At 39.1% G+C, this 144,179-nt stretch overlaps 2 protein-coding genes across 2 annotated transcripts; one reads left to right on the forward strand and one right to left on the reverse strand.

Annotated features, from left to right (window-relative positions):
• Positions 1–8,598: 8,598 nt before the first annotated feature.
• On the reverse strand, positions 8,599–116,505 carry VTC4 (Inositol monophosphatase family protein). The gene is made up of 12 exons (XM_089373090.1): positions 116,323–116,505; positions 116,164–116,219; positions 115,991–116,041; positions 62,382–62,462; positions 62,195–62,298; positions 61,875–61,959; positions 42,195–42,249; positions 42,004–42,047; positions 9,352–9,420; positions 9,172–9,272; positions 9,014–9,070; positions 8,599–8,829 (listed from the first exon to the last, which is right to left on the reverse strand). The coding sequence occupies exons 1-12, from the start codon at positions 116,333–116,335 to the stop codon at positions 8,730–8,732; spliced, it is 816 nt and encodes a 271-aa protein (XP_089229216.1). The 5' UTR covers positions 116,336–116,505; the 3' UTR covers positions 8,599–8,729.
• A 16,924-nt stretch (positions 116,506–133,429) lies between these two features.
• LOC149238575 (uncharacterized) lies at positions 133,430–135,841 on the forward strand. The gene is made up of 2 exons (XM_089369612.1): positions 133,430–134,323; positions 134,594–135,841. Exons 1-2 carry the CDS (start codon positions 133,430–133,432, stop codon positions 135,839–135,841), a joined length of 2,142 nt encoding a protein of 713 aa, XP_089225738.1.
• The last annotated feature ends 8,338 nt before the right edge of the window (positions 135,842–144,179 follow it).

Consider the following 144,179-nt stretch of genomic DNA (forward strand, 5'->3'; position numbering starts at 1 on the left):
TGATAAAAGAGATAATCGTCAGAGATATCCTACAAGTAAGAGCATATCAACCAAGTGCATTTGCAATACAATAGTTGTATGCATATTGTTATTTCTTTTAGAAAGTAACTTGTCTATGTCTAATGCAAAATCGGCATGTGAAACTGGTTCCTTCATAGATTTCACTCTTCTTCTAGGAAAATTATAGCGCATTTTGTTGCAAGGGATAAATATTCATACACTTACAGATATTTTGATTCTGAGTTGATGAAAATTAAGGTCAATTGCAAGGTGCTTACTAGGTTCCTACATCCCATTGTCACTAGAGATCTAAGTATCCATATTCTCACCATGGTTGTGAGGTTTGCACCAAGCACTTTTGATAAATGAATTGTTGATAAAGCTCAAGTGTAACTCCATGATTATCATTAAATATAATCTTCACAAACCTTATATGGGGAAGAGATTAACTAACCTGCATTGGGTGCAAATCCAACTATGAGCAAAGCCCCTACCTTGTTGGAAAGAGCTCACTAGGCTTCTATAATCTCTTTATGACTTGTGAGGTAAGTATATGAATTCTCACCATGGTTGGGTGATTTTCATTTGGGAATTACAAATATTTGATAGACAAATAGTTAATAAAGCTCATAATTCAAATGAAACGTCATGCTTATTAATGAATAGATTATTCACAAACTTTGCATGGTGAGGAGATTACCCAAGTCGCATCGGGTGCAAGTCCCATTGTTCACACCTTCCTTGTTAGAAAGAGTCCACCATTGGATGCAACTGCAAGGGACCATTCTACACTCAATGGGAGCGAATTATCTTTCATGTCTGCTAGTGACATTTGATGATAGTGTTTAAAGGTCTCCCCTACATATTCAATTGCTATCATAAACTAGAATACAAGTATGTATTCAAATTTTTGTTAAAAGAGTTCCATTAGATTTCCACTACAGCACAATAACATCTAATTGAAATATTAATTTATATAGAATTGGCCCTTTTACTCTATTGCAGGTCTACAAATTGGGTACAAAGTAATAAAATAGTAGTTGTGTGATTGAGTTGGATGTTGCATCTACGTGCATTTGATGAAAGTGTGCCAAGGGCCTTATTGAAGGCATAGGTCATAATTATTTCACTTTCCAATCCTTTCATGCATTGATTTTAGTGTACGTGTCAATTTCTAGATGTATTCATTTCATTGTATATGTCAATATTTATTACATTGATTTCAATGTACATATCAATTTAGGTTTCCATTTTAATGTGAATTTCTATATAATGTCTACTATTTCTATTCAATTTATGACACATCAAGCCCGGGGAGCTTTGGATTGACGATGAATGAGTGTTCTTTTAAGGCACTCCATGCAAAAGGGTCATTAGTTCAAATCCCCCATGGATGTTTACCCAACAAAAAAATTAAAAAACTATAACACATCCATTTTAGTGTACATGCTAATTTCTAGATGTATTGATCTAAAAAATATTAAAATCGTAGATGGAAACCAATCCCTGTACATTGAAATTAATGCGTTGATTTCATTGTACATGTCAATTTCTACTTATATTTCAATTTCCATTCAATGTCATTTCTATTTCAATCTCTATTCAATTTTAACATGCTAATTTAAAATATATGGCATTTTTTAAATATATTTACATAGAAATGATGAATTATGTACACTAAAATCAATTCCGACCTCAAGGCCGATTAACTCACCCTTTTGAAAAAACTAAAAATTATTAGATATATTTAGCATGACACAATCTTATATTCAACTTAATATATATGTGTGTGTGTGTGTGTTAATAAGAAAAATAATATATTAATGAGTAAGTTATTTTTAATTTTTTTTTAAAATATATATATATTTTTTATCAATTTTAAATATATTTATAATTTTATATATCTGTGCATGTAAAATAAGAAATTATATTTATATATTTATATATATATATATATATATATATATATATCCATCTTAATTTGGAATTTATAAAATGTCTTGAGGTATCAAATTTGTTGAGGGTCAAACCAAACCTAGATCTATCAAGAACAGAGAGAGATCAAACTTCTCGAGGTGCAAACCTCTTTTTGAATGCAAAACAAGATAAAATGTTTACACTTCGAGAGATTTGATCCCTCTTGGTGTTTGATAGTTACACAATTAAGATGAATCTAGATTGGTTTTAGTCATGGGAGATCATACAAAATTTATATATATATCAAACCTCTCAAGGTGCAAACCTCTCTCTGAAAGCAAAACTTGATAAAAGGTTTGCAATTCGAGAGATTTGATCACTCTTGTTGTTTGATAGTTACACAATTAAGATGAATCTCAGTTGGTTTTAGTCATGGGAGAACATACAAAATTTGTAGATGATCAACATTAGATATGTATATATATATATATATATATATATATATCGAACCATTTAAAATTTACTCACTTTTCTAAACTTTTTGAAAACATAGGCATCATTATCGATAAGGATGAATGTCAATATATCTTAATTTTTTTCTATATTGACACACAATTTGTAAATGATCAAAATTATGTATATGCATATGTCTATGTAGACACTTTAATTAACTCTATTTGGTTGTTTAACCCCTTACTTTCATATACATTCTTGAATTTCTACCATAACTTTATATGAAACCCCCAAAAAACTTAAAAAAAAAAAAATTAAGTTTTGGGGAGTTTTTCTTTTTAACTTATGATGTTTAGCAAGTTATTTTTTGAGTGTTTTATCATTTTTTATTTAACTTTTGGAGATAATTAAAATCACTAAGTTAAGTCTTCACTCTTTTATCAATAATTTGTAAACTTGTGCCTTAATCAGAAGAACAAATTTGTATCTAGCCTAGTTTTAGTTTAGAATTTTTTTTCCAAGCGTTTTCAGGTTATATTGGGAAATGAGAGTTTCAATAGATTTTTCTAGCCAGATGGATAGATTGTGTGGTCTCAACCTTTTCTCCCACCCCATGCTCTAGATATCAATGCTTTTAACTCAATGGCCAAAAATGGGTTGTGGTACCATAAGGAAAACCCTTCTTGTTTTGTCAAGACTCTAGAAAAAATTCCAAAGGTCAAGGTGTTGAAGAATCTAGGGAAATCGGATTAATCAGCTTCTTCTCACAATGATAACTATTTGTGAGGTTCTTTTTACTCTTTCTTATTAGCACAATTAGACTGTGTTTTCTTACTTCATCAAATAGTTACCAAAACAAAAGAGACAAGAACAAGATGTTGGCTTTCTGCCAGGGCCAAATCCTCTCACTCTTTGAGGAAAACCCACACAAATTCTTCTTATAGAGATTCCAATTGACGAATTCCAAGACCAAGACACCAATCCTCTTCTTCATCATTGTTGAGATCATTATCACTGCTACTGAAGTCATCACCGCTGCAACACCGAGGCCATCACTACTGCTCCACCGAGATCATTATTGTTGCACCTTCACTGAGATCTTCATCAAGACAATGAGATCTCTATACTGAGATATGTATATGCATTTATGAGAGTTGCACCGAGATCTTTATCAAGATCATGACCTTGTCACTACGTCTTCATCAAGATCATGACTGAGACCATGATTACAACTATGATTGCGTCTAGAATGCATGTCGAGACAAAGGGTATCACTATGGGATCACCGAGATCCTCCTTATCACAACTATGTCGAGACTGTGACTGTGTCTAGAGTGTATGCCGAGAGTGTGTCACTGTGAGATCACCTAGATCCTCCTCATCACAAATATGTCGAGACTGTGACTGCATCTAGTATGCCGAGACAGTGATCACCAAGACTGTGAGGAGGCCGAGACTTCATCTTTGTGGTACCCATCTGAAAAACACAGAGATATTTACATACTGCACCATGGACAGACTTCCGAAATTACCTCATTGTGGCATCTAAAACCCTTTTCTGTGACAGCCATCTGAAACTTCAGAAGGATCTAAGTTCTCCACTGCCCTTTTGCGAAGACCCTAGCTGGGTATTTATAGTAGTTCGACCCACATATTAGGCCAACATGGCAGTGTCAAGAGATGTTTTTATTGATGCAAGCCGACATTATCTTTCTTTAATTCAATTTGCAGGCCGACTTCTTCAAGAGGGATTGTGCTTGTCTTTGGAGGGCTTCTAGACATTTATATAGACTTGTATACATTAAACATAGGCTCAAGAAGAGCTCTTCATACATGACATTCATTCTAGACTCTAAATGACAAATCTTATTATTCTAAAAATCACTTGCTCATGAAACCCATGAAGCAAGTTTACAATAATAATTTTTTCTCTTTAATACATCATTTACATCAGTCGTAATTACATGTCATTATGAAGACTGAACCTAGTTCACTTTCTTCAACACGAGGTTTTTGTGCCACAGTAAGAGCATGACCCTTGAAACCGGTTAAACATGTCTTAATAGGCCAATTTGTGGGGATCTAGCCCTCCTCACATTCTGTGAGATTGGGTTGAAAAAAATTAGAGACCCGTGATCAAGAGTTCTATCACTTCGACTTTCTATAAAAAAAAAACATTATTTTTCCTTCTTTTCGAGAACAAGGATGATCAAGAACTGATATTTCGAAGTAGTCCTTACTTAATGTGGGCCTAACCATTATATCTAGATTGATGGAGCCTATATTTTAATCCTAAAAGTGATGTCCCATCTATCGTCCTAGTTTGGGTAAAGCTCCATTTTTTCCCCTACATTGTTGGAATGATACTACTTTCAAACATATCGAAAATACACTTGGGAAATACATTGATCAAGTTGAGCCACAAGAGTGGCTCTTTTCTTGTGCAAGGATATGCATGGAGGTAGATTTGGATAAGGGGCTCCCAACAAAATTAACTCTAAATCTAGATATTTGGACAAATATTCAAGGGATTGACTATAATTAGATTCCTTTTAAATGCAATGTTTTCCATGAATATGGCCACTTTGCAGGAAGCTACAACATGAAGAAAGAGGAACAATAAAAGAAAGGGAATGAAGGGGAACAATTGCAACATGAAAAGAGGAAAAGAGACATATCTCAACAATAGAAAATTTCACCAAAGCAGCTAGATCGAAATGGGAACAAAGGGAATCAACCAGAGTCCCCTAAGTGATCCACTCCTAGGGGAGGGGAAGTGTCACGCCCCCAAGCCTACGGTAACTTTTTTTCCGTGCCCGGCAGGGTGCGGCACCACCGTGTACGTTCTTTTCGTTAATACTTGTACATATGGACTACGCCTTAACCGATATAAACATGCTTTAACTGTTATCTTATAACCATGTGAAAGCATTAATCTTCATAATTCATCATAAACCATTCTTAACAATCTTCATATGCAATTAAACCAAATAACAATTGCAAACAACCATGTAGAATGGGAGGGGCAACTCCCGAACGAGTCCGCCCAATAATAATATATTATGAACCTTCAATAATACATCAACATACAAGTGTGCCGGGCAAGTCCACGGCCAACACTTAGAATCTTTTACAATTTACAACAAGGTATAAGAAACCTTTTACATACACAACCGTGCACCTTTGCCTATGAGCGGGCACCCGCACGGGTCACCAAGACATTCACACAATTCTGCACCCAACCGTGTATCCAAACTCCCTCAACCGTGACCATAAAATCTCCCTTAACCGAGATCATACTCCACATGAACCAATCTGAAATATGCGAAGCCTTCTTCACCTTTATGCGCATGAGGAATGCGCATCTCCTTGTGAACCTTCGCACTTTTCCTTGCCTCTTATGCGAGGATCACTTGAGCGAAGTTCGATGTCTCAAATGAAGTCTCTCCATGTCTTATTTATATGCCTTCAACGTATGTTTTTAAGAGGGGGTGTACAGCCCCTGGCCGACCCCCATATTTACCACATACGCCCACAAACATCCATTAAACATGTCGGCTTCATTTTATCCATCGCATATACGCCCTTCTTATGTTTTAAGGGGGTGTATTACTTACGGCCAACCCCCATTATTTGCATATAAGCCCACGTATACATTAATTTACATTATTTTAATTTAATTCCACATATTTACATATGCGTGTAAGCCACCATATAAATGTGATTGTGTGCTTTAATATGCCCGCTCCACACTTAGCCGCATTTCGGCCTAAGCATATTTCGCCATATTCCTGCCGCACAGCTCGTCGCAAGCGACTCGCTGTTTCGTCGCACCGTATCTGCAGCTCATCGCATTATCGGGTGGTCGCACCCGCCCGTCGGGTGATCGTGCCCGTGTCCGCCTGTAGAACCGCAGAACTGCGCCCACCAGCTCGTCGCGTCGCGCCCGCCTTTGTCGAACCTTGCCCGCGTCCAACCCTGCTGTCCACCGCATTGTTTGTCGCTCGGGCCGCCCGCCCATCGAGCGCAGGTCGCCCACGGGTCGCTCGCCCATCGTGTGTGGGTCGCCCATGGGTCGCCCATCCAAGTGTCGGAGGTAGCTCGCCCTCTTGTCGCACTGTCCGTCGTCGTGCCAAAACGCGCCCGTCGTCGTGCACGGGGCGCCCGCCCATCGTGCACGCCTGCCCGAGACTCAAGGGCCTTACAGGAAGGGTCTAGTAAAGGCCAAAATGAGAGAAATAACAACTTTGAGGCTCTCAATTTAGTGACTTAATAAGGGGAAATTCTTGAAACCAATGTACAAGAACAGGTACAAAATTTGAGATCATGGCGTTAACTAGAGAGAAATGATGAATCCATGGCACCATTAGAAAATGTTTCAATACTAGAGAAAATAATGATGGAATATTCCTTGGAAGAGGAACAATTCCACTCCCCTAAAATATCCAAATTGGGGCATCCTTTCTTATCTAAGCTAACGAGAAGTTAGAGGCAAAGAAGGAAAAAAGAATTAGAAAGGCTTCAACGGAAGCTTGGTTGGCAAAAGATAAAGAGGCAAGGTAAGAAAAAAAAGAAGAATAAGAAAATGGGAATACATGAAATCTTATATCCAAAACTCAAGAGATATACAAACAACAGAAAAAAAGGCAACTTAGGGGCTACTCATACAACAAACAAGTAATGAGAGTCCTCTCCTAGAATTACATGAGATTGGGGTAACAAAAAAATATGGAAAGTGAAATATTTGATCAAGAAACCCTCAGTTCTCTTGCTCCAAGTGAAAGAAGGGGGAAATAAAAAGGTCCTCTGTAATCAACACAAGATTTGGAGAGGTAGCCCTTTAATGTCAATTATAAATTTTATAAAACCCGTATGTTGGCATTTTATCGAGTTATAACTTATACTCTAAGGCACTTTCCGCATACGTGAGGGTTCCATTCCGGATGGGCGTGCAACAAAGTGAGTCGTGAAGATCTGAGCCCAAGTGAGAGTTCAAGAGTCCATACAAGAGAATTGCGACGGGAATATCATATTTTTCCTAATATTCCAAAAGGCATCAGAATTTCGACGTTATATCCGTCGGATGCACAGCAACGCCGTCAAATTCGCCCCTTGTCTTTTTGTCGACTTTCCGACGCATAAAGGTTGGAAGCCGTCGGATGTGGTTTTACCCGTCGAATTTCCAACACCCGATGGTCGGACATCCCCAGTCGGATTTTCTACATGGTCGTCGTATATCCGACGAGACATCGTCGGATTGTTTGTGTCAAATTTGTGCGCTCTCTAACGGGTTATCGATCGGATCCCAACTAATATCCGACGTCGAATCGTCGAGCAACACATCGGCTATTCAACACATCCTCCATGGCATTGTCGCATTGTGTTGTGGATGTCGTCGGATATCGTTCGTAACTATTCGTCCCGTCTATCAGATATGGCGTCGGTAATTTGATCAAAGTTTCGTCTATTGTCCGTCGTTTAGCCAACTAGGGACCGGTGTCAAATATTCGACGGCCTTTTTTTCCAGTTGAATTATTCGACTGAGTTTCACCGATGGGCCTGGAAAACGAGGTCCGTCAAATTAACGACACAAGTTTGTCTGAACTCGGAAACAAGGACATCGAATTTTAGTGCACTATGCATTAGTGCAAGGATAATTGATAAAGTTGCCTTTCTCTCTCACAGTGAATTGAGCCCATGTGAAGTTAAAAGTTTGGAGTGATAATGAACAGAAGTAATAAATAACCATGTCGGAACCTTGGAGGAACCATGAGCGAAGCATGTGACAAACCTCAAAATGTTTTAAAACTCCGACTCCGATTCCGACTCGACTCGACTCGAGTAACCATGTCGGCACCTTGGAGGAACTATGAGCAAAGCATGTGCCAAACCTTTTATGAAACCAATGTTTTAAAACTCCGACTCCGATTCAGATTCCTCGGCCGAGGGTCGACTAACCATGTCGGGACCTTGGAGACCTTGGAGGAACCATGAGCGAAGCATGTGCCAAACCTCTTATGAAAGTTAATATTTTAAAACTCTGACTCCATTCCGACTCGGATGAGGGTCGAACTCGGTATAGACTCGATCAGCTCGATTTCAATGACTAGGTCGTTGTAAAGATTTTCATTCATGTTTCCAAAAATAAGCAACATACTGAAGCTCCTTATGCAGAAGATTCTGGTCATACATATTGAAGCTCCATAAAAGATGAATAACAAAAAAAGAGGCAAGATAAGAGGTTTTGCTAAATAATTGGAAACGAGCTTTAGAAAATAGTTGGATAAAATCTGTTCGATGCATAACAATGATTACTTCAGCAACAAAGGTGCCGCAAAATTCTCCAACAAAATATTATGTCATACACATAATGATTTTAGCTCATCCACAAATTCCTCTTTCAGAAATCCATTAGATGCTGCAATCCGCCGTGACATAATGTCGACCTCATCTCCTGACCTGCAGATTGAGTGACAGTCATTAACACATAATTTAGAGAGATGTGATATGAAATTAGACTATCGACACCCGGTCAGACCTGCAAAATAAGTTAACCTCTATGATGCATCCAGAAGCCGCCATAAATTGTTAACAAGTTGCCAAGTAATAACAAAAAATGTTGCCTGTGAAAAATTATACGTACGGATCAAAGACGCAGCCACCAGCCTCCTGAATTATTACAACCCCAGCAGCGACATCCCTAGTAGATGAAAAAATTTAAAACAACTGCTACGAATAAAATCTTATCTTCTTCATTGCTAAGAAAATATTCACAGATGATATGCACTATTTGACACATACCAGGGACCTCCAAAACCAAGTTCGTAGGTAATATCAAGCCTCCCACATGCTACTCCACAGAGGTTAAGAGCACAAGAGCCAGACATACGTAATGACCGTACCTGTCAAAATCAAGAATTGTGCAGTGTCAATCATATAATGTAAATGTTGAACTAAAGCAACTCTTCCCTGAATATCTACCTTGAAAAGTAGCCTGTTAATCCGATTTGTAGTGATGTCAACAGTTTCTTTATCCCGCTTTGTACCAATCTGCATGTCAAGAAAAACTATTTTTTTATTAAACCACCAAATTTTCACATAAGATACTACAAAAGGAATACTAAGCATCCTCTGAAACTCCATAACATCAAATGCTTGTATTCTTTTTAAATACATTATTAAAGTTAAATTTAATAGACAAAAAGCACACAGCAATCATGAACTTGTTATCTAAGTTACTCAGATCCGGGTACAGATCGGCCGAAATTTTGAAAAGTCTGAATCCACATACAGAGAATGTCAACACACATATATATAAATGCCAAAAAAAAATTGTGCAGAGAATGATAATTTTAAGGAATTTGCATTCCAGTTCTTCTTATCTCAATGTTTCAAATTGCAATCCCTTCTCTGGGATCATCATCAGGAAACTAAAAGCTCAATAAATGATTAATCAACCCATAAATAGTGGGCAAGCATAGCATACAGAATGTTTTATTCTTAATGTTGGCCTAATAAACTTTTAAGGTGATTATTATTACTATATCAATTGCTTTGAGTTTTAAGAGCATGTAACAATGGTTTCTAGGTTTCGTTACGCTTGGTCCTTTCGTCTCTATTGATATATTTTGGATGCATATCAATCTCAACCTTTTCCCTTACCTTCTTTTCGGTATAGATATCCACCCTAGCAATGGACTTTGCGTTTTCCATTCATATGTAAAGCTTAGTCTTATGGGCATGCTCAGCTAGGGCTGATTTCTTGAATCTGTCATGCCTTCGATTTGCAATGCCCTTCTTTAATCTAACCTCCAAATATCTTCATGTTTCTCCCATGTAGACCCTCTTGCACGAACAAAGAATGGAGTAGACTCCTTTATAGAAGCCTTCTTTTATTGGATCCTTCATCGAGTCCACCATTTTTCTTATGGTGTTAAGAAGGCAAATGTGACGGTTATGTTTCATTTGCTTAGAATTTTGCCAATTTGTCAATGGTCCATTTGATGTAAGGAACAGATGCTTTTATTCTATTTATATGCTCCTCTTGCCTTATATTTTCCCTTATGACACATTTGATGAATTGTCTGGCATTGTAACCATTCCTTCCGGAGATTTTTGACAGAATTTTAAATCAACATAATCGATATAATAATAATAATAATACCCCTTAAAGGTTTATTAGGTTGACATTAAGAATAAATCAGTCAACATGTCATGCTTTTTTTTTCCTAGGTAACATTCTCAAGGAAAACCCCAAAACACTTCCTCTCATCCCAACTATGGTACTTAGGGTAAACCCTAGATTCTTCAGGGCACAAAGCCAGGTTAACAACAGGGCTCAAAGCTGTTACAACACTATAGTGCTTCACATTTCCCTTGCAAGAATTAGACCATGGTCAGGAGAATAACACTCTTCTCAAGTACATTAGCTAGACTCAATTGACTCTAACATGTTTTGCTTATTCACCATTAACAAGTTCATTAAGCATTTATTTCCTTTGCACCTTTAGTCCCCTAATACTGATCCTAGATAAGGGATTGAAACATTCAAATAAGAAGAATTGGAGTGCAAAGTCTTTGAAATTATACATATATGTAGTCAAAACCCACAAACCAAAGACATAGAAATATCATATTTCAATAATCAAAACCACTCGTAACTTTGAAAACGTAAACCAAAAGACAATTACCATTCCTATTCAAGACAATCACAATAAGGTAGTCAATTAGAAGTCAGACAGAAGTTCATCAGGCTTCTGTTTCACAAGCACTGGAGATGTCCAACACACAATGGGATTCGTACTGGACATGGCACCTGGATTACAGCTACAACATGGAGGCTCATAAATTATGTTTCAAATTTAATGTATCAAGGGGCGGTGTGATGTTATTAAATATGTTGCTTTAGTGATATATGTTATTATGTTTTAAGATCGTTAGTAACAAGAAGTTTTAAGATGTCATAGACACATCTTCCTCACCTTGTCTTACAAACATCTAGCTATTCTCTTGTCTTGAACTCTTTCTTTTATATACACTTTATTTCATGTGTTTCATGTTTTATAGTTTCTGCTTTCAAAGCATCCTATGTTAATCTTTAACCCCAGCTACCAGCAATTCATTCTCTAGTGAATACATTACTGTAAATTAATTTACTGCATATATGCTAAATAAAAACACTACCCAGATTTTAAAAGTCAAATAAAAGATAAACAACAGAAGCCAAAAAAATGACACCAATCTCATACAGATGCACCCTTAAAATTTCTGCCCTTCAAATCTGCTATTTCATTAATAAATATCTTCAACATCCAAGGGCTCTTTTATTGGGAAAATATCCCTTTGAGGAAAAATACAAACAGCAGGACCTGGAATATTTCTAGCTGATAAAAGTTTAAAACCCTCTGCAAAACATGTCCTTCGATCTTTGTTGGCTGCTTGATCCTTCTCCCTCGCTATCCCTTATAATCTTCCTTGAACTCTGGACACTTGGATGAATGTACTTCTCCACCCAATCACTATGGTCTCACTATCTCATTGTCTTCTCCTCACTTATGTGTCTTCTCCCTTAGCCTAGCTTTCCTGAGTTATTGACCAAATCCACAACCCTAATCTCCAAAGTGATTGACGGTTGAGATTAGATTCCAACTTCACTTGAAATCTAAGTTGCACTGAAACAGATACGGGAACGGAAATGGATACGGGGTTTGAAGTGGATACGACAAATTTTCAAAAAATCTGGATACGATACGACAAGGAAACGGCATATATATATATATATATACGATAAAATAAAAATTTCATATTATCATTCATCTTTTAGTCTTTAGAATCTAGATTCTATATTTAAAAATACATAATCATCATCATGAATTCAAAATAAACAAATCATCATCATCAATGATTATTACATTCAAGTTGGCACCTTTGATTAAAATGTCAATACCCACTAACAGTTTAAAGGAATATGAGATTGTTTTCAGAGTCATATCATACTTCATGAAATTATATATTTTTCTAATAAATTTGACAGCACTAACACAGAGGCAACATAGTAAATTTGACTTTGTAAATACTAAATAGTATGTTGAACAGTATCTTGGTCTAGACTCTAAAGGAGTCATAACATAGAAATATTGTTTAGTATCACTGAATATAATGTAAATTTAATCTTTGAAAATAACAGCGTCTACACATTATAAATTGGATTGTATTCTTGTATCTACAACAGGAGATGCTCTGAAATTCATAGAAAGAAGTAAGTTAGATTTATTTATTCACAACCTAAGATCATATGACCAAGAATCAAGATGCCACAATTTAAGCAATTAAGTATTGTGAAGTATGATACTAGTAAAGAAATGCTGAGAAATTTAACCTAATGCAAAGAAACTGCTTCCACCAGCCAACTTTGTGGGTAACAACTTTCCTTCTTGATTTCATAGATACCTTATGAGTTTCCATTCCAAATTCCAGGTTTCCATCCTTTAGATCTGGCATTGTTGAAAACTTGTTGGCAAATACCTCTATCATGTCATGAATCCTTTTTCAAGATAAATGTTCACTTTCAGATGAGCTGTAATCAGTGGATATAAGGTCTGCAAAGAATTCAGCTGCATTTACATGCTCTGGACAAACAAACCTGGAATATATTCTTGCAATAAAGTGCCTAGAACATTGGAAACCTGGAAACTTGGAAACGTATCCAAATTTTTTGGAAACGGATCAAATTTTCTTGAAACTCCTTTGAAACATTTCCGATCTCAGGTTGGTCGTTTCCGAAAAAGTGAAACGTGGCGGAAACGTTTCCATGTCGTTTCCAAGTTGTTTCGTACGCGTTTCCGTATCCGAAACGCTGAACGACGTTTCTGGGAGTTGGGGGCAGCATTTCCGGTAACTTAGCTTGATATCAACGTTTGAGATTCATCTAATTCACTAATGCAAATAGCCTTTGCATTTCACTAAATTGACTCACTTTTTCTTATAAAAGTCATTTACTTTAATAATTTCTTTAATTAAAGTAATTTGCTAAAATTAAAGGTCCTTTTGGATGCCTTCCACACATCTAGACACTTAGACCTATGCAGAAGTACCTATTTGATGCCACTATCATCAACACTCCCTCTTAGCGAGGAAGGTACTTCACAAAGGGCCATCTGGAACCGGTTTTCCCTCTGGTCCTGGGCCCCGGCACAATATCCCATGCATCATCCTTCACCCCAGATTTCCTCCAAACCTCTTGGTCCATTGCCTATTCAATGATACTACTCATCAATGCCATGTAGTTCAAAAACTTCTTCGGGGCCCTATTCTCCTTGAATGTGCTCCTAGGAGCCTCCACATGCTCTTAAGCATCCTTCAATGTCTGCTCAAACCACTTGGGCCTTATGACAGAACTGGAAGGATCCACCAACTCCTTTGAATCTAAAGGTTGACTCCTTGAACTGGAAGTCTCTTCACATTGTCCTCCATTTGAAGCCTCTTGCTCCTTGTCCTCGATCACTGGTGGTGGTAACTCGTGTGACTTCCTAGATGCCAAGTTCTCTTCAAAATTACCATCTCTCGCAATTGTCTTCCTCTCTGCTAGCATCAAGATCCTGTAAGCTTTTCAGGTCTCGTTGCATTCATATAGCCCCTTCTCTCCTAAAGGCTCCAGCTTTGTCTTTTTCTCCACAAGCACATGGATGTCCACTAGACAACCAAAGATCCTTAAGTGTCCTATCTCTATCTTCACCCCTGTGAATGCCTCCTCTGGAGTCTTGTCCCCCTATATCCTGTGAGGACTCTTTTTCTGCAAATATAGTATAGCACCACACACCTTTGCCCAAAGAAACATACGCAACTCTTGGTCATGTATCATAGCCTTGGCAAAAGTGATGATGGACTGATTCTTTCTCTCTGTAACCTCATTATTTTGAGGGTTGTACAAGATTGTCATCTCCCTCTTGATCCCTACCTCCTTGCAGAAATCCTTGAAGTCATTGAAGGTGTACTCACCCCCATCGTCCGACCTCAATACCTTGATCCTCCTCTTTGTCTGATTCTCCACCTAAGCCTTGAGTTGTTGGAACCAACTGAAGACCTCATCCTTGGTCTTTATGACGAAGATCCAAGTTTTCCTAGAATAGTCATCAATGAATGTGACATAGCATAACACTCCCTGCACTAATGCCGCCAACATCAATCCACCAACATCTAAATGAATGACATCCAAGATCCACTTGGACCTACTCCCACTGCTCAACAAAACGGCCTTGGCATTCTTGCCAAGTGCACACCATTTACATACACCCCGAAATCTAGGAGACCAAGAACAATCTCCCTGACGATCGGCCACACCCTAAAGTGCAAATGTCCTATCCTCCTATGCCACAACTCGCACTGGTTTCCATTGTCATGTATAAAAGCCGAAACAAGTTTTCTCTTCAATCTGTATAAGTTGCCCTCTTTAACCTTGATAGCCATTGTTGTGTCTAGGCTAGAATCCTCAAGATGAATGCACACATGTCCATTCTTGAACACGACCACATATACTTTGTCATCCATGACTAATACTTTGAGCAAGTTCTTCTTTGGCCCTAGTACATACTGCTTTGGCCTCCAACATTCCTCCTAACTCAATTTGGAACTTAATGGTTCCCTCTCCCTTCACTACATACTTGGCATCATCACCAAGCTTTACATGAATCCCTAAGTCTTTCTCTGTTAGACTGTTAAACAACTCCCATGCTTTTGTCATATGGCGTAATGCACCATAGTCCAAGTACTAAGCACTCCTAATGACGGTGTTGGTAGATAAACTGGAGACTAAAGAGAAATCCTTCTTGAACTTTGTGGCAAACTCATCAAGTTGCACCTTTGTTGATGTTGTTGTCTATTGTGACTTCGTCCTCCCCTTCTTCTTCTCCAAACACTTGATGCATAGTGCCCATTCTTGTGGCAAATGAAACGCTTGAGCTTGCTCAAGTCTTTCTTCTTCCCTGGTTGTGATCCATCACTATTACCTTTAAAACCCTTCCCTTTCCCCTTCTCGGCCTAATTGACCAAGGCCAACTTCCCCTCTCCATCTCCTTGCTTGTTGACATTAGACTCTTCCCGAGCCTATTCCTAGATGCAATAATCCCAAAACCTCTCCCAATTGGGAAGTTCCTCCTGAGTGCAAACTCCCTTGACAAAAGGTTGCCATGGGTTAGTCAACCCATTTAGTGCCACATTGACGAATTTTGTCCCATCCACTTTCTCCCCATCGGTTGCATGTTGATCACATATCTATGTGATTGTCATGAAGTAGTTGGTAACGTATCAAACCTCAACATCTTGATGGATTTGAGCTTGTTCCTCAAGATCATCTCCCTGTTCATGTTATCACTCTGGAACAGGTCCACTAGAGCTTTAAACATCTCTCTAGTTGATTGCTTCTTTGCCAAGTGCACGATCAAATGATCCTTTACAGTATCCATAATCACTCTCTAGGCTTTGATGTCGTTCTTGTGATGCCCCTTGGGTGTTGCATCTATCAGTATAAAAACAACCTTCTCTATAACCTCCCAAAGGTCATGCTTCTACAAAAGTAAGATCACCCTCGCATTCTAGAATAGGAATTTAAATGCTCCATCCAATAGGTTTTCAAATTTGAGACTGATTGTTGCAGTTCCTAGATCTGATAAAATCTTTCATGTGCTAAGTCACTTCTAACACCCACAAGAATAAAAAATCGTTGTTGGTTCACAAATCTATTAATATCTCCTTGTGGATTTGTTCTTTGGTCCTTTTAAACACCCACAAAATTAATTTTCTACCAAACCCTTTACTAGTACAATCTCCCTCTCCCTCTTAAGTATGAACTCCACAAATCTGTTGGTTGATTTGGAAAATATGCACTTTTGTTGTTCCATACAACCCTTGTACGATTTGCTAAAAATCACAGCACACTGCTACTAACACTACAACACATGACGGGCACTCTATTAATTGCTACAGTACTTCTTGTATGGTCACTTTGCCTGTTGCACATGTTGCCAACCCTTTTCCGTGTGTGGTCATTTCGTACAGTCTATGCACCATGCTCATAGCCTCATACAGCCCCGCGTGTTGTCATCACTTTGACCACACACATGTGCTATCATACATTCTCTACACACTTTTCCACTCATATGGTGTACATCCAACACTTGTTGGAGCTATACGACTTTTGTATGTTGCATGTGACTGCAGCAACTACTGCATTTTTTTTATTCCGCATGCTAATTTCCATGCCATCTTACCACTTTTCTATACGTGTATGGCTCTCATACACTGATTCCCTGCATACAGTTGTACGAAAACGATACCCTTTTCTTTTTTTTGTCATACACGTGAAATGCTATTATCATCACACCCTATGTACGACTCTCTTTGTACAGAAACTACAACTCTCTTTTTTTAATTTCCATGTACGACCATTGTATGGCCTAACTACGCATGGCCCTCTACACCATAGACTACCCCTGTGATTCTTATATTGATTTCTGAACTTGTGCAATGCTAGAGATTAGCCTCCCACAAAGACAATGCTTTGATACCACGTTAATTTCTAACCCCAACTACTAGCAATTCATTCTCTAGTAAATACCTTGCTATAAATTGATTTACTGCAGATCTACTGAACAAAAGCATTGTTGAGATTTTAACAGTTAAGTAAAAGATAAACAACAAAAACAAAAAATGACACCAATTTCATACACATGCACACTTAAGAAAATTTCTCCTCAAATCTATTGTATTTTTCCTTCGAAAATGGCCTTCTAAGGAAAAACACAAACAACAAAACATAGAATACTTCCAACTGATAAAACCTTCTACAAAACTTGTCCTTCAATCTTTGTTGGTTGTTGGATCTCCCTTGTTCCCTCTTATACACTTCCTCACATCACACAAGTACTTCCGCACAAGTCTAAGTGTCTAGATGTGTGGAAGTCATCTGAAAGGACCTTTAACCGTAGCAAATTGCTTTAATTAAAAGAATCATTAAAATAATTGACTTTGATAGGAAAAATTGAATCATCTAATGAAATGCAAAGGTTATTTGCATTAGTGAATTAGATGAATCTCAATTGTTGATCTCAAGTGAAGTTGAGATCTAATCTCAACCGTTAATCACTTTGGAGATTACAATTGTTGTTGAAAAATTGGCAGCTCAGAGATGAATTTCTAAAAATAGAAAGTCTCAAGTATCACTTTCTAAAAATAGTAAATCACCTTGCATCAATTGGTAATCAAGTATTGTTGATGGAAAATCCCTTCTGATCATCAATCCAACCTAATAGTTCAATTTCGACTTAATCGTCAATATTATCATTAGCATTATTATTATTATTATTATTATTATTATTATGATACTATTATATTATTATTGAAAAGAAAATCAACTCACTCAATCATGGTTCTTAATAATGTTCTCTTACACTCTCATTATTAGCATGGCATATTCCTCTTACACTCTCATTAATGCTCGTACAGTCTCTTACATTCAATAAAATCATGTCATAAAAGATTCCTCTTACGCACTCTTTATTGCATATGTTACACTCTCTCTTAAAAGCATAAGTTACAAAGGCACATACCTCCTTAATGGCATGAGTTACATTTCCTAAATGGGCATGACTTACACTCTTCTTGGCATGCGAGTTACTCCTCCTTTATGGCATAGATTCGTTGCTCCTCCTATATATATGTGCCTCATTCTTTCACCCCTCACTACTTGTGCATTGTGAAAGAAGAATTTGGACTTGAGAAAGAGTTGGAAAGAGTTGAAGAAGATTGTTGGAGAGTAAGAGCAGAACATGGTGAGCCAAGGTTGATTCAATGCTTCAATGTTCCTGTCTTGATTCAATTGAAGGGAAGGTTGATTCAGTGTGTGCATCTACTACTGCTACCAGCAATCTTCATGCTATAGCTTGTTCAAATTTGGGTGAACTTACTCATTATCTTGATCTCTCATTGTACTTTGTATCTTTGTTGAACAATTGATTTCTAATAGAAGAAGAAGTTGGTTGGGTTTTCCCCTTGTGGGTTTTGCCCTTGTCACTGAACATAAATTCTTTGCATCTCATTTTGTTCTTGGTTGTCTTTTATTGTGCATTTGATTTATGTTCTATCAACAATTGTTTATCTAATATTGCAGCATAAAGAAGTTGTTTAAAGAAGTGATTGTTACAACATAAAACATTAGAATTTCAACATGGTATCAAAGTTTTGGTGGAGACAAGTTCAAGAAGACAAGTGCCACTTTCAACTCTCTTTCTACTGAAATATCTCTTGTTGTTCACTCCATTTGCAGCTCACTTTCTGCTGAAATTTACAGCTGAAATTTTACTCCTGAAATTTTGTTGTTACTGTTCTTCCTAGATTTGAAGAAATCCAAGATATGATAGCAATTTTGCATATAGTAATTAATGTGTTGAATGTGTTTAATAGTTGGGGTTTTGGTTTTGGTTCTTGTTGATGCATGCAAAAGTAAAGAGTTGTTTTACTTTTGTTTATGCATGTGCAAGAAAGAGTTGTCTTGAAAAAAAGTATAATGCATAGAAGGTTATGAAAGAATAACTAATAGAAATTGAATGTTGAAGATAGGGGGATTTTGACACTCTTACATTATATGAGAAAGGTAATAATCTTAAGGGTTTTGGTGATTTTGATATTAGAATTTACTAACAATAGTGGTTGTAGGTAAGAATCATGACTTTTGCAAAAGATGGAATGATAGTTTTCTAAACTAACCTCTTTTGCAGCGATCAAAAATGGATTATAAATAATATCATTGCAGGCAATGAAGTCAATATGTATAATTATTATTACATGCCTTCACTTTGGGATCAAGATTTGAAGATCTTTATAAAATCAATGGAAGACCTATCCATGCATTGATTCATGATAAGTAATTATCAATATAAACTATGGCATTGAAAGTTGACTCATCTTCACTACAAATCATTACCTCATGTGAAAAAGATGGTTTCCAAAATGTCTGAGATTAGAGTGGATCGTGATGGAATTTGCCAAGTGTTCAAGAAGATGCATTTCTTCTGCTAGTGACATGTCACTGATGGATAGTGGTAACTTATAGAGGTCGGATCAAGAGGGAGCTAACAGCGTCCCTCAATCCCCATTAAAAAGAAAAAGTATTTTTCAAGTCTTTTGTTGTTTCTTTGTATCACTGCTCTCATTTAAGATTTATTTTTTAGACCATTGGTTATTCTTCCTGCACGAGTATTTGAATGATTCTTTCACTAACTTCCTGATGAGGATGCAATCAAGAAAAGAAGATCCTGAAGATCATAAAGATGCAAAAAGTGCAAAAGGAGTAAACTCCAAGAGGATGCTAGTGCAGTATAATGAAGAAGCCACTCTCACATCTAGAAAAGAAAGAAAAACCTGCCTCATCACTAGGTATACTTTCATTATGTTTATTTACTTTGCTAATTATTGCTCTTGTTCTTGTTCTAGGATCAACAAATACATTTGATGAATGTGAGAACCAAGTCCTTTGTATTGAGATTGAGGAAGATGTCGACCCATCCCATGACTTGAGTGGACATGAATTAGACAAGAGCTCAAGATTTCTACAAAAGTTGGAATCAGGAAAGAGACCACGGTACCTTATAACCCAGAACAAAATGGAGTAGCTGAGAGAAAGAATAGAACTATCATGGAAGCAGTCAAAGCTATGTAGCATGATCATAAACTACCAAATTTTGTATGGGGAGAAGTTGCTAACACATTTGTTTATGTTCAAAATAAATCTCTTCACTGTGCCCTAAACAACAAAACTCTGGAAGAAATCTTCTCTGGTGAAAAATCCGAGGTTGGGCACTTGAGGACCTTGGCTGCCCTGTCTACTTCCACGTGCCAAAAGAAAAGAGGAGCAAGCTGGAAGCTTCAAGTAAAAAGGGTATGATTGTTGGTTATTGTGAAAATTCTAAAACTTACAGAGTATATGTACCTGAAAAAAAAATATAGAATTTAGCAGGGATGTAACATTTGATGAAGATGCAGTTCTTGGAAAAACAAGAGACACTCCTCTTCCACCTGCTAATGTTGATAGTCAAGATGATGCATTTGAGATAAAAGAAAATCTTGAGCCTGAAAAATCCCGTTGATGAACCCATGGATCCCATGGATCCTTTGGAACCTCCTGCTAAAAGGAGACCTTTATGGCTTCGTGACACCGTTCAAGATGCTAATAAACATGTTGCTCCTTGAGGAACCTTCAAAGAAAGCAAAAAACATTTTGGTTCCAAGGATATGTTGTAGCCATGAGCAACATTATTCAAGCCGAACCATGCACTTTTGAAGAAGTTGTGAAGGCTCAAGTGTGGAAAGATGCAATGGTTGAAGAATATGAGTCCATCATTCATAATGATGTATGGGAAGTGGTTCCAAGACCCCAAGGTAAATTTGTTGTCTTATAAATGGTTGTATAAAATTAAACATGGTGTTGATGGAAGTATTGAAAAATATAAAGCTAGATTTGCAGCCAAAGGGTTATCTCAGAAAGAGGGAATAGACTATGATGAAATCTTTGCACCTGTTGCCCGTTATACAACCATTCGATCTATTGTGGCTCTAGCTACTAGCCAAGGATGGTCCCTTCACCAAATGGATGTGAAGATTATTTTTTTGCATGGCTTCCTCAAGGAAGAAGTATTTGTGGAGCAACCACAAGGCTTTGAAGTACATGATCAGAAAACTCATGTGTGTAGACTAAAGAAATCCCTCTATGGTTTGAAGCAAGCTCCAAGAGCTTAGTATGCCCGCATTGATAGCTTCTTGATGAAGCTTCGTTTTACCAGAAGCAATGTTGATCCAAATCTCTACTTCAAAACAGTCCAAGGTATGCCTTTGATTTTGGTATTATATATTGATGACTTATTCTTGACAGGTGGAGAGCCTCTTATCCTCCAGTTAAGAGGGAGTTAGCATATGAAAGATCTTCATTTGATGCACTATTTTATGGGTCTTGAAGTATGGCAGAAACTTGGTCCTAATTTGGCAAATCCTTCCGAGTGTCGACAATTGATTGGGGCATTGATGTTCTTAGTGAACACTAGACCAGACAAATGTTTTGCAGTCAATACTTTGAGCCAATATAAGATTAAACCTTAGTTACATGAGAACAGCTCCCGACATGTAGCGAACCCGTTCCGGCAATTCCTACGTTCCCGAGAGCTTCGGAACGGGAGGGAAACATTTTCCCAAGGAACGGCGAAGGGAGCAAGGGCAAGTTTCTAGCACGTGAAAGACATTGATTCGGGAACATGGGAATAGTTTTTTGAGTGTTTCCAACTGTGGGAACAGCCTGTGATAGTTCAGCCACGAGAATGGGAGTCGACACCTACTATCATCTTCCAACAGTCTTCCAGGGAACACCACTCTCCCAAGTGGAAAACCCTTAGAAGTTCATCGGCAGAGATGAGCCCATTTCCGTCGGAATCGAAGATACCGAAGGCACTCTTCATCTCCTCAAGCTCACATGGTTCGTCTCCGGATGGATCCAGGAAGACTACAAGGACGGATGAAACAACGAGTTCAGTCTTTGTCTGTAATTAAATAGAAAGGAATGGAACGAACTCCATCTGATAACGTGTCAGGAATGACAGAAGATAGGAGTGACGTATAACTAGAGGACAGAAAATTGTGTGTGGGCATTATCCGGGATCTAGGAAAACCGAGGGTAATGGACATGTGAGTGTAAGCAACTAAGTTGTCAGTCTGTCTCTCTTTTAGGCAGAAAGGCTGCAGAGTAGATGATATTTTTGATATTTTTTTCTTTTAGACATCAAAACTAAAAGCATAATTTTTTTCTAAACTAATTTTGATTATTAATGTCAAAAATATAATGTTTTTCTAAGATGATATTTTGGTATTTTTTATATTTAAAAGTTTAAAAAATATAAGAATTTTAAAATATATATTTATTTTTTTATATTTTTTATTTTTTTATTATATAATATTGTCGCTCTCAATCAACCGTTTCCTATAAATTTTGGGGAAACTTCTAGCTGTTCCCGACACCTGTACCCAAGTTCCAAACGTTCCCCTGTTCCCGAAACTCGTGCAACATAGGATTAAACCATCTCATGCACACTGTATTATTGCAAAGCATGTGCCAAGATACTTGCATGGGACCATCAATCTTGGATTGAAATATACTGCCGGAGATGTAAGACTACATGGGTACTTTGATGTTGATTAGGCTGGTAACTTTGTTGATAGAAAAAGCACATTTGGATGTTGCTTTAGTTTGGGATCTGCCATGATATCTTGGATGAGCAGAAAACAAATGTTTGTAGCCCTTAGCACAGCTGAAGTCTAGTACATTGTTGCTAGTATGGGCTATGAGGCAGTATGGCTGAGGAAGCTCTTTGGAGAGTTGTTTGGGCATGTGCTAGATACGTTAGTAATTTACTACTATAATAAGAGTGGATTCAATTTGCAGAAAACCTTGTGTTCCATGACAAGTCCAAGCTTATTGAGATCAAATATAACTATATTCGGGATATGGTGCAAAGAGGAGCACTAAGACTCCATCATATAGCAATTGATGACCAGATAACAGACATTTTTACCAAGCCTTTGACGAAAAGAAAGTTCTTGGTTTTCAGAGAGCAACTTGGACTGACAGATGTGACCCTTCCTAGAGAGCGTGGTCGTGGATGATGAGCCTTGGATGTGTGAGATCCTTGTCATGTGTTGACAAGTGGATCCCCCAAGCAGTGATGAGTCTTGGATGTGCGAAATACTTGTCATGTGTTGACAAGTGGATCCCCCCAAGCAGTAGTGAGACTTGGTTGTGTGAGATCCTTGTCAAGTGGGTTATCCCCCCAAGCAGAGATGTGACTTGGTTTTGCAAGATCCTTGACAAGTGGGTTATACCCCCAAGCAAAGATGTGACTTTGTTGTGAGAGATCCTTGACAAGTGGGTTATCCCCCCAAGCAGAGATGAGGCTTGGTTGTGCGCAATCCTTGACAACTGGGTTATCCCCCCAAGTAGAGATGAGGCTTGGTTGTGCGCAATCCTGGACAAGAGGATTATCCCCCCAAGCAAAGATGAGGCTTGACTGTGTAAGATCCTTGTCAAGTGAGTGATCCCCCCAAGCAAAGATGAGACTTGATTATGCGAGATCCTTGTCATGTGTTGACAAGTGGATCCCCCCAAGCAGAGATGAGACTTGGTTGTGCGAGATCCTTGTCATGTGTTGACAAGTGGATCCCCCCAAGCAAAGATGAGACTTGGTTGTGTGAGATCCTTGTCATGTGTTGACAAGTGGATCCCCCAAAGCAGAGATGAGACTTGGTTGTCTGAGATCCTTGTCAAGTGGGTTATCCCCTCGAGTACAGATGTGACTTGGTTGTGTGAAATCCTTGACAAGTGGGTTAGCCCCCCAAGCAGAGATGAGACTTGATTGTACGAGATCCTTGTCATATGTTGGCAAGTGGCAACCCCCCCAAGGGAATATAGGGTGGTAGTCGGAGCGCCCCTATGATGATTCTTCTTCATTAGAGTGAGACATCATTGTTATAGATGATACAAAGCAAAGATGAACAAAGATAAGTAGAGAAAGCGAAGATGGGAGTGTTGAAAATTTGGCAGCTCAAGGATGAATTTCTAAAAATAGAAAGTCTCAAGTAAGACTTTCAAAAAATAGTAAATCACCTTGCATCAATTGGTAATCAAGTATTGTTGATGGAAAATCCCTTATGATCATCAATCAATCCTAATAGTTCAATTTCGATTTAATCATCAATATTATCATTAACATTATTATTATTCTTATGATACTATTATGTTATTATTAAAAAAAATTCAAGTCACTCAATCATGGCTCTCAATAATGTTCTCTTACACTCATTAATGGCATGGTATATTCCTCTTACACTCTCATTAATGCTCCTACACTCTCTTACACTCAATAAAAGCATGTCATAGAAGATTCTTCTTATGCACTCTTTAATGCATATGTTATGCTCTCTCTTAAAAGCATAAGTTACAAAGGTATGTGTACCTCCTTAATGGCATAAGTTACATTTCCTAAATGGGCATGAGTTACACTCCTCTTGGCATGCAAGTTACTCCTACCTTATGGCATGGATTCGTTGCAAGGTATGGATTCGTTGCTCCTGCTATATATATGTGCCTCATTCTTTCTCCCCTCACTACTTGTGCATTGTGAAAAAAGAATTCAAACTTGAGAAAGAGTTGGAGAGAGTTGAAGAAGATTGTGAGAGGGAGGCTTGGAGAGTAAGAGCAGAACTTGGTGAGCCAAGGTTGATTCAGTGTTTCAACTTTCAGTGTTGATTCAGTTGAAGGGAAGGTTGATTCAGTGTGTGCATCTACTGCTGCTATCAGTGATCTTCATGCTACAGCTTTTTCAGATTTGGGTGAACTTACTCATTCTCTTGATCTCTCATTTTACTTTGTATCTCTGTTGAACAATTGATTTTTAATAGAAGAAAAATCTGGTTGGGTTTTCCCTAGACATTGGACCTAAATTCTGTGTCTCATTTTGTTCTTGGTTGCCTTCTATTGTGCATTTGATTTATGTTCTATCTAATAATCTACAATTGCTTATCTAATATTGCAGCATTAAGAAGTTTTATAATAAGTGATTGTTACAACATAGAACATAAGAATTTCAACAATTGTGGATTCAGTCAATAACTCAAACTTACAAAAGGAAGGTTGGGCTAAGGGAGAAAACACATCCAATGAGCACAAGACAATGAGATAGTGAGATCTCGGTGATTGGGTGGAGGACATTCATCCAAGTGTGCAGAGTCAAAGGAAAAGTATAAGTACCAGTGGGATAGAAGGATTCAGCAGCCAGCAAAGATTGAAGGACAGGTTTTGCAGAGGGTTTTATCAATTAGAAATATTCAAGGTTTTGTTGCTTGTATAGAGGGTCATTTCCTCGGTAAGGAAGCCCTTCTATGCTTAAGATATTTATTAATGCGACAAGCAGAATCGAAGGGCGGAAATTCTAAGTGTGCATGTGTATGAAATTGGTGTCATTTTTTGCTTCCACTGTCTATCTTGTATTTAACTGTTAAAATCTCAGCAGTGCTTTTATTCAGTAGATCTGCAGTAAATTAATTTACAGCAAGGTATTTACTAGAGAATAAATTGCCAGTAGTTGGGTTTAGAAATTAACAGCCTAAGGCACCCCCACGACTTTGTATTATTGACTCTACTTTTGATAGTTACCAAGTTCAAATTTGAATTCAATATGATATGGGAGAAATATATATATATATATATATATCCTAAAGGTGTTGGATCAGTTGGTGAGTAGTGAAAAGTTTTTCTACAATGAGTAAGATTCAATTCACATGAGGACTTTTCTTCAAGCCATGGGGTAACCTTGAGCTAGTGGTTGAAAGTGTTGTTGCACCCAAAGAGATTATATTAAATGATCTCAAAACCAATGCGCACACAGCGAATCCAAGCTCAGCCCCACATCCTTCAAAATTTGTGTTCGTCAGGTTGCAGTCTATTGGCAACTTGGAGTAGTCATTGTGACAATGACCAAGGTTCAAATCTTGGTAGAATGCTCCTCCCCTACATGGTGTTTTTCATTGTGCCTAATGATTATAGTGAATATTGTTGATGTAGCCTTTACGCAAATTATTGCAGTGGCACAAGCAAGGTACTAGAAAACCCTATTTTTCATTCAAGTGCATGAGGATGGTTCAATTTTCTTTCTAGGTTTACCAATTGTAAAAAGACAATTTCCAATATATTTTTAAAAAATATCTTTGTAAATGATTAATTTGAATTTTGTAATGGCAAATAGATGCATATGCATATATATATAACCATGAATATGAGGATGAGAGTCCTTCAACAACTTGAAGCTCCCTGGTAGGTGACCGCTTCAGCCTCCACAACCACAGACTACATGCAGTCCAAGAAATCTTAAACCGACAACTTAATTCGCAGTTTGAGATGTCAACCTTAAACTAACTCCATTTTGATTTCACCTGCAACTTGATGATTAACACCCAACAATCCATACTTAAAGCCTCGAGGCTTGAGCACTAACATGTGAGCAGCATTCAACCTGTTACGATGGGGCGGATGACCCACCCAGGTCAACACAAGTTGCCAATAACAAGCCAATCAAAGAGAGAGTAGAGCAGCACAAGGAAATTCCAAGAATTGTGTTTTTTGGGCATGATTTTTAGGGGTTTGGCCTTTGTCATATTGTGTCACTATTGAACCAAATAAAACAACCAAACTGAATTATGAGAAAATTTGTGTGCCAGAAACTCCAATACAGTTAAATTTGTTAACTATGGTCCCTAGTCTAGTACCATTGACCTACCTTTTGGTCATTCATTTGACATTAATAAGTTATCTTATCTTATGTAATGTCAATCAATAACATGGAAGTTTCTTGTAACTAATTTGGATAGTTTCTAGTAATGGATATCGAGGCATAGAGAGTCTACTAAAGGAAGGCAGCTGAATTGTAACAGATGGGACATAAGGTGAGACGGGATGTCCCTCATGGGAAGAGATTATTCTTTGTACTTGTTGCAAGGAGGAATTATGTCTCAATTATTCTCCTCATATCTGTGTTATCCCATCTAAATGCATATTTCTTGTGCTAGTTATTTGTTGCCTTTGGTCTTACCACATAATGTATTCTGGTCTGCAAATCTCCTATTGATATTTTTATATTTTACCACACTCCCATGGATAAAACGTGCTTATGGGGGGGCAAGAGCTTTTGTGTCTAATTGCAATATTTGGGTAATCTGTAATTCTTGATTAACTAATAAGGAGGATATGTTTCTGCATGATTAGAAAGAGGGGGTAGCCTCACCCTCCTGATGTTTTCTTCGTATTTTTTCCCCTTTTCTTGTCATTGTTAAAGTTAAAACAAAGCCATCAAGAACAAGAGTGGGTCTTGACACAAGACCCATTTGTATAGGGATTAGTTCTAGGTTAACTAGCCCTGACCACCACAATAATGAACAACCGCCAGGACCACCTTCTAACCACCACAAACAAGGGGATCTCATACACCAATTTGGTGTTTGGCTTGGCCGTGACCTTAAAATTGGATAATAATGACACTAATGTCTACTTAGTTGATATTACATTAAATAAACCTAGTAAAACATTACAGCAAAGGAGTGGGATATTAGAGCAAAGTAGGAGATGAAGGCAACATTGTAGTAGCCCATATCTAGCCACAGTGTCTATCAACTCCATAGTTATTTTTTTATCTGTGCTTTGCATTGTAATCCGAGTAGAAAAGAAGCAAGACATAGTCCTTTTCGGCTAGAGTTTTCCCTCAAGGGTTTCTCTAGGATAAATATTATGTCCATGGTATTCAATGTTGTGATTTATGTAAAGTCCAAGGAAAATTTAACCCAAGGGTTTCGTCAATACTAAGGTTTCAAAAAATATTTTTTTTACTTGTTACAATGATAAAGCGAATAGAGCATTCAACAATATAGCAAAGGATTGAGCAATACAATTTTCCCTTCTACAATAAGTATAACTATTACTCAGAGATCAGATAGTATGATATTGCATTCAATACAATAGTGCAATTCAACCAACAGTTCCAACAACACGATTTAGATTCAATAAACAGATATCTCCCATTGTCCTATAAGTTAACCTAATGGTGTCCTATACTTATCTGTAGCTTATCACTTCTTCACAAACTGAGATCGGAAAGTGTCTGAGTAGCCTCAGGACAACCAAACCGCTAGAGTTCTTCAAGTTCGTTTGCCAAGTTACCTCAATTTGATAGCTGAATGATTTAGGAAATGATCCGACCCTGTATGCTTTCAAATTGCCTCCAACTGATTCAAGATGTCCTTCCGAGCTCTGCTCAAGAACACCAATATTTCTAAAGACTTCGAGTCTACCAAAGAAGAAATAATCTTTCGAGAGCACTTAAGTTTAACCTTCTGCATATACCTCATGGCTGGGTTGTGCCTCAGTATGACCTTGGGTCTATTACAGACTCTAAACCAGACTTTCGTCTAACCTTAGGGAGCTCAAATTCTGCTTGTATAACCTTAGATCTGCAATAGACTCTATCCAAATCTTCATCTAGCCTTAGAGGGGACTCAGATTTTGATTGTATAATCATTGTTGGTTCTTAGAACAACTCGAACTGTCACAGAAGGGTTACCACTAGTCTGCCTTAGGGTAATCTCGCACAATTCCAATCTCAAAGCCCGTATGCCTTAGGAAATTCGATATTGTTGGCCTCAGAACAGATTCGTAGACCCTGTTGACTTGCCTTGAAATTCCCATAAAGTCTTCACTGCTTCTTCAGATAGTTAATTCCCTATTGCCATAACAAAAGAAAGGTGATTAGGTAGGGTGGGATCACCTCCACGGAAACAAGTCAAAGGAGAAATGGGGTCTTAAAACCCTCAGAGCCTCAAGCTCAAAAAAAAACAAAGACAAATTGATCCAATCCAATCATGCCTCAAATGATTCTAACTCCCATATTTACAGATTTTCTTGAGGGGATTTTTCTCCTTAATCAATTAAGAGGGATTCATGATAACCCCTAACTTTGGGCTTTTTCACCCCAGCTACCCCAAAACTTGCCCCTTTTTGCCCAAACATTGGGAATTTTGGGGTTTTCCCCTTTATCCAAGACTATAGCCTACATGGATTAATAGGCTACTCCATCTCTCGGGTAAATTAACCTCTTGGGGACATTACAGTCCCCCCTTTTTGACATTGTTTGTCCCCAAGCAATGACAAATCTGGGTGTTGCACAAATTTCCCCTCAACCTCCAAAAATGAAAAGTTGCCTTCAAATCTTACAGCTACCATTTCGGACATACCTCCACCTTGAGATATCATTTCGTCCATTAGAGGTTGCATTTTATTTCATTTTCCCATATCTTTCATTAGTTACTCGAAGATGGTGACCCTTGTATGCTTCAAATTTTGCACTTCCATGAGGCACAAATTGTTCAAATTTGACAACTCGGGGATGAATTTCTCCTAGAAGAAATCATATCTTTCACTTCTATTTGAACCACCTATAATAAAATTTCATTTCTAACAATTGAAATATGACTTTCCAAAAATAGTAAGTCACGTCTCAATTTGGAAGTGACTTTCCAAAAATAGAAAGTCATGTCTAAATGATCAAGGATGATCTCGACATATGAAATCCATTTTAAAATCAAATCAATCATGATTATACAAGTCAAGAATTAATATTTTTATCCTTACTAGTATTATTATTATTATGATATTATTATTTATAAAATAGTCTAAAGTCATTCACCTTTAATGGATTAATAAAAATGAATTTTCTCATGAAATAAGTAAATTAAATTGAGAATCTCTTACTTGGAAAATTGAACCTCTCTTTTGGAATAAAATAGTAACTCCACACTTAAGAGAATGTAACTCTCCTTCACTAATTCAACGAATGAAAAAAGTGTAACTCCTCCTCATGAAATGCACTTGTAACTCCCTCATTCAATTCGATTTGTAACTCTCACCATATCTTCTCTCAAGTCTAAGTGTAACTCTCTCTCTCCTTAATTCAAATTGTAACTCCTCAAGACATGTGTACCTCTCTCTCTATTCTTGGGATGAGTTATACTTCTTATCAAGTAACTCCTCCCTCATGGAATTCGATTCTCCTATTAATGGCTCAAGACATGAATTCATTTTGTAACTCCTCTCCTTGCTCATCTATTTAAGCAACAGCAAGTAAGAGTTGATGTAGCATGTTCATTGTGAAGAAGGAGAGCTAGTGTTGAGTGTATGCAAGAGAAGTGTGAGAGCAAGGGAAGAGTTGGAGCAAGTGTGAAGGACATGATTTGATCCAGAGAAGGAGATCTTCAAGCAAAGAGCAAGAGCTCTTCAGCTGCAAGTTGATCATACATTGGTGACTTTATTCATTCTCATTCTCTCTCTCTTTGTAATTTGTTGAACAATTGAAAAAATCTAATAAAAGAAGAATCATTTGGGTTTCCCCCTTGTGGGTTTTGCCATTGTCATTGGACCTAACTCTCAGTGTCTCGTATTTGTGTTTGGTTGTCTTCATATGATCCTTAAGTTTATTTGTGTTTGGTTGTCTTCATATGATCCTTAAGTTTATGTTCTATCTACAATTGTTAATCTAAAAAGTTGTAAAGAAGAAATTTGCGTTCGAAGTCATTGTAACAACATAGATCATTCAATTTTCTGCAAAGTACATTCAGTTTTCTGCAAAGTATATTCAACTTTCTGCAAAGTACATTCAGTTTTCTGCTAAGTTCATTCAGCTTTCTACAAAATGCATTGAGTTCCATTCAATTTTTTGCAAAGCACATTTAATTTTCTGCAAGTACATTCAGTTTTCTGCATAGAACTTTCAAGTTTCTGTAAAGAATTTTTTTAATTTCTACATAAAACTTCCAAATTTTAACACAAACTTCATCGGTTCCAATCTGTGAACTTTATGCTGCCAATATACAATCCAAACAATTTCTCTAGTAGATATTTCAATAATGTGCAAGTTGCATCTTTCATGTTGTTGTTCATACTGAAAATTTAATTCTCCCTGTTTTGTAGCATTCAGACGACCCATTATGTCTTCAGCTAAAACCGTTCGACAACCATATCGCTCCACAACTTTCCAAGAAAATCCTTCAACAGAATCTCCATGAAGTTTCTGCCTAACCACCTCCTAGGATGCAGAAAAACAAGGAAAAGTGGTCCAGAAAATAGATAGCAACCATTATCTTCAACCTCATGCATTTGGACAGTGCAAAATATGAGGAGATCATATATGTTCCTTATGACATCAAGGAGTGATATATCTGGAATCTGATGCAAAGACCTATTTGCACGTGACGTTACTTTGCATCCTTCATCGCACACAATATTGGAGTAACACCTAAGAGAGAAACTTGTCAATAGTGAACTCACCATATTCTGCATTGTACGCTCAAGTTTGCTAGCATATAAACCATGTTTCACATCAAGATAGGCCTCATAGGGAATGGGCTTCCCCATGTTCAAAATCATGCCTAGTAAAGATGCCATAGTCTTGTTTGACACCACTTGTTCAACAGTAAGCCAATCGGCATAGGAAATATTGGTGTTGGCTAGACATTGTGCCTAGGAAATATTGGTGTTGGCTAGACATTGTGCCTGCATGCCCTTTTTATGTTTTTTACAATTAGTTTAACTTGTGTTCCTTTCTTCCCTTGTTGTTGCAATTAAATTCTCATTGTCTATGCAATCCTTATCTTGAGAGGGAGACTCTATTGTGACTTCAATTGGTTTGTTATGTGTAGCTCTAATGAGCCTCTCCTTGAGTGTAGATTTGGGGACAAAGTATATCTCATCTTTATAGAAGATAATCTTGTTTTCCACCTTGTATTTGTCATCATGAATGAGTCTGTCCAATACTTCGCACACAAATTTATTCTTTGAGTATTCTACTAAGAGACGGGCTCTCCAATCTCTCAAGAATGTGTTATGTCCCACAGTTCTTCCTTCTTGGCCTCATTAGATTGTAAGTTGTTACTTGCAGCTCTACAAGTTGTCATGCAAGTGATTTTGCCTTGTTTGGGTATGACCTCCATTTGTTGGGTTGCGACAATTTAGGGACACCCATTAGTCATGCCCTTTAGAAATACCTTACAACCATTTGGATCTTGAAATTCCATTTCCATCGCTTGGTAGTTCATTATGAATCTTCCTAGTGAGTACAACCATTGTACTCCCAACACCACATTAGTATCTGCCAATTCTATTGCATAAAAAAATTCAGTAAGTGAATACTTACCTAATGTGATGTTCAAACATGGAACTATCTTTGTGCATTTCATATGATATCCATCAATTTCCCTCACTTTGAAGCCCTCAAATTCTTGGGCAAGAATGCCTCTCCTTACCATCATTGTTGCATCAATAAAATTGTATGTTCTCCACCATCTATCAATGTTATCATTCGCAGTCCCTGTATAGCCCCCTTGATTTTGAACGTGTGATATTTAGGGACTCCGAACTTATATCGCCCCCATTGTCACTATTGGGCAGTACTTCAATGAAGTGAATCTTTCCCTTCCCCAAAAATCGATGACCAGATTCCCATGGCTCTTTACAAGTGAAACAAAGCTTCTTTCTTCTAAGCTCATTTCGAGTCTCTTCATCCAACCAATTCTTCTTAGTTTCGTTGTCTAGAGATATCTTCTTTCCCTTGTCTTTTCGAGGGACTTGTGGCATGGGTGGAGTCTTCACTTTTGGTGTTGCACTTCCCTATCTCGATTTTTGATGGCCTTCTGTAATGTGGTAGGATTGAAGACTTTGACCCATCCATGTAGTAGTTCAGCTAGACCTTCTACAAAGAGCATGACCCGTCTCTGCTCCGAGAGGTTTGTTACCATGACTGTTGTCCGCTCAAATTTTGCAATGTACTCATCTGGTGTCCCTGTCTGTTTGATTTGTGCCAACTCTCTGAAATGTATGTCAAGATCCCTTCGATCAAAATGCTCTATCAATCGCTAGGTGAAGTCCATATAAGATGTTATGCTAGTGTCCCAAGGTGACTAGACCATGGTACCACCAATCGTGCGCTTCCCCTTCCAAATGCGAAGTGGCAAATTGAATAGCATTTGTTTCTTGCATGGGATTAAGTCAGAAATAGGTGTCCAAATTTTGTACCCAAGCCCCTTTTGAGCATTTTGGTGGCCAATCAAAAGAGGGGATGGGCATCTTTCCTACCTTGTGCATCAAATTTGGATTTCATTGTTCCCTAGGTCAATTATGGTATTTGGTGTTTTTGTATTCTCAAAAAGTTAGGAGTTCTCATGTATTTTCTTCTAGTGTTGCATACTCCCGAAAGTACTCGTTCAAGAGTCCACCTTCTTATGTTGGTACTTGGGTTGTGGCTAGTTGGTTGTCCAAAAACCAAGGAAGCAAGGGCCTTTGGTTACTTTTGTTGGTTGCCCTAGTGTTAGTGCATGCAATGGGACTAGGGTTATGGTTATCGTTGCCTTCAACGAATGCTCTATTACCTTCATTTAATATGTTACCATTGTACCACCGATGTTTGGATTTCCTACGAGTTGTGCCATTCGCTAGGTCAATTATTGTTGTCCTTGAGCAAGCACCTGAGCTATTTCTTGTTGCCCTTGAATTAATTGTTGTCCCTGTTGCTTCCCCTGTAATATCAAATTTGTCATTTATGTCTGTCCATGAATCAATACATGTAAGAGATCCTTAGAATATGGTCCACCTTGTTCTTCCCTATACCCATGGTTGCACTACGGTTAACTTTATTCTTTCTAACTGTAACGTTACTTGTATCCTCGAAAAGCATACAAGGCTTATACACTCACAAACTGGCAGGATTCTAGCTCTAATACCATTGTAATGTCCCGTGGAAATTTTACCCTAGGGTTTCAACAATTAGTTTCTTTGCTTGTTTCAATAATAAAGCGAACAAAACATTCAACAATACAGCATAAGATTAGGCAATACAACTTTCCTTTCTAAAGTAAGTATAACTATTACTCAAAGATCAGATGGTATGATATTGCATTCAATAAAATAGTGCAATAATGCAATTCAACCAACAGTTCTAGTAACATGTTCCAGATTCAACAAAGTTTATTCATTAAACGGATGTCTCCTATTGTCCTATAAGTTGCCCTGATGTTGTCCTATACTTATATGTAGCCTATCACTTCTTCACAAAATGAGACCAAAAAGTGTCTGAGTAGCCTCGAGACAACCAAACTTCTAGAGTTCTTCTTCAAGTTTGTTTGCCAAGTTATCTCGATTTAATAGTTAAACTGTTAAGGAAACGGTCAAACCTTGTATGCTTTGAGATTGGCTCCGACTAATTCAGGATGTCCTTCCAAGCTCTGTTGCAGGGGCACAAATGTTTCTGAAGACTCTGGGTCTTATAGAGAAGAAATAACCTTCCAAGAGGGCTCAGAAAATCCTTCCGCATCTACCTCATGGCTAGGAAGGGCCTCAGTATGATCTCGGGTCTGTTACAGACACTAACTAGACTTCCATCCAACCTTAGGAAGCTCAAATTTGCTACAGACTCTATCCAAATCGTTGTCTAGCCTCAAGGAGGACTCGGATTTTGCTTGTATAACCGTCATTGGTGCTCAAAACAACTCGGACTATTGCAAAAGGGTTACCACTAGTCTGCCTCAGGGTAATCTCGCACAGTTCCAGTCTCAGAGTCCATCTACCTCAAGAAACATGGTATTGTTGGCCTCAGAACAGATTCGTATACCTTGTTGGCTTGCCTTGAAATTCCCACAAAGTCTTCATTGCTTCTTCAAATAGTTAATTCCATATTGCCATAACAAAAGAAAGGTGATTAGGTAGGGTGGGATCACCTCCACTGAAACTAGTCAAAGGAGCAATGGGGTCTTAAAACCCTCAGAGCCTCAAGCTCAAAGAAAAACAGAGACAAATTGATCCAATCCAATCATGCCTCAAATGATTCTAACCCTTTTGCATTTATAGATTTCCTTGAGGGGATTTTTCTCCTTAATTAATGAAGAGGGATTCATGATAACCCCCAACTTTGGGCTTTTTCGCCCCAGTCGCCCCAAAACTTTCCCCTTGTTGACCAAACATTGCAAATTTTGGGGTTTTCACCTTTATCCAAGACTATAGCCTACAGGGATTGACAGGCTACTTCATCTCTCGAGGCAATTAATCTCTTGGGGACATTACAATTTACCATTGTAGTTTTGTTCTTTTTTCCTTAGTTAATTTATATAATGAAAAGTAGTAAGCTTCAAATCTTATTACTTGATCATAAATAATCACTACATGGTAGTTTATAGCCTCACAATATTTGCAGTAGAATATTATATCTCTTGCGACAAATTGTGCACTGAAATATCCAAGGCAGTTTACAATCATATAGTGTTGATGGATGATGAGCAATTAAATGGCACACATTATCCCAGCGAAGTGAAGTCATTTGCTCATGACAAAGTTCAATCTCATCCAATGGTATCCGAGTCCATACAATTTCTTTCCCAAATGTGACAACACCTCTCTATCCAACCTATGTATGAATTTTTTCCACTGCTCTTGCAAATGATCTTTTGTAGATTAAAACCAAATAATTAAGACTGAGTCTGAAGTTAACCACAGCTTGCATACAATGATATCTGCTAGACCCAAAGTGTCAGTGGGCTCTGAGAGGCCCTCAAACTTCACTCACCGTCAAACTAAATCTACACGGTGAGGTCTAAGATGGGAGAAGTCTTCTATTTGACCACTTGCACCCATAAATTATGCTCATCTATTTTTCCTAAAAAAATGTTAGTGGACATTCTCTCATTCTTAGATTTGCATGTTGTAGATTATTGCAACTCAGTTAACTTTGATGGTCAACACCTCACCATGAACTTTTTCCATTCCCTCAAAAGTGTGGGGTTTAGAAATTTTCTCTACAAGCATCTAAAGTTGGCTTTTAAAGGGGCTTCAATGACATTATCTCAACTTTGTTGGAATTTCTAAGTCTAACTGTTAGAAATCCTTCATGTACTTTCTGATTTATTTCTGCCTACTTTTTCTGTTTAATTAACAAGTTATTTACCATGTAAATACTAAAAATAAATTCAAGTACATGCTCAACACATTACAAATCATCAACTGAAGGAAAAAACAAGCACACAAGTGACACCATTGTTTTTGGACTAATGTCCCCAGAAAAACCCAATGCAAGAAAACTGGTGCAGCTATCTAAGGGTTTTATTATTAAGCAGTTTCAGAATACAATCTGGGTGCCAAACCAGCTCACCCAACAGAGAATGATCTCAGCAATAGTACCTCTCAGTCGGAGACAGATATTCTGACTAAAACCCCAGATGAACAATCCCATAGCTCTCAACTCCAATCTGCCCCACGAAATCTCTAGAGTCTGCCTCTAGGGACTACGTCAGCCTCTCTAGCCCAGCATCACACCAGCTGCGTCAGCCTCTGGAGGCACTGCATCAGCCTCTAGGGCCTCTACGTCACCCACCATGGCTCTCTCTGGCACTGCTCAGCTCCTGGTTGCCTCTGCATGGGCCCTGGCTGGCTCTGCGTGGCCTTTGGTTGGCTCTGCATCCCTCTCTCACGGCTTCTGAGCTGATGCACCCAGTACCCTCTCTACCTCTCTACTTCTGTATTCACTGCCCCTCAGTTGCAGCTCTGATCACTCCTTTGATTTCCTCAGCAAGCCCTGCCCCAGAAAATCGAATTCTTGATCAACTCGGTGCGTTGTCCAAGTGACCCTCAAGCCTCCTCTTATACTTTTCTCGTTGACAATTCAACAACCAATGTTAAATCCCTAATCAACGGCTAAGATTAGATCTGGCTTGATCCATGACTTTTGGACCATTCTAACTCAGTTTTATATTAATTCACATTACTATTTTATTTTCCCTAAGTTTAGACTTAGGGACTTCATTAAAAATATTAATTATTATCTCCCAAACTGGTTAGATTCTGCACAAACCATTTCTGGGTATTGGAGATCTCATGTGTTTTAGCCTCTCCACCAATTTTCATGGCTAGAGCACATCCGATGCTACCCCAAATCAACACTCCCTCTTAGTGACGAGTCAGGACTGTGCTCTAGTAATACTCCTCACTAAGCATCACCCTGATCATCCGGCATCGGTCCCTGTGTTGATGCTAGCCCTGTTGCCCAACATCCTCTGCACTGATGCATCATGTACTGCTACCCATGGCCCTGCCACTGCCACTGCTGCATCTGCACTGCAACCCCTCTCATCATGCTGCATCGTGTTGCCCGTAGCACTACCACTGCTAACTACTGCACTGCAACTCAGTTACTGAGAAGTAAGTAACTGATCTCCCAACTGTGACATTTCTGTCAGGCTAGAAACACCCCTGATGCTGAAGCTCCCTCTGTCACTAACAAGTGCTCCCTCTCTAACCTCTGCGCTGCTGCAACAACTTTGTGCATCTCGCATTGCTGTGTCACGTTGTCATCGAACTCCTGCACTGTAGCTCCCCCTGTCGCTCCATCTGCATCTGTCTCTACTGACATCCGCCAGTCCTGCTACTTCTCTTCGGGGCTCCCGCAGCAAGGTATAATCCAAGAGGTTGGGTACCTTGAGGATCTTGCCCATCATCGCCTATAGTCTGTCTGACTACAGCTCGATGTCTCCCCGCTTCCTCTCAAGTGGCATATGAGCACTCATGGCACAGTCATCATTTGTCTCCACTTCTTTCTCCGCCCTTGTTGGCACAGCCTTGGTCTCAGAAGCCTCTCCCTTTCTCTTCTTCCTCGGACACTGGCTCGCATAGTGACCCAGTTCCCCACAGTGGAAGCATTTGACCTTGGAGAGGTCCTTCTTCTTTTGTTTCTCCTGCTTTCCCTCAGATGCTAGGGTAGCATCTTCTTCTTCCTCCTTGATTATGACCTCCTTGTCGCTGCTTCCCGCCTTGGTTAGCCTTCTGATCTCTTCTTGACGAAGAGTCACCCACAGTTCCTCCTAATCTGGAAGGTTCGACCTGCCCAGTATGCTTTGGACAAATACCTCCCAATCCTCTGAGACTGCGTTCAACGCGGTCCTCACCAACATCTCCCCATCCGACGTGGCCCCTATGGAAGTCAGCTGATCCCAGATCTCCCTCAATCGACTGAGGAAGGTGTCTATCTGTTCTCCCTTCTTCATCTGGTATGACCACAGTTGATTTTCTAGTAGCATCTTCCTCTGCACGAAAGTATGTTGATACAATTTTGTCAGGGCCTCCCACATCGCATTTGCCATGTCCTTTTCGGCAATATGTGGTACTACATGGTCCTTGATCCCATCAAGGATGATGCTCTTGGCCTTCGCCATTGCCTCCTCATATTTTTCGTTCTCAACCGAGTCAACTGGGATCGCTATCGTGTTCAAGGCGAAGTGCTTGAGATGATTCCTGTCTAGAACGGACAAGATCCTGGCCTTCCAAACTAGGAAGTTTTAGGCTCCGATACCATGTTGGAATTTCTAAGTCTAACTGTCAGAAACCTTCCTGTACTTTCTGATTTATTTCTTCCTACTTGTTCTATTAATTAACAAGTTATTTACCATGTAATACTGAAAATAAATACAAGTACAGTCTCAACACGTACAGATCATCAACTGAAGGAAAAACAAGCACACAAGTGACACTGCTATTTTTGGATTAATGTCCCTGGAAAAACCCAATGCGGGAAAACAAGTGCAGCTATCTGAGGGTTTTATTATTAAGCAATTTCAAAATACAATCTGGGTGCCAGAAATGGCTCACCCAACAGAGAATGCCCTCGGCAGTAGTACCTCTCAGTCGAAGACAAATATCAACCCCAATCTACCCCACGAAATCTCCCAACGTCAACCTCTAGGGTCTACATCAGCCTCTCTAGCCCAACGTCTGCCCAACGTCTGCCCAGCGTCAGCCTCTCTGGCCCAGCGTCAGCCTCTCTGGGCTCTGCGTCAACCTCTGGAGCCTCTATGTCTCCCACGCTAGCCCTCCTCGGGCTCTGCGCAGTTCCTGGCTACCTCTACGTGGCCTCTCACTGCTTTTGCGTCGCCTCTAGATGGCTCTGCGTCAAGCCTCTCCCAGCTTTTACGCTAATGCTCTCGGTACTATCTATGCCTCTCTGCTACTACATTCACTGCCCCTCAGCTACAACTCTTTCGACACTTCCGAGTCTCTCTACTTCCCTCCTGGAATTTCTCGGTGTGACTCCCTCTGAACCTCAATTTCCCTCCGAGAAACCCTTCGGCCAATGTCGAGATGCCCCCACTCCGATCAGTAGTGCAACTGAACCACTGATCTGGATTTCTTGGCTAGAAATCCTCAACAGCAACTCCCTCCTCCTTGGTCTTCCCCTGTTAGGTATTATTCTGACCACAGTACCCCACCAGCTTCACTCCGCAACTTACCCACAACCTCCTATGCCCTAGCAAACTAAAGGTTAGAGCCTCTAGGCTCTACGCAATCCCGGCACCAGCAAAATCCGCACCTCCTAGCCACGAGCATCAATATTTCCTGACTGAGGAAGATGATCAAGGACTGCATAGATCAGGTCTGCTCTTCTCTGCCACTGTGCTAATCCTCTTCCTGGCTTGAACTGATGACGCAGGCACTGTGTCACCCCTTCCTTGCTGCTTTTCCGCTAGGAACAACTTCTGTCACTCGAGACAGTTGTTTCTGTTGCTGCTGCTCTACTCGACTGATGCCCTCAGTTATCTTGTGATCTACAACCACGCTTTGATACCATGTTGGAATTTCTAAGTCTAATTGTTAGAAATCCTTCATGTACTTTCTGATTTATTTCTGCCTACTTGTTCTATTTAATTAACAAGTTATTTACCATGTAAATATTGAAAATAAATACAAGTACATGCTCAACACATTACAGCTCATCAACTGAAGGAAAAAACAAGCACACAAGTGACACCATTGTTTTTGGACTAATATCCCCAAAAAACCCAATGAGGGAAAACTGCTGCAACTATCTAAGGGTTTTATTATTAAGCAGTTTCAGAATACAATCTGGGTGCCAAACCAACTCACCCAACAGAGAATGATCTCGACAGTAGTAACTCTCAGTCAGAGATAGATATTCCGGCTAAAACCCCGGATGAACAATCCCATAGCTCTCAGCTCCAATCTGCCCCACGAAATCTCCAGAGTCTGCCTCTAGGGACTACATCAGCCTCTCTGGCCCACCATCACCCCAACTTGCCCTGCGTTGGCTTCTAGAGGCACTACATCACCCTCTAGAGCCTCTACGTCACCATGCTGGCTCTCTCTGGCACTGCGCAGCTCCTGGCTGCCTTTGCGTGGGCCCTGACTGGCTCCGTGTGGCCTCTAGCTGGCTCTGCATCCCTCTCTCTCGGCTTTTGTGTTGATTCGCCCTGTACCCTCTCTGCCTCTCTACTTCTATATTCACTACCCCTCAGCTGCAACTCTGATCACTCCTTCGATTTCCTCAGCAAGCCCTGCCCCAAAAAATCAAATTCTTGATCAACTCGGTGTGTTCTCCAAGTGACCCTCAAGCCTCCTCTTATACTTTTCTCATTGACAATTCAGCGGCCGAGATTAAGTCCCTAATCAACGGCTAAGATTAGATCTGGCTTGATCCATATCTTTTGGACCATTCTAACTCAGTTTTATATTAATTCACATTAATATTTTATTTTCCCTAAGTTTAGACTTAGGGACTCTATTGAAAATATTAATTATTTTAATATCTCCCAAACTGGTTAGATTATGCCCAAACCATTTCTGGGTATTGGAGATATCATGTGCTTTAGCTTTTCCACCAATTTTCATGGTTAGAGCACATCCGATGCTACCCCAAATCAACAAGCTTGTCACCTAATTAGAAATATTCTCCTTTTGCACATCCACCTATGGGTGATTAAGGCCTACAATGATATCTTGATCTGCTAGATGGCCAAGGAAATTCTCCCATGCCTGTAGTTAGTTGATAAGACTTGCAATGATCTTATCCTATTGAGCTACCTCATGTCAGAATTCCTCCATTTGTAGAAGGATATATATGCCCTGTTTCTCCAAATTTGCAACCCTATTTGGCAGTATTTTGTAAGCAATGCAAGGATTCATAATACATCAGTTTCTCATCCTTGGAGGAAAGGAGGGATGACTATGTTGTTGGGAAGAACGCACAAAAAAAAAACCCTAAAATAAGGGTCAGCAAAAAACCCATAACATTTATGGGCCCATGAAACTCTTTAGATTTGAATCTGCAGCAACTGGGGGAAGACAGTTCCCAACAAGGTTAGGAGGAGGTCTCAACAAGGGGGAGAAACGGGTCTCAATGAAAGTAGGAGAGCATCTTGATAGGAAGAGAAAAGAATCTCAACAATAGTAGTGGGAGGTTCCAAGAAGAGAAAAGAGGGCTGTCAACAAGAGAAGCAGGCTCCTAACAACGAGTAGATCTCAATGGGAACATAAGGGATTCTAGACGGGAAGAGAAGAAGGTGCCCATGGGAGAGGAAAGAAACCATAATGGGAAACCAAGGGGTTTCAACATGGTAGAAAGCAATCCCATCAAGAGGAGAAGGGGGTTTTGGTAATAGTAGAGAAGGGCCTCAACAAAGAGAAAACAGGATCCCAACAAGGACAAGAGGGGAAGGGGGGCCCAATGGGGATACAAAGGGGCCCCGACAAAGGAGTAAAGGGGGTCCATATAAGTGTGACTTTGAAGGGGTTAAGACAAGGTTCATGGGTTCAAACAGAGTACAAAGAATAACTAAAAAGTCCTGAAATCAGAAAGGGTGCAAGAGAACACAGTTTGAAACTAACGTCCTCAAAAACTTGGTTAGAACAAGATTCAGAGACAAATAAAGGAATTGTGTAAAGTAAGAAACTGCATTGGTCTAGAAGTCAATCTCGTAACAAGTAATTCATTTTACAACAAATGCAAATTAATTATTTTTTATCAATTTAATAATTTCTCATTTCCATTACTTAACAGAATACATGAGTGAAATAAAAAGTAACTCATTAAGAAAGACTACAACTAGTCAAGAAACCCCATATATATCGATAACAGTAACCAAGCTACAAGCAAGTGTTCCTTCAGAATAAGATCTGCATACCTCAGCTGCAAGAAGCGCATTCCCCAACTCAGTCTGAGAAGATGCTGGAAAGTTCCCAGGAAGTTTTATTTCAGAATTTTAGGTAGCAGTTAGAAGAACAACCAGAAATCCACCTCAAATGGTAAATAAGATGTTCTTGCCATGCTCCTTTAAATTTCAATATTCTATATTCCTTAGAAATATTTACTTACCACTTATAGGGTTCCCATTAAGAAAAGCACCCCTTCCACGGATAGCTGTAAACAACTGCAAGACACGGAAACAACGTTAAAGACCTCATAATGTACTATGCAGAAGAACAATAGAGATTATGCAAAAACATACTAGAAAGTATGCAAAAATAGATGGGTTGTATACTTTTATACATTATGAAAAGCCACTAGATAAAATGCGATCAATGTAATATGTAAATGTCAACAGATACAAAAAGGATAGCCTGAAAAATGCACAGCAACTGTTTGAATGTAAATAAGTGGGGAAATACAGAATGCAGCATCCTGGGGTGAATAAATGTACAGTCAAAGAGAGGACAGGATTTGAGATGAAAATTTCATGATAAGCTGAAAATGTTAGAAGATGTTAACCTGCTCTGATGAATACTAGTTCAATTTCAACAAAACAAACTTTTTACAACAGCATTGTTCCAATAACCAAGTGCTCAATAAAATGGCCAACATTGTCTCTTCCAATAAAATGGTTGGCTTATTTACATACAATATAGGCAAATTTTGTGCTTCACAAGGAAAGAAAACGTAACAGAATGGTACCAAAAGGTATGAATGTGTGTTTAATGTTCATTATGCATTAATGGTTAATCAACACCAAAATAGGAGTAACCGTGTATTAATGCCAAATTAAAGAATTATGCTTTAAATTAATTAACAAAAATTAATTAGTCATAATATTAATTAATTAACTATGGATTAGTATATTTAATTAAATTATAATGTTTTAATTAAATGTTAACGTTATTAATTAACTAATAAATATAATAATCATAATTAAATATTTATTTGATTTTTAAAATCCAAGGAGGCACACAAGTCAGAGTCTGAGTGGGTTGGTCATTAATGCATGGCGGTGCTATTTGAGTTTTGCCCCTGAAAGGGTAACGTGCTGAGGAGGGAAACATGGGGAGAGGGGCAAGAGTGCCCTCTCAATCACACTCGGAGGCAGCCCCAAACAGCCTTAAATACACGAGTTGATCAGAGTGAGAGATTTGAACTTCATTTTGAAGATAATTCCTAAGAAGAAAGCATGTGCAAGAACAACACACGGGGGTGACTGCACCGAACAATAGTTGCTCCTCCATCAGTTTCTTTGCCTGCCTCTACCCAAGCCTGAGCATGAAAGGAGTGTGATTGAACGTACAGCTGCTTGCTAGGACTGATACACCACAAGTGCTTGCTACGGTTGATAAACCACTGTGCTTGTCCCTGGCTGAGAAACCACCTGCACAACGGGTCACTGGTGCTTGTTGGCACTAATAAACCATCGGTGTTGGTTGCAGCTGATAAACCACTATGCTTGATAAACCACCTGCAAGTGACAACACTTACAGCTCATCTGGAGAATTTTGCTTGGGAAATCAAGCTCTCAAACTCTAGACCTAGCACAAGGGTGGCAAGTTACAAAACAAAGTTGTGAAAAATTCAAAACTGAAATCCTATTGCAGCAACTGGAAATTATTCTTCTAATTGTTAATTAATTTTAACAATTTATTTGCTACGGAAAACACTGAATAAATCACACTGCAACCTTCACAAATAAGATACTACAAAAATAATAGCACTAGAAACTGAGAAAATACTAGCACACACAATAAAAATAACACCACTATTTTTGGACAAAAGTCCCTGGAAAAACCCAATGTGGGAAAATCGGTGCAACAAATAAGGTTTTTATTTTATTATCCAGCAGTGAAAATCTGAGTACAATCTAAATGCCTGAAACTGGCAATCCACAACAAGAAAATTTGGGCAAAATTATTGAAGGGAATTACCCTTCCTCCACAAGCAATCCCAGCACAACCTGCCTTCAGAAAACTCGGCCTCCTGGACCCTCTGCGTCAACCTCTGCACTGTCTCTGATGTTAACCCTCCAACCAATCTCTAATGAAGTCCCTTTGCCTGCGTCAGCTGAGGAAATCATACCTCCAGCACTTTGGAACCTTTGCCTAGCCTCTGGAACTGAGAACGAATTTTTTTCAGCTAAATTGAACTGCCAATCTAAAGCAACTGCGTTGCCTCACTAGGAATAACTCGGCCCTCTTGCTGTTGCCTCTCCGGATCTGGAAAACTTCCTCCGGATCACTGTCCCTGCCCCTCACTCACTGCTTCGATCTCTGGCTCTCCAACAACTGACTGTTGCTACTCTGGAAATCGATCTGCCAAGGAAATCGAATTTCTAGTGTTCTCTAATGTGTTCTCCAAGTGCCCATCGACTTCCTCTTATAATCCATTGTTGGAGCACCAATAGCCAAGATTAAAACTTAATCGATGGCTAGGATCATCTTGGAATCGATCCGTGTGAGTTTCTAGATGATTCTCACCTTGACTTAATTAATACTGATTAATTAACCAATTTTCCTAAGTTTAGACTTAGGAAACATTAAAAAATTGGTTAATAATCTAATTAAGTCACTTCTAGGTGGAATTTCCAGAAACGATTATGGGTCTTGGAGATCTCATGTATTCTAGCCTCTCCACCAAATTTCATGGCTAGAACACATCTGATGCTACAAAAACTAGCACTCCCTCTTAACGAGGAATGTGTTGTAGTGTTGCACACCCTGCCACAACACTCTGTCTCTGTATCATCTTCGTTACGCTGTTGATGTCTAGTTGTTGCTGCCCACCAACTATTGCGTAACTCTGATGTTGCATCTGTGTTGCCATTGACATTGCCTTACTGTTGCCAACTATGCATCTGCACTACAACTCCCTCTCATCTGTTGTTGCTACAACTGCAACTGAAAAACATCCAAAATATTGAATCAACTGTGTTCAGTATGATGCATCTATCTCCCGACTCTTAACTACTACTAGCATTTGCACTGTCACTGAAAATTTTGCATTGTTGCCAACTCTGCACTGAGCCACCTGCTCTGCTATCAACACTACACTGTGCTCCTCAACATCTGGCTGCAACTAGTCTGCAACTGTTACTCTGGAATTCTGATTGCACCTCTGACACTGATCCATCCTACTACTGAATATTGTGGGCCCCTGTAGCAAGGTACTAATCCATGAGGTGGACTCCTCAAGGACCCTGCCCAATCTCTGTAGTTCTCTGGGACTACAGTGCCAAATCTCCCCACCTCACTCCTAGAGGTGTATCTACGAACATCGCAAAGTGTTCTTCCAACTTGGAGGACAACTTGTCGATCTCTATAGAAGCTACCTGCTGGTCCTGCTTCTCCGACTTGTCCTTCTTATTGAGAGGACACTGTGCGTTGTAGTGACCAAGCTCACCACACCTGAGGCACTTGACCTTTGACATGTCCTTTCTTCTCTGTTCTCTTTGCCCCTGACAGGGATCCTTTGATGTGAGGGCCACATTTTCCTCCTTCACCACCTTCGATCTGCTGCCACCGATGGAGCTCTTTAACAGAGCTCGCCTCAATTCCTCCTGTTGTAGGTATGACCACGTCCTGTCCCATTCTGGTAGCTTGTCTCTACCCAATATGTTTTGGACAAAAACTTGCCACTCCTCAAAGACACTATTAAGTGCCAACCTCACTAGCTTTGTTGGTTGAGGCATTGCCCCAACAACTGCAAGTTGGTCTCGAACATCTTGAATCCTAGTGAGGAGGGGATCTATGCCTTCCCCCTTTTGCATCCTGATACATCTCAGCTTCTCCTCCAGGAACATCTTTCGCTGCTCAGAAGTGCCCTGATATAGTGTGGTGAGAGCATCCCACATCTCTTTGGCAGTATCCTTTCCAGCTATGTGTGAAACTATATGGTCGCGGACCCCATCCAGGATCAACCGCTTCGCCCACGCCATCTCTTTTCTATATTCCTTCAGTTGATCCACATCTTGGGGAACTTCCACAACACTATATGTAGAGCTTCAGGCCATCTTCATCAAACAGGAAGGACATCCTAGCCTTCCAGATGACAATCTGGATGCCTGAAACTGGCAATCCACAGCAAGAAAATCTGGGAAAATTTATTGAAGGGAATTATCCTTCCTCCACAAGCAATCCCACCACAACCTGCCTTCAGAAAACTCGGCCTCCTGGACCCCCTACATCAGCCTCTGTGCTACTTTGCGCAGTCTCTATGACGTCAAGCCTCCAACTAGTGTTTGATGAATTCATTTTGCCTGCCTCAGTTGAGGAAATTGTCTCTCCATCACTCTAGAACCTCTACCCAGCCTCCGGAACTAAGAACGATTTTTTCTTCATCTAAATCGAACTGCCAATCTGAAGCAATTGCACAGTCCTCTACGTTGTCTCACTGGGAATAACTCAGCCCTCTTGCTGCTACCTCTCCGGATCTGGAAAACTTCCTCTGGATCACTGTCCCTACCCCTCACTCACTGCTTCGATCTCTGGCTCTCCGACAACTGACTGCTGCTACTCTGGAAATCGATCTGCCAAGGAAATTGAATTTCTGGTGTTCTCAAGTGTGTTCTCCAAGTGCCCATTGACTTCCTCTTATAATCCACTGTTGGAGCACCAACAACCAAGATTAAAACTTAATGGATGGATAAGATCATCTTGAATCAAACCGTGTGAGTTTCTAGATGATTCTCACCTCGACTTAATTAATATTGATTAACTAACCGGTTTTCCTAAGTTTAGACTTAGGAAACATTAAAAAATTGGTTAAGAATCTAATTAAGTCACTTCTAGGTGGAATTTCATAAATGATTTATGGGTCTTGGAGATCTCATGTATTCTAGCCTCTCCACCAAATTGCGTCGCTAGAACACATCTGATGCTACAAAAACTAATAAAAGTGTTGACACCTAATCTTCATGATTGGGGAATTTGTAAATAAATAAATCAGGAATGTGAACAGTCATTGGAAGATGAACTGAACAATTACTCCTAATGTATATAACAATAACCTACCTATGGAATAGTCAGACGAATCAGTTTTTTCTGCCTTTGGAGAGTCATTGCCTGGCCTGACATGGTATCAGAGCCAGTTCTACAAATAGTTGTAACTCCCTTCATTTTTGCCACTGCCTCTGTCCTGAGCACTGCTCTGCCTCTGTCCTGAAATAGTTTGCTCTGCCTCTGTCCTGAGCGCTGCTCTGCCTCTGTCCAGACCATGAGCAGTCAGACCATGTCATAAACGTTTCAAAAAAAAAAGGGCCACCTTCTACAATTCAACGCATGTTAGAATGTCTTCCTCGTAATGAAATGCATATGGATTTTGTACTGTGATTTATCGGGGCCGCTTTCTATGATCCAGCAGATATGCCATAATTTCTTCCTCGCCCTCTCTGGTTAAGGTGGCACGCAGGCTTTGTATTTTTTTTTTCTCGAAATAGTCGTGGCCTTCCCATGCTTTTTCCATGGTTCCTGTCTAGCCTTTCATTAGACTGTCATATCTCCTAGCGTGCACGCTATTGGTTTTGCAACTTGCTAGAAATGGGTTTTTGTTCTACTTGGCTTCGATCATGACAATTCGGAGTGGTCTTCTCCATGCCACCTGCCTTCATCAGTATTAGACTCTCAGGTTCCTGTTCGCATGAGTTTTTCAGCAACTTTGGCTTCTATCACGAGTATTTGGTCACTTAGTAGCCACGACTGTTATTTCTTCTGGTCTCATTTTCTCTCATGAAGTGAATCAGTTGGGATAATGAACCGATAAGTTGGATTATCAGTTTCTATTGAGGCGTTGTTCTCCATTAGCTCTTCATTAACCGGCCGGAGTAACATTCCGTTTGTTGTTCCTCTTCTGCAAGCGAACGCGTCCCTGTTTATCTGGTCCTTTTCTGCAAGCGAGCGCTTCCGAAGATTGCTGGCACCCGATGCCGTCGGCACCTGAATTCTGATTTTCTTGAGATGGATATTGGAATTGAGGGTAACATGAATCACGACTTAAACGAGGGCACCAGGTTTTGTATTTTCAAAGAAACGCTGTCGTTCTAGAATTTTAGAAGTCATGCTAGAAAACATGTACATTTGACCATTGTATTTAAAGACAAAGAAGATGGCGCCGTGTGTGGGAATGTGAAAAGATTGATGCGTTGTTTTGATGTGTTGCTGATGCGTTGAAGCATGACATAGTATGCTGCTCTTGATGCGTGGTTTTTATGTGCTGCTTTGAGACAGCTGATACGCGTGGTTATGTGATTATCTTTTTGATACCTCTGCGTTAGATATGACTTGAAAGGGAACCATATGTATTTTTAACGTTATCCCCCATATACCACGACAAAATAATACCTCTATTTTTTAATATATCTGAGTACAATTTCACTATACATCAGCAGAAGTTTTTTATCAACAGAAATTTTTTATCAGCAGAAGTTTTTATCAGCAGAAATTTTTTATCAACAGAAGTTTTTTTTTATCAGCAGAAGTATTTCTTACAGAATGCATTCAATCATCTCTATGGTAGGAATAGTTCTCACTGGCAAGGAGAACTATCCTGAATGGTCCCAAATGATAAAACACACCCTCATTTTCAATGAGTTGTGGAAAGGAGTGTGTGTCGAAGAAGCAGACAATGATCCAGTGCAGCCTACATCAGACAAAGAGCTCGTCATTTGGGAAAACAAGAACAGCAAAGCCTATGCATTAATCGCAGCATCTGTAAATGAAGAGGTGAGTCACCATATTTCATCATATTCAACTGCCTTTGAAGCTTTACAAAAGCTGAAAGAACTCTATGACTCACATTCTGCACTTGAAGTTGTTCAGCTCATGATTAAACTCTTCACTCTTGAACTGAAAAATAATGATCCTCTTGCTCTTGCATCTGAAGTAAAATCTATAATGCATGGTATCAAATCCACTAAGGTTGCGGTGGATATCCCTCTTATTGCTTTTCTCAAGGCACTCTATCCTACTTACTCCAATTATCTTGAGTCTTTACAAGCAAATGGAAATCTTAAAGATATAACCTTTGACTCTCTTGTGAAAAAGTTTGCTGAAAGAGAGAAAGCCTTTGGAAAGAAGACAGTCCCTGAATCTTCTGAAGAGACTGTTTGCCTTGCTCATAAAGAAAAGCATCCTGCTCAAGATTCTACAAGAGGAAGAGGTGGACGAAGAGGAAGAGGAAGATACTTCAGAGGCAGGGGGGCACACATTCTCAAGGAGAAAAAGCAGCTCTGCATTGCATTCGCTGCAAACGAAATGGATCACATGATGCTTCTACATGCAAGCTACCATGGGACAAAATTGAGCAGAAAAGAAACCAGCAGAAAGGTAAAACTGATGATACAGACAACGGTAAAGCACCTGAATCCGCTCACTATATTAAGGCACAATGTAACATTGGAGTAAATGAAGATTTGTTTAATGCTTCACTTGCTTCTTCAAAAAATGATTGGTTGCTTGATTCAGGAGCAACCTGTCACATGACTCATAGAAAAGATTTTTTTGAAGATTTCACTGACAATGTTGATGGAGCAGTATACTTTGCAAATCAGTCAAAAATCAAGCCATCAGGGCTTGGCACTATCAAGCTTAAACTACCTGGTCTTCCAGACTTTCTTCTGGATCATGTTCTATATCTTCCACAGCTCAAAAGAAACTTGTTGTCCTTGGTTCACATCTGTCAGCAAGGTCACTCCATTCATATGTTTGATGGCAAGCTTGAGGTAAGAAAAGCATCTGACCACTCACTTGTCATGAGGGGAATAGAAGAAGAAAGGCTTCTCAAACTGCAAGGAACCTCTGCTCATGCACAACATTTCTGTAAAGTTTTGTAGATGTTCTATGCTAAGAGCAATTTCACTTTTCTCACAGCAATCATACAAGTAGATAAGCAAAATGCAGATAGAACATATAAGCAGATCTTACAGAAGACAAATCAGAAACAAGAAAAATGTATGTGATTGTTTCGGCGGTCAACAGGATGCTTCAACCAGCAAAGTCTCCTTTGGTCAGCCAGCCCAGCATGTGTCACAACAACCCTCCAACCAGTAGATGAGTCAACCCAAGTCAGTTCTACAAAAGTCAACGTTGTCCTGAAAAGTCAACGCAGGGGCAGCAAGCTAAAAGTCAACGCAGCAGCAAAACGGTCAACCCTTTGACCTCGATTTTTGTGCCAGGTAGAATGGCCTTCAAAAATCGAACCTCCCACAAGTTTTCAGCTTGTTTGGACCAAGCGTTGACCAAAGTCAACGCTGGTCAAACTTCTGCGAAAAACCCTAGCAGCAGAAACATCCTCTTCGTCCTTCCCACGTGTGGCTGAAATTCGTCCTCCAGGTAGCTCGTACTTTTTAGGATGAGAGAGGAAGATGTGAGTTGTGTTGTGTTCCAATTCTCTCCAACTTTTCCTGTATATATATATCCATCAATGAGGGTGTGTGACACATCTGTTGGGCATGTGAGCCTACATTACAAAACTGGCTGACCTTTGCACATATAATTTATTAAGAATAATAAATTCAAAATATAAGTTCTGCTCATCGGATTAAGACTATTTTTATATGGATTTTACACCTCTCAGAAAGAGGAATCCAACAAAAATATTAGCCTCTTAATCTGAGCATCAGAACATGGAGTTTGGACCTAGTTGTCCAAATTTAACAATTTCTATCCCCAAAGCCCCCCAGAGCTCCCAGAGCTCATCGTCCAACAAGACCCACATCATAGGGTCTTTCCACGACACCAAGACTCTCACGGAAGGTTAGGAACTTGACCTTCCCCAGGGGCTTAGTGAGAATATCCGCGACCTGCTCATCAGTTCCTATATGATCGAGCCTTACGGCGCCTTGCTGTACCATATCCCGGATAAAGTGGTACCTGATATCAATATGCTTGGATCGATCGTGGAACACAGGATTCTCAGTCATACGAATCCCACTCTGATTATCACAGAGTATTACAGTGGTATCTAGCACATGTTGGAACAGCTCACTAAAGAGCTTCCTCAACCAAACTGCTTCACAACAGGCCATACTAGCAGCAATGTATTCGGCCTCCGCGGTGCTCAAAGCCACCGACTTCTGCTTCCTGCTCATCCATGAGATCGAAGCAGAACCAAGATTGAAACAGCATCCAGATGTGCTCTTACGATCCACCACACTGCCAGCCCAATCGGCATCAGTATATCCCCGGAGTATCACACTCCCGGCAGTGTATCTTAGCCCATGGTTTATCGTGCCCCGAAGATATCTCAAAAGATTCTTGGCACCAACCCAGTGAAAATGATGAGGCTCAACCATCTGTTGACTCAAAGTATTCACTGCAAAACATATGTCCGGACGGGTGTTCACTAAGAACATCAAAGCTCCTATGAGTTGACGATACTCAGTAGGATTGGTCAAGATAGGCCCTGCAGCGCTGCCACTCAACTTCTTAAAGTTGAGTTCCATTGGTGTCGACACGGACTTACAGTCCACCATCCCAAATCTATCCAGAAGCTTCACAATATGCTTTCCTTGAGAAAGGAAAATCTCTCCAGGTCTCTGCCAGACCTCCAGGCCTAGGAAATAGTGCATCAGTCCTAGGTCTTTCATCTCGAACTCAGCAGCAAGCTCCCTCTTACATTGATGAATGAGAGGGTCATCACCTGTCAGGAAGAGGTCGTCCACATACAGCACTAGAATGAGAGGCTTTCCTTCAGATCTAGGAAGATCTACTACTTTCTTCAGGGAAGCATCTTCGTCAAAAGTGACATCATGGCTTATCTCTACTTCCCTTTGACCAGGTACATAGACTCTATATGCCTTAGAAGTCTCACTGTAGCCCACAAACATTCCTTTCTTCCCAGTAGCATCCAGCTTACTTCTCTTTTCTTTCGGCACATGAAAATAGACAGGACATCCAAAAATTCTAAAATGTGAGACATCAGGTTTCTTACCAGAGAAAACCTCTTCGGGAGTTTTGGAGTCCAAAGCGGAATGAGGGCATCGGTTTTGAATGTACACAGCAGTATTTGCAGCTTCTCCCCACAGAAACTTTGGAAGACCCTGGTCACATAGCATGGCACGGGCAGCTTCCACAATAGTCCTATTCTTGCGTTCAGCAACACCATTCTGCTCAGGAGTATATGCAGTGGTAGTCTCCCTCTTAATGCCAGCTTCTCTGCAAAAGTCTTTGAACTCATTTGACTCATATTCAGTGCCATTGTCAGTCCTCAAAATCTTGATCTTCTTTCCGGTCATATTTTCCACCAAGGCTTTGAAGGTACGGAACCACATGAAAGCCTCATCCTTCTTCTTCAAGAAGTATATCCAGGTTTTGCGAGAGAAGTCATCAGTAAATGTCATATAGTAAGAACATCCCCCCAGGGATGTTACAGGCAACATACCGGAAAGATCAGAATGGACCAGTTGCAATATCTTAGATGTCTTTGTGACACTTGAGGGGAAAGGTCCCCTTGTATGTTTTCCTTCAGCACAGCCCTTACATACACCTTTATGATTATTTCCAAAATCAGGCATCCCTGTCACCACCTTCCTTGCTTCGGGAAGAGCCTTATAATGAAGGTGTCCAAATCTTCGGTGCCATAGTTCGGTTTGACGGATAGTATCACAAGTCATAGCTCCCAACGGACTCCCTCCAACCTGGTAGAGTGTACTAACTCTAAAACCAATTGAGATAGCTTCCTTGAAGCTCTTCTTCCACATGAGTACCTTTCCATCAGAAAAAGTTACATTGAATCCTTTGTCTTCCATGGCAGATACAGACACAAGGTTCTTCTTCAATTTGGGTACATAGAGTACATCTTGTAGATGGAGGACTTGTCCTTGAGACAAGTGGAGGGTCACAGTCCCGGTCCCTTTCACAGGATAAGTGGCATTATCCCCAAGGATAATTTCTAGATTAGTATCCCTTTCAACCATGTCAGAAAGTGCTTCCTTGAATCCGGTGATGTGTCTTGAGGCACCACTATCGATTAGCCAGACATCCATAGTGTCGGGCGGAGATGCAGCTGAGAGAGCAGATATTAGAATATACTCATTTCTTTTATCAACAACATTAGACTCCTCATACCTGGTATTTCTGGTCCTTTTAGAAGGTGGATGGTTTCCTTCAAAGTGAGCCTTCCTCTTTCCTTTGGATTCCACCAGAGTTCTTCTTTCGGGAATGAGCAACATAGGCAGCATTTCTTTCATTATCAAATTCCTTCATCCTTGTTTCTTCTTGCATACATCTAGACAGAAGCTCATCAAAGTTAGGGATGGTATTATTGTTGAGAATGGTTGCCCTTAGGATCTCTACACCATAAAGACCATGACAACACTTCACTGTACTGCTTCTTTCATTATACTTAAACTGTAATAATCATGTTACTACTTCTTGTGACCCTTGTCATTGTGACTGCTTCTGAGATCATATTCATGTCGAGATCACTAGATCCGAATACAATGGAGACTATTGATATGATATATCTCCTTTTTCAGGGATGCCGAGAATCAATGTCATCACCTAAACATACTTCATTAATCTGGTTATGCTGAGACAGTAATATATATGAAATAGAGATAATATTCAAGATGACCTTCGTTGATCCGAGAGAGTTGATCCGTCACTGCTCCGTTTGAGTATACTGAGACTGTAGCTCCTGATTTGATTGTCACTGCTTAGATTGCAGTAGACACAGTCATCATTGAAATTCTCTTCAACGAGATTATATGCCGAGACTGAGACAGTATCTTCAGGATCACTGTGATCTCTATTAGGCCGTGAATATGATTAGCCCAGACTTCATGCCAAAACTGCATCCTCATCTGAGATCTTCTCTGGTCCATCTATCCGAGATTTGCACCTGCAATTTGAGAATGTATTTAGCCCAGAACTTGCCTCACTGTTGTGTCCTCATCGAAGTCATTACTGCTCCATACAGCCGAGATCATAACTGTATCTAAAACCGAAACAAAGTGCAGTCAAACCCTACTGCGACTCCTTCATTTCTTGCGGATTCATTATTCCTCAACTGCGGCTATAATTGTCACACTTGTATGGCGTATATATATATATATATATATATATATATATATATATATATATATATATATCATGTATATGTATCCAAACTTCACGTAGAATGGCCATACCTGTATAGCGTATATATGTATCCCAAGTTCACGTAGAATGGCAGAGAGGAATGCAAAGTTCTGTTGCGTGAACAGGTCTCGTTGACTACGTTTTATTGACCCATTGACTGCGTTTATATTTCTTCATAAGCCTGTTGCTTACTGCGGCTAGGGCATCACTACATCTAGGGTATCACCTGTGGCTAGGTATCTACAGTTGGGGCAACGTACAGCAGCGAGGGCATTACTTTAGTGACCAGCCTATCATTCATGATATCTCTCACCTTCACCAAAATCCCAGACGTGGAGAGGAGGAAACTACTCAAGAATGTGTTTAACAGCAGCAGAGGCATTTGATGGAGGTTCTTGAATCTTCCTTGTCACATGATCTAGGAGATCATGATCTTCTAATTTGAGATCTAATAACATCTTCCAGGCATGGAAGTCATCACTTCCAGTCAGCTTGTCATTCTCCCTGAATTCAAGCTTAGAGGAATCCATTTCCTTCGATGATGATTGCTATAGATAGAGTTTGTCTTCACCTCAGCTCTGATCCCATGTAAAGTTTTGTAGATGTTCTATGCTAAGAGCAATTTCACTTTTCTCACAGCAATCATACAAGTAGATAAGCAAAATGCAGATAGAACATATAAGCAAATCTTACAGAAGACAAATCAGAAACAAGAAAAATGTATGTGATTGTTTCGGCGGTCAACAAGATGCTTCAACCAGCAAAGTCTCCTTTGGTCAGCCAGCCCAGCATGTGTCACAACAACCCTCCAACCAGTAGATGAGTCAACCCAAGTCAGTTCTACAAAAGTCAACGTTGTCCTGAAAAGTCAACGCAGGGGCAGCAAGCTAAAAGTCAATGCAGCAGCAAAACGGTCAACCCTTTGACCTCGATTTTTGTGCCAGGTAGAATGGCCTTCAAAAATCGAACCTCCCACAAGTTTTCAGCTTGTTTGGACCAAGCGTTGACCAAAGTCAACGCTGGTCAAACTTCTGCGAAACCCTAGCAGCAGAAACATCCTCTTCGTCCTTCCCACGTGTGGCTGAAATTCGTCCTCCAGGTAGCTCGTACTTTTTAGGATGAGAGAGGAAGATGTGAGTTGTGTTGTGTTCCAATTCTCTCCAACTTTTCCTGTATATATATATCCATCAATGAGGGTGTGTGACACATCTGTTGGGCATGTGAGCCTACATTACAAAACTGGCTGACCTTTGCACATATAATTTATTAAGAATAATAAATTCAAAATATAAGTTCTGCTCATCGGATTAAGACTATTTTTATATGGATTTTACACCTCTCAGAAAGAGGAATCCAACAAAAATATTAGCCTCTTAATCTGAGCATCAGAACATGGAGTTTGGACCTAGTTGTCCAAATTTAACAATTTCTCATATATTTCTCATCATGAAGAAGGTACACTTCCATCAAGTTTATTATGGCATGCTAGATTTGGACATTTAAACTATGACAGTCTCCGCTTATTGAAGAAAAATGGTGTTGCTGGTTTGCCTACAATTCCTAGGAAACATAAGCAATGTGATGCTTGCATTCTAGGAAAGCATAGCAAACAGTGTTTTCATGATTCACATTCAAGAGCACATAGAAGCTTGAACTCATTCATTCAGATTTATGTGGTCCAATGCCTGTTCCTTCTACAAATGGAAATAAATATATCATGACATTTATTGATGATTACACCAGAATGTGTTGGGTTTATTTATTGAAGAACAAATTTGATGCTTTTCAAACATTCAAGAATTTTCATAAATGGATTGAAAATGATGCACAATCTCATATTGGGTCTATTCGCACTGATAATGGAAAAGAATATACATCAAATGAATTTGAAAACTATCTTCGCCAACATGGGATCAAACATCGAACAACTATGCCTTATAATCCCCAACAAAATGGTGTAGCTAAAAGAATGAATAGAACAATCTTGAATATGGTACGATCCATGCTTTTCTTCAAAAATGTAAAGATAATGTTTTTGGCTGATGTTGTTCTATGTGCTGCATATATAAAGAAAAGATGTCCATCTAATGCTATAAGAAACAAGACTCCTTATGAATTGTGGTATGGACATGTTCCTTCGGTAAAACATCTCAGGATCTTTGGTTCCACCTGTTATGCTTTGATACCAAAGGTACATAGAAACAAACTTGGTGCTAGAAGTCGTAAGTGTATCTTACTGGGGTATTCAAGCACCTCTAAAGCATATTGCCTCTATGATGAAGTAAATAAAAAGTTTGTTGTATCTAGAGATGTCATTTTTCTTGAATCATCCAAATCTGACAATGTTGTTGAGCGGAAACTTGATCGCTTGGATAGATTCACAAAAACGAAATCATTTCAAGAATTTGATAATCAGATTCCACATCTTGAAGGGGGGATTCCTATACTAGATCAACATGTGGAATCTTCTTCTGAAGAACAATCTCTTCTGCATGAAACTCCAACAACGGATGATGCTTTAAGTGATGTAATTGATAGAATTGGGAGACTCAATCTTGATTCAGTTCCAACTCAATCAACAGAGCAGCCTGGACCATCTCAGAAAGGTCCCCCAAAGTGGCTAACAAAGACACTTGAAAGTGTTCATCCTGATGAAATTGGAAAAACAAGAACCAGAAATTCAAACCGAAAAAATGGAGGTGATGTAGATGACTCTAATTCACCTGTTGATATGGATGTTACTTATGATTGTGAATTGAACTTGTCTACAGATTTTGAACCAACTTCCTTCAAAGAAGCTGCTTCTCATGATGAATGGAAAGAAGCGATGCAAAAGGAGTATGATGCCCTCATAAAGAATGGCACTTGGAAGCTGGTTGATCCTCCATTTGGAACCAAACCAATTGGCTGCAAGTGGGTCTACAAGAACAAGTACAAAGCTGATGGCTCACTTGACAAGCACAAAGCTAGGCTTATGGCAAAAGGTTTTGCACAGAAGGAAGGGGTCGATTATGAGGAAACTTTTGCCCCCACAGCAAAATGGGCCACCATCCGGACACTCTTTGCACTAGCAGCTCAAAACGGTTGGAAAGTCCATCAAATGGATGTAAAAACTGCATTCTTGAATGGAGATCTAAAAGAGAATGTTTTTATGTCCCAACCTGAAGGATTTGTTGTGAAAGGACATGAACATAAAGTATGCAAACCTGTGAAGTCCTTGTATGGCCTCAAACAAGCACCGCGAGCCTGGTATGAAAAACTAACTGAGCATCTTCTGAAACTCAACTTCAACCATTTTGATCTTGATGATGCAACTTTATTTGTCAAGAAAGTTGGCAAAACAGTTGTGTATCTTGTGGTATATGTAGATGATCTTTTAATGATAGGGAACAATGAAAGCTACATTGCATCCATAAAGAAGGAATTGGGGAAAAGTTTTGAAATGACTGATTTGGGCTATGTTCATTACTATCTTGGCACTGAAGTAACCCAACATCCAAAATCCATATTTCTTTCTCAAAAGAAATACATTGGAGATTTGTTAAACAGATTTGGCATGACAGAGTGCAATCCTCTTTCTACTCCAATGGAACAAAACTTAAAGTTCACATCTATTGAAGGAAAGGAATTTGAGGATGCAACAAAGTATAGACAGCTTGCAGGAAGTCTCATCTACCTCACTACTACCAGACCAGACATTTCATTTGCTGTTGGAATCCTCTCCAGGTTCATGCAAAAGCCTTGTGAGGGACATTGGTCTGCTGCAAAAAGAGTTCTAAGGTACTTGAAGGGAACTCAAGACCTTGGAATCAAGTATACACAGGTGGACGACTTCATCTTGATTGGATACTCTAAGACTTCGATGGAGACAAAGAAACTGGGGTATCTACTTCAGGATATGCTATGAGTCTTGGATCAGGAGCTGTCTCCTAGAGATCACGCAAACAATCAGTTCCAGCAGATTCCACGACTGAAGCAGAATACTGGCAGCAGCTGAAGCAACGAAAGAAATTGTGTGGCTCAGGAAAATTCTTGAAGATTTGCAGGTAAAACAAGTACAATCAACTCCACTCATGATTGATAACACCTCTGCAATAAAGTTGGCCAAGAATCCAAAGTTCCATGATCGAACAAAGCATATCAATACTAAATATCATCTGATTCGACATCATGTTGAGGCCAAAACAATCCATCTCTGTCATTGTTCCACAAATGAGCAAATTGCAGACATCTTCACCAAAGCACTTGCAAAGGAAAAGCTTGAACGATTCAGAATGATGCTTGGACTCACCAACATCCCTTCAGATTAAGGGGGGGAATGTTGACACCTAATCTTCATGATTGGGGAATTTGTAAATAAATAAATCAGGAATGTGAACAGTCATCGGAAGATGAACTGAACAATCACTCCTAATGTATATAACAATAACCTACCTATGGAATAATCAGACGAATCAGTTTTTCTGCCTTCAGAGAGTTATTGCCTGGCCTGACAAAAAGTCTCATGACCACCTACGGTTTGGAGGTTAACATGACACCTCTCCTCTAGTCACCAACAGAAAATTGTTTTATCAGATAAGTAGTCCAGTCCTTCTATGTGAATTACAAGTGTTAACTTACAGTAAACATGTGAAAGCTTGTAAATGGATTATGCATGAGCATAGAAGCACCTACAACAAACACTAATGATGTGACCATTGAACCACAGATCTCAACATGTACAAGATCTCAACATGTACAAGCTCCAAGAATTTGCTTTCTCCCCAAGATCAATCCATGTCAACAACTTCCCTTTGTTGCTCCCTTACCAATGCTAATATACATCTCCCTTCTCCTAAATAGTATGTAGATAAACAACCATCTCTACCCTCTACTCAAAAGAGAAAGATGTCATAAACACAAATGCCCTTTCTTTGATGCAAAGTGAAGTGGCATTGGTATCTCCATTGTCCACAAACTTCATTAATCTTCCACAATCACATCCTCTGAATCCTTCGTCGCCACATCCTAGTCACAAATTACAATACAAGCCATACTCCTCCCCTCCTGAAGCAATAACTTTACCACTATGTTTGTCCTTCACCAAGCATCTGCCTATTGTGAATATGACTTTCATATGCAAACTTTGTTCTGCAATATGGCTAACATAGATGGGAATTCTTACTTAGACTAGAAAAAGAAAATACATTCTTAAACATAAACTTCTTACCACATACCAGTTGCAATTTTGCATCTCCATGCCCTTCAACTGTTGAAAAATGGGGCAGCTGTGGAACGAATTTCCCCATAGAAACCCTAAGACCCCAAGGGGAGCCCATATCGCCCCAAAGAAGAATTCAAATTGATAAAAGAATTATTATTATGAATTAATGTGGTACAAATTGGGTTGTACAAGCATTCGCTATGGCGTGTGTTAAATACATATTTAATTAATATCAAAAGGAAAATCACATATTGTGATTTTCAAGGTCGGCCTGTAAGTAATACATGTCAGCTTCCATATATATGTTAGTAGTGTTACATATGTTTATGGAAAACTTTACAACAATATGGCAACAACATTGACATGGAACTTACATATGACAGTGATAATGTATTATAGTAATCTTGATAGTGACCTTGATGCAGTGATCTTTTCCCTTTGGAATATGACTATGTATTCATAAAATGATGGCAGCTTTGAATGAAATGATGAATCTTGTATGGGCAGTGACCCTGAGGCAAGAGAATGACCTTAAGACAGTAATTTATATGACAATGACCTTGCTCCATGATGATTGTGATTACAGTACTCTTGATGGCACTATGATGGTTGATAGTAACCCTATCTTAATATATCAGTGATCTTGACAGTAATGCACTGACCTTGACATGGCAATAGACTTTGGTGAAAGTCGTATTATAACAGTGAATTATGGCTTCAGCATGACATGTCAGTGATGGAAGAACTTCGATGACTTGTTTCGTTCAGTTCACAAATGAAGTTGTGAACTAGCTTGGGTTGGCCCTAGGAGGCCTGACGTGATTGTTGTAACTCATTATGATTGTACTTTGTATCTCAGCTAAACATTTGATGAATATCTAATAGAAAAAGAATCTGGTTGGGTTTTCCCCCTTGTGGGATTTTGCCTTGGTCTCTGACCTAATTTCTGTTGTCTCAATTGTGCATCCCTTTCTTCTATTGTTCTTTACTATTTCGTTGCATTGACAATGTTATTGTTCTCTCTTCATAGTTGCTAATGATGTTATGATGTTATGGGATGAATGTAATAGGTAAATGATGAAAAAGTTTATAAATGCAATTATCTACAGCAAAGAACAATCTAACCCTAAAAATTAACATCAACTACATGGGTGTTGTGATCACCTAAAGTAAATGATTCTACCATGGCAGTAGCTTCCCCGATGGACGCATACCAATACCCCTCCTAATTTTCATGAATACCACCTATTCATCTCTCACCCAAAAATATCCAATGTTCCATGGGGACGCGTCCCCAGGGTACGATCGTTCTCCCCATGTTTCCCACGCTCCCAAGATGGGGAGACACCTATGGGAACATTTCCCCACAACCCCCTTTTTGTGGAAACTTGGGGAAATACAAGGAACTCACAAAAGGGGTGCAGCGGTGCTTGTGGGAGCCCCCTCAAAAAAGTGGGCTTTTGGGCATCCCCTCTAAAAGGAGATATCTATGCATCCCCCTGAATTTTGCTTAGAAACAATAATTTATGAGTAGGGAAGCCTAATATCCAAACCTAGGGCCCTACCGAAAGTGACGCAAATTATAATTCATATTACATATTTGTTGAGACTAAACTGCTTATTTTGGGGCTACATGTAGATGACTTGTATCTTACAGGTATAGAGAAGCTTATTGCAATGTGCAAAGCAAATATGACAATTGAGCTTGCAATGAAGGACATCAGCATGATGCATTACTTCTTGGGTTTGGGGGTTTGGAGAAAACCAGGGGAGATTTTCCTTGGGCTTGAAATATTTGATCAATACCAGACTAGATATATATTTTGCAATGAACACATTACGCTAGTTCATAATGGAATCAAGGTGGGAGCAATGGGTTGCTGCAAAACATGTGCTCAGATACTTGAGGGCAAGGTTGCCAAAGCATGGGAGCAAAGCAGGAACGGGAGTACCGGGAGTGCCATTTTCCAACAAAATCCTAGGAGTGAAACAGAGCAAGAGCTTTTTCTATATAGTATATATTTTTATATATTATAATGCATTTATATTAAAAAAAAAGGTAGAATGCAGATTAGTTGCTCCTAACTTTATTTCTTCATTGCTATCTGATAGTCTTGGATCTGCCAGTGTAGATTGTTAGAAATCTATGGACATGCTTATATCAAACAATCTTTACTATATGATGCACTTAACCTAGACCTTCCAGATGCATGTGCCCTCTCAAAAATAATAAAACTTACCATCATTAAAATTCATGGTATAAGATTTTTATTTCAAATCCTTTGTGTAATCATCTGTCCACACATGTTCACCAAGCTTCATCTTTGCTATTATGTTTTTTATAAGATATATCATAATATATTTTTCGATGCTCCAAAAACTTCAACCTGCTTAAGATGTCTTATCTAGGATTATTGATTTTTTATTCTCAAAATCTTGATTCTTGTGGAGATTTCTTCCATGACGTCATTAGTTTTCCATATGGAATAAAACAACTAAAGGGCAGTAGCAATATCTCACCTCACCAATTACCGGATTGTAAACAACACCCACAGTTGGAACCTTTCCAATCGTAAGCCCAATTGAAATGCAGACAAAAGGAAACCTGCCAGACATTTATGTCATCTAAATGTGCTCCTCAAAAATAATTGTGCAAGAAATGTCATTGGCAATGTGTATTAAGTGGAACAACTAAAAAAAAAGGAAGGACAACCCGAAACTGTCATCCTTCATGCATACAGATTTTCCTCCTCTTCATGTTTTCTCAACTAGAATGGTCGAAAATAAAGGCTATTCTAGTACACGATTAAGAAGCATAGGATTCAAAAGTTAAACTGAACCTGTGAACAAAATTCGTGGTTCCATCCACAGGGTCGATTATCCAGGTGGGTGCATCAGTTAAATCGTCAGTTCCATGAACTGCAGAAGTTTCTTCGCCAATGAACTGCACAATTTTTATTGGCTGATTAGAAATTCCTAATTAAACAAAACCGGAAAGAATAATAAATCAAAACATTAATAATACACCTTATGTTCTGGGTATTTTTCCTTCAGGAACTGGAACGCAAGCTCCTCACAGGCCTTATCAGTCTCTGTTACTAAATCTACCTGCCTTAAAGAAACACAGGATTACATTACAAAGGATTAGGAAGACATTATTTGCCAAAAGTTAGTTTAAAAAAAAAAACTGTGCTAATTTCAACTGTGAAGAGGAGGTTGGAAAAGGAAAGAACTTCAGAAGGAGTGAAAATAAAGATAGCAATGAATCCTCTGTAATGTCGTTCATCAAAACAAGCTATAAACAATAGAATGTGAGCAACTATACAACAGTGCAAACCATGTCTTGTGTAGTGCATTATCTACCTATCCACCAAGAACAGTTAACAATATTTATATCAGAAGATAATAAAACAATGCTGCACTAGAATATAGGAGGCGACACCAAATTATCCTCAATGCGGTAACAGAATATAGGAGCAATGTCTTGCGACAAAAGCCCACATGTTACCCTCAATCGTAAAACACCTGAAAAACTTATGGCCCGGCTCAACAAACCATATGCTTCCCTATATCTTAAAACAACTTAATCATCCACATGATTGACTCCTTTTTCCCTAGTCTGCATAATTAAAGCCGTACCCAACATTGAACTGCATATTCTCTCTTTATATATCACAGTCCATTATCCTACGTATCCCTCTAGTGATTATTACATCTGCTTGCGAAGCTTAAAGAGTTTAACTCCACTTATCTCTGGGCACCAGACAATTGGTGCATTCAAGAAACCTAACATAAGGGGACTCGAGAGGCAATCCTCAACCCATCACTTCAAAGAAAGACTTAGTCTGCCAAACTAACATACTGATTCCATGAAGCTTAAAACTCAATGTATGGACCAAATGCTATTTTAGGAAAATTAAGAAGCACATCAACAAAGCCATATAGAATGATCATGGAATACAATACAATCCTACCACTAGAGTCCTCACCGACCCGTGGGGGAACATTGTCATCCAAGTTAGACATCACCTCGGAGCAACCCTAACCAACAACGAAGTTAATATATGTCATCATGCTTTGGAAATGGTTATCCCATGAGTCATCAATTATTCTATAGTGTAGAGTCATCAATTATTCTATAGTTTAGACATACTCCTTGCTTGTGGGTAGCCAAGACAACTACATATACCAGGTTTCAAAATTTCATTTATTATGTTTCTTCCTCTACATGTCTAACGTTTCAAGTTAACCAAAACAACCCAAGAAATACTGAAAGAAGCAGACTATAGATGGCAAGCATGACTTCAAAGTCTCAAAATGAAAATCAGTTGCATAATTATTCCAAAAAAGGAAAATATCTCTAAATAGTCTTAAAAAGTAATAATATTAAATAAACAAAACAAAAAAATTGTTTGAGAATATACGTCAAAATTTCATACATATATAAATACTAATATTTTACTTATTCCTCATATGCGGCAATTTTTTACCAATATATTATTTGCTTATATATATATATATATATATATATATATATATATATATAAAATTTCTCATTTACTCCTAGTATGTCCCAATTTTTACCAATATACTATTTACGCATACTAATAGTCCCTTTTTATATTTGTGAACTGATAACAACGATGTGCAATTTGGTTTGCCCAATTGTTCCCATTATGAACATTGAACACTCTGTGATATTGCTGTTTGATAATCGTTTGTGCTTTTTTAGCCTAGAATTAGGGGTAAATAAAATTATGTAGTGTCATTTGAATTGGTCTTATTTAAGATTACTGATACTTTGTCATGATTTTATTACAAGTGTTCTATGTTAAATCTACATTTTTGCTTTTGTATATGGAGATTTCGGATTTTCCACAGTAGTAATTGAATTTTGTCAAGGTTTCGAATCCAAAAGAGGATCTATCATCAGAACAATGTTTGAGTAAAGATGAGACCAGCGAAGGAATAAATAAATAATAAAAAGGCACAAAAAAACAAAAACCATAAATGGTCGGCTACAAACTAAAAATAAAATTAACATTAATCATATTACATAATTAAAAATAATAAATTCTTTAATTATTATTATTATTATATTATTATCATTAATCATATTAAATAATTAAATATAATAAGTATTAGATTATTACACATTATAATATTAGTTTGGATTTTATATTTTTAGGTTTTAGTCGACCATTTATGGTTTTTGTTTTTGTGTCTTTTTATTATTTATTTATTCCTCCACTTGTCTCATCTTTCCTCAAACATTGTCTTGATGATGGATCCTCTTGGATTTGAAACATTGACAAAATTAGATTACTACTATGGAAAATCCAAAATCTCCATATACAGAAGAAATCCACAGAAGTTTGAAAACTAACATTTTTGCTTTTATGCACAAACACTGGCAAACTTATTATCCTACTTATAGTTATGTTTTCCTTAAGCCTATTAATATCCTTCAAAGCCCCTTTTTACCTACTAAACTCTTGGACTCAAGTCCCTTGTTTCTAAAATTTTGGGCAGCTTATAGGTCCACCCCTAATCGTCCAAAGCCCTCAACACCTTCCCAACCATCCTTACTTTCCTTTTCTTCCCCTCTGAATTTGCCTTCCCTTCCCTTCCAAGGCAAAAAGTAGGATATAGAATCCCTTCTCTGCCCTCGCACTCCTTCCTCCCACCATTTTCTCTCTACCACACTCTTCCCTTCCCACCATTCCCTTTTCCTTTACATTCCACTTAACTGCCTTTATATTCTTAACTTCCCATACTTGTGTTGCCTTGCCTTCCCACACTTCACACTTTTCTTTCCTTTGAGGCAAAGGGAAAAAGTGATCCACTCTTGCCATCCATACATGCCTCCACCAATATTGCTCTACTCTACTTCCTCATATTCCTTCCCTTTTCATCTCTACACTTCACTTCCCCGTAGAATGGAGGTAATCGACATCCTCCTTCCTTCACTTGCCTCCACTCCACTTAGATTTTCCACACTTTATTCTTCTCCCTCCACTTAGCTTTTCCCACACTTTATTCTTCTCCCCTCACATTCCTCTACAATTACTTTCCCATAGGGCAAAGGGCAAAGGGCAAGGCTAATCCATCCTTGCCCAACTTCACATACCTCCAATCCACATTTCATATAAAGACCAAGACTTGAGGCTTTAACAAAGGGACAATGGAAAGTCATATCTCTACACTTACTTTCCCCTAGGGTAGAGGACAAAGGGAAAGACTAATCCATCCTTAACCTGACTTCACATATCTCCAATCTACATTTCACATCAAGACTAAGACTAGAGGCTTTAACATAGGGCCGATGGTAAGCAAAGGTGGCATGACAAGTCACAACTTGATGCTAAGTGTTATTACAAATAGTTCAAACATCACAACCAAGGTAATGGGGTTAGCAATGGTGAGATGTCACATGTTGGTTAAGTTATGATGGTTAATTGGCACGGGGACCCAAACTTAAGGTTGAGCATATGTAGATGTACATGTGCCTAGTCACTTATGGATCTTAGACAACTTGTATAGACCATGTGTAGATTTACAAATTATGTCCACAACTTATATTTGAAACATTTTGGAGATTTAAACTGAATAGTTTAGGGAGCTCTAGCTAAATAGTTCATACAACACACTACTTGGTAAGGTTTTACAAATGGGGTAGTAAGCTAAATATCTTGATTGTGGGGAGAAAATCCACAGTTAAACATGCTTGAGCCAATCCCAAAAATGATATCTTACATTTTGGGGCTCATTTCTAGCTCCAATTTGAACATGGGTTACGAGTGGGACCACATGATAAGCCCCAAGGTTGATGATTGTTGAAGTTTGTAGCTTGGGAAGGTATTTCTGAACAGGGCTTGTGTCTTGGCATGCAAAACTCACCCACATCTCCTTAGAACACTTGCTCTAAGTTGAGCAAGTTGCTGATGTAACTTCCCTAACTTAGGAAAAAGCACATATTACTATGTTGGCTTATTGAGATAATAAAACTTAGGAAAAGTAAAGTAATTTACTTTAGCGAATAAGTTTTAATCTTAGCCACTGATCTCAAGTGAGGCGAGATCTAATCTCGACATCAATCACATAGAGATTAGGGTGAGGGTTAGGATTAGGGCTTTAGATCAATGTAAAGTTATAAAAGCAAGGCCAGGGAGAAGGAGAAGGCACGCAACAACAACACAAGATTGAGAGCAATATTTCAATGAGCTTGTGTTGGATCCAAGCGAGTGCAAAGAGGCTGGAGATCTAGATCTGCAAGAGAGAGAAGATCTACTGGATCAGGTCCAAAATATTGTAATCTGTATTTTCTCAATAAGGTCATTGTCGCAGGACGAGAGCCCAAGTAAGTTGTGAGTTTTATTAATCATGAATTGATTCATTGAGTAGAAATATGTTTGTGATTCATGTGATTCAGATTGTTATTTGCTTCCGCTAAATATTTTTGTTGGGAACCTAGTTGTGTGTTTATTCAGTAATTTATTGCTTGGAATTAAATACCGAGCATTGGGTTGCTGGAAAAACTAACATGGTATTAAAGCAAAGGTGTGTCGTGATGCAACCAAACATCCCAATAGTGCGCAAAGACAAATATACTTGTAGGCAATAAGCCTGCAACTGCCAGAGCCATGTGAGTATCAGTCAGTTGGGGTAGGAAAGCAGTGAAGTTGAGACGATAGCAGGGTTGCGGCTTAGGGTTGTAACTAGAAGACCATGTCGTTGGCAGTAGGAGCAGTGTTCGCTGAAGATAGTGGCTAATGAGGGCAGATAGACATGGGTTGCAGAGAAGGGCTAGCCCGAGCTAGTGGAGCACACAGACGGAGGTGTGTGCAACAACAATAGCTTGTATAGGTTGAGCAGTCAACCACAAGTGGTACAACGGTTGGTCGTGTCATGAAGGATAGTCACCAAGGTTAAGGGAGTTGTGTGCAGTGCAAGTTGAGGCCGCTAATCGAGGGAAGTGCACCAAGAACATACAAGTTCTTTGTTAGGCCAACTGTCTGAGCACACAAGAAAGCGGCTAGAGTTATTGATCAACACACGAAACCACAATGCAGAGGCGTGTCAAGAGTGGGCTAGCAGTTACTGGTTGATGCGAGCAATCGAGGACTAAGTTCAGCTAAGGTCCCGAACAGGTTTGTGTGAACCATTTGCGCCTGACTATAACGTCTTGTGGCACTTTGCTTCCATTGGCACTATGGCCCAACAAGGAGTCGTTGGGTAGGGGATATGCTGCAACATGTTGTGAGTAAAAGTGTCGGCAAGGTTCAAACGGCAAAGCATGGTACAAAAGACAGCACCAAGCTTGCCAACAGAATTAGCAGAGGTCAATCCTCGAAGAGAGGGAGATCGTGCCAATCGAAGAATTGGAAGCAAAGTTCATGGTTGTCACAAAAGACCAAAACAAACCCATAGCAGTGTTAGAAGGACTTAGCACAGGATCAATGTTAGTGACAGAGATTGAGCAGGAGGCTCTAAAGACCAATGTTTTAAAACTCCGACTCCGACTCCGACTCGGCCGAGGGTTGACTCCGACTCCGACTCTGACTCGATATCGACTCGGCCGGCTCGATTTCAATGACTCGGTCCTTGTAAAAAATACATTAAATATTTATTTTTTATAAGAACACATAATTTTAAAGATTTGCATTCATGTTTCCAAACACACAGCATTAGAATATAGATAGAAGACAACATATGATCAAAGTAAGCTCATGAATATATCCATTATATCAAAATGGCACCCAGTACATTGTCCAATACATACACGATGATGATATAGAGATCAAAACAAAAACACATAACCAAGGAGTCTATAAACGGCCTCTACAACAAAACTCTGTGACCAGTACTACTGGCTACTACTAGAGTTGCCAATGTCATCTTGCTCAGTGTTACTTGGGAGCAGGAGCGAGAGCGAAAACAGGAGCGGGAGTGACATTTTGAGAAGCTCTTGGTTTGGGAGCGAATCCCAGAGGAGTTCGACAACCAATGTCACTAACATCAAGGTACATAGAGGGATTGGTGCTCTTGATTAAATACGAGTTCCAGAATCCATACCCTAATACATGACAAAATTCAATGGAAACATTGCAATCCTCCAATCCTGAAACCCTAAAAAACTGATAAGTCTGCTGGATTTTGAATGAAATCTAAAATTCTACTTTCTCCATATGAAATCCAATGAGGTCGAAACCACTCTCAAACATCCTGAGTCATTTCATGGTAATGTTAAAAATTTAAGTAAAAGGATGAAAATGAAGATTAAGGAGAATGTCACTTTTACTTTAAGAATTTAACATTACCATGAAAATTTATAACTGCTTGGAGTCCAAACCAACCAAAAAACAATTTAAAAATCCATTAAAATTTTATTAAATCGCAATTTGACATGATGTTGGGCATTTTTTTATGACTCGGCCGAGTCATAACGGAAACGGCCGAGTTGGCTGACTCGGCCAGTCGAACCGTTCCAAAGGCCGGGTCATAGAAAAAGGTATTGGCTCGGATCAACCCGGTCGTTTCGGTTTCGAAACGGTCGTTTCTTAAAACAATGCTAAAGACTAAGTTGAGACGGGGGACCCAATTTTCTATTCTGAAAGATGGGCAGGAGGCCTCTTCCAGATTTGTCAAGGGCGGTTGGTAAGAGCTAACATTGAATACTCGAGAACAGCCTCCTAGGAGCATGATTGGGAGAAACGGGTTTTCAATGCAGATTCCAAACAAGTAGCAAGGAAGTCTTCTGGTTCACAGGGAGCAACGACAGCAAAGGATGGCATGGTGGGATTGGAAATAGATCCGAGTGGAGGAGATTCTTCCAGAAGTACCTCCCTCGCTAAGAGAGAGTATTGAAGAATGTAGCTCAGGCATGTAATTTTGCACAAGCCTTGTGTCTAGGCGTGCAGAAGTCGCCCACATCTCCTTAGAACACTTGCTCTTGGTTAAGCAAGTTGTTGATGTAACTTAGCCTAAGTCTAACTTAAGGAAAAACAAATATTAACATGTTTGCTTATTGAGCTAATAAAACTTAGGAAAAGGAAAGTAATTTACTTTAGTGAATAAGTTTTAATCTTAGCCATCAATTTCAAGTGAAATGACATCTAATCTCAGTCATCATTCACTTTGAGATTAGGGTTGGAGTTAGGATTAGGGTTTTGGTGCAATGTAAAGTTATAAAAGCAAGGTTAGGGAGAGGGAGAAGACACAACAACAGCACAAGATTGAGACCGATATCTCAGTGAGCATGTGTTGGGTCCAAGGGAGTGTAAAGAGGTTGGAGATTTAGATCTGCAACAGAGAGCAGATTTGTTGGATCAGATCCTAAATATTGTAATCTGTATTTTCTCAATAGGGCCATTATCCCAGGACAAGAGCCCAAGTAGGTACTGAGTTTTATTAATGATAAATTGATTTGTTGGTCAGAAATATGTTTGTGATTCATGTGATTCAGATCATTATTTGCTTTCGTTGAATACTTTTGTTAGGAACCTAGTTGTGTGTTTATTCAGTGATTTAATGTTTGGAATTAAATACCAAATGTTAATTTGTTGGAAAACTAACAATGATTGATTCTATGAAATTTATTTTATTGGTATCAATGCTACTTCTTCACCCCTCTAAGCATAACCCAATGCAATGAGTGCTAAGTGGATTGTTAAAAATCATGAAAATTTGGTTGGTTGAAACTAATATTCATCAATATCGACTATGAATTAATGACTTACCCTGTAAATAATCCGAAAAATAATATTTTACATTTCGGTACTCATTTCTAACTTCAATTTATTATGAGTAAAAAGTTAAAACACAAGATAAACTATTTCAATTTAGAACATGGCAAGATTTAGTATCTTTGGAGAAGGAAAAATAGAGTTTTGGCGCTTTTAATTCCTTTAACCCATCTAAGTCATATATAATATTTCATTTTGTTATGCATATTTGTTTATTTACATAAAAGAGAGCATGAAATGGGTCAAAGCATGAAGAACTATTAAATTTGAACTTCAAACCCTAAATACATTGTCAAAGGCACACTTGTTTTTTAACATTAAGCACTAAATAAAATATGTTGTAAATGCCTAAACAATGACTTATAGAGGTTTAAATCATTGTCTACACATGTTAAGCAAGTATATTTAGATGATGACAATTTCACTTTTGTTTTTTTCTCATTCTTAGTAAACTAGCAACAAATCAAAACCCTGAACAATGTGGCATCGATAGGTATAAAAACCCTTGACATGCACCATACTAGAATATTTGGTTGTATAAAGATGGGGATGGTTGCATATCGAGGTATTTTATACCTATTGGCAAGTTGGCACTACGCTGATCAAGTATATGATTTGATCTATGCCTATTATGGTCGCAAACGCAATCAGGATGACATAAATTGATTCCATATATCTTTGCAAAAGAGAATAGGGTGACTCACAAAGACAAACTAGAAAAAACAAATTAGAAAATAAACCAACAATGGCCTAGACAAAGTGCCTAACTCTGTCTAGATTGTTATAAGATGCATGTCCATTCATAACATTGTTTTCACTTTTGAAGAATAATCTAACCCAAACACATTTAACAGTGATTTCAAATGAACCTACTAGAATAAGATATGAACGCCCAAAAGGATATTGAGAAATCCCAAGACAAGAAAGAAGAAAAGACAAGTGCATAATCTAGAGGGAAAAAAGACTCCCAAGAGGAAGCTCCTTATTAGTCTCCAAAGACAGACCAAGTATCGCAACTACAAGGAAAGCAATGCACACCTACACTATAATGTCCCCAATTTTTGGATTACCTTGTAATGAGATTAGGAGAGATTTCCAAAGCTTATGTCAACGAGGTCACGAGAGCAGGATTGCATTATTGGTGGGCCCACAGAATTTTGATGTGTTTATTAGGGTCCAACTGCGATCGCTTGCCATTTTCATCATCAAAATCAATCCCGCACAATTCGATATTGGTTCTATTACATTTCGACGATTTTCTAAAACAAAGTTATTATCGGGCATATTTTAGTTACGCTTAAGGTGCTATTTGGGGCTAATTATTTGGAGGAACACCTTAGAGTAATAGCTCGTTGGAATCGGGACAAAAATATCTACAAGACATGATGATGAAAAGGCGCTTTGGGTGGTCAGTGTGATCATGGTGGCAACTTAAGCATTTTCTGGGGATACAAGTTACTTTAATTAGTAAGTAAAATGTCACTTATTAAATAAAAGGGGGGAAAGTGTTTTTATCTAATGGGTAAATAAAAAGGTACAAAAGTCACATGGAGAAAAGAAGGAAAAATGCACAATTAGATTATCAATAAAATAATAAAAAGGAGATTTCTAGAAGATTGGAGAAGATCTGGCAAAGTCTAATAAAAGGGGAGAGAAGGCCATTTACCATTCATTCTGATTGATGATTATTCTCTTGATGGTTGAGTGGGGCTCGAGTGAGTCTAGCACGAGGCGTTTAGGAGAGGCTTTCTTGTTGGTTTCAGTGGACTTTGAGTGCCACCCTAGCTGGTTCTTCCGCTACATTTGGTCGACTTTGGGTGCCACCCTAGTTGACTTGTGGAGAAATCATTCAGGTTTCTCATTTGTACTTCATTGCAGGTGATTTGGGAGCAATTATTTAGGTGTTGAGATTGAGATCTATTTTCCAAAATCAACTTGGGAGGTCGAGCCATTATTTCTTCAAGGGCCAAGCTGACATTTATTTGTCAAAATTTTCTTAAGAAGGTCGAGTGCCATAATTTTTTGGGGTTCAAGTTCCTTCCTTTAGTAGGTCAAGTCTTCCTTCTTAGATAGCTCGAGTTGCCTCCTCTTTAAGAGATTGAGTGCTTCATTTGGAGCAAGTTATTGGGTGGAAGACCGAGTCTATCATCTTTCGGCCACAATCATTGTTGGGATCAAAATTATTCACCGGAGTTGGAATTTCCAAGATCAATTGTTAAAGTTCAATCTACTTGCCAACAATATTGATATTGTTGTTTGTAGATTCTTGTGGTTGACATTAGAAGAATGATGTTCTGGAATTAAATCCACATTTGTTTGTCATGTCCCTTCCCAAATAAATATGTAATAGGTTTTGGTCTCTCCACAATTTTGCCTAAAATTTTGATAAGTAAAAGAACCCAAGCATTTTTTACTTAGGGACTTAGGAGAAAGGAAGGATGGCTTAAATTGCCAGTGGAAGGTGGGGACCACCCATGTGGGAAAACGCACTTGGGCACTTGGGCAATTCGAATTGCCTTGGAGGGGAAATCGTATGGTTTGTGGAGGGGCCCACATGGGGAGAAAGGTGGCCCATGAAGTTATAAGGAGGAAGAGCTCCTCAATTGAGGCATTCATTCACACTTGCACATCGAACTCACTTGTGTTTGCTCAAGTTGCTTAGCTGAGTCAACTGGTTGTTTAGCCACGAGTCTCTCAGGCGGGAGATTCAACCTTACCTTCGGGGGACTACGAGTGCCACCCTAGGAAGGCATTTTCAGATTACCTTGAGGAGCACCGGGGAAGATTTGTGGCCATTCCACTCGGCCCACAAACCAATAGAGCGTATTTCTGGATCATGAAGGGAGGGAAACACACAGTTGTGACTGGGGGTTCATCCGAGCAACATTTGCCAGAGAAACTTGGAGAGTTGGAGTACATCAATAGACCAGCCTTTGGGAGGAGTTTTGGAGCAAGAGATTGTTGCATTTGAGCAATTAGAATTACAGCCTTGGATGACTGCGCAAAGGGCCAAACTGGGCTCATGTGGGAGTTGAGGGAGAGAGCTACAACGCTAGGATCAATTGGGAGAAGGGTGGAAATCCATAGGGGACATCTCAGTGGTTGGGGTAGATTTGGAGAGCTTTCCCAGCACATTTCAGACAGGCCGAGTTTGCCAGCTTGAGAAGAAGGACATGCTCCTTAGGGGTCGGTTTTTAGGGGTTTGAACTAGGCCAAACTCTTCCTGGGTTTTGGTGGAAAATCCGGGAGCTAAGGTTTCATAATTTTTTGAGCAAGGGAAGCAGGGGTTTCAGCACATCCTTTCCAGCATGCAACGCGGTTTCTGGGCAGCATGGATCACTTCTGGAGCAGCAATTGGGCAGCCCTCAGATCATCATTTGCTCACCTGGGTTTTGTCACGCTTGTCCTTCGAGACAAGCCCAGATGCACCATTCCATTCACGGTTGTATTTGCTCCATGAGGATTTAATAAAATGGCTCAAAAGTTTTCTATTTCCAGCATTTTCATGGGTGTTTATTGATCTCATTTCTAGATATTGGTTTGTCTGTTTGCTTTGTTTATCACTAAATTTCCGAGTTAGGAACATTACAGTGGTATCAGAGCCCAGATCTTGGCTCAGTCGAGGGGAGTTTCTCTTATGAGAGAAGGGGACCAGCAGAATTTACATACAGGAGGCAGAGGTACCGAAGCAGAGAAAGAGAGTTGGAGATCACTCCAGACATGGAGGATAGGGGAAAGGCAGCAGTAGTGGAGGAAGAGCCCCTGCATGGACTGGTGAAGTCACACAGACCTTCAACGCTACAGGAAGCAGTTACATGTTCCAGAGATTTACAGGGGGGCATCACCAAGACACGAGCACCCTTTCCTGCACGTACCCCCTACCTCCAGAAGAGGAGTGATACTAGACCCCCACCTCAGAGAATCACCCAGGAACGGGGGCAGCTGGATGATGAGACACGGAAGGACCTCAAGAGGAGGAAGTTGTGCTTTACTTGTTGGGAGCCTTGGGCACCAGGCCATCGGTGCACAACTGGCAAAGCCCACTACATCGAGGTCTTCTCAGATAGTGACCAGGAGGACGAGGTGGAGCAGGAGTGTGGTGTGGGAGACGGTGAGAGAGGGGACCACCACCACCACCTCCACAGGGGGGGCATCCTTTGCCCCATCCAAGGGAGTCCTTGCTTCTTTATGTGGGGTCCCCAAATTTCTGACATTGAGGATCAGAGGCACGATATAGGGGCAGCAGGTGTCAGTCTTAGTTGACAGTGGGGCTACCCACAACTTCATAGATGCTTAGTTGGTTCAGAGGAGGGGCCTCACCACGACTGAGTTTGAGGGCTTCTCAGTCTTGGTGCCGGGTGACCGAACCATGCAGTGCACTCGGTATGTGCCCACTTTGACAATGGCCATGGGGAACTACTCTATGACAGACCATTTCTTTGTGGTTGATGTGCCAGACACCAATGTGGTGATGGGTGTCCAGTGGTTGTACTCCCTTGGGCGAGTTACCACTGATTGGAAGAAGTTGGAGATGGAGTTCACCGGCCTGGATGGAAAAATGGTGGTCCTTAGAGGCATGCATTCGTACCCACCACAGACAGTCTCAACGCATAGGATGGAGGCAGATCTACGACATGGAGACATAGCATGGGCAATAGAGCTGAGGGTTTCAGAGGTTGGGGGGCAAGCCCAGCCACCACCTCTAGACATACAGGCCTTGCTAGACAGGTACTTAGTGGTATTTGGAGATATTCCGCCAGGGCAGCCACCAGACAGGGGATTCGAGCACACAATCGAGCTGGAGACTGGTGTGCAAGCAGTGATTACCACCCCTTATAGGCATCATAAGGCCTATAATGACGAGATTGAGCAGGCCATCAAAGAATTGTTGGCATTGGGCCACATCAGGCCAAGTTCCAGTCCCTTTGCTTCTTCACTGGTGTTGGTGAAGAAGGATGGAACCTTGCACGTGCATTGACTACTCGGCTCTCAACAGGAAGACATTCAAGAACCAGTACCCCATTCCTCGCATCGATGAGTTGATGGATGAGCTTAGAGGACCCAAGTACTTCTCTAAGATAGATCTACATTCAGGGTACCATCATATCAGAGTGAGGGATTAGAATATCCCCAAGACAGCATTTAGATGCCATTATGGGCACTTCGAGTTCCTAGTCATGCCCTTTGGGTTAATCAATGCCTCGGCTACCTCTCAGTCATGTATGAACCATGTGTTCTGGAGGCAATTGAGGAGGTTTGTATTGGTGTTTTTTATGACATATTGATATAGAGCAGAACTTGGGAGGAGCATCTCCAACACTTGGAGGAGGTGTTGCGTATCTTGGAGGAATAGCAGTTCTATGCCAAGCTGTCCAAGTATGAGTTTGGCTGACCGAGATGCTCTACTTGGGGCATATCATTGGTGCAGATGGGGTGAAGGTCCATGAGGAGAAAATACGAGCTATTCCTGATTGGTCGGTACCTAGAGATCTGACAGCACTGAGGGGCTTCTTGGGAATCTGCACGTATTACCGGAAGTTCGTCAAGGGGTTTTCGCAATTAGCAGCTCCCCTCACGGATCTGACTAAGAGAGGAGATTTCGCATGGACAGATGGGGCACAATCAGCTTTTGACCACCTTAAGGAGGTTATGAGTACTTGTCCAGTATTGGCACTTCCGGACTTCTCCCAACCCTTCACCGTGGAGTGTGATGCATCCGGGGAGGGAGTTGGGGCAGTATTATCTCAAGATGGGCACCCCATTGCTTTCGAGAGTCAGAAGATTTTACCCCATGAGAGGTCATATTCTATATATGACAAGCAAATGTTGGCCATCATGCATGCCTTGGCTAAATTTCGGCAATATTTGGTGGGTAACAGATTCCGGGCGAAGACTGATCACAACAGTCTTCATCACTTCATGGGAGAGCAGGGCCTCAACGACAGATAGCAAAGATGGGTCAGCAAGGTGCAGGCCTATGATTTTGACATAGAGTATGTGCGGGGGAAATACAATGTGGTGGTTGATACCCTATCCAGGAGACCCGCAAGCCTATCACTCATGAGCATTTGCCATGATTGGAAGGCCCAATTGTTGGTTGAATATTCTAAGGACAAGGGAGCATGCGATATTCTGGAGGGGACCCACGTAGATGAGCGCTATTGGGTGATGGACGAGGTCATCTACTACAAGGAGCTCATATTTCTGGTTCCCAACTCGCAATTGAGGGAGAGAGTGCTCCAGGCAGCACATGACTTGCCATTGTCAGGGCATCAGGGGTTCAGGAAAACATACATGGCAATCAGGGAGTGTTTCACATGGAAGGGCCTCAAGGGGGACGTGTTGAGGCATGTACAAGAATGTGAGGCATGTCGGAGGAACAAAGGGGAGTTGATTCATCCCACCGGGTTACTACAATCGCTTCCCATCCCCGAGGGGAAATGGGCGAGTATCTCCATGGACTTCATCACCGAGCTCCCCACAGCACAAGGTAAGGATTACATCTATGTAGTAGTTGATCCGTTGACTAAGTATCCCACTTTTTCGCCATCTCCACCCGGTAATTCGGCTTCACAGGTTGCAGAGTTGTTCTTCAGGAAGGTCTTCCAGTCGCACGGGCTTCCTAAGAACATAGTGAGTGACCGAGACAGCAAGTTCATGGGAGGATTCTGGCAGGAGCTCTTCAGGTTGGTTGTACTGAGCTCACCCCTAGCACAAGCTAGCAACCCCAGACAGATGGCCAGACTGAGTGAGTTAATCAGTGGCTGGAGGGGTACCTGAGGAGCTACATGACTGGGCAGTAGAGGGCTTGGATTCGATGGCTTCACTTGGGCGAGTATTCTACAACACCACCCATCACATGCCCATCCGTATGACTCCTTTTTGTGCCTTGTATAGTTATGATGCATTGTCTTTTGCTAACATTGTTTTTGGAGACAGTCGAGCCCCAAACACAAAAGACTGGATCCTAGAGAGCCAAGACATCCTCAACGCTCTCAAGGACAACTTAGTGACAGCACAAAATCAGCAGAAGATGTACACAGATAGGCACTTTAAGGAGGGGGATTTAGTGTACCTTTGGTTACAACTATACAGACAATCCATCTTGAAGCAGAAGGGGACCGAGAAGCTACAGCCACATTTTTATGGGTTGTACAAGGTGTTCAGACAAGTTGGGGAGGTGGCCTACGAGCTGGAGCTGCCTCCGAGGAGCAGGATTCACAATATATTCCATGTCTCAAGAATCAAAAAGGTGTTGGGGAAACAGGTGACAGCAGCAGTTGAGTTACCCCCACTGGATGATGAGGGCCATTTGGTCTTGGAGCTTGAGGCCATTTTGGAGACACGAGAGAGGAAGCTGAGGAGCAGGAGCATTAGGGAGTTTTTGGTACGTTGGAAGAACTTTTCGGATGAGGATGCCACATGGGAAGGTGAGCACATTCTGGAGCACCCAGCACTGAAGTTGCTTGAGGCAAGCAACATTTGGGAGGGGAGGATTGTCATGCCCCTGCCCAAATAAATTTGCAATAGGTTTTGGTCTCTCCACAATTTTGCATAAAATTTTGATAAGTAAAAGAACCCAAGAATTTTTTACTTAGGGACTTAAATGAAAGGAAAGTTGGATTAAATTGCTAGTGGAAGGTGGGGGCCACCCACGTGGGAAAACGCACTTGGGCACTTGGGCAATTCGAATTGCCTTGGAGGGGAAATCATATGGCTTGTGGAGGGGCCCACATGGGGGAAAAGGAGGCCCACAAAGTTACAAGGAGGAAGAGCTCCTCAATTGAGGCATTCATTCACACTTGCACATCAAACTCACTTGTGTTTGCTCGAGTTGCTTAGCCAAGTTAACTGGCTATTTAGCCACAAGTCTCTAAGGCGGGAGATTCAACCTTACCTTCGGGGGACTACGAGTGCCACCCTAGGAAGGCATTTTCAAATTACCTTGAGGAGCACCGAGGAAGATTTGTGGCCATTCCACTCAACCCACAGACCAGCAAAGCGTATTTCTGGATCACGCAGAGAGGGAAACATGCAGTTGTGACTGGGGGTTCATCCGAGCAGCACTTGCCGGAGAAACTTGGAGAGTTGGAGTACATCAGTGGACCAACCTTTGGGAGGAGTTTTGGAGCAGGAGGTTGTTGCATTTGAGCAGTTTGAATTACAGCCTTGGAGGACTGCACAGAGGGCCAGACTGGGCTCACGTGGGAGTTGAGGGAGAGAGCTACAGCACTAGGATCAGTTGGGAGAAGGGTGGAAATCCATAGGGGACAACATCTCAGTGATTGGGGCAGATTTGGAGAGCTTTCCCAACACATTTCAGACAAGGCGAGTTTGCCAATTTAAGGAGGAGGACGTGCTCCTTGGGGGTCGATTTTCAGGGGGCCGAACTAGACCAAACCCGTCCTGGGTTTTGGTACGTTTTTGTTAAAGATACGGGAGCTGATGTTTCATAATTTTCTGAGCAAGGGAAGCAGGGGTTTCAACACATCCTTTCCAGTAGGCAACGCAGTTTCTAGGCAGCGTGGATCACTTCTAGAGTAGCAGTTGGACAACCCTCAAATCATCATTTGCTCACCTGGATTTTGTCACGTTTGTCCTTGGAGACAAGCCCAAGTGCACCATTCCATTCACTACTGTATTTTCTCCATGAGGATTTAATAAAACAGCTCAGAAGTCCTCTATTTCCAGTATCTTCATGGATGTTTATTGATTGCATCTCATTTCTGGATATTGGTTTGTCTGTTTGCTTTATTTATCACTAAATTTCCTAGTTAGGAACATTACATTGTCATTTTAAGCATCTACGTAGACCAAGATATTGATATTGTCGGAGACCAAATTTTAACTCAAGGGGTCAAATTGTTTGTCACTTGGAGGGGCCCAAATGCAATTAAATTGAAGGTCGAGTCACTCGATTCCTTGGGAGGTCGAGTTCACTTTCTAAGCAAATCGAGATTTCCATTATTCTGGAGAGCGAGTTCCTATAGTAGGCAAAATTATCGCTGCCTTCTAAGGCCAATTGCTAAGTTTGGTTTCTATTCACAGGAGGGTCGAGTTGTATTAGTTGGGGGCAGAATATTGGAGGTTGAATTGCATCGATTGGAGGGTCAAGTTATCAGACCTTATGGAGGCCAAGTTAATCTTCTTAGGAGGTTGAATTCCTTTGAATTGGCTTGGAGACAGAGTCTACCAATTGTTAGTTGAATTATCTTCCTCTCTCAGGCCAAATTACTTCTAGTGCATGTATTTCTTCTCGGTGGGTCAAACCAATTTGTGTAGCTGATTGTCAGAGTATATTGAGGTTCGTTGTAGTGATTTGTATTGTAAATCCCTCCAATAAGATTAATAAAATTTATGAGTTGCCTCTTATCTACTCCAGTTTGCAAGTTTATTACTTTGGTTGCTATGTGTTTGACGAAATGAATTGCTACTAATTGTTTGACAAAAGACATCAAAGAAATTTTTACAAATTTGTAGACTGTTAACACTGTAATTTAGCTTCAATACATTAGAGTGGTATCAGAGGATGATCTTGGCCGGATGTGGGTCTTAAGCAAAGTCAAGGACTCAAGGAAGACAGAAAGGATCCAGAACCAAACAATATGGCAACTACCATAAACGAAATAATCAAAATGTAAAAGATGATGATAGAGACATTGGGGAAATTGGCTCATAGCACAGTGGGAAATCAGAGCCATTTCCATGGCAGAGCCATTAGACCCGCCATGCCCAAATTTTTGGATGATGCATCGAAGGGGCAAGACATAATTACAGCAGAGGTGGAATCATTTGCAAAAAATTAGAAGACGCACCATTCGCTGAGAGTAATATTCAGGCATCCCTCTCCTTTTGGGAGTTTTGTCAACTAAGGAATAGGCACAAATCGGTGGGGTTTGGCAAGAATTACGCAAGAATGATAGAGCGGATCAAAGCATGGGCGCCATCAATGGCAACAAAGGAAAAAGAAGGTTGCAGATCTAACAATGGAAAAGCAGTTAAAGGACAGAAAGCAAAGGTTGAAGTGAACCCTAAGATAGCCTTTGATACACTACTCAAGCTATCATATGAGGCTAATAACATTTGCAGGTGTGAGAGGCACTTAGATCTACCTCGTGAGATTTACGAGTCATCTCTGTTGGAGAGCTCATTGAAGGCTCAAGTTGGAGAGGTGGTCAAGAGAGTTGAGCATCCATCTTTGGGCCAGCCATTGATGAGGTGCAAGTAGATGCATAGGCATCTAGCAAGGTCACAAGGCTTTCAGATGAGAACCACCAGAGAGAGTTTGAGCGTATTAAGACAGATCTTATGACGATGAAGAAATAGACCCAGTCACTCCGAGGCATTATCTTGCAGGAGATCAGTAAACTTGACAAGCTTGGAGTGGTGTGTGCCAAGTTAGAGGCCAAGCTGTCTAGCATTGGGGGACAGCTAACATCCCTAACTGGGCAACAAGAGGAGCATATGTTGGAATTTCAACACAACCCTCTTTAGGAGCACATTGACAGGGCCTATAACACTATTAGCCCACCTCTATCCATTGGAAAGAGAGAGGTAGACTTCTCGATCTTATGGGTTGACCAAGTCAACGAGACGGAGTATCATGAGCTGAGCATGGTGCAGCATCAGCATGGAGGGTTTGTTTCGTGTACAGGTGTTCATGCATTTGATCCCTCTCTCGGGGTTGGATGGCGAGAGATCTTGAGTTGGTACCTGGTGGAGTGGGCTAGACTTGTGGAGATAGTCTGGGGTGCGGCTCAGCAGGAGCTTTTGGACATCAAAAATACTGGAGGCTCAGGTTGGCATGGGATCCAGGTGGGGCTTTCCATCATGTACCAGAGGTGCAAAACGTCTATGTCATTGACATGGTGACAGACTCAATGACCGAGCACACACATTCGTTCACGGAGTTCCAGTCGGTTTGACAGGGGAATGGGTAGACTTCGAGAGATGTCCTGGCACATTGCCCATGTATGGGGTTGCAGGGTGGTCAACATGCTCTGGCAAAAGTTATTCAGATGGGATGGCATTGGTATGCCACCATGCAAGGCAATATATGGAGACAATGTTCTTCCATCGATGCACTGGGCACAGGGACCATCAAGGATAAGCACAGTAATGACACCCTCACTGGCGTATGATGAGTTATGTCGCTCAGATTTACCAGGACAAATTAGGAGGGGTGATTCACATCACAGTAGATTCACTAGTGAGATGACGATACATCGACACATGCAAGATACCAGGCGATACGAGGTGGTACAGCAGTGGGCAATGGTATCCAATGGTGTGCAGAGATATGCCACAGTGTATAGTGGTATGTAAAAGAGTATAAGGGCACATGGTTGTATGCAATGGTGTATGGTACAGAACATTGGGATCTTGAAGCGTTGCCTCCGAGGAGACCTCCTGACAATGATGTCAAGCATACCATTGGGGTTGGCTTATGCAGGATCATTAAGGGGACAAATGAGCATCTGGAAGCATCATATTCATCGAATAGTGGTCTTCAATCGAGATATCAGCAGATCAGAGGTAGAGAGAGGGACATTCACGGGACTACCCTTAGGTATTCATATGGACTTTTGATCATGCCCTTGGGGACCCACACACCTGTCACTCTCTAGTATTGCTTACAGTTGCAAAGGGTTTGGTTGTTGCCCCTTGATGCTCTCGTCACGAGCAGCAAGACACGGGAGGTTCACCTGAGATCATTCGATGAGACACAATGCATCATGGACAAGAGAGAGAGACTCCCCAGTTGAGGCATATGGCCGGTGCGCGAGTTAGTGATTACGAGGTCAAGGACGGCATGATCTACTGCAGAGGTAGTATATGTCTTGCCCCTAAATTCACACTTAGGAGAAGGATCATAGGAGAGATGCATGATACACATTCAGCAAGACATTTAGGGGCATTATATGAGCAAGAAGTACAATAGATGGTAGACCTCTTTTATAGGAGGGTGTTTAGGCTGTAGAAAGTATCTAGGTACATCATTAGGAGATGAGGTAGCGAATTTCATTGTGTGATTTGGCAAGAGCAAGGCGGTTTAGCATGCATCGGGTTGATTCTCAATGCCTAGTGTCCCTCTATTGTTTGCATGCAAGGATCAGAGACGAGGCACAGATGAGTTCCAACAGTTATCAGTACTCAACAGCAACAGTCATTAGGGGTTGGGAGTTGTGAACTTCCGATTTGGCTATGGGATCCAAGGATCTAGTTGATTGATCGATCACTCCACTTCTTGATGAGCAGGGTTATGATAATATGTGATCCAGTTTTTCTTAGGTTGACGCGTGGAGGATCACTGAGGTATTCACCATATGGCGAGGTAGGTTTTCCCTGTTGTTGCTCAGGATTGAGACTAGACATGGATTGGTAGACTCTAACATCATTGAGTTGCCTTTATAAGATAGGCATGACTTTGATCATTTTACCGGTAATGTAGCCAACAATTATAGGAGGTGTTGATTCAGTATGGGCACAATAGACATACAGTTATGACAAAGTAGCACAGTGCCCGTATGGTGGTTTCTCGTGGAGCCTTGTGCAGGACCCTAGGGTTACAGGGCTTGGTAGTTCAACTACCATTAGGGGTGAGTTGATCTTTACAGGGGAGACCACTCAAATCTTCCATTAGACCTCACTTTTGCGGAGAGCGTTTCACTTCTCAGTGATTCATTGATGTTGTGAGGCACCTCACTAACATCGCAATATGATCATCAGGAGGATGTCGTGGTTAGTTCTCACGAACGAGGATCCTTTTCTGCAAAAGTTGGATTTTACCCTCAAGAGTGCACTCTTGAGGTACATAGGATTGGTTCCCCAGTAGAGAAACTTCATGAGGAGTTGATCAGGATTTTGCATTATTGAGATGCTCTACTTATCGACGATATGCAGAGGGTCTTTGATGTATATGCCTTGTTGAATAGTGAGCGAAGTGAGGGATACTTCACATTGATCAGCACAGTTTGGGACCCCGGTATCATGGGATTCATTCAAGTTGGGATAGTACAATGGTCTGGATTGGCTCATCGATACATTCAGGACCCTAGTATTAGTTTTCGCTTATGAAGCGGCAACATGTGATGGCATTGCTTGAGGACAATCAATTTTGGGGAGGAAGGACAGTAATGTACCCAATTTTTAGATTACCTTGTGATGAGATTAGGAAAGATTTCCACAGCTTATGTCAACCAGGTCATAGGAGCGAGATTGCATTATTGGTGGGCCCAAAGGGTTTTGAGGAGTTTATTGGTGTCCGACTGGGATTGCGTGCCATTTTTCATCATCAGGATCAATTATGCACAGTTCGATCTTGGTTCCGTTACATTCCGACGATTTCCGTAAAACAGAGTTATTATCAGGGATATTTTAATTACTTACACTTAAGGTGCTATTTGGGACTGATTATTTGGAGGAACACCTTAGTGTAATAGCTCGTTGGAATTGAGACAAAAAGATCTACAAGACAGGATGATGAAAAGGCACTTTGGATGGCCAGTGTGATCATAGTGGCAACTTAAGCATTTTCTGGGGATATAAGTGACTTTAATGAGTTAATAAAAAATCACTTATTAAATAAAAGGAGGAAAAGTGTTTTTCTCTAATGGGTAAATAAAAAGGGGCAAAAGCCACTTTACAGAAAAGAAGAAAAAATGCACTAAGTGGCTTATCAATCAAATAATAAAAAGGATATTTCTAGAAGATTGGAAAAGATCTAGCAAAGTCTTATAAAAGGGGAGAGAAGGCCATTTCCCATTCATTTTGATTGATGAATATTCTCTTGATGGTTGAGTGGGGCTCTAACGAGTCTAGCACGAGGGTTTTAGGCGAGACTCTCTTGCTAGTTTCAGTGGACTTTGAGTGCCACCCTAGCTGGTTCAACTAATTTTGGTGGACTTCAAGTGCCACCCTAGTTGGCTTGTGGAGAAATCATTCAGGTTTCTCATTTGTACTTCAATGCAAGTGATCTCGAAGCAATTCTTTATGTGTCGAGATTGAGATTTATTTTTCGAAGACAATTTGGGAGGTCGATCCATTATTTCTTCAAGGGCCAAGCTGACATTTATTTGTCAAAATTTTCTTAAGAAGGTCGAGTACCAGAATTTATTGGGGGTCAGTTCCTTCCTTTAGTAGGTCAAGTCTTCCTTCTTGGAGAGGTCGAGTTGTCTCCTCTTTAAGAGGTCGAGTGCTTCATTTGGAGCGAGCAATTGGGTGGAAGACCGAGTCTGTCATATTTAGGCAACAACCATTGTTGGGATCACAATTATTTACCGTGCCAAAGATATCAATATTGTCAAAGACAAAAGTTTAACTCAAGGGGTCAAATTGTTTGTCACTTGGAGGGGCCGAAATGCAATTAAATTGAAGGTTGAGTTCACTTTCTTAGAAAATCAAGATTGTCATTATTTTGGAGATCGAGTTCCTGCGCTAGGCAGAATTATCGAGTTGCTAGGTTTGGGTTCTATTCACAGGAGGGTCAAATTGTATCAGTTAGGGGCAGAATATTAGAGGTTGAATTGCATCAGTTGGAGAGTCAAGTTATCAGATCTTGTGGAGGCCAAATTAATCTTCTTAGGAGGTCGAATTCCATTGTATTGGCTTGGAGGCCGAGTCAACCAATTGTTATTTGAATTATCTTCCTCTCTTAGACCAAATTGCTTCTAGCGCGTCTTTCTTCTCGGTGGGCTGAACCAATTTGTGTAGCTAGTTGCCATAGTATATTGAGGTTCCTTGTAGTGATTTGTATTGTAAATCCCTCCAATCATATTAATAAAATTTATGAGTTGCCTCTGATCGGAAGGAAAAATGCACAGCGTGGCTTATCTATAAAATAATAAAAAGGAGATTTCTGAAAGATTGGAGAAGGTCCGACAAAGTCTTATCAAAAGGGGAGAGGTGGTCATTTCCCATTCATTCTAATTGAATATTATTCTCTTGATGGTTGAGTGGGGCTCAATTAGTCTAGCATGAGGGTTTCAGGTGAGACTCTCTAACAAGCTTCAGTGGACTTCAAGTGCCACACTAGCTGGTTCTTCAGTTAATTTCAGTGGACTTTGTTTGTGGAGAAATCATTTAGGTTTCTCATTTCTACTTCATTGCAGGTGATTTGGGAGCAAATTTTTAGGTGTCGAGATTGAGATTGATAAGTCAAAGACAATTTGGGAGGTCGAGTCATTATTTCTTCAAGGGTCGAGCTGACATTTATTTGTCAAAATTTTCTTAAGAAGGCTAAGTACCAGAATTTATTGGGGGTCGAATTCCTTCCTTTAGCAAGTCAAGTCTTCCTTCTTGGAGAGTCTGATTGTCTCATCTTTAACAGGTTGAGTTCTTCATTTGGAGCGAGCTATTGGGTGGAAGACCGAGTTTGTTATCTTTAGGACACATTCATTATGGGGATCAGAATTATTTACCAAAGTTGGAATTGCCAAGATCAATTGCCAGAGTTCAATCTACTTGCCAAAGATATTGATATTGCCGACACCAAAGTTCAACTGAGGGGGTCAGATTGTTTTTCACCTAGAGGGACCGAATTGCAATTAAATTGAAGGCCGAGTCACTCAATTCCTTGGGAGGCCGAGTTCGCTTTCTTAGCAAACCAAGATTAGCATTATTCTGGGGATCCAGTTCCTACAGTAAGCAGAATTATTGTTGCCTTCTGAGGCCAAGTTGTTGAGTTTGGAGTCTATTCACAAGAGGGTCGAGTTGTATCAGTTGGGGGCTGAATATTGGAGGCCGAATTGCATCAGTTGGAGGGTCAACTTATCAGATCTTGTGGATGTTGAGTTAATCTTCTTAGGAGGCTGAATTCCATTGTATTGGCTTGGAGACTGAGTCTACCAATTGTTGGCTGAATTACTTCTAGTGGGTGTTTTGCTTCTCAGTGGGCCGGATCAATTTGTATAGTTGGTTGTCAAAGTATATTCAAGTTCCTTATAGTGATTTATATTGTAAATCCCTCCATTCAGATTAATAAAATTTCTGAGTTGCCTCTTATCTACTTCCGTCTGCATGTTTATTATTGTAATGTCCCCAATTTTTGGATTACCTTGTGGTGAGATTAGGGGGGATTTCCATTTTTTCAACTAGGTCACAAGAGCAGGATTACATTAATGGTAGCCTCAAAGGGTTTTGAGGAGTTTTATGGGGGCCGATTGAGATTGCTTACCATTTTTCATCATTAGGATCAGTTCTGCATAATTCAATCTTGGTTCCGCTGCATTCCAACAATTTCCATAAAACAGAGTTATTTATTAGCACTAGGTTTGTACCTTTCCAAGAGGTCCGAATGTTCTGATGATCAGTTGACAATTTTATTTAGAAACAATAAAGGGTTAGGTATTGAGCTATGTTATAAAAATATTATTAAGGGTGACATAAAGCTTATAAATATTTCAAAAGAGTTTATTTAAGTTATATCTCAGATTTCCCTAAGTTTTGTAGCAAATCAGAGCCTATCGAATGCCTACAGTTGGCGCTATGAAAATATTTTGCAGTGCACTACGATATATTTTTGTAGCGCCTATAGAAAGTTTTAAAATACAAAGTTTTAAACCGCCTTTCCTATCATTTCAAGCGCCCAAGCCATTTTTCAAGAAGTTTAACCCATGTTCAAGCTTAATGTGACATTTGGTGGGATTTCCAAGCCTTAGAGAAGGTTTTAAAACTAAACCCTAAAACTGCAGTTTTTTGTAAAAAGGTCATTTCCAGCAAACTAGCAAAAGCATTCAAGAGAGTAGCAAAAGGGTTACAAGGTCAAAATCAAGTCAAGACAGGTTGAGCATGCTTGTTCAAGCTGCAGTAACCATGGAAGAATGACCAGGTCTACCTTTTTGACAAAGTAGTACATGAATCTAGAAAAAAGGGGAATTTAATTTTGCAGTAAAACCCTAATTTTGACTAAGTTACTACATCAAGCTTCATTGGATCCTTTTGACAGTCAAGTTAGTATACTCCAGGGCCAAATGCATATATCATCAAGGTTTTTTGTGGCTTGCAGGCATGCACATCAGGTTCCTATGGTTTTGGTCAAATAGTCAACAAGAAGGAGAAATGGCAACACTCTGTTTTTCCCTATTTTAGTCACCGTCTTCAAGCACAGTTTCCGAACAATTGAAAAGGAATTTTAAGAATCCAAAAGAGGTTTTTTTGTTAACAGACTGATTTAAAAAAACCTCTTTCAATTTTTAACCAACTATCATGGTTTGGAAAATACAAAGGAATCTTTGAGGCCTATTTTTCCAAATTTTGTAATTCTAATTTTTCTTGTTTTAGTCATTGTTTTCAAAAGCAGTTTCTGAATATATGGAGATGAATTTTGGAAAACCAAAAGAGGTTTTTTGAGGGAATGGATCAAATAACAAAAGCCTCTCTTAGTTTTCTGAAATCTATCATGATTTGAGAGATTTGGATGTATCTTTAAGGGATATTTTTCCATATTTTTTGAAATTTTGTTTCCTATAAAAATGTCAAATCAACAACTGAAGGACACCTCATCAATTCAACTTGGGGATCATATATTATCTTCTCCTTGATTATTTAAAATAGTAAACTAAATATGGATGAAGAGGGTTTCAGATCCATTTCTTTTGGATCTTGAGGATTATTGTAATTAACACTTTCTACAAATTGTGGATCTAAAACCTATGTAGTATTTCTATAAATTAAATGTAAAAGGAGAACAAAAGATTGGACTCTGAAACAAGGTAGTCTTTTTTTGTTGTGTGTGATGATCAAATTATTTATCTTTTCAAGTGCCAAGATGACTAGGATATTATGTTCATGATACAAAGATTCCTCTAATGGTATACTCAACCAGTTTTCCTCTGTGATAGTTTCTTTTCTATGTGATATCATTTATATTTTATCTTCTGATGTTTAAATGAGCTTATGTGACAGAATTCATTAGTTAATACTCTAGTTCATATGGTTTAGACATTTGCACTCCTCCTAAAACTTGCAAGATTCATGTTTCATGCCTTGCTATAATGGATTGTTTTCTCCTTCTACCACCATTCAGATGATGTTTAATATGTCTACCATTTGCCATCTATCCTACCTCTATCCCTCTTGAGTCATAAAGTCAATATCTTGGTCACTGCATCTAAAAACTTGATTTGTTGGCTACATTGCCCAATGGATTAATTGCTTCATCCCAACCAAACCCTATTTCCAGCACAACCCTATTGAAGATCTAGCCATTGTTTGAAGACATAGCGAGTTGCTAAGCTTAGTGATTTGGTTGTCAGAGAGAGACCTCTCTAGATTGAAGGGGCTAGCTTTCAAGATTAGTTTGAAAAGGTTAACTTAGGAAGTTTTTTCTTACAACCAAGAAACTTTCGGAGTGCTAACATTATTAACGAGCATATTTAATTAATTACGCTCAAGGTGTTGTTTCAGGTTGATTACTTGGAAAAACACCTTAGTGTAATAGCTCATTAGAATCGATAAGAAAAGATCTACAAAAGAGAATGATAAAAAGGGGCTTTGGGAGGCCAGTGTGATCATAGTGGCAACTTAAGAATTTTCTAGAGATAAAAGTGACTTTAATTAGTAATAAAAAGTCACTTATTGAATAAAAAGAGAAAAAAGTGTTTTTATCTAAGGGGTAAATAAAAGGGGGCAAAAGCCCCTTGGAAAATAGGAGGAAAATGCACAGTGTGGCTTATTAATAAAATAATAAAAGGAGATTTCTAGAAAATTGGAGAAATCCGGCAAAATCTTATAAAAGGGGAGAGAAATTCATTGCTCATTCATTATGGTTTATGATTATTTCTTGTCGATTGATAGAGAGCTTAGGCAAGTTTCTCTTGAGGGTTTTAGGCGAGACTCTCAAACTAGTTTCGGTGGACATCATTGCCACCCTAGCTGGTACTCACCAATTTCGGTGGACATCATTGCCACCCTAGTTGGCATTACGGGAAAATCACACAGGGTTTCCATTTGTGCTTCGATTGCAGGGTATTTGGGAGATATTTCTTCAATGGGACAAATTGGTTATTATTGTCGAAGTTGGAGATTAGATTGTTGTTGAAGACATTTTCCAAAGTAGAAGGCGAGCTGATTGGAGGGCCGAATTCTTATTCCATAGAGGTTGAATTTATCTGTTCAAGTCGAGTTTATTTGTTGGTTCGAATTTATTTGTTGGATCCCAGTTTATTTGTTGGGACCGATTTTATCTACTAGGGTTGAGTTTATTCGTTGAGATGAGTTTATTTGTCAGAGCCTAGTTTATTTGTTGAGGCCGAGTTTATAAGTTGGGGCCGAGATTATTAGTTGGAGATCTTTATTTGTTGGGGCTAAGATTATTTGTTGGAGATCATTGTTTGTTGGGACCAAGATTATTTACCAGAGATCTTTATTTGTTGGGGCTGAGATTATTTGTTGGAGATCTTATTTGTTGGGGCAAAGATTATTTGTCAGAGCTGAGCTTATTTGTTGAGGCATTTTCATCATTATAGGAGGGGTCGAGTTGCTGACTATAAGAGTGTCGCATCGATTGAATTATTTGTTGGAGTTGTATTAATAGGTTCTCAAATTAATATTCTCCATGTAAATCTCTTGATCAAATTAGTAAAAGTTTGGTTATGCCTTAAAATATTTCTGCTATAAGTGTTTATAACTTTATTTGTTTTGCATACAAAGTGTTTGAAGAAAAGCTTGCACACAAAGTGTTTTTCAAAATTCTTAAAAGAGAAAATTTGATATTTTTGCAAGTTGTGCTAGCATATTTCAGATGCAGAATATTACAATTACTTTGGCTGCTATGTGTTTGACGAAATGAATGTCTGATAATTGTTTCATGAAAGGCATCAAAGAAATTTTTAAAAATTTGTCAAGTGTTAACACTGTAATTTAGCTTCAGTACATTACATACACTCAAAGAAGAGGGCAACATACCAATTTATGGTGGCAATGGGGCAACCAAAATCATTATAAAGTACCGGATCATAATGTTAAATACCTATTTTAAATTTTACTTCAATTATAGTTGGGTGATGTTGTGTGCACCCCTTTATTTATTTAAATAGACAAAACATTTACATGACAGCAATTTGTTATCAGATCAGTAAACGGATTGTTGATGTTCAAATCCACACGTAACTGGAAAAACATATGACGTCGTGATTATTCAAACATGAAAAAGGAAAAGAGCAAAAATAAACGGTTATTGAAGATTCAAAAGGCAAGTTGTTTAAAGAATATATACCTGATTATTAAGAAGATAGCATACCAAAGACTAATAACAATACAGATGAGAGAACTGAAAGAGGTAAATAATACCCTGGTCTATTTTGAGTCTGGACTTCGACCACCTTTACTCTGGTGGCATTTCAATTTGAATTCCATATGTTATAACATACAAGTACCCTTCAAGAGTAATACTACCCAATGTTATCAGAACCGAACCGGAAAACCTTGTGGACCGAGAACCAGTCGAAACTAGACCGGAACCAGTAAAAAACCGGACCAAAAAAACAGTCGACCAAAAACACATAGAATATTCAAATTTTAAAGAAAAACATATATATTATCTGAATCCACATGAATCCAAACCATTTATGCACAAATAAGCAAAAGTTATCATTTATATAGCACGTAAGGGTGCACATAACCAAAATAACACTGAGTGCAATCCATCTCTAAACCAAAAATACATCAGGAAATACGCTCTATATGGCCTCTAGCATCCAAAAAACCTCATGCTACAACAAATACCTACCTATCATCAAAATCATTGCCTATATTGGAATAATCATCATCAATATCTCCCTTTAAGCATTAAAATAAGATACAAAGAACATAGCATGTCAAGTCAATATTTTGTTTTAGCGATGGGTATATTTTTAGTAAGTTCATGATAGAGGAGTTCAACAACCAATGCCACTAACATCAAGGTACATAAAGGGTTTGGTGCTCTTGATTAAATACTAGTTCCATACCCTCATACATGACAAAATCTAATGGAAACGTTGCAGTCCCCTCAATCCTGAAATCCTGAAAATTTGTTAAGTCGGATGGATTTTGAGTGAGAACTAAAATGCTACTTTCTCCATATGAAATCCAATGAGGTCGGAACCACTCTCAAACATCCTAAGTCATTTCATGATAATGTTAAAAATTTAAGTAAATACTAAAAGGATGAAAATGAAAGATAAAGGAGAATTGCATAGCAATATCAAGGCCATAGGCTTATATATTAGGCTGCCCACTCAAAATTTTTTCCTTTTTCTTAAAAAAATTGCAATTGGAACATCTTTAGTTGAATTGTATAGAATCGGCCAGTTCGGTACAAAACCAATCAGTTCAATGAAAAATGGTCGGTTCAGTACCGAACCGGTCGGTTCCATTACAGAACTGGCCAGTTCGGCACCGAACCAGCCATTTCCAATTCCAAACATCCAACCAAACCAATTTGGTCCCCAAACTAGTTGAATCGGTTGGTTTCAACTGTTCCAGTCCAGTTCTAAATTCTAATAACACTAATACTACCTCATTCCATGACTTTGGAAAAATAATGCCACCCAACTCTTTATTGATCAATGTATTGTTAGCCAAATCATAGTTCTTATTGAGTGGATGTATGAAGTTTGAACTAACATCAATATAAGTGTCATTATGAAAAAATGTTTCAAACATACAAACAAGTCTAGCCTTCCTTTCATGACGAAAAAGGTGCACTTAGTTGAATGATTATTCTTGATTCTAAACCAGGGCAATCTACTGAGCAGTGAGCAAAGAATGTAAGTATACAGTGTTCACATAAGAATAATTTTTTTGTTAAAAACCATAAATGTATTGTTTTGCAACACTAAACGTATTTTTTCCACCACTATTTGACGTCACCTACCATAAAAGCTTTCCATTATGTCCATCATTTATCTAATTCGAGCATTGGTCATTTCTAATTGTTGCCACAAAATCTAGCCAAACCCATGAGATGTCTCACAAGGCAAAGGCCAGACCTTATTGCAACAATAAGGAAGATTGGCATTGTCGCCTCAGCAATTTTCCTCCTGCTCTTTAGTGGAATTGCACCACAAGGAAGGCTTCCCAGTGATCACCTAAAGGTATTCTATGTTGAATGGCTCAAGGTGATGTAAATGAAGACTAGATAAAGATACTCTTCAATGGAAAAAGACAATTCATATTTGTATAGGAGCAGTGTATTATATACCAAGACCTAAAAGGTGCATGAGTGACCTAGGGTTTCAAGATATAGATCAATAAATGAATATCTAGGCATACAAGCACCAAGGAAAGGGTTTGTAAATGATGTAATCAACAAAGGAGAAGGCAAACCCTCAATTTAAGCCCCAAGTTGAAGCCCTAGCGAGGGTTAAAGTTTTTCTAGGGCCACCTAGCAATACCATCTCAAAGTCAAGTGAAAGCATCCACTCAGTAGAGACAGTGGCCATAAATGCATCATAGTGGACCATACGTAATTATTAAGGGCATAGTAAAATTTCAAATTGGTATAACCTTCAAATATCTAACTAGACCAAGTCCCACAAAAGTATTCCTTACCTTGTTGAGGGTGGCTAGACGCTCAACCCTATTAGATGTTTTTAGCCCCTAAAGGGAGGTGACATGTCCAAGGTCAACCTTTCAATTCATAGGCACTTATGGTAATGGTGGCAACAAAGGGGAAAGGATTCATGGCTTGGTGCCCTAGCCATGGGACATGGAGGTCCTCACAGGAGTGTATAGATGTGTGAGGGGAGCAATCATGAGGGAATGAGTTACCCCATTCCTCAACCTGCTTTTTCCACCCCTTTGGTGCGTCTTTTACTTCTTTTTTATAATGCTTCAATAAAGAGCATAGCTTAGGTGTCAAAGCTTGCTTTTAATGATGTAGCATTTATTTACCCCTTTAGGATGAGTCGGTTTCTCGTTCATTAGGGTTGGGGCATGCAAGGGTTCTTTATTATATGATGGAGCACTTGGTGCTCAGGAACCAAGTGATAGCTAATTAGGGGAGTAGAACTCATGCTAAAAATTTTCCCACACACTAATTATTGTCCTAGCCATCTTTTGCATTTTATCTTTTCCTTTTCTTTTGTGACCATTTTATGTTTTTACCCTTTTTTAGTTGCATCAATTTCCAAGGCAAAGTTTTACCGCCCAGACTTTGTTAAATTCTAAAAGTTCTATGCAAAATTTTAAAAATTCTTTGCAGAAACATGAAAGTTCTATGCAGAAAACTAAATGTACTTTGCAGAAAACTGAATGGAACTAAATGTACTTTGCAGAAAATTGAATGTACTTTGAAGAAAATTGAATGGAACTGACCCAGAGCCGAAAGGAACAGATTAACAAACAATCCATTGAATTAATATCTCTCAAAACTTGGTTCTATAAATGAATTATGGGCTATTTATTCTGGAGGAGAAAAACTCTTGAATTCCTCAAAGAGAGAACTCCTTCCTAGATATTTGGAGGAAGTTGAGAGAAATCCTCTCAATTCTAGAAATCTATCCTACCTACTTAATCTCCAGCAAATTCTAGAAGTATCCATAAAATCTAGAATTTTCTAAGATTCTCCAAATTAAATAGATAAATAAATACAAAATAAGAGATGTTCCTGCATCAGGAACTAAATGTTATATGTTATTACAATTACTTAGAATGCGGATTTCTTCTTCAAAACTTTTCAGGTCAGCAATGGTAGATAGAAAATAAACTTAAGGATCATATGAAGATAGCCAAGCACAAATATGAAACACTAAGATTTTGGTCCAATGACCAGGGAAAAAACCCCTCAAGAGGGAAAACCCAAATGATTCTTCTTCTATTATATTTCTTCAATTGTTCAGCAAAGTACACACACACACAAGGAATAAGAATGAATAAATTCACCAATGTCTAATCAACTTGTACACTTAGACATGAGAGAATATTTGGTGAGAGTTACAAATGGAATTGAATAAGGGAGTTTCAAGTGCATTTAAGGAGGAGGGAGTTACACTTTTGCCATACATTCAATTAGTGAGAGAGGTTTGATTTGCCAAGTAAGAGATTCTCAATTTAATTTACTTCTTTCATGAGAGAATTTGATTTTATTAATCCATTAAAGGTGAATGACTTTAGACTATTTTATAAATAATAGTATAATATTATTAATAATACTAGCAAGGATAAAAATATTAATTCTTGACTTATATAATCATGATTGATTTGATTTTAAAGTGGATTCCATATGTCGAGATCATCATTGATCATTTAGACATGACTTTCTATTTTTGGAAATTCACTTCCAAATTGAAATGTGACTTACTATTTTTGGAAATTCATATTAGTCAGAAATAAAAATTTATTGTAGGTGGTTCAAACAAAACTGAAATATATGATTTCTTCTAGGAGAAATTCATCCCTGAGCTGCCACATTTTAACACTCCCTCTCAGCTAGGGAGGAATTTCTTTTTGCATCAATGATCTTTGTTGCCTCTGATCTCTTTCATTCATCTCAATTCAACTCTGCTTTATAACATCTGTAACAATGAAGTCGCAATCTAAAGAAGAATCATCCACTTGACACAAATTTGGAAAGGAAATGATCATCACATGGACAAGACCTAAAGAAGTCACACAAACAAGAATCAAACACAACCAAGTTTCATTAAACGTCAAGTGGTGGAACACCTGCATCCTAGACAAGTCTCACTACACCTATTGGCCAGATAGGTGGTTGTTCCCATGTCCCAGACTGTGGGTCGAATGCATACTAAGGCATACTCTTGTGGCACACACTACACAAGAGGTCCTTCATCCTCAGGAGCTTTTCGGCATCATTCCCTAATCCTGTGAGTTTTGACAAGGGGAAAGGCAGCTTAGTGTTCTCGATCAGTTGTGACCGCTTCCAGGGAGGGTCACGTCCATAAGTCCAAATTGCTCTCTAAAAACCAAGAACTTTCCTTTCGGTAAAGGCTTGGTAAGGATGTCAATTATCTGATCACTAGTGAAAATATGATGGAGCCTCACAACTCCTCTCTGCACCATATCTCGGATATAGTGATTCGTGATCTCAATATGCTTGGACTTATCATGAAACACAAGATTTTATGCAAGACGAATCCCACTCTTATTGACACAATATATAATTGTTGTGTCGGGAACTTGCTCAAATAGTTCCCCAAAAAGTTTTCTCAACCAAACTGCCTCACAACTAGCCATGCTGGCAGCAATGTACTCATCTTTAGGTGTACTCAGTGCAACAGACTTTTGTTTTTTCTCATCCAAGAGATTATGGCACATCCCAAGCTAAAGCAGCACCTAGAAGTGCCCTTTCTATCAGTAGAGTTACCAGCCCAATTAGCATCAGTATATCCATGAAGTCTTACATTTTTAGCAGTATGTTTCAATCCTAGATTGTTAGTTCAATGCAAGTATTTGAGTACATGTTTTGCAGCAATCCAATGGGCATGAAAGGGATCAATCATATGTTGACTTAAAGTGTTTACAACAAAGCATATGTCAGGCCTACTGTTTACCAAAAACATCAAAGCACTAATGAGTTGTCTATACTCTGGGGGATTCACTAGATTAGATCCTGCAGCTTTGCCACATATTTCTTAAAGTTTATTTCCATAAGAGTATGCATGGACTTACATTCTACCATAGCAATTCTTTCAAGAAGCTTGATAACATATTTTCCTTGAGAAAGATAAATTTCAACAGGTCTTTGCTAGACCCAGAAGTAATGCATCAAACCAAGGTCTTTCATTTCAAATTCAAAAGCTAACCCCCTGTTACACTAGAGAATAAGTGGTTCTCCTCCTATCAAGAATAAATCATCAACATACAATACCAAAAATCAAAGGTATACTTGGACTGTCTTGAAATAGAGGTTTGGGTCTGCACTGCTTCTTGTGAAACCAAGTTTTATCAGGTAGCTATCAATGCGAGCATACCAAGCTCTTGGAGCTTGCTTCAGCACATATAGGCTTTCTTCAGTCTGCATACATGAATTTCCCTATCATGCTCTTCAAATCCTTGTGGTTGTTCCACAAATACCTCTTCCTTGAGGAAGCCATACAAGAAAGCAGTATTCATGTCCATTTGGTGAAGAGTCCCTCATTCGCTAGTAGCTAAGGCAACAACAGATCGAATAGTAGTATATTGAGCTACAAGTGCAAAATTCTCATTGTAATCTATTCCCTCTTTCTGAGAGAAACCTCTAGCTACAAATCTAGCCTTATATTTTTCAATACTACCATATGTATCATGTTTAATATTAAACAACCATTTGGAAGTGACAATAGATTTACCTTGAGGTTTAGGAACCACTTCCCAAACATCATTTTGGATGATGGACTCGTATTCTTCAGTCATGGCATCTTTCCAGACTTGTTCTTTTGCAGCTTCTTCAAAGATGCATGGTTCTACCTAAATGATGTTGCTCATGGTAGCAACATACCCTTGAAACCAGCTTGGCTTCTTACTTTCTCTGAACGTTCTTCTTGGGGCAGTATGTTGTTCAGCATCTTGCAAGGGATCTCACAACCATAGTGGTCTCTTTCTGGTAGGAGGATCATGTGGTGGAGGATCTAGAGGATCCATGGAACCCATTGAATTATCAGCAAGTTCATTTTCAGTTATGGTTCGGACTTAGATGCAGGCTCTTTTTCATTAACTGTTTGTCTTTCAGCAATGGCAGGAGGAGGAGAGTCTTACTTTTCTAAAAGTTGCATCTTCATCAAACAAATGTTACGCCTCTGCTAAACTCTATAGTTCTTTGACCAGGTACATAAATTCTATAAGTTTTTGAATTATCACAATAACCAACAAATGTATCTTTCTTACGTGAAGCTTCCAATTTGTTCCTTTTCTATTTTGGCACATGGAAGTACACAGGATAACCAAAGATTCTCAAATGACTCACCTCAAGCCTTTTACTAGTGAAGACTTCTTCAGAAGTCTTACTGTCTAAGGACTGATGAGGAGTTCTATTTTGCACATAAACAACAGTATTTGCAGCTTCTCCCCACAGAAACTTTGGTAGCTTTTGATCATGCAACATCGCTCTGACTGCTTCCATAATGATTCTATTCTTCACCTCAGCCATACCATTTTGTTGTGGATTGTACAGCACAGTGGTTTCTTTCTTTATTCCGACGTCTTTGCAAAGATCATTAAAATTATTGGACGTGAACTCTCCCCCATTATCAGATTTGAAAGCTTTGATCAGCATTTCAGTTTGATTTTAAATCAAAGCCTTGAAATCTCTAAACATGTCAAATGCTTCCCCTTTCTTTTCAAAAAGAATATCCATGTCTTGCGAGAAAAATCATTAACAAAAATCATGAAATACAAGTAGCCACCAAGAGAAGTAACATGCATAGGTCCACATAAATCAAAATGTATGAGCTGAAGTATCTAACTAGTTTTTGTTCTACTTGAAGGGAATGGTCCCTTTATAAGCTTTCCACTTGCACATCCTGGGCAAACTCCTTCATGATCCATTCTTATCTCAAGCTTTCCAAAAACCATCTTCCTTTCATGAGGTAAGGCTTTGTAGTGTAGGTCAGCAAATCTTTTGTGCCATAGCTCAAACTGAAGATCGGTATCATGGACCAGTGCATGAAAAGGTTTACCATTGAATTTGTAAATCCCTTCACATTTTGATCTAAGAGTGAAGGCCTTTCTCATACTTGAGTTCAAAGGTCAGGTTAGAACTTTTTTGTTAATAAAAGCAACTTTCATTCATTTATCTTCTAGAGAAGATATGGATACAAGATTCTTTTTCAAACCAAGTACATACAAAACTTATCGCAGAAAATAAATTTGTCATCATCTAACTGAAATGAAACTGAAACATAACCTTTAACTTGGTGAGTATAATTATCTCCAAGAATAACATTTAAATTAGTTTCCCTTTCAACTAAATTAGAGAGTGCTTCTTTGTAACTAGTAAAATGTTTGGAAACACCAATATCAACTAACCAACTATCAAATGAATCTGCAGAAGAACTAGAAAGAGCAGAAACAAGATAATATTTTGATTGAGTTTTCGCTACATTATTTCTATACCTTGGGTTTCTTGTAATCTTACGATGGTCTTTTCCTTGACTTTCATAAGTGTCTTTCCTATAATCAGATTTGTTTCTAAATCTACGTGCTATTCTTCTTTCTTTACAATCACGAGCAATGTGGCCATGCTTTTAACAATTAAAGCATCTACTTTTTGACATGTCTAGATTCCCTTTATTTGATTTGAAAGCAGATTTATTTTTATTACCTTTCCTTCTCTTGTCATAGGTTGAAAATGCAGTAAGTTCTTCTTCATGATGTGAAATTCTCCCTCCAAAGATCATTCTGGCCTCCTTTTGGATACACTTTCCCAGGAGCTCATCAAATGTGGGAATAGTGTTGATATTGTTGATGGTAGTGATAAAAGTATCCCAAAAAGGAAAAAGGCCTGCAAGTGCAATAAACACCATTTCTTTGTCAAGTACAACTCCACCAACTGTTAACAATTAATTCCTGATTTTGGTCATTCTCAAAAAGTATGCTTGAATCATCTCTCCTTTGTTTATCTTGATGTCCTTCAACTGATTTTTCAAAGCAATAATCCAGTTCAAATTACTAATTGCAAACATGTCAATTAGCTTGTCATACATTTATTTTCTTCAAACCAGAAACATAAGTAATGAGATGATCACTAAGAGAATCAAGGACAATTTTTTTAGCTTTGATTTCACCCTTTTTATGTTTGGATTTGACAACAACACTTGAATTCTCTGGTGGATCAGCTATTGTGTCTTCAACATACTCCAGAACTTTGTGTTCTTCAAGAGTGATATTTAGCCTTGTTTTCCATCGACCAAAATTTGAAGCATCATTCAACTTCTCCTCTACCTTGAAATAGAATGAAGTCATCTTGATCAAGAAACTTTGGCAGCAAGTGGTGTCTCTTCAAGTGATCCCTGGTCTCCTTGGACTTGTCTTCACTAAGGCTCTGATACCATGTTAAAATATGAAAGTTCTATGCAGAATTTTAAAATTTCTTTACAAAAACATGAAAGTTATATGCAAAAAACTAAATGTACTTTGCAGAAAACTAAATGGAATTGAATGTACTTTGCGGAAAGTTGAATGCACTTCCTCTTACACTGGAGGATAAAAGATTCTCCTCCTGTCAAGAATAAATCATCAACATACAATACCAAAAATAAAGGTATATTTGGATTGTCTTGAAGTAGAGGTTTGGGTCTGCACTGCTTCTTGTGAAACCAAGTTTTATCAGATAGCTATCAATGCGAGCATACCAAGCTCTTGGAGCTTGCTTTAGCCCATATAAGGCTTTCTTCAGTCTGCATACATGAGTTTCTCTGTCATGCTCTTCAAAGCCTTGTGGTTGTTCCCCAAATACCTCTTCCTTGAGGAAGCCATGCAAGAAAGAAATTTTCATGTCCATCTGGTGAAGAGTCCATTCTTGGCTAGCAGTTAAGGCAACAACAGAACGAATAGTAGTATATTGAGCTACAGGTGCAAAAATCTCATCGTAATCTATTCCCTCTTTCTGAGAGAAACCTCTAGCCTTATATTTTTCAATACTACCATCTGCACCATGTTTAATCTTAAACAACCATTTGGAAGTGACAACAGATTTACCTTGAGGTTTAGGAACCACCTCCCAGACATCATTTTGGATGATGTATCGTATTCTTCAATCATGGCATCTTTCTAGACTTATTCTTTTGCAGTTTCTTCAAAGATGCATAGCTCTTCTTGAATGATGTTGCTCATGGTAGCAACATACCCTTAAAACCAACTTGGCTTCTTACTTTCTCTGAACGTTTCTCTTGGGGCAGCATGTAGTTCAGCATCTTGCAAGGGATCTCGCAACCATCGTGGTCTCTTTCTGCTAGGAGGATCTAAAGGATCCATGGAGCCCATTGGCTTATCAGCAAGTTCATTTTCAATTCTGGTTCGGACTTAGATGCAGGTTCTTTTTCATTAACAGTTTGTCTTTCAGCAATGGCAGGAGGAGAAGAGTCTCTTACTTTTCTAAGAGTTGCATCTTCATCAAATGTTACGCCTCTGCTAAAATCTATAGTTCTTTGACTAGGTATATAAATTATATAAGTTTTTGAATTATCACAATAACCAACAAATGTATCTTTCTTACCTGAAGCTTCTAGTTGGTTCCTTTTCTCTTTTGGCACATGGAAGTACACAGGATAGCCAATGATTCTCAAATGACTCACCTCAAGCCTTTTACTAGTGAAAACTTCTTCAAGAGTCTTGTTGCCTAAGGCCTGATGAGTAGTTCCATTTTGCACATAAACAACAGTATTTGCAGCTTCTCCCCACGGAAACTTTGGTAGCTTTTGATCATGCAGCATGGCTCTGTCTGCTTCCATAATGGTTCTATTCCTCCTCTTAGCCACACCATTTTGTTGTGGATTGTACAGCACAATGGTTTCATTCTTTATTCTGACGTCTTTGCAAAGATCATTAAAATTATTGGACATAAACTCTCCCCCATTATCAAATCTGAAAGCTTTGATCAACATTCCAGTGTGATTTTAAATCAAAGCCTTGAAATCTCTAAACATGTCAAATGCTTCTCCTTTCTTTTTCAAAAAGAATATCCATGTCTTGCGAGAAAAATCATTAACAAAAATCATGAAATACAAGTAGTCACTAAGAGAAGTAATAGGCATAGGTCCACATAAATCAGAATTTATGAGTTGAAGTACCTAATTAGTTTTTGTTCTACTTGAAGAAAATGGTCCCTTTATAAGCTTTCCACTTGCACATCCTGGGCAAACTCCTTCATGATCCATTCTTATCTCAAGTTTTCCAAAAACCATTTTCCTTTCATGAGGTAAGGCTTTGTAGTGTAGGTCAGCAAATCTTTTGTGCCATAGCTCAAACTGAAGATTGATATCATGGACCAGTGCATGAAAGGGTTTACCATTAACTTTGTAAATCCCTTCACATCTTGATCCAAGAGTGAAGGCTTCTCTCATACTTAAGTTCAAAGGCCAGGTTAGAACTTTTCCGTTAATAAAAGCAACTTTCATTTATTTATCTTCTAGAGCAAATATAGATACAAAATTCTTTTTCAAACCAAGTACATACAAAACTTCTTGCAGAAAATAGATTTGTCATCATCTAACTGAAATGAAACTAAACCATAACATTTAACTTGGTGAGTAGAATTATCTCCAAGGATAACATTTAAATTAGTCTCTCTTTCAACTAAATTAGAGAGTGTTTCTTTGTAACCAGTAAAATGTTTGGAAATACCACTATCAACTAACCAGCTATCAAATGAATCTGTAGAAGAACTAGAAAGAGCAGAAACAAGAAAATATTATGATTGAATTTCCGCTACATTATTTCTATACCTTGGATTTCTTGTAATCTTAAGATGTTCATTTCCTTGACTTTCATAAGTGTCTTTTCTATAATTAGATTTGTTTTTGAATCTAGGTGTTATTCTTTCTTTACAATCAAGAGAAAAGTGACCATGTTTTTGATAGTTAAAGCATCTAACTTTTGACATGTCTAGATTCCCTTTATTTGATTTGAAAGCAGATTTATTTTTATTACCTTTCTTTCTCTTGTCATAGGTTGAAAATGCAATAGGTAAGTAGAATTATTTTTATTACCTTTCTTTCTCTTGTCATAGGTTGAAAATGCAATAGGTTCTCCTTCTTCATGATGTGAAATTCTCCCTCCAGAGATCATTTTGGCCTCTTCTTGAATACACTTTCCCAGGAGCTCATCAAATGTGGGAATAGTGTTGATATTGTTGATGGTAGTGATAAAAGTATCCCAAACAGGAGAAAGGCCTCCAAGTGCAATAAACGCCATTTCTTTGTCGAGTATAACTCCACCAACTGTTGACAGTTGATTCCTGATTTTGGTCAATATCAAAAAGTATGCTTGAATCGTCTCTCCTTTGTTCATCTTAATGTCCTTCAGCTGATTCTTCAAGGCAATAATCCAGTTCAAATTACTAATTGCAAACATGTCAATTAGTTTGTCATACATTTATTTAACTTTCTTCAAACCAGAAACATAAGTAATGAGATGATCACTAAGAGAATCAAGGATAAAATTTTTAGCTTTGATTTCACCCGTTTTATGTTTGGATTTGACAACAGCGCTTGAATTCTCTGGTGGATCAGCTATTGTGTCTTCAACATACTCCAAAACTTCATGTTCTTCAAGGGTGATATTTAGCCTTGTTTTCCATGGACCAAAGTTTGAAGCATCATTCAGCTTCTCCTCTACCTTGAAATAAGATGAAGTCATCTTGACCAGGAATCTTTGGCAGCAAGTGGAGTCTCTTTGGGTGATCTCTAGTCTCCTTGGACTTGTCTTCACTAAAGCTCTGATGCCATATTAAAATATGAAAGTTCTATGCAAAATTTTAAAATTTCTTTGCAGAAACATGAAAGTTCTGGGCAAAAAACTAAATGTACTTTGCAGAAAACTGAATGGAACTTAATGTACTCTGCGAAAAGTTTAATGTACTTTGCGGAAAGTTGAATGTACTTTGCAGAAAACTGAATGGAATTGAATGTTATATGTTGTTACAATTACTTAAAATGCAGATTTCTTCTTCAAAAATTTTCAAATCAGCAATTGTAGATAGAACATAAACTTAAGGATCATATGAAGACAGCCAAGCACAGATATGAGACACTGAGATTTTGGTCCAATGACCAGGGCAAAAAGCCCTCAAGAGGGAAAACCCAAATGATTCTTCTTCTATTAGATTTCTTCAATTGCTCAACAGAGTACAGAGAGAGAATGAGAATGAATAAAGTCACTAATGTCTGATCAACTTGCAGTTGAAGTGCACTTGCTCTTTGCTTGAAGACCTCCTCCTTCTCTTGATAAAATAATGTCTTTCACACTTGCTCTAGCTCTTCCCTTGCTCGTGCTCTTCACCAGCTCTCACACGTCTCTTGCACGCACTCAACACTTGCTCTCCTTCTTCACAATGGACAGGCTACCCTCAACTATCACTTGCTCTTGCTTAAATAGATGAAAAAGAAGAGTCACAAAATGAATTCATGCCTTGAGCCAATAATAGGAGAATCGAATTCCATGAAGGAGGAGTTACTTGAAGAGAAGTGTAACTTATCCCAAGAATAGAGAGAGAGGTACACTTGTCTTGAGAAGTTACAATTCGGATTAGAGAAAGAAAAAGTTACATTTAGACATGAAAGAATATTTGGTGAGAGTTACAAATCGAATAGAATGAGGGAGTTACAAGTGCATTTAATGAGGATGAGTTACACTTTTTCCATACATTGAATTAGTGAGAGAGAGTTCCATTCTCTTAAGCATGGAGTTATTATTTTATTCCAAGAGAGAGGTTCAACAAGAGAATTTACTTATTCCATGAGAGAATTTGATTTTATTAATCCATTAAAGGTGAATGACTTTAGACTATTTTACAACTAATAATAATAATAATAAGGATAAAGATAAAAATATTAATTCTTGATTTGTATAATCTGTTGAAATTTGGTACCGGAGGACAGGTGGTTCCCTAAGGCTTTGATCTTTGGCCTAGGGAAAAGTGTCCAAAGGAATTTAATTTTTCTCCTAAAATAACTTTATAATTTTTATAAAGTCAAATCTAATTTAAAAGTGACTTTAAGTGATAAAGTTACTAAAGTCTAATTTTAAAGTGACTTTAATAAAGTCAATGTAAAATTAGAAAGGAAAAGTGACTTTGGAAATAAATGACTAAGTGGGTCTTTATTAAAGTGGGGTGAATTAAAAAATAGAAAGTGAGATTTAAATGAGCATTTAATCTCAGCCCTAGATCTCAATCTATTTCAGCCATTGGATTTAGGGATTCCCCAAAAGTCACTTAGGGTTAGATTAAAGGAGGGAAAGGAGAAAAAGGTCATTCATTCTTTCATGAGCAGATTGAGAGAGGGAGAGCAAGAGAGCAAGGGAGATTTCTAGACAGTGAGGAAAAAGAGGCAACAACTTGGCACACATTCCAAGGCAGCATTCCAACAAGTTCATACAGCTGAGTTAGCACACAGTGAAAGGCAGGTTTTGGGCACGTTTTTCTAAAAAGGTCGTAGAGCAGTTTTGACTCAGATTCCAAGGAGGTCGTACAACAAGTTAGCACAGAAATCGAGGAGCAGAAAGTCTAAAATTTGCTGGCACGTTTTTCAAGGGAGGCCACACAAGTGGCTGTACCTTGGCACGCATTTCTAAGCAGAAATCCATACACTGTACTGATGTTTTTCTGCACAGAAATCGAGGAAACCGTACAGCAGCATTTATGACAACTTGCACACTTTTCTAGGCAAGCCATACAGCAGCATTTAATGCTGAAATTTGGCACAAAAATCAAGGAGGCCATACAGCATTTATTGCTGTTCAATTTTGTTGTTTGCAAGTTTTTCCAGTTGGCTGAGGCACGGAAAACGAGATAAGTTGTAAAAGTTTGCTCGCTGATTTTTTGCTTAATATTTTCTCACTGTAAAAAGCATTTTCCAGAAATAAGGAGCTTTCGAACTGGTTTTCCCCAAGAGTTGTAGGGGGGTTTTCCAGGGTCACCTTGACCAAAAATCACTGTGTTTAAATGTGTTGAATGGCTGTTTGTATGTGCTGATATTTATTTCTGCATTTTCTAGCATTCTGTAATTTTTCCAGAATTCGTGTTTTCAGCAAAATTTGTTTTCCAGTTGTTGAATGTATGGATATGGGAAAGGGGATTTAACTATGTTGGAGAAATAAGGTGAAGCTGAAAATCGGGGTGGGAAATGAGAAATTTTTACAAGGTATCAGAGCTTGAGTGCTGAAGTGCAGTTTGGGACAGCAAGGAGGAAAATTACAGCCTGCTGATTTTTCACTCAGAAAATTCCAGCAACCTGATTTTTCACAAACAGCAGTTTTATCTTTACTACAGCAGTGTTATTTTTCAGTGTTAGGATAGCAGGATGTCATTGGGATTGAGGGTGGAGGATAGGTTGGATGGGCATACCAATTATAGCGTTTGGAATGAGAGAATGCAGAGTATCTTTGAGGAGGCGGAAGTCTGAGACATTATGGTGCATAGCACACAGAACCCTGTTGTTGTGCCTACTGATGCCACTCAGTTAGCTGCTTATAATAGAAAGAACAAGAGTAAGAGACTAATTCTAGACGGAGTCAAAGACCATTGCATTCCTCATGTGAGAGGAAAGAGAAATGCCCATGAGATGTGGACAGCATTGTCCAATCTCTACCAGAGTACCAATGAGAACCAGAAAATGGTTCTGAAGGAGAAGCTAAAGACCATTAAGATGGGTAATGATAGTGCAGCTAGATATCTCACAAAGATTACTAATGTGAAAGATGTGTTGGCAGCAGTTGGAGAGGTCATTCCACCCACTGAGTTGGTGCAGATTGCAGTGAATGGCCTCCCCCGTTCATGGATGAACTTTGTTGATGGGGTTTGTGCACGTGAGACCCTTCCCACATGGGAGAGGTTTTGGGATGATTGCATTCAAACAGAGATCAGGAAAGGTCAGCTTGGGGCAGCCAAGCAAGTTGAGCAGGATGAGGATGTAGCACTGTTGGCAGGAGGCAAGAAAAGCAAAGGGAAGAAGCAGGCTTCCACAAGCAATGGTGGGGGCAAAGGCAAAGGTAAAGGTAAACAGGGTAACACACAGAAGGACTATTCCAAGGTGAAGTGCTGGAATTGTCAAAAGATGGGACACTATGCAGTTGTGTGTCCGGAGAAGAAGAAGAAGAAATGGAAGAACCAGAGCATGGCAGCTTCAGCAGAGGTTGAGGACTTTGCAGATCGTTTTGACCGGGAGTTTGGGTTCACTGCGTGAGTCCTCTAGTGCAGGATCTCACCTGCCACACAGGTTCAGAGGGAGCATGCTTTTCCCTCGATTAACGGAGCATCTTCAGGTATCTAGTATGTGGACAGTGGGGCTTCACGTCACATGACAGGAGTCCGTGAGTACTTCTCAGAGCTTTCAGAGAGTGGCACTGATATAGAGGTAGTACTCGGTGATGACAGAGTTGTTAAAGCAGTCGGTGTGGGGACACTAACATTTCAGAGGGAGTCCAGACCTCCCTTGAAGGTGTCAGATGTTCTTTATGTGCCAGGGATGAGGAAGAACCTCATATCCGTCTCAGCTTTGGAGGACAGAGGATATGAGGTACTATTCAGGGGAGGACAGGTGTTGATGTATTCCAGGGGCACTCCAACTGATTCAGCTAGAGTGATAGGTGTACGCCATGCAAAGGTGTACAATTTTGCATTCCAGTGCCATTTGGCATTGAGCAGTAGTACGACAGCAGAGCTAGCAGTTTTGTGCTGTGTGAGATTTGGCACCGCAAGATGGGGCATATGTATCATGGAGCCTTGAGGACCTTGCGGGAGATCACTACATGTGTGCCAGATTTCAGTACTTATCACTTTGATACTTGCAGAAGATGTGGGATGGGCAAGTTTTCCAATCCCCTTTTCCCAGCAGTGACAGCAGAGCGACTGGGATACTTGATTTGATTCATTCCGATGTGAGCGGTCGGATGTCTCATGTTTCCTTGAGTGGATATGAGTACTATGTTTTATTCATTGATGATCACTCCAGGAGGACCTGGATTTATTTCTTGAAGACCAAGAGTGAGGTCTTCAAGCGGTTTCAGGAGTTTAGAGCTCTTGTGGAGACACATACAGGTCGGAAGATCAAGTCCCTGAGGTCGGACAATGGGGGAGAGTACACCCTTGGAGAGTTTGTTGACTATTGTGCGGAGGCAGGCATTAGGAGGGAGTTCATTGTTCCTTACAAGCCCCAGCAGAACGGGGTTGCGGAGAGGAAGAACAGATCCATCGGAGGGGCTGCCAAAGCCATGTTACATGATCAGAGATTGCCATTGTTCTTGTGGGCAGAGGCCTGCAACACAGCTGTTTATTTGCAGAATAGGAGTCCGCATCGTGCCTTAGGGCACATGACTCCAAAAGAGGCTTTTTTGGGGAAGAACCTTGATATTGGTCATCTTCATATCTTTGGGTGCATTACATACTCCTACATACCCAAGGAGAAGAGGACCAAACTAGAGCCCACCGCAGAGAAGGGTATCTTTGTGGGCTACAGTGAGACCTCAAAGGCCTTTCGGATTTACATTCCTGCACAGAGGAAAGTTGTTGTCAGGCAGGATGTGAAGTTCGAGGAGGACAGGGCCTTTAGGAGGTCACGGGAGTTAGAGTATCTGGATCAGCTAGACCCTCAGCAGCAGTTGAGTCAGTCGCAGGGATCCAGTGGGTAGGGATCAGGAGGATCCGGAGGTACATCTATGAGGATGTCAGGTCCATCACTGAGCAGTGGCTCGCTGAGCCAGAAGGGTGGTGCTCCGGGCAGCATGCAGAGCAGTCCACAGAGTAGTTCACTAGGGAGTCCACTGATGGACAGTTCACACGGTACCTCAGCATCTACAGGTTCAGGTGCAGGCAGGAGGACAGCAGACAGATAGTCAAGAGTTCAGGCTCCTGATGATGATGAGGAGGAGGAGTTTCATTTTCCAATGGGAGAAGTACGCTCAGGGAAGAGGAAGCCCAAGTGGCTTCAGGACACCTTGAGAGATGCCACATCTGTTACTGAGCCTAAGAGGCCGGTCAGAGAGAGTAGACCACCTGAGAGGTTTTGTAGCTATATGGCAATGGCTACCAGCATCCTTGACTCTGAGCCTTCTAGCTATGAGGAGGCAGCTGGCCAGCAGGTCTGGAGAGAGGCCATGCAGGAGGAGTATTCTTCTATCATGAAGAATGATGTTTGGGAGGTGGTGCCGAGGCCTGAGGGCAAATCCGTGGTTACTTCCAGATGGCTTTACAAGGTAAAGCATGTTGCAGATGGCAGCATTGAGAAATTCAAAGCGAGGTTTGTGGCTAGAGGGTTCTCCCAGGTAGAGGGAGTTGATTATGAGGAGACCTTCGCTCCCGTGGCTCGATATACTTCGATCCGCTCCATTATATCAATAGCAGCAGAGATGGGTTGGAAGATCCACCAGATGGATGTGAAGACTGCATTTCTCAATGGCTTCATACAGGAGGAGGTGTACATTGAGCAGCCACAGGGCTTTGAGGTGTATGGGAAGGAGTCCCATGTGTGCAGACTGAAGAAGGCCCTTTATGGCCTGAAGCAAGCTCCCAAAGCTTGGTACTCCAGGATAGATACATACTTGCAGGGGATGGGTTTCACAAAGAGTGAGGCAGATCCGAACCTTTACTATATTGTGATAGGTGAGGAGCCTCTCATTCTGGTGTTGTATGTGGATGACTTGGTTATTACAGGTGCAGAGAGACTCATAGAGCACTGCAAGAGAGATCTTGCGGCGGAGTTTGAGATGAAGGACATCGGCTTGATGCATTACTTTTTGGGTTTGGAGGTGTGGCAGGAGGAGGGGTATTTCTTCCTGGGGCAGGGGAAGTATATTGTGGACATCCTTGGCAGATTCCACATGGAGGATTGTAAACCCATGTCGACACCGATGATGACCAACTGGAAGAAGCTTCATGCTTCGGATTCCGAGTTGGTGGATCCCACATTGTACAGGCAATTGATTGGTTCCTTGATGTATTTGGTCAACACTAGACCAGATATTTGTTTTGCAGTCAACACGATGAGTCAGTTTATGTGTGAGCCTAGGAAGGTTCACTGGGTGGCTGCAAAACACATTTTGCGGTACTTGCAGGGGACAGTGGATTATGGTCTGGATTACAAGCAGGGGGATGGAGTGAGATTGGTAGGTTATACTGATTCTGATTGGACAAGTTGTGCTTCTGATAGGAAGAGCACTTCAGGGTGCTGTTTTGGGTTGGGTTCGGCAGTAGTGTCATGGTTCAGCCGGAAGCAGCAGTCAGTAGCATTGAGTTCAGCAGAAGCAGAGTATATGGCAGCCAGTCTAGCTAGTTGTGAGGCCATCTGGCTTCGCAAGATGTTGTTTGGCTTATTTGGTCAGCCGTTGAGACCTTCAGTGATTTACTGTAATAATCAGAGTTGCATTAAACTCACGGAGAATCCAGTATTTCATGACCAGTCAAAGCATATCGGGATCAAATATCATTTCATCAGAGACTATGTTCAGAAGGGAGCTGTGAAGCTTGAGTATATTCCCACTGATGAGCAGGTTGCAGGATATTCTTACCAAAGCCTTACCACGGGGCAAGCATGCCTACTTCAGAGACAAGATGGGTGTGGTGAGGAACACCTTCCTCGGTAAGAGGGAGTGTTGAACTGGTACCTAAGGACAGGTGGTTCCCTAAGGCTTTGATCTTTGGCCTAGGGAAAAGCGTCCAAAAGAATTTAATTTTTCTCCTAAAGTGACTTCATAATTTTTATAAAGTCAAATCTAATTTAAAAGTGACTTTAAGTGATAAAATTACTAAAGTCTAATTTTAAAGTGACTTTAATAAAGTCAACGTAAAATTAGAAAGGAAAAGTGACTTTGGAAATAAATGACTAAGTGGGTCTTTATTAAAGTGGGGTGAATTAAAAAATAGAAAGTGAGATTTAAATGAGCATTTAATCTCAGCCCTACATCTCAATCTATTTCAGCCATTGGATTTAGGGATTCCCCAAAAGTCATTTAGGGTTAGATTAAAGGAGGGAAAGGAGGAAAAGGTCATTCATTCTTTCATGAGCAGATTGAGAGAGGGAGAGCAAGAGAGCAAGGGAGATTTCTGGACAGTGAGGAGAAGGAGGCAGCAGCTTGGCACACATTCCAAGGCAGCATTCCAGCAAGTCCATACAGCTGAGTTAGCACACAATGAAAAGCAGGTTTTAGGCACGTTTTTCTAGAAAGGTCGTACAATAGTTTTGGCTCAGATACCAAGGAGGTCGTACAGCAAGTTAGCACAGAAATCGAGGAGCAGAAAATCTGAAATTTGTTGGCACGTTTTTCAAGGGAGGTCGTACAACAATTGGCTGTACCTTGGCACGCATTGCTAGGCAAAAATCCATACACTGTATTGTTGTTTTTTCTGCACAAAAATCGAGGAAACCGTACAGCAACATTTATGGCAGCTTGCACACTTTTCTAGGCAGGTTGTACAACAACATTTAACGCTGAAATTTGGCACAAAAATCGAGGAGGTCGTACAACATTTATTGATGTTCAGTTTTGCTGTTTGCAAGTTTTTCCAGTTGGTTGTGAGGCACGGAAAATGAGATAAGTTGTAAAAGTTTGCTTGCTGATTTTTTGCTTAATATTTTCTCTCACTGTAAAAAGCATTTTCCAGAAATAAGAAGGAGCTTTCGAACTGGTTTTCCCCAAGAGTTGTAGGGGGTTTTTCCAGGGTCACCTTGACCAAAAATCACTGTGTTTAAATGTGTTGAATGGCTGTTTGTATGTGCTGATATTTATTTCTGCATTTTCCAGCATTCTGTAATTTTTTTAGAATTTGTGTTTTCAACAAAATTTATTTTCCAGTTGTTGAATGTATGGATATGAGAAAGGGCATTTAACTATGTTGGAGAAATAAGGTGAAACTGAAAACCGGAGTGGGAAATGAGAAATTTTTACATAATCATTATTAATTTGATTTTAAAGCGGATTCCATATGTCGAGATCATCCTTGATCATTCAAACATGACTTCCTATTTTTGGAAAGTCACTTCCAAATTGAGATGTGACCTATTTTTGGAAAGTCATATTAGAATTGTCATAAATGAAATTTTATTATAGGTGGTTTAAACCAGTGTTTTAAAAACCGTTTTCAAAAACCGGTTACCGGTCAAACCGGCCGGTTAGCAAGGCTGCCGGTCAGAACCGGCCAAAAAACCCGGTTTGATAGGGCATTTCACCTTTTTTCAGCCCTAACCGGTGAAAACCGGCCGGTTTAGGACGGAACCGGCCGGTTTGTATCAAACCGGCCAATTTTTGGCACGCCCACCGTAAAGTTAAAAATTCATATTTTTCACTTTGTTTCAGGGGTTTTGGGGGGAAACTAAGGGTGTTTCAACCCTAACAATGTAAGAAATTAATGGTAATGTTAAATTCTTAAAGTAAAAGTGACATTTCCTTTAATTTTCATTTTCATCATTTTACTTAAATTTTTAACATTACCATGAAATGACTCAGGATGTTTGAGAGTGGTTTCGACCTCATTGGATTTCATATGGAGAAACTAGAATTTTAGATTTCACTCAAAATTCAGCAGACTTAATGGTTTTCAGGATTTCATGGTTTGGGGCTAAACAATAAATGCAATCGGAGCTCCAAATGATGAGCAAAACTCCTGATCTAGATGCCGTTGTGTTGGACGATATTGATCCAACATCAGAATGGGTGGAGGAGACTGAAGAACCTGTGTTTGAGGCTGATTTTGATATCGACATGGCTTTAGCGGGGGATGATGCAGATTATGTGGTGGCATCAGAACTTGGATCAATAGCGGCATCAAGGAAAGGCAAAGAACCAATGGAAGGCACTAGTCATGCAGGTCGACAAACTCGTGCTTCCATTAGGTCCACTTCTATTGTCATTGGTGGCATTGATACTGAGGTTGCAGATCAGGCTGAGGCATCCTCAGACTCTGAACTAGATGATGTCTATGTAGCTCCTGATGATGATCCTGTGTCTAGTAGTGGTGATGAACTTGATGATTGATCATGTGTACACTGTAGACTTGTAGTAGGTCAATGGCCTCATAGCTTGCAGCATTGTTTTTGGACTTTATAGGCCATTTAGAGCCTCATTTCTTATGTATTTTGCTATTTTTTCGATGATATGTATTGTACTCGGTGCCATTTTGATATATTCACCTTTACATGGTATATAAATGAGCAAACTTTGCATATTTTGTCTCTATTGGCTTGGAATCATGGTTTTACATCTTAAAAATAGTTTTGTTTCATTAAAATTAATTATTTAATGTATTTTTTTAAAACGGGTTCGTTTAGACCAAACCAGTCCCGGTTAGACCGGTTCCGGTCGTTAAACCGGTTCATTAGGTGGACCGGTCCGGTCACCGGTTCCGGTTTTAAAAACATTGGTTTAAACAGAACTGAAAGATATGATTTCTTCTAGGAGAAATTCATCCATGAGCTACAAAATTTTAACAGACTCAAGGATGTGGATTTGAGGGTGCCAAATCTTAATGAACCAATGACAACAAAACCCAAAGGATGGATGTGAAATCAAGGGAATGATGAAAGGCATTAAGCATGGAATGGTTATGAGCATGCTACTTCAATCCAAGTCTCCCAAGTAGCGCCCCTCCTATAACCCTAAGGCCTCAAAGGAGGTCCCACTGGACTAGGGCTAAAGACTAACCCCCCTGATAAGATGAGAAAACAAGTTTACAGTCAAGGTCAATCAATGATCCATATCACCCCTTTATCCATGTTAGAATGCCCAAAACATTAAGTAAAAGCACTTGGATGCAAAATGGTTAAAGTACATGCCAAGTGGTGACCCACCTTCCTTCAAGAGGAACGTTGATTGGTGAGAGGTGTATGACCAATGCAAATGGTAGAGGATTGTGGCATATAATCATAAATAAGAAATGTATACGGTCGTTGGCTAGTTGGTTGTCTGAGATAGGAGAAAAGTTTTCTCCAATGGGATTTTCTAGCAATCATTGGATTTATAATATAAACAAAAACCACTTGCAAGTTTCCAACAATTGTCAGGAAATTTATAATAGAAACAAAAACCACTTGCAAGTTTTCAACAATTGTCAGGATAAAAATCCGCTAACTATTAGAAAGTGATTTATTATGTAAACACAGCATTAAAAAGTGATTTAGAACACAGCATCAACAAATTCCATTGGTCATCTTTTTCTTTATAGTGATATAAAAGAATTTTTAAATCTGAATTCAATCTAAGATTCTAACCTTCTAGTTGAGTTGTCCCTAAGTTGATTGTATCATCAAAAAAGTAATAACTGTTGAACTTGCTATCTAATTGCTGCAATGAGTCGTTCCTTGTCATGCAGATGAATGATTGTGATCTCTGAAATCTTACGTAGCATAATTGTTTTATGATCAATATTGGCATTGTTACCGCTGTAACTGGATAAAAAGGTAGTACCATGACTTAATTTAATGCAACTAATGCACCTGATCCTATGGTTTAAGTTTGAGTAGTTAAAGGGGTGGCAGGAGGGGGAGGGATCCTTTGGGATCCCGCTAAACAACAAGAAATTAAGTTTGTGGGGGGGCTAGGTAAAGAATCCAACATGGCAGAAATGTATGGTCTGCTACTAGGACTGATCTTAGCCAAGGAACATGGAATTTCTAGGATTACCATTGTGGGAGACTCTCTCATAACCATTCATCTCCTGCAAAAAGAGGTACCATCCAAGACAAACAAACTAAATCTTCTTTTGCAAAGAATCATGAGCTTAATGGAATCGTTTCAGAACAAAAGTTTATTTCATGTTATAAGGAGAAAGAATTCAGCTGCGGATCAACAAGCCAATCTAACCTGTGGTTTGGCAAGGAGCCAAACAGAGGTCAATGGGGGAAGGAATTGGAAAACCATTCCATGAGATTGCCTAAGAATATGCCACAGCCCTCTATGTTTACAGGTCATTCAAACAATAGAACCACCATGGAGAAGCAAGGTTTAATAATCCAATCTCTGAGAATCACCGTTGGCAGATTGTATTCATTGATGAGTAAAGTTAATAAAACAAATGGCGGCTGTCCCATATGGGAGAAGGCATTGGGCCAGCTTGCAGGCCACGCACCCTCATGTACTCCGTTCTGGATATTTTTGCATGGTGGGATCTAGAAATTAAATCTCGAATGTGGGATCTTCAATCTCCAAGTCTTGGAAATAGCAGCGCCCAGACCAGTCAAAAGGATCGAGTTCGTGTGGGAGGATTATCAATCATTTCATGCATTCAAGGAGGAGAGAAATTGGTTTGTCATGGGGGTTATTTATCTGTCGAGGATGGGCATTCGTCTATAGGGTAGAGAAGGTTGGCTTCTCTTTCCCCACCCCTGGAGCTTTCGCCCCTGGAAAGAGAAGTTCTTGCCAGGACCTAAAGCATTTTGGGCTGGCAACATCAGTTATATAGTCTCGTTCTACCCTCTTCGTCCTGGAATTCTCAGTGAATACCTTCAGTACTCATCGAATCTGAAGCAGACACAGGTGAAAATTGAGAAAGGCAATGGTGACTTAGGCATCAAGCAGACTAACAACTCGGGTGACAGCAAAGCGAAGGGCTTGTGGGAATTCCTTTGGCTATTGGTTCAAAATTTGGTAATCAGCTCTTTCTTTTCTTGGCATAAATCTCCATTTTTCTCTGCAAGTTTTGTTGGTGTCTTCCTTCTATGCCATCGGCATCATTCCTCCAAGGGCTCTAGGGGCCTGAGTGGAGTCCAGAATAGAAATTGGAAAATCTCCTGCAGCAAGGGATTACTGGATCCTCACCGGCAACCTGACGAAGAAGAAGGCCCCCTAGAGTGCCCTCTCTGTCCACATTCTCCAGTAGCCAGCACCGTCGAATATGAACTCTTGTTGCTCATCCATCAGCTCTCCCTCCAGTTGGCAGAGCAATCTGACAGAATTCTTGCCCTTCAACAACAGATGGAGCGTCAAAACGACGAAGTTGATGCATTTCGTGATCAAGTGGAGAATATAAAGCAGACCAGCCAAACAGTGAGACCTCATCCCACTGAAGGAAATGTAAATGCAGAAATGGAGGATGCAATGACAGTAGACACCTCTCATTGTGAAAGAGCAAATTTTGTAAAATTGTGTTTCTTTGAGGACAATATTGCAGGATATATATAGTCGCATACATGTTGTCAGGAATTTAGTAGTAACCAGTTTTTGTGAAGAGGAGTCAGAATTTCCCAGTGTCCTTAATGCTATAACAGAATATGTCTCTGCTCTGATGTAACTCTCCCGTTTTTTACTGCATTCCGGGCAGAGATTTATAAAATATATTACTCATTACTGTTAAAAAAAAGTTTGAGTAGTTAAAATGATAATAAATTCAGAGGACAACTTGAACATTTTCAACTACGGCAACCTACTAATTGCTGTGGATCTCTAATTTGCCTTACATATCTATTAATAAATCCATAAACCAGGGTTGAACACGTCACTTGCCTATCAATAAATCCACAAACCAGGGTTGAACTATAAGGCTTGGAAAAACGGTGGTCGTGAACTAAGTTACCTTAACTTTCAGAGAGAAAGCTACAAAGACCTTAAAACCATGGACGGCCCTACCCATAAAAATTTTACTTGTAGTTAGCTGAATATACAATGCAAAGAGAGGAAGCAGTTGATCTATTATTTTAAACTCAAAGGCCATAAAATTTAAAAGAAACATTTATTTGCAATAAGGGTTTGGTTGGATGGCAAAGCAGGATGTTTGATAGCCCCAACAAGACTCAATTTCTCCAGAGTCATATTTCGTCCATGTGAACCATATAATCCATGCAAGCGGGCCTGTTACGAAGACATCTTGTAAAACAGAAGGAAAAATGCTAGATCTTGAACACAACTTCAGCTTGAAGAGAAACATGAACATCAGTGAAAGAAGGAAATGGGCGTAAACAAAACCTATGGAACGAGCAGCTTGCACGCAGAATATGCACTAAGAATGCAGAACATACATTCCCAAGGACAAGACATCCCTTCATGAAAAAATATGAGTGCCCGAAATCCATATGATCCATTACCATTCAAAAACTAAGCAAAATAGGCACTCGGAAAATCCCTAATAGAAATTTAAGACGGCATGCCTGAGATTCGAAACCCAGATCATTACACCATTTCACAGTCCACATCATTTCATAGTCCAATAGAACAAAGGCTTTGAAGACAGAGTAGATAAACAAACCATGACAGTAACATTAATGAATGCTGGTCACGAATAATAATAGAAATTACCGTGAATCGAAAGCATATTACACAAAAAGATCATACCTTTCCTTTGTGTTCCACGGATTTCTCTTTGTAAAAATTTGTCCCAATCATCTGTAACATTTACAGTAAGAGTAGAATATATATCAAAGATGGAACTGTCATTGAACAGTGTTTACTGCAATCTACATTCCCTGTTCAAATATCAAACTGATATAAGCCCGTCTATTAATTACCTCCCCAGCTCTTTTTGCGACCTCCACAGCAGAAGAAAGAAATTCACTCAGCTCGTCTGAATTCCATACAATACACAAATCAATTCAAATCATTCCAAGTTGCAGACAAAATATTTGATCAAATGAACAACCGCAATGGCAGAACATCAGATAACTTACCGCAGTCCCCCATTTTCAATCGTTAAACAGACAAAGTAAAAGGAGTTGGAGGAGGGTTCTTTTGAAGGTTCAGAGCAAGAGATCTGCTCAATCCCTTGGGAGATTAGCCTTTCTACCGTGAATATTGATATTAACTGACAACTCTTTGGAAGCCACGTGACGCTTGCGTGGAATCCTTCTCATAATGAAAAGTGCATGTGTACCAGTTGAAGATTCGAGTACTAAAGCATCTAGATAATAATATACTCCGCTTTTCCAATAAATTAATTCGTGGCCATGAACCAATGATTTAACATGGAGTGCACCACCTTTATGAATAATTAATTGTATATTGATGTTTCCAACCTATAATGTTGAACAACAATGACCTCTCGATTTTTCCTCCTACACCGAAGAGATATGGAAGGTTTATTTAAAATTGGATCTAATAATGAAGGGCTAGTTAAAATTCGATCTTATGGCATAGTTATTTTAATTGTATTTGAAATTTTCTTTTTTAAGTTTGATAAAAATTATTAAAATTATATATAAAATTAATTGGCTTTAGTTTAAATAATGGAGAGAAACGGTGTTATTCTCTTAGCTTAAGTTCAATTCGGGTTAAGTTAATAATAAATATATTTTGTAATAATTTTTAATTTTTAGTTTTTTTTGATAAAATTATATATTTTTTATATGGAATATAAAAATATTTTTTTAAAGAAAATATATAGAAGTTAAAGGACATTATACGGATATATTCATGTTGATATCAATGTTGTTTAATATGATACATTGTAAGTTATCGGGGTAGTGTAATTGGTGATTGTTATGATAGTGTGAAGGGGGCATATGTAAGAGTTTGGGGCAGCTCAATTAACAATTGTCATGATAATGCGAAGGGGGTGTATATAGGCACCTAGAGGTTATAATGGTAGGAATTGGAATCAACCATATGTCAAGTGAGTGCAAACCAACCTAGATTTTTATTTCTCTAGTTAAATTAAAAAATAATAATAATAAAATTAAAATTAAAAATGATACATTGTAAACATCAACTTATAATTATTCATAAAGGTAACATGTCACATAAGTTGATGAACTTGGGTAAGAAGAATAACAACACTTCTCCCAACCACCCAAAATACATCCAATTAAAGTGTGTGTATAATATTGCAAAAGAAAGATAAAGTTTCAAAGTTTACAACGATAAAGTTTCAAAGTTTACAACAATAAAATTTGCTTATATATTTCTCATGTGGAATGTAAAGGTCTATCTTAACTAAAGATCTATCAAGGGACCCAATGGATCAAATCTCTCAAAATGTGAACCTTATTTGGACTGCAAAAATTTAAAAGAAAAATTACACCTATAAATATTTGATTCCTCTCCACAGGTAGTAGATCCGAACTTATGATAAATCTATATTGATTCTTAATAATATTATTTATATTTATATAAATTTCATATATAGAGTGTTTACAAGAAAAAAAATTATTATGAATATTAATTTTTTATATTTAAATTAAATTTAAATATGAATGGTTAAAGATGAACTATTACTTTAATTTGTATGGTAAAATGGTTTTAATATATATGTGTGTGTGTGTTTTTATTAATTAAATTTATTAAATTATTATAAGTTTATTAATTATATGTTCTCAAATATTATGATTATGAATGTGAATTATTATTATTGCATTGAGAGGTGCTCTATAGTCTAAAGTGGGGGAATTGTTGTATTGGTGAGTTAGATAAAGTAATTGATAATAATAATAATAAAAGTAAAAGATTGACAATAAAACACCATTCGAAATTCTGAGCATGTACAAGTGCCAACATCCAAAAGTGAAGCTTCCTTTTAGAGCAGATCTATTAGAACATTGTGCTCCCTATAATAATGAAGGATTTGAAGATCATCAAACTACTTTTTGTAGTTTTTGAATTATCATTTTCCATGATTCCAACTGAAGGATTATAAGATTCACCTTTCCATTGAACCATTCCACTACTATTTTGGAATCACCAATCAATAAAAAATCACCTACTTCCACAAAGCTAACTTCAAAGCACATCATAGAGCAATCAACTCAACAACAAAGTCCAAACCATTTCCAATGCTCAACTTATATTTTAGAACCACATTCTAAGGGAATAGAATGACAACACCAACCCCACAATTCTCCCTTTGACAAGCATTATCAAAGAAACCCCATACATTTCTTTTTTATAACACTAACTCCCTTGTAATTCTTGTTTTCTTCGATTTCAAGGGTTTGATGTGTTCCAAAAAGCAACTCTAGAATTATGTGCAATTATTGTTGAGCATACAACATCACTTTGAAAATGAACTTTGTTTCTCCCTCACCAAATGTAATATCCCAAATGGGAAATTTTGCAAATTTTTCACAGAGAAATTTTATTCATCCAACATAAGATTGCCATGTAAAATATAACAAATGTTGCAACTTAACAATATTATGGACAAAAATAAGAGGAACAAAATAATCTCAGCTTTATTATAATAGATAATCTTGGGTTTACATGTTGCTACAACCAAAATAGCTAAGATGAAAACTTGGCCTCCAAGATAATCTGTTGCACTACAAGGCCCCTCCAAACTGACTTGAACTGTGTTGGTAAGCTCTCCTGTGAATTCTGAATGAATTCACCAAGGGGAGATGGATACTATCCCAATCTCACTAAATCACCCCAGGGTTTTTGTCTTAGGGCTACAAATGAAGTAGAGAATCGGGTCCTCCAACCTCTCACACAAGAAGAAAGATCAAATCTAAGATGTCCTCTAATGGCCTCCTCCTATTTTATAGATCTGATGGACCCCTCTAGAAGCTCCTATTTTATTATTATTTTAATCATTGAGCACAGTTCCCTTAATTAAAATATTATTTTAATGTGGAAAATTGGTAAATTAGCTACTGAAACTCCCTTCTAACCATCCGATCCTGTAGACCTTCTCGTTCCGGTTCTAACAAGCTATTACACTAAGGTGTTTTGTCAAGTATTCTTCCCAGAATACCACCTTAATCGTAATTAATTAAGTCAAGGCCATTAATAACTCTATTTTTTTTAAGTTGTTGGAATGCACTTGAACGAAAGACTAACTGTGTGGATGATGGAATATACCAAGCGAATGTCATCGGACCTCATAGAAACTCCTCAGAACCCCTCCAACAGCGCTTGGGCCCGCTGATGACGCCAACCTGCACCTGTAACCTATCTGCCCCCTCTGAAAGTCCATCCTAACCGTGCCATAAGGAACACCAGAAAAAGGAACATCACAAATCCTCCCGCCCCAAGATTGCTTTCCCTCAAGCAATCCAAGCTTGTGGACCAGTCTGTTGGCCCAATGTGATTGATACCCAATGCCTGGGTCTCATACAAACCACTGGGTGATGTTATGCCTCTGTGTCAACCCACCATGAATGAACCCCTCAATGCCCAAATCCCAGACTAATCTATGACTGAACCTATCATCAACAAATCCTCCTGGATCACAATGCCACCAAGAACAGGCATCAATGCGCCATGGCTCTTGTTGTGTTATACCTCCGATTGTGAATGTTGCCCCATTAATTGCGTACTAACTCATTACCTCTCTCCAGTCCACCCTTTGACTCAATCCAATGTTAATCCTGCTCTCCTGTTGTCAAGATGGAATGTTAAAGAGTTGTCGACCTGTATCCCACTACCAATTGGGGCATGCACTATCTGAGATGTTTAGGGGTCCCTGCTCTATTACACCCCTGACTAAGAATATCACACCATCAATAGTGTTATGCAACCAACTCACAAAATAGAAGAAAAGATAGATCAACGACTTCAAAATAAGCCTCTTCGAGGGGGAAACCTCATTTACATTACACAAATGAACAATTCTTGGATGATTCAAATGACACAACCTCCTTTCTATATATAGGAGTCTAAGGGGTCACAATACAATCAGAGTCGACATAACAATAATAATGTAAGGGTACCACAGTAACAATAGTGGGCTTTTATGGGGCACAACAATAACAATAAGGGGGCTACACTAATAAGAATGAGGGAATAGTGGGCTTCTATGGGGCACAATAATAACAATAAGGGGGTTGCACTAATAACAATGAGGGAATACACTAGTATTATAGGGACCTAACATGCCCCTCTTCTTCAAAAAAGCGTTGTCCTCAACGCTTGAGTAATTTTGGATGCTTTTGTATAAAATTCTCATCCTCCCATGTGGAATCTTCCACGGGTAAGTTCTTCCACTTGATGAGATACTTTGAAATTGATCGATTTCATAGTTGTTGAGTTCTTGTTTCCGTGACTGCTTCAGGTTCTAATATGATTTTTCCTTCCTCATCAAGTTCTAGCAATATTGTTTGAATTGGGAGCTTGTCACTTATAACCTTCTTTAAGCATGAAACATGGAAAATTGGGTGCACTCGGGAAGATGTAGGAAGCTCCAATTTGTATGTCATAGTACCAATATTTTGCAACACCTTGTAAGGACCATAATACTTTGGTGATAATTTATTATCCTTCTTAGCTTGCTTGAGGGACATTTGTTTGTCTGGTTGTAGCTGTAAAAATGCCCAGTCGCCTACATCAAAACTTCTTTTGCCGTGACATTGATATGTCTATTGTTTCATTCTATTCTACGCCAAAGTGAGGTTATCCTTTAAGAGTTGGAGAACTTGTTGATGCTCCATGTGATCTTCCACTGCTTGAACCTTAGAATTTTCTTTTAAAGATGATGTGATGGGCAGTGGATGATATCCATAAAGTGTCATAAATGGGGTCATTTTTGTTGCAATATGGAAGGAAGTGTTATACCATCATTTAGCCAGAGGTAACCACTTGACCCATTGTGTTTGCTTATCCGATACAAAGCAACGAAGATATCCTTCCAAACATTTGTTTACTACCTCAATTTTCCCATCTGATTGAGGATGATAAGATGAGCTACGAGCTAATTGAGTACCCAGACAAGAAAATAATTTCGTCCAAAAATTTCTATTGAAAATGGGATCTTTATCGATTACAATAATCTTTGGGTTTCCATGTAGCTTTTTAATTGTTTCCATAAATGCAATTGAAATTGTACTAACTTTAAATGGATGAGATAATGCACAAAAGTGTGCATACTTGGTAAGTTTATCAACTACCACCATGATGACACTCTTTCCTTCTGACTTGGGTAAACCTGTGATAAAATCCATTGAAACCTCCTCTCAACGTTGACTTAGAATGGATAAAGGTTGTGACAAACCCAGGGTCTTAATTGTCTCAACTTTATTTTGTTGGCAAACCAAACATTCCACCACAAACTTTTGAATATCGGATTTAAGGCCATCCCAAAAAATTCCTTCATAATCATGTGGTAAGTTTTTAAAAATCTTGAGTGCCCCCCTAAGGGAGAGGTGTGCAATTCCAGAAGAATCTTTTGTTTGAGTTGGGAATTCTTACAAAAGTATAAGCGATCTTTGTACCATAATGAATCGTTTTTCCAGCTAAATGTATCAGATGTACAAGGATCTTGCTACAAATTTTGAATGAGTGCCCACGCTTCTTCGTCATTCTTCCATTCATCCCTCGTTTTGGTTATTCAATCTGGTTGGATAATAGAAATAGCACAAAGCAATGATTCCACTTCCTCATCATTTCTTGAGAGTGCATCTGCAACAACATTTTGCTTCCCTTTTTTGCAGATGATTTCAAAGTCATAACCCAACATCTTTGTGGCCCATTTTTGTTGCTCTTCTGAAGATAATCTTTGTTCTAAAAAGTATTTAAGACTATCATGATTTGTTTTTACCTTGAAGTGCCTTCCCATTAGGTAAGATCACCATATCTTAAGTGCATGTAGTATTTCCAACATTTCCTTCTCATAAATAGCTTTATGTAAATACTTTCATTTGATTGGATGACTTTCAAAAGCAATGGGTCTTCCTTCTTGCATTAAAACAACACCAATTCCATTTCCTGAGGCATCACATTCCATAATAAAGGTTTTTGTGAAGTCTGGCATAGCAAAGATTGGTGCTTGGCACATTGCCTCTTTAAGATGCTCAAAGGCCTTAGTTGCTTCTGGAGTACAAGAAAATGCATCTTTCTTCAGTAATGTTATTAGAGGTGCTGCTATTCTCACATAATTATTAACAAACTTGCGATAATACTCTGTCAACCCAAGAAATCCTCGCAGATGCTTTATGGATGTGGGGATTTTTCATTCCTTAATGGCTTTAATTTTATTAGGGTCTACCTTAACACCCTCATGAGATACGATATGACCTAGATATTCCACCTCTTATACTCCAAAGAAACATTTGGAGATTTTTGCATATAATTGTTTCTCCTTTAATAGCTTCAGCACCCTGTCAACATGGTCAACATGATCCTTCCAAGACTTGTTGTAGATTAGTATATCATCAAAAAATACTAACACAAATTTTCTAAGGAAGGGTTTGAAAATGGAATTCATCAAACCTTGAAATGTAGAAGGTGCATTGGTAAGGCCAAAAGGCATGACCAAAAATTCATAATGACCTTCATGAATTATAAATGTTGTTTTCGGAACATCTTCAGTCTTCATTCTTATTTGATGATATCCTAAACAAAGATCCAACTTGTTTAAGTAAATTGCTCCATGTAATTCATCCAATAGTTCATCAATGACAGGAATGGGAAATTTATCTTTAATAGTGAGCTTGTTCAACTCCCTATAATCCGGACACATGTGCCATGATCCATCCTTCTTGTGCACCAATACTGCTGGAGCAGAGACAGAACTTTGAGTAAGTTCAATTATACCAACCTCTAGCATTTCTGCGACCATACGTTCAATTTCACTCTTTTGGGCATAGGGATATCTGTAAGGCCTGATGTTTGGAGGAATACTTCCTGGAATCAAATGAATAGCATGATCATGATCACGAATAGGTGGGAGGCCTTTGGGAGTCTCAAATACCTTGGAATGATTGTCCAATACTTTTTGGAGGTATAAAGAAATAGATGATTTCGATGTTTGAACCTTTAGTGAACTTAATTGTGCAATTATTCCTCGTAGTTATTTCTTTAGAAGCTTTGTCGAGCTATTAAAGTTGATTATCTTTCCCTGTTTCCATGTGATACCACTTAATTCAACTTCCTTTCCTTCCCAAAAAAATTTCAAGAAAAGTTATTGAAAATTAAAAGCTATCATACCCAAAGATTGTAACCATTAGACTCATAGTACAACAACAACACCACCCATTGGAATGGAAATCATTGAACTATTCAATACATATTCTCCCATGGATAGCTTGATATTATGGCACTTTCCATAACAATTTATGGTTCCTCCATTTTCAACCATCACTTGACATTGGCGCTGGATATAGGAAGCAATTGAATTCCTTTGCTGGATATAGGAAGCAATTGAATTCCTTTGCTATCTTACAATGAATAAAATTATGGGTATTACCCGAATCAATCAACATTATTACCTTTTTCTTCTTGATATGTCCCTCTATCTTGAGAGTTTGAGGAATGGTGATTCCTACCAATGCATTACAAGATATGGTCGGATTCATTTCTTCTTTCTTTGGGGTTGATTCCTGGTGTATATCCTCCTCTTTTGATGTTTCTTGTTCCTTTTCTTCCTCCTCTTCACAATATATGTAGAATAATTTCTTCTCATCACACTTATGACCTTTAGTGTATTTGCTATCACAACTGTAACAAATCCCTTTTTCTCTTTTTCCCTCTAATTGTTGTGGTTTCAACCTTGTAAGTTGTGGAATACTATGACCAGTAACACTTCCATCTTTATAGTTGTGATTGGTAGACTTCCTTGTTTCCATAATTTTGCTTTCAACTTTTCTTGCCACCCTGAATGCCTTCTCCAATGAATTAGGTTCCCAAAGGCGAACCTCATGTTGGATGTTATCTTTTAAAGTCCCTATGAAGACATCAATCCTATGCTGCTCTGGAATATCGGTTACCCTAATATTCATTTTTTGGAAGTCTTCAATGTGCTCCACCATTGAACCCTTTTGTTTGAGATTTATCAATTGGCTAAAGAAGGTGTTGCTCTTTGTATCTTCATAATGTGTTATCATTTACTTCGTAAAAATTGACCAGGTGACAAGTGGTTTACAAGAACAAATCCATTTATACCATACAAATTGATTGGGTTCTAAATATAAGGATGCAATACATACCTTTTGTGAGGGTTGCACATCCTATAGATCAAAATATTGCTCTATTTGTAGTATCCAAGTTACAGGATCCTTGCCATCAAACTTTCTCATCTCTATCTTTGGAATGTGGTGGTTCTTAAACCCCACATGGGAGTCTCTAAAATCATGATTGATATTTCTTTTGTCTTCATCGTGATTTTCATGGATTGCCTTGTCACCAATGGGACGCCTTTCTTTTAGAAACTTTGCACCGCTTCCATGTCTAATTTTAAACCATCATTCAAAGCTACCATGTCCCTTTTTATACCATCTATCTTAACATTCATCATGGCTTCCAATTCATTTTTTGTTACTTTTTGCGAGAGCGAAATTTGTTGCATTTGGTCTTGCAATTTTGATATATCATGTTGCATTTATTCCTCTTCTTCATGTGTCATAGTGGAGCTTGCGAGTTGCTTACTAGGTGTTTCCATTTTCTTTCTTCGGGACATCAATTAATGATAATTATGCTTCATTATACCCTTTGAATCACTTCAAACTAATTTTTCAAACCAAACTTATGCAAAGTTTTAAAAAGACTACACACATTTTTTTTGCTTCGTAGGAGTTCGATATTGAATATTTTGTATCTCTATAATGTCAGATCTCCAAGGTCTGAAATTTCGTCCTGTGGTAGCCCTCTTAGTCCTCTTTCCAACCCCACAGGTTTGATCAAGATTGGAGTCTCCAAGAAAGAGTTAGGCCAAACCTCCCACGTTGACCTGATTATCAACTTCTTCAGTAGAGAAAACTTGTACGAAGTGCCGTCATTGTTTCAACCTTTGGACCTGAAAACACTACACCGAAAACTACAGTCCATCCTATTTCTATACCTTCTTACGAAATTTCAATCTAATACTCAGAGAGAAAGTTATGACGATTTTTCAAAGGTGCATGTTTGGGATATAATTCGGGATCCTGCGAAAACCCTAACTTCCTTGGATCATATCTCTGAAAATATAGAGAGATAAGAGCTAAAATTCGAACCCGAGGTTCAGAGAGATTTCAGCTCAAATGGGTTTTTTTTAGCTTTTGAAACATCTTAGAAAAAAATTATAGCAAAAATTCCATGATGACCTGTTTGGAGCAGCGAAACCCTAGAATCTAAAGCTTTGATACAAAATGTTATGCAACCAGCCCACAAAATAGAAGAAAAGATAGCTTACGACTTCAAAATAGGCCTCTTCGAGGGGGAAACCTCCTTTACATTACATAAATGAACAATTCTTAGATGATTCAAATGACACAACCTCCTTTTCTATATATAGGAGTCTAAGGGGTCACAATATAATCAGAGCCGACATAACAATAATAATGTAAGGGTGCCACAATAACAATAGTGGGCTTTTATGGGGCACAACAATAACAATAAGGGGGCTACACTAATAACAATGAGGGGATAGTAGGCTTCTATGGGGCACAACAATAACAATAACGGGGCTACACTAATAACAATGAGGGAATACACTAGTATTATATGGACCTAACAAATAGGATACCAACTCATGATCTCTTGCCAATCCATCTTGTGGGAAGGATTGGATACATAGGCACCTGTATATGTGATAAGTCCCCTATGATGTATTGTATCCAACTCACGCGACTCTGTCTGGTCAATAAACAATATCCATTCAGAAAACCCTGCCTCTCTCCTTATAATGGGTATAAGTGGCCAAATTGTGTTGCAAGCCCTGTTTATGTACTCCTGGAGTGGGGTTCTCCCTAGAAGCATTATAGCTCTGTCAGCTACTTGTGTAAATACTTGCACCTCATCAGTGGGTTGGCCCAAATATGGATGCACCACCATCTCAAAAATATCCACCCTCATCTAACTAGAAATTCCATGCTCCTCTAGTCTGCCAACCTCCTACAAAACTATCCTGTCAGACCCTCGTACCTCCTGAGGACATGTGTATGCAAATACTGCCACCTTGCTAGCTGTTTGTACATTTTTTTTCTCCTCATCAATGACTGGCCCCAAGGATGGTTGCTCATCCTCCTCCATCATGGGCTCAAAATGAACCTCCAATTGGCTCTCCCCAAAAGGCTCAACATGCATATTGTGCATATCATCCTCTTGAGCTGACTCGTGCTCCACCATATGTTGCTCCTACTGAATCATCTTTCGTGACTCATCATCCTGAATGTCTCCCATATGGTCCACTGACTTCTCACCATACACACTAGAATATAAATGTGGCATAATGTCAACAACTCCACATGAATGCTCATGCTCCCCAGAGGCATCCTCGTATGGCCCCATGCACTCATCCCAAGAAGAGTCCTCATCCTGAAAGACAGGAGGAATATCCTCCTACTCTACCTCTACCATCTCCTATGCATCCCTCAAGCATGGGTGGTTAGGTCCCCAAGGTTCCTTGTAAATGAAGCAAAGACCATTTCTCCTCAGCTCATTCTTGTTGCATGGTTGGTCACCATAAATCCACTGCAACTCCTCCTAGGTCAACCGTCTCCTGAACATTCCAATGTTCTTCATAAATAACCTTTCGTCTAGTTCATATGCAGTAGGTGAAACCAATAGTTCCTCCCTCCAAATGGCCAACAACTTAGTCTGCAACCTCCTGCAAATGGCATCATGGTCTCCCATAGATGAGGACAAAATGGACTGCATGTGTGTTATCACTGTATCAGGATGATGTTTCCTAATGTTGGAGAAGCATTGGAACATATGCAGGATCATGTCATCGCACTCAAAATCAAGCATGATGTCATAAGATCTAACCAGGGCCATGGCTTCTAGAATCTCAAGCTTCTTCCCAAAAGTAGGACCCTCACTGTTATCCAAATCCTAAAAGGTATCTACTATTAGTCTGAAGACTCTCCTCATTATGTCATCATTGTAAGGAGGTATAGAAGCGGTCAATATTATGATACTACTGAGACAAGAGACAACTAGAAGTGTGACCCCTTCACAAGGGTACTCCAAGAATTTGTTTTGTATTAGGGCTAGCATAGTTGGTTTTAGGGCCCAAATTAGTTCTTTCCCTTCTAATTAGTGTACTTTGGAAAGAAGTGCATCCAATTCTTCTAGTTTGAGAAGAGATTTGACCATGACCCTCATGTGTTTCAAATTATCCCAAGTTTAAAAATTGTGTGTCCCAATTCATGCTCCTGTTGTGCTTGCTCTTGCTGTAGCATCATGAGTATCTCCTTAGAAAAAGTTATGTTGATTGTTGTTGCTAGTTTATTAAGGGTATTTTTGAAGGTTTCATCCATGACTTGTACTGACAATTCAATAGAAGAACAAAATAGCAATTGACTCAATGTATAGACCTCTCACCCACTCAACAATCATTGGACAATTATATCAACCTTGCAACAAGAAATACAACAAACTATATAACTAATGACAATATCTAGTAGCTTGACTTAGTAATATCACCAAATACAAAGCAAGACTTAAGAAATGCCATATTTTGGAAATTGACAAGACCCACTATAAAATGTCCACAGGATGCCCAATAAATTTTTGGGTTTATTTCTCTCTCTGAGTGTGGTCCTTTGTCACAAATACACCGTTGTACGTGAAATATTTTATTGCTGCTAATTTCCAACAAACATTGACACGCACATGAAGTATTCAACTCTTCCTAGAAAATGATATCTATATTTTAAGCTCAGAAAATTAACACAACCATTGATAAAACTTCATAACAATGATATTCTGGACAAGACATAGCATCCTCCTCAATATATTAAGAAATATACACGTATGAAATATAAAATGGAACATGGCTTATAAAGCAATGAGTAGACTTCAATATATTGGACAATCCTTTGAGCAATGCGTTATGACCCTTAGATCTTTGCCCCTCACCTCCACTATAGCTACGCAACCATTACATAACTTGGCACAAGGAAACCTTCAGCAAGTCTAAACTTATATGATTAGTGTATATACATAGGAACATTGTCTAAGCTCTCAAGTTCAAGGGAGTGTTCATCGCCCCTTTCCATCAGTAAACTCAGTCACCATAAGGGAATACACTCAGATAAGATAACAAAGGAGCCTGGTTGCAAAATTGAGTTGAAAGCAGCATCGAATAAGAGTTATAGCAGGCTTGGTATTGTAAATACGCTACTACTGATATCAGCACTCAAGTAGTGTCTTCAATCGCCAGCAAGGTTACTCGCTTAAATTCACCTAGTTGCACTAGTCTTCAATTCTAGAGATATTCTTGGTTTGACTCTTCATATAATATACAATCTTCGTAAACTTGATGCCACCCAGAGGTTATGTTTGATCCTCAGCGAAGAAAATGTAGCACCTATGGATCAGTTTGTCCACCATAAAGTTCTGACGGCTTCTATGTCAACTAAGTCGCCTTAGCGACTGTAATTATCTGCCAACGATTAGATAGAAAATTGGCACCAAAAATTAGATGTGGCTATCACCTTAAAGATTCGAATTTCAGCAATAAGATCTGGCTTTCCATGCTTTTGATAAAGTAAGCTGGTTATATATCCGAATGATTCTCACTCACCTCGGCTTCCCACTGGACTTCATTAATTGGATTATGGGCTGCATTACATCTGTATCCTTTGCAATTCTCATCAATGGGTCAGCCTCTCATCCCTTGTAGGCACAAAGGGGAATAAGACAACGCTGTCCACTATGCCCTCTCCTATTTCTTCTGGTTATGGAAGGTCTGAGCAAACTGATTGACTCGGAGAAGAGAACTGGGAGCCTCAGCGGATTGAAGATCACTAATCATTACACATTGACACACCTCCTCTTTGTGGACGATATTCTTATTTTCCTCAATGGGAGTGTTCAAGACATCACCACCTTAAAACAATCATTAAAGCTCTTTAGTATTGCTACAGGTATGGAAATCAACAGGGAGAAATCTACTATATCCTTTTCTGAATGCTCAAATTAGGAAATACAACTCTTGCTACAAAATTTCCCTTTTTAGGTTTTAGACCTGCAAGTTGGTCTGAAGTACCTTGGTTTTAGACTCAAAGCAGATGGTTAGAAACTTGTTGATTGGACTTAGCTGATCACAAAGGTGGAGAAAAAAATCAACATCTGGTGTCATCGCTTCCTATCAAGGGCGGGAAGATTGATTCTCATCAAAGCAGTCCTTGAAGCTACCCCTGCTTTTTGGATGTCATTGACATGGATCCCCATGCGAATTCTCAACAGAATACAAAAAGTTTGTGGCCATTTTCTATGGAAGGGTTGGAAGGATGGGAAGCCTTTCGCCTGGGTTAAATGGAGCAAAATTGCAATCCCCAAAAATGGGGCGGTTGGGGACCCAAACATCTTCCGGCATTTGTTCAAGCGCTAGCCGCAAAACAAGGGTGGTCTCTCCTTAAACACAAGAGTCTTTGGACGGAGGTTATCTACAACAAATATATTTGGCCCAACTCAATTATGGATTGGATAAGGCGCCCCACTTGGAGCAGAAAAGGAATCTCTGTTATTTGGAGGGCCACACTTATACATTGCCCATCATTAAAGATGGACTCGTCTAGAAAATCGGAAATGGAGCAGCTACGCGCATTGAGATCGACCCCTGGATTGGCAGTGGGAATGCTTATCAACTCCCTCTGGAGCTTATCACATTTTTAAACAATATTGGCATCCTGTACATTTCGCAACTTGGCGATCAGAGAAACACATCCTTCTTGTCACAAGCTTGGCACTCTGGGATCGAGTGGAATATCCCAATTCAATGGGATGAATCGTGGAAAAACTACATACAAGCTCTGATTGAGTCCCATGTTTGATTAATTGAAGACGAGGATGAGCTAATATGGGGTCATTCCAAAAAGGGTTTATACTCTTCCAAGCAGGGCTACGACATCATTCAAGCTCAAACAAAACCGGAAAGACTGAAAGGTTGGTGGATTCATCTCTGGAAATTGAAAGCTCCCCCGCGAACAAGACTCTTGATGTGGAACATCCTCGAGGATAAACCACCTATCAGAACTGTTCTTAGAAAAACAGCCTTCATAGGACCCTCATGGTGCGTCCTCTGTCATAAGGGGGAGGAATCGAATCTACACTTATTCCTCACTTGCCCCACAACTAAGACGCTTTGGTCGCAGGTCCTGCTATCTCTCAACATTAATCAAATTTGGTATGGTGAAGATATCCACAATGCCTAGGATAATTGGTGGGGTGGTGCAAATAACCCAAAATTAAGGAACTTATCGCTTCTGGTCTCTTGGTATATTTGGCTGGGGCGCAACTGTATTATTTTCCAAGACAGGCCTATAAACTAGGTTCTGACCCCATCCAAGATTGTTTCCTTCGTGGTACGAGGAAATAAATATTAGCTGAAGAAATCGTCAGCGGACCTAGAAATTGAAATCAAGAACTAATTGACAAAACTCGGCCCTGGGCATATTTTGATGGGGCTGCACTGTGGGGTGGCATAATTTTCCATCTATCAGACACACTTTTTCCAGATTCACATTGGCTTGGGCGAAGACACAAACAACGTCGCAAAACTGATCTCTCTTTGTCACTTTCTTTATTTTGCTATTCTCAAACAATGCAAACATATTCAAATATTTGGGGATTCCAAAAATGTTATAAATTGATTTAATGATGTAGCTATATGTCATGTATTTTTTCTAAGAATTATAATGGATGAAATTGTTTTTTTCAAAACATATATTGACCCTATCTTATGCTCTCATATCTACAGGGAGCGCAATGAAAGTGCGGACAAGCTTTCGAAAAAAGCAACAAATCGTCCTCAAGAAAATCGCTGATCATTGAACATTCACTAAAAAGAACTTACTAGTTCTTTCACAGGCCATATATAGAACATGAACTTTGGAGGGGAAACAGCCCCTAGATTCACAACAGATTTTGATTATAAATTCTAGTTATGTAATGAATGTAATTAATACTTTTGAGTTTCTGAACAGTTATTACCTTTAATGACATTTTGATAGCTAATAGCATTAGCTAAACAGTACACCCTACTTGGTCTACTCGGTACCTATTTTTGAACTTCTAACCAGTCACAGTTTGCATATGCCTATGGTCATCTACAGCATGTAATTTCAGCAGTTAATGAAATTAGGATATTTTCTCCACGAAAAAAAGATCTGCCTTTTCATTGTCAAGATAAATGGTTTGACTCGTCTCCAAAAACTCAGCTTCACAATTTCGAGACTAATTAAACACCTTGGCAACTGGAAATACAATGCCCATATGCTGGTGAATTCTCTCCTTGCATGTATTGGCTATTTGTAATGATAGCTGGTATGACCAATGTCAAATTCCGCAGGAGCCTTCCCACAATTTCTACACAGCTGGTCACGTACTAGCTACATTCGATCGGTCCCACCCCACACATCGCACAATTTTGTACACGGTCCATGAACTCGGCTCTCAGTTTGTCTCCAGCGAGTCTTTGCGGCTCTTCCAGAAGCGAATGACGGCATGTCTTTGTGGCTCTTCCAAAAGCGAATGACAACTGAGAATGTGATTTCGTTCTTGCTTGACGGCTTACCAATACGCCCACATGTAAATGTTCGACCATAAAAGCAGAATCCTCCATGCGCTCTCCGTTGGATGAATAAAACAACAGGCTCGATCTTCTTGAGTGAATTCGGCCACTTTTGTGAAAATATGCATGCCCAGAATTGCCTTGGGCCTCAGAGATCTTGAAATGGTAGTCGCTCCTTCAAAAGAAATTTTGTTTTCGACTCTTTGCAATATTTGACGACAATCACAATGATAAAGATATATTCGTGCCTGGCGACGGCTTAGTACTCTGCAATCTCTTTGTGTCTTTAGCGATTAGCTGTTAGTATCATCGAAAGGAGGTGTTTCAGAGATTAGAGGGGCCTTAGTTCTTTTGAACTACGTCATCTTAGGTCTTCCATTCTCCCCAGTTACTTCATCTCTGCTATCTTCTCAGGTAAGCTTCTCCTTAGGGTCTTGGTCCAATTGTAACGGGTTTTAGGACGTGCAGAACTTCCTGGTATCGTCTCTGTGAGGGAGAGCTTTCTTTGGTTAAGGCCTTTATCAGGAATGCTGGATGATTGTTATGTTGTATCTCTTTTTTGACGCTGTATGGGAGATGGCTTCTCTGGTTCTGGCTCAAGTTTGCTACTTCCTGCACTCTTTGCTCAGCTTGCTGGCGGCTCCAGGAAGTCTGTATGAGGGATAAGTAATTAATTCCTCAAAGGGCCTAATTAGGGGCGACTCAATTCCTAGACATTCCGAACCTGTACTGCAGCTTTTCGATGTTTTAGGCTCTTTCTCTGGGTATTATTCAATCCTCTCTGCCAGTCCACCCTGGATCGAATCTGCGCTGGATTTTTTGTAATCCTCTTGGGTTCAGAAGTAGCTGGAGGAATAAATAATGACTGACACTTCTGATCTCGAGGCGATGATTCAAGTAGCGATTCAGGCAAAATCGGCTCATAAATCTGACAGAGGGGATTCGAGTGGCATTCCACGCTGAAGGAGATGCTCATTCATCCCTTGGTCCCACAAAATGAAAGAGGAGGCCTGTTAAATGAAAAATGTCATATTTCGAATAGTCAACTCGGAAAGGATATATCACAAAAGTCTTGGCAAGAGATCCGTCACAAGGGAAACAACAAACCAGTCAAGACTATTCCCCCTCCCGCTGCCATCAGCATTAACAGTAGTCATCTGTCAGAACGCATTGAGAGTCTTCAAACTAAGGCTTTAGTTGGGAGATGGCATTTCCCGGAATTAGACGATGCGAAAATGAGATGCTGGCTTGAGCAGCAATGGAAGCCTTTAATTGGATATGTGCCGATTATCTCCAGGTTATTAAAAGAATGGTACTGCTTCCATTTTCTAAACTCAGTTGACCTGGAAATCATCCTAAAACATCAATGGGTTTATAAAAGAAGCTTCTTGGCCTTACACAGATGGTACATGGGCTATAATCCATTGAAAAACATTCCATCTAATAACTTAATTTGGGTCAAGCTACCCGGCTTACCATTAGAATTGTGGTCAAAGGAAATGCTAGCTGAAATTGGTAATGCAATCGGAAGATGCGTATATGTGGACCCTTGGGTGTTAGGTGAAAAAGACAAACGGATAGCATGGATATTGATAGATAAACCTTTCAGAGGGGGTTTTTCGGCTCACATAGACATTCAATGGAGGGACTCAAAAATCAGGCAAAGGCTCGATTTCTGGGGGATTCCCTTTAGGTGCTCAGTTTGCCATCGCATTGGGCACCTAATCAAGAACTGTCCAAGACGACTACCTACTAATCGAAATCAGCACAGTCATCAAAGATATGCTACAAAGCCCATCAAAAGCTCATCCCTGGAAGGGGATTCTGAGATTTCGTCACCCGCAAAGAACAAGTCGCTTATGGTTTTTGATGACCATCCGGACATTGCAGAGAATGACCTTCGACTCTCATCCCATTTGAAAGATCCAACTCCATCCATGGAACCTGTCTCGGACCACAATATACCTATCTCTATGCCCCCTCTGGAGCCTGCTTCGGACCACGAGATCCCATGCTCGAGTCCGTCTCCGCATCCTCTCTATGGAACCATTAATGACAATTTGTTCAATTCATCCTCTACTCCTTCTCAGAATAACAAAAATCTGTCATCAGATAGAGGAAAAGAAATTATGATTTCACCTACTCCTGCTAACTCGCCTAAGTCATCGCCTTTGAATTCGGTAGACAGTGATTTGGAGTTCCTGCTGAACAAAAAATCACTACAGCTCAGGGAGCTTACAATTCACAAGCCCCATTCTCATCCATCCCCTCAAATCAGTCCGAAGTCGGCCAAAAATATAACGGTGAGAAGGAAAACAAAAGGGGGAAGCAGGCATTTCAGTGGGAGAGGGTAGGGTAGGGGGATCCGCAATTTATCTCTGGTTGAAGTCCCAATTATAGACATGACTGAAGACATGCCTCTTAGAGCATGTAAGGCTGGGAACTCTCCAATATGAATTTTGCAATTTCCATGAATATTAGAGGATTGGGGGCAGACCCCAAATTTTTGGCATTAATTTTATTTTTATTTTTATTTTATTTTCTCTAAAGATCCTAAAATGATTCTAATACAGGAGACAATGCATGATGCCTCTGCTGCGATTTCTTATTTTAGGAAGATGTACCCTTCATGGCACATCTCAGCCACTGAAGCGAAGGGGCTCTCGGGAGGGCTAGCAGTTCTTTGGGACCCATCTTGGATCAAGGCGAAAACTTATAGATGTCTGGCAGGAATTTTAATTTCTGCAAAAATAAGAGGACATAACTCTCCCATTAATATTCTCAATATATATGCACCCTACAGGGACAGAATGCTCTTCTGGGAGAAAATCTTGGATTCTGAAATTTTTGATGTGGAAAATTTATTGATTGCAGGTGACTTAAACCTCACTTTAAGCATGGACGAGATATGGGGCAGCAAAAGGAAAAAAGATCCTCTAGCTGAAAGGCTGAAAAATGAATTTCTTAAAAGAAATTTAGTGGACGTCCTTCCTCCTCAAATGAGGCCGACTTGGGAAAATGGCAGAAATGATGAAGCCTATGTTGCAAAGAGACTGGACAGGTTCCTTATTCATGCTAGTGTGATTGATTGTTTGGGTATGCCATTCTCATCAATAGAAAACATTTTCATTTCAGATCATAGGCCAATCATGTTAGGCTGGAGGGAAAGAAGCTTCAGGAAAGGATACTCATTCAAGTTTAATAGCTCTTATTTGGAGGATCTGGGATTTAACGATATTATTAAAAAATCATGGTCTGAGCTGGCAAATAAGCCTTCCACGATCTTGATGACCTTTAAGGAAAAAATGGATTATATGCGGAGGGTTGTGAAAAAATGGCAATATGAGAAAAGACAATCAAATAGGAAAGAACTAAGAAGTATTCAAAGAGCTTTAGATATGGCATCGAGTGCTTTTGCCTCTCAGAGTTTGTCACTGGAGTCGAGATGCCTCATAAAGGAGCTGCAAAAAAAGAAAATTAAAATTATGGAACTAGAGGAATCCTATTGGCGGCTAAAAAGCAAAGCGACTTGGATTAAAGAAGGGGATAAAAATACAAAGTTCTTTCACAATTTCGCAAACGCCAGGAGAGAAAAAAATTCCATATGGAAGATAAAAGATGGCAATGGTCAGCTCATTTATTCCCAGCAAGATATATCAAATGAGGCAGTAAGATTCTTTGGGAAGCAATATCAAAGGTCTGAAAAATGTAACTTTAAGGACATCCTATGGGGCATTGAAATCTTCCCAAAGATGTTTGATGAAGAATCAAATGATAGAATTTTTCAAAAATCTCTGAGGAAGAGCTGCTTGGGGTTATGAAGTCATTTAAATCTGATAAATGTCCAGGGTCGGATGGCTGGACAATTGAGTTTTTTACTCATTTCTTCGACCTGTTCAAAGGGGATTTGCTAAAAATGGTTGAGGGTTCAAGAATAACGGGCAATATAAATTCAAAGGTGGCATCCACCAATATCGCCCTCATCCCAAAGAAAGATGAAACTGAGTCTTTTATGGATTTCAGGCCGATCTCTCTATGTAATATTTCTTATAAAATCATTGCGAAAATAATCGCAGAAAGGATAAAAATTTCCTTATCAAATCATATTTCATCAGAACAACATGCATTTCTGAAAGGGAGGAACATACCAGATGCAGTGGCAAGCACCCAGGAAGGACTATTTTCTATTTAGAAAGGGAAAAGGAATGCAGTCATCCTCAAGATTGATCTCCAAAAGGTATACGACTTCCTCGATTGGGGATTCCTTAGGTGCTTATTGGTAAAGATTGGCCTAAATGCCGGTATGACAAACTGGATAATGGCGTGTGTTGAGATGGTGAATTTCTCGGTGATCATAAATGGAATTCCTTCCCCTTTCTTTTCTGCCTCCAGAGGTCTCCGACAAGGATGTCCCTTATCGCCACTTTTATTTATACCGGCCATGAATACTCTTAGTCTTCATTTAAATAAAGCTATTGAAGAATCCAGAGTTTCTCCGCTTAAAATTTGCAGGGGAATCTCGATATCTCATAACCTGTTTGTTGATGATATCATAATGTTTGGAATGTTGTGCAAGATAACATGGTCATGTTACTTCGAGATCTTAGACAACTTTCAAAAAGTAACAGGCCTTCATATCAATTTTGATAAGTCTGTATTTTTTCATAACGAACCGAGCCAGGATATGATTGATTGGCTGGTGGACCTGTTTGGAATCAAAGCCCATCCTATCGGGTGTGGGTTGAAATATTTGGGCTTTCATCTAAAAGCCGTAGGTTATAAAAAGGCAGATTGGGGATGGATGTTAGACAAATTTTACAAGAGGATTTCCGTGTGGCAGTATAGATATCTATCTCTTGGAGGCAGAATGATCCTTGCCCAGTCGGTTTTAAATCACGACAAACTTTATTTGGGGAGACCAAGTGGGGAAAAAAATACCATCTCTCATCTCTAGCCAACATTTCCAAACCAAAGAAACTCGGAGGCTGGGGGCTCTTAGAATTGAAATCTTTTGGCAAGGCTTTACTATGCAGGACTCTATGGAGAGGCATTTTTGAGGAGGGTCCGTGGAGTAACATTATCCGTTTCAAATATCTAAGAAGGAAGAGCTTGGCATACTGGCTCAGGAGAAAGCAATTAGGCTCTTCTAGGGGATCTCCTATTTGGCAAAGCCTTCGGAAAATTGGCAAATTTTTTCTAGAAAATTTATTCTGGCATTTCCAAATAGGTAAAAATATTCTCATTGGAAAAGACTGTTTTATGAGCGGTTCTGAAGTGATTGAGATTCAGAATTCTCTGCTAAACTTTCTCCACAGAAAAGGTATTTTTTATTGGGAGAGTCTTATTGCTGAATGGAATGGTCCCATCCCCCTATGGAAGGAAGCTGAACATATGGGGATGACTGAAGACATAGCTTTGCAGTGGGACAAAATCAAATTACGACTCAGGAACTGTGGAATCTTTCGATCAAAGGAACATGATAATCTCATCTGGAGAAGTTCTAAGGTTTTATATGAGGTCCAAGTAAAAGATGTTTACAAGGATCTGATTAGCAAAGGTCCTTCTCTTCTCAAGCCATCCTTTCCGCCCATTCTATGGAAAACAGGTTGCCCCTCAAAATTGATCCTGTTTTCTTGGCTGGCATTTCACAATAGGAATCTTTCTTGGGATAATTTAAGAAAGCGTGGTTGGCAGGGACTGGGTGTTTGCTCCATCTGTTGGGCTGAAGAAGAAACCAATTTCCACGTCTTCTTTGACTGCAAGAAGACTCGTCTTCTGTGGTGGAATCTGGAGAATACCCATGGTCTCCAACACTTGTCTCAATCTTCTATTGCTGATGCGTTCTTATGGTGCAGCCTTCAAAAGAAATCATGGAGATCATTATTCATCATTACGATATGGTGCATATGGAAATGGCACAATAAGGTTGTCTTCAATGGTAAGGTCCCCCAGTTCATGGAAATTTTATCCTCCATCATTTCTATATTTGAATCAATCTCGCAAAGCACTTCCAAGGTGCCAGTTCAGAAAGAATGTGTGATTCAACAGGACATATTTGATATGCCGAGAGCCTTCTTTGACGGGGCTGAATAGGATGGCCAATGTGGCTGCAGCGTTTTTATAGTGGTAAATGAAATCTGTCATTTTCATCTGTTTTGGAATGGAGGCAGTGGTTCAAACAGTAAGGCGGAAGCGATGGCCCTTGCTGGCCTTCTTCATCTTTGTCTTTTTCTCGATCTCCAGGATGTTTCCATATTTGGTGATTCTAAGGTCTTGGTTGATGGCCTCCGTGGTAAGATCATTATAAGGAATCCGCAGCTCTCTGGTTGGATTGAGAGGATTAATTTTTTATGGAATAGATCTAAGGGTGTGTCCATTCATCATATCAAGAGGGATCTTAACCATGCCGCAGATGATTTATCCAAAAAGGGTCTCCGGTGGCTCCAGGATTATGGTTTTTGCAGGTTTCTTTTGAGGGCAATATTATATCTATTCAGGACTTTCTCCCTCCTGATTTCTTATCCTTGTTTTGATTCTAGCTCTTTCATCTTTCTCTGGTTTTGTTTCTAGAAAACTCTGATATTTCTCTCTGGTAGATGAAGGTTTATCCGCTAATCTTGTTGTTCCAGTGATCGCAGGTTCTTCATGAGTGTTTACATTATCCTGTTGCTGGAAGCAGTGTTCCAGGACCGGCTTCTTTTTGCTGTCTGCGATTTGCTTTGGACTGCGTGTCCGCTATAGCTTCAATCCTTTAATGTCTGTAGATGTTTGGCTTCATTAGGCAGTCTGATTCAAATACTGTTCAATCTTATTGGGAATTTGTTTGGGTTCCTATTGTGGGCTCATATATGTGGAGCATTTCTGTCTTCCAGTTTTGGCTTGTGCCTTGGGGATAAATATCTCGTATGTTTTTAAGTTATGTATGAAGTTCAGATAAACTGATATAATGTTCTTGTTTTTATTACTGATATAAATGAAATATAGTTTTTTTCGGCCTGAAAAAAAAGATATATTCGTGCCTCAAATAATTCGCTTAACTTGGCCTTGTAATGATTTTTACGACCACAATATTTTGACCTCACAATATTCAAAGACCCCACCTTCAGTTTGCTCATGTCCCTTTTCCTCTCAAATAAATCGAAATAATTTAATATCATTCCATCATAAAGCTTGGTCCTGCAAATAAATACTTGGGATTTTTAGATTTATTGCACACATATAAGGCAACGTTTGTGGGTAACTTATTAAAGATGCGACAAAATAGATCAACAACAAAAAAGTTCTTTAGTGATAATTTGGCTTCTCCAACACTTATATTAACTCCATCAATCTTCCTCCACAATTAAAACCCACTAATATCCCAAACGGGAAATTTTGCAAAATTTTCAACAAAATTCTTCACAGAGAAATTTCATTCATCCAACATAAGATTGCCATGTAAAACATAACAAGTAAAGTGTTGCAATTCAACAATATGATGGATATAAATAAGAGGAACAAAATAATCCCAACTTTATTATAATAGATAATCTCCGGTTTACATGCTGCTAAAACCAAAATAGTTGAGAGGAAATGTTGGCCTCCAAGATAATCTGTTGCACTGCACCACCCCTCCAAACTGACATGAAATGCACTACTAAGCTCTCTTGTGAATTCTAAATGAATTCACCAAGGAGAGATGGGTACTCGCCCAATCTCACTAAATCACCTGAAGGTTTTCGTTACCGTTGAAGTAGAGAACCGGGTCCTCCAACCTCTCATACAAGAAGAAATATCAAATCCAAGGTGTCCTCTAATGGGTTCCTCCTCCTATTTTATATATCTAATGGACCCCTCTAGAAGCTCCTATTTTATTATTATTTTAATCATTAAGCACATTTCCCTTAATTAAAATATCATTTTAATGTGGGTAATTGGTAAATTAGCCACCATGCCTCCTTGGGCCAGTAAAACTCCCCTTTAACCATCCCATATTGTACACCTTCTCATTCTGGTTCCAATGAGCTATTACACTAAGGTGTTTTTTCAAGAAATTCCTCCCAGAATGCCACCTTAAGTGTAATTAATTGAGTTAGGCCCATTAATAACTATGGTTTTTGAAAGTTGTGGGAATGCACCGAAACGAAAGGAAAATTGTGTGAATGATAGAATATACGAAGTTAATGCCATTGGACCTCATAGAAACTTCTCAAAACCCCTCCAAAATCCCCTGGACCCATTGATGACTCCAACCCACACCTATGACCTGTTTGCCCCCAACTCTGAAAGTCCATCCTAACCATGCCATAAGGAACACCAAAAAAAGAAACATCACACCAAATGCGTCACATCACAAACACCAAGGGAAATTTAAAAGAGGACAAACTAAATATATGAACCCAAAACCACAGGCTTTCTTCAACAGAGTTCCCAAACCACCAAATTTTTTATTTTAGAACTGATAAAACCTTTTTCCAAACCATCTTCACAAAAGGGAAAAAACAAATAAATGGTCAATAGATTCACTGTTCTAACGACATAAAACATAGAATCCAGGACCTTCCCACCCTTCTTTTACTAAGACATCCCAAATGATATTTTGCCTTTCAAGAAGAAGCCATAAAAAAGACGACGTTTCAAGGGTCCTTGACCCTTCCAAACTAAATTAAACCACCATTTTGATTCACATGTCATATTTTGTTGAATCAAAGCATTGTATCCCTGCTTCACATAAATAAACCAACATTGCTTATTTTTAGACCAAGAAATATTGTCCTCTTCATCCCTATTTAAAAAATACATGCTCTCCCCATAGTCATCAAAAAAATATTCCATTCACCTATTAAAACTGGTGGGATTTGTAAATCTTAAGGAGAAGCCTAGACTTGGTTATTAGCGTTTGTGCCACATTCGTAATATAACAAACACCATGAGAATATAGAAATTCTACCAGATCCATAGGCATCTTGTGCCTACCGTCACACCCAATCCACAGATCTCATCCAATTAATATATTCCTGCCATTACCAATTTTCCACGTGATTCATTTTTCCATAATTCATATTCCTCATACCACATTTCTCCAAATCATTGACCCTCCCCTAGTCTATTTTGACTATTATCTTAATCATACCTTCATCAACTTACCTTTTAGGTATTTGAACCTCATGATTGATCTCCACATGTTATTTTCAAAAAACATTCGCAATCCACTTTTTACATCAAGGGCTAAAGCGAGCAACTCCATATTTCTCAGACCCTAGCCTCCAATTTTTTTTAGAATTGTCAGTCTTTCCCACTTCACCAAAGGCAAACCTCTTTTTTAATTTTTGCTATTCCATAAAAACTGAGCACTCAATTTCATTATCAACATTAAAATACTTTTGGGAATTTTGGATAAGGTTAGCCAAAAAAATGAAATGCTCTCTATAACATATTTCACTAGAATCAATCAACCTCCTAAAGAGAATCACTGATTACACCAAATATTAATGTGTTTTTCCACTTTCATTGGAATCCAGAACCAATCATCTACTCACTTATTTTGTTTAAGGAAATATCAAGATAGTTAAAATGTCATTTAGCATACCAAAATTGAGAGAAAAATTACTTTAATGGATTCCATATTCTCCTCCTCCATGTTACTGCTATGACCAATTAATTTATCAAGGCTTACTTCCATGCTTATGGCATTATAAAAATAATCCAAAATTTCTCTAAACATCTTCCATTCATCCACATTCCCATGACCAAATATTAATTCGTCATCAATAAATAAGATATGTGTTATTGCCACATGAGAGTTGACTTCCACTCCTTTAATTTTGTCATTCTCCTTTGCTTCCATAATAAACCTGCTTAAGCCTTCAATTATGAGCAAAAACATAAAAGGAGATAGGGGGCATCCTTGCCTTATTCCCCTTAATGCCCTGAAGAATTCAAAATGCTCACCATTGATAAGAACATCATAGTTAGCAGATCGTATACAACCTAATATCTAAGACACAACTTTAGATTTTAAACCGATTTGTATTAAAACCAATCTTAAGAAAGACCAATCCATTATGTCATATGCTTTTTTCAAATCAATCTTCATCACCAAAGCTAGAAAATTCAAACCTTGATTGTATGAATGACCTCCTTCGCTATCCTGGTTGCATCTTAAATCTGCCCATTGTAGAGAAAATTGAATTGAGTCGAGGACATATGATTTGACAAACCAACCTTGAACCTGTTAGCAATAAGATTAGAGATTACTTGTATAAAGAATTGCATAGAGCTATCAAACTAAAATCATTAAAATACTCAGGCTTTACCATCTTAGGAATTAAAGCAAGGAAAGTAGCATTAAGAATTCCATAAATAAACACCCTTCTTCTAGAATCCTCAACCACCTCTAAGATATCTTTCCCCATCAAATCAAAATAAGACAAAAAAAATTGCACCCCAACGATTAGGCCTTAGACTTTTGTCTTTGCGCATCTTCTTAAGAACATTTAAAACTTCCTCCTCTATACCAGGTATCCCTATCTAATCTAATTCTTCATTTGTGAAAAACCAGGGGATGTTTCAGATAGTTTTCAATTGATCCACAATATTCATATGTCCATTGTCTTCAAACATTTTCTCATAAATCTAACTCCTTTCTGCACCATTTCATTAAAGGAAGAAACAACTTTTAAATCATCCAAAGCCCCAAGGGTTAGCTCAACTGGTTGAGTCCCCGTTGTTAAGTACCTCACCAATTCGGAGGTCACATGGTCAATTCTCCTCGACGCCCTTGGGGTTAGGCCCTACTAGTCTTGCCGACGGGCTTTAAAAGATTCCCTTCAGGGTTGATCTGCCCAGATTTTTCCAAGGGAAAAAAAACTTTTAAACCATCCAATTTAAAAATTTCCCAAATATGGTTTACAACCCTATGATGACTAGCATACCTATGGAAGAACCAAGTATTGTTATCACCTTCAACAATCCAAGTGGCTCAGATTTGAAGTTTCCAAAATCATTCTTGATCCCGTAAAATTCCTACTTTTTCTAATTCCAATTCCCTAACTTGCTTTTATTCATAATTAGTTAAAAGGCCATCTCCTCGAAGATACAAATATGAAATTTTCTCCTCTATATTATCCAATGAACCATATGTCTCCTCCCTTTTTTTGACCATTTGCATATAACTTCCTTCAAAAGTTTTAAATTCATAGTAAATTCTTCCATAGGAGGTACTCTACTTGGCCTAACTATATGTTTCCAAACTGAATGAATAAGATCCCTAAAATTAACATCATCAAGCCATCCTTGATTGAAACGAAAAGGATAATGTCTCTTATCAACCTCCCCATTTAAAGTTTATAACAATAAAAAATTCACATTCCAAATTTAATTTTTTCATAAATTGATAATGTCTTTAACTTTTAAAATTTCTAAAAAAAAAACGATATAGAAAACTGTGTATTTAATTTTACGAAGTTTATAAATTTAATGTTGAATTAAAAGAAAATATCAAATTTCTAATTACATATAAGAAAATTTTAATTAAAATTAAGTTTGAGTATCGTGTTTCTCCTTGAATATATATTTTCATTATGAGAGTAACAATATGCCTTATGTAGTAATTTCATTTTAAAAAATTAACAACAAATAGAGGAAATAATAGAAGAGATTAATCTCAAAGTTAACATGCTTTTATTAATTCTATTCATATTAAGACAAATATATTGACATAATTGTATTTGTAAATAACAATCTTAACACAAATTAAATTTATTTAATATGTGTAACTTGCTTTTAAAGGCAATATAAGACGTAAATTAGTAAGATCACATGACCACACATCATCCTTTTAAACTTTATCTATTCCTTTTTCAATCACCATCATAAACTTTGGGTGAATATCAATAAATAATATCCAATTAGACCTAGCATTCTATGCATCACATCCCCAACCAAATGCATTGCTCGAGATCTAGGGGCACTCACCATGTAGGACCTTGAGGCAACATGTTCTTCATCTCTCTAATTAACAGTCTCTATAACCTAATTAAAAAGACAATAAAACTAGATTAAAAAAAAAAGAGAGATCTTAGTTCCACACCTCACTTGAGATTGATACACCTTATTCTAGGTTACTTCCTTTCTAATGTTTGGGTAGACTCATTCCTTCATCCCAACAAAACCACAAGA

Source organism: Pinus tabuliformis, chromosome 8, assembly GCF_031772625.1.
Source record: "Pinus tabuliformis cultivar Carrire ecotype Pingquan chromosome 8, CPIR1, whole genome shotgun sequence".
Classification (NCBI taxonomy): Eukaryota; Viridiplantae; Streptophyta; class Pinopsida; order Pinales; family Pinaceae; genus Pinus; species Pinus tabuliformis.

Coding starts and splice junctions, on each gene's coding strand:
- LOC149238575 (XM_089369612.1), top strand. CDS start 133,430: ATGGGCTATAATCCATTGAAAAACATTCCATCTAATAACTTAATTTGG. Junction 134,324..134,593: donor AGTCGGCCAAAAATATAACG/GTGAGAAGGAAA, acceptor ATTCTAATACAG/GAGACAATGCATGATGCCTC.
- VTC4 (XM_089373090.1), bottom strand. Junction 116,042..116,163: donor TCGCAAAAAGAGCTGGGGAG/GTAATTAATAGA, acceptor TAAATGTTACAG/ATGATTGGGACAAATTTTTA. Junction 9,273..9,351: donor TTAACAGGCTACTTTTCAAG/GTAGATATTCAG, acceptor TGATTTTGACAG/GTACGGTCATTACGTATGTC.